Source organism: Ascaphus truei, chromosome 2 (genome assembly GCF_040206685.1).
Source record: "Ascaphus truei isolate aAscTru1 chromosome 2, aAscTru1.hap1, whole genome shotgun sequence".
Classification (NCBI taxonomy): domain Eukaryota; kingdom Metazoa; phylum Chordata; class Amphibia; order Anura; family Ascaphidae; genus Ascaphus; species Ascaphus truei.
Genome location: NC_134484.1, coordinates 163,404,018 through 163,548,196, shown reverse-complemented (window position 1 = coordinate 163,548,196; position 144,179 = coordinate 163,404,018).

The window sequence follows — 144,179 nt, the reverse complement described above, 5'->3', positions numbered from 1 at the left end:
TGCAGACCAGACAGCCAAGTTGATTGTGAAAGAGGTGTTTCGGCTTCACGGGGCTCCTGATGAGATCATATCCGATAGAGGGGTACAATTCACTTCAAAATTTTGGAGGACCTTCTGTTCCTCTCTAGGAATTCGTTTAAATTTATCGTCTGGCTATCATCCACAATCCAATGGCCAGACAGAAAGGACCAATCAGACTTTGGAACAATACTTACGATGTTTTGTTTGTCATCTCCAGGATGACTGGATTGATTTCCTACCATTAGCTGAGTTTTCAAACAACAATTCACATCATTCTTCGACTCAGAAGAGCCCCTTTTTCTCAAATTATGGATTTCATCCAACCTTTATTCCTCGTTTTCCATCTTCGGGCCCCATTCCGGCAGTTACAGAGAAACTGGAGACTCTGCGAGACATCCAGGAGACCCTCAAAGAGACACTTCGTGAGACTCAAGTAAAGTACAAAAGAGCAGCAGACCAACACCGCAGACCCTCCCCAGAATTTCAAGTCGGGGATAAAGTCTGGCTTTCTACAAGAAATCTATGTCTAAAGGTTCCAACCATTAAATTGGGCCAAAAATACATCGGGCCATTTCGCATCTCAGCACTTATAAATCCTGTGTCCTTCAGATTAGAGCTTCCTGAGACCATCAAAATACACCCTGTGTTTCATTCTTTTCTGCTGAAACCTTTCCGTGAGAATCCGTTTCCTGGACGGAGACTTCCTCCCCCTGAACCCGTCCTCGTGGATAACGAAGAGGAATTCATTGTGGAGAGAATTTTGGATTCCAGGTTACACCGAGGGAAACTACAGTACCTGGTTCACTGGGGGGGCTATGGCCCAGAGGAAAGGTCTTGGGAAGCCAAAGATTTTGTACATGCTCGCGACTAGTCAAAGCTTTTCAACGGAGATATCCAGACAAGCCTAGAAAGGATCGTCCGGAGAACGCTCTTGGGAGGGGGGAGTAATGTCATATTCTCTAGCCTGTGTTCCCATGCTTGGCCACCGGGACTGCTGCCACTCTCAATGTCTGGTTCTAGCCTGCAGTACCTGTACTTGCCCACCGGGAGTGCTGCTGCTAAACTAAGGAACATTCCAGACTCTGATACCTGACACCTCTGCACCTGTGCTCCACCTCACAGCCTGCCAATATAAACCTCCCTTTCCTGTTCCTCTTTGCCTGTTTATACTGGTTCCTTAGCTTCTGCAAGGTTCCTGTGTTTACTGCTGTGCTAGCTATTGCTATCCTCCTGTTCCAGTTTCCTCGTTGCCGACCTCTGCTTGTTTCCTGACTTCGCTCCCTGCTGTTCCTGCCACTGGGATCCACTTCAGCCGAAGTCCATTCCTTGACACTCTGAACAGTTCACTGTTACTAATGGTACACGGTACCAGATTACCTAAAATCACTAATATACACATATTAGGTATTGGTACATTTTTTATTATTTTGTTTAAGTTATTTTACACATTACCTCACACTACTCATCTTTTCTTTTTTATCAATTCATTACAATTCTAATACACACACTGTCATTCCTTATATCACATGTATATTAGTTTTTAGTAAGCATTTAGACATCACTTGTTAGATTATTACACAGTATTCCTTACACACTATTTTATATATTTTATAAATTACACTACACTATAGGAGGTATTAAGATTTACCCCTTTATAGGTGTAACGGCTGGACCCCCCTTGTCTGACCCACCCAATCTCACATTGGCCCGTGTGGTCTAACCGGTCCCCATTACAAGGTCGTGTGTGGTGGTGCACCTGCAAGTAACAGGACTCCTGAGTCTCCCGCTTGGTGTTATAGAGGATATCATCAGGACAGGTATCTGAGGTAGTGGTTACGAGTCCAACTTACTTCATGTGCAGCGCCTCCACCTCATCAGGATCTATGCTTCCGCAGGGAGATGGTCCTGGTGAGGAACTCCTTCTCGGTGGTGACTGCCACTGCTGAGTAACTTCACACTCACACAGTGGAGGTATCTTTGAACACGACATCTTTATTGTAGGTTGGGATGTAGCAGACTGCCCCATGCAGCTGCCGGCTCTAGCCGCACATCTCTCCGTGCTGTCCCTTTGCCAGGTACGCCCTCCCGTATTGAAGTGGGATTCCCTTTCTCCTAGGGAGATCACCACTGCGCCAGGTCCCTGGACACAGTGTGGCTTAGACAGACTTGATTAGTCACTCTGCTACCGCTAGTTACAGCACTAGGGTCACAAAAGTATTCCTCCAATCCCTTATGCCGGAGCATACATTTTACCAGCTGCTTCACAACTGCTGGTTAACACAACACTAACTGACAGTGTTGTGCCCTTTATACCTCAGGGGGCAGGCGCATCTCTGATGTCACTATCCAGGGACTCAGAGCATACAGCCACTCCCTTCCTTACACAGGGCACCACACCAGGGTGTGAGGGAAAACCTCCATAACTACTGTTGGCAGGCCTGTACTTACCAGGACTTACTGCCAACAGGGAAGATGTATGCAGTCATTATTATGCATGGCTACATAGGTAATGGTGTTTATTGTCAGCTACATCAGATTTAGGTGTTCCATATTGCTCGACTTGTTTCTCTAGGGAACCATCAGATATTTTATTGCATTTGTTTGTGGTTGTTCATAGACCTTTAATATGACTAATCTGGTCATTTATATTGATTTTCATCATAATATATTATGACTATAGTGTCATTGATGAATAATGATTTGTCTATTTATATACATGTTTATTGTCATCTGTCACTTATTGCTGCTTCTTTTTGTCTTTACAGTATATGTCTTGTTTGTTGTCTTGTCATGCGCTGAGTGTTCTAGTCCTAATAATTGCCATCTGCGCATGACCTAACTTGAAATCGCGCACTGTTTCTTTAAATCGGAACTATGTAATTTGGGACTTACAGGGACTATATTATTATTATATTTCACCCCTGAAGAAGAAAGCTGGACTTTCGAAATGTGAAGGGTGGTTCTACACTACACCCCATACTCCGGTGTGATTTCTATCCCCCTTGGAAGCTGACATCTGCTGAGACGCTGCTAAAGACGCTCCCGTTTGTGCACGCATCTCCTGGAAGTTGCTATTACTCCATTTGGCGGGGCGGGACAGGACGAGACTGCGGCTACCATCCCACAGCCACCACTACACGTGTGCAGTGCTGATTGCGGAAGGAGGCAGACGCCGCAGGTCGGAAAAGATCTACCCCGGCCTGGACAGGAGTACTACATGCCCCAGCACAGACGTCAGCCACGGCAGCTGCTATCCATAATAGGGGATACTCTTTAATCTATCCAACGCCTGATACCTTTTTGCCTCTGGTAAGCAGGTACCCCCACCCGAGTTGGAGTGTCCTGATTGAACCCTTTTTTTTATATATACAGTATGTATTTTTGTATTTTTATATATGATATGTCATAATTAAATGTGTTGTAATATTAATTGTCACCTGTTTATCTCAGCGTTTGTCTAGTGTTAGTTATGTGTTGCATGTTGTGCGTTGCAGTATTATGCTATGATTTTTTATTTTTAATTTTTCATGTACCCTTCCATCACGTTGGAGCACCTTTATGGACGGACCATTACCGTGATACTGGTTGTATAAAATTATTTATTTATTGTTTTTTACATACTGGTGCAGTGCGCCACAGATATAACTTCTTTCCATTTCTATCACCTGACCAGGGGTCAGGGTTATATCAAGGGCAGCTAGCCTATTTGTGGGATATAGCGCTACCTATCTTCTGTTTTATTGGATAGTAGAATGGGTGCAAAAACGAAATATATATATAAATTAATCTTTCCTTGAACTAAATTGTTTGTGTTATTTTTATTCCTATACTGTTAAAATAAAGAAGACAATAGATACAGATCGTACAGTATATCCAAGGCCAGGCCCCAGACGGAATGGACACAGACAGAGGTCAGTCAATTCACAGTCATATTAAATACTACTAGGTTTAATAAGTACATAATTATAGCCGGGGTCCCCCTGATCCCCGGTTTGTCTCATTACCTTTCCATAGGAGTATAGCAGCAAGGGAACGGCAAGTTCCAACAGCCTCTGGAGCTGCAGTCCACATGTTGCTAGGCAACCAATACGGCTGAGAGATTCTGACAGTTAAGGTAATGAGTGAGGCAGTTAGTCAGGAGTCAGGAGTCAATTTGTCGGTCAGTCAGGTCAGTCAGGTCAGTCAGGTCAGTCAGGTCAGTCAGGTCAGCCAGGTCAGTCAGGTCAGTTAGTCAGTTAGTCAGTTAGCGAGGAGTCAGTTAGCGAGGAGTCAGTCAGTTAGTGAGGAGTCAGTTAGTGAGGAGTCAGTTAGTGAGGAGTCAGTTAGTGAGGAGTCAATTAGTGAGGAGTCAGTTAGTGAGGAGTCAGTTAGTGAGGAGTCAGTTAGTGAGTTGGAGCCAGGGCAGACAAGAGGAAGGCAGGGTCTGAGTGTCAGTGGCATTCAGACTAGGCTAGAAACTCCCCTTAGGTCCCAGATAGGTCCCAATCACGTGAAGCAGGTGACTGCTGCAGGGAAGGCCCCTTAGATAGGGACGCTTACCCATTTTACTATAGTGTCAGGGACACAAGGAAGACGCCATGTGGTGATCGCGGTCTGTGGTCTGAGACCAGACCACCGGGGTGTTAACAAAGACTCTTAAAGGTGAGACCCTACTACCAGAGTGCACCCAACACAGAGGCGGACACCACCGCTGAGGGCCACGTTGCTGGATCAGATGGATCCTCATTTCTAAGTCGGCCACACCGAATACTGGAGTACTCGGCAGGTACCTCAACAAGTGCACAACCAGTTCACGGGAGAGCACTACTCCTTGCACTTTTGGGTGGGCTTGACACTGGGAAAGGGACAGCAGGGTATTGGTGCCTAGCACCCAAAGTACATTTGGGACACTCACTGGTGGTACTGAGTGGGGTGCTCATTATACAGTGATGTGGTGTTATGTTATGTTGCATAGTTGTTATAAGTTACTGTTTAGTAAATACTGTTACATATACCCTTGTGGACAATTACTGACTGTATTGTCTTGGGAGGGGCTATCCCACTGTGTGAGGATCCTTCCCAAGTGCAGGCACTGCTAGTATATTCATTATACACACCCCAGGCTCCCAGTAGCGGAGGATCAGCCCTCCTTTTTGACACTCAGGTAATAGCATCACATGTGGTCACCCTAGGCAAGGGGGGAATAGGGGGCTACACAATATTAGTATATATTCAAATTTATGAGCCAGCAGCACTACTACAGTGGCAGCCATCTAGTAACCCACACCAAGCCAAACCCAAGAACACAATGGCTTAGACCTAAGGCTGCACCCTTATTTATACTCCTCTCAAAATGAATGTCAAAGCAAACATTCAAATTCATATGCAAATGTGTCATGGGTAGGAAAAAAAATAGTGAATGTACATTTTGGAGACTGAACTGCAAATATCTGCATCTGCGAAGAAACACCATATCCGCGGCAAAGTCAAAAGTCAGCGAAAGATTCACCCATCTCTATTCTAAGGGGAGAGAAAAGGAGGAGAAAACTGTTTTGTTTTGAAGGAAAATGTGTCCCATTTCATATAATAAGACAAGTTTTAATAAGAAAATATACATGCATCTGATTTTTTATAGTCAGGTTGTGGGAAAAGTTTGACTTCTGCCAGCTTTTCAGAATTGTTTGCTTTAAAGGTTACAGAAGGTTTTAGGACTGGAAAAACTGTAAAACATAGCTTGACCTCATTGTTTTTGTGTAGAACAAGAGGGTAAAAGAGAAAATTGTTCAGTTTTACACATGTTGAGGTTCTGACACCTGAAACTACCCAATAAGAAAATTCATAAAAGACTCCGTCAGTATGGTTAGATGTGAGTCAATACAGAGGTACATACTAAATTTTACCAAAAAAAAGTGAACAGGTGACTTGAATACAGCCTGTCCTAAATAATTTAAATCTGATCAAAAGTTCTGTTACATTGTGCAAATCATCTTATTCAACATGAAATGAAGATGCATGTACTAATTGCATTGTTTGTTAATTAGATTTATTTTGTGCCCTACAAGTTTATGAAAATGAACCAGGCTACAGAAAGGTCACGACAGGTCATCCTGCGCGTGTTTGCTGACGGGCTGAGACGGAGCCTGCGCGAAGCACATGCAGTGTTTCCATCCCTGCGGTGCCGTGATCCGGATCTCTGTACGGCTGCCGTGGACCTGCATTTCTACTTTAGTGTGAGTTACCGTCTCCCCCTGTTAGCCCTTGTTAGTCCTCTATGGCGGTTTTACTTTAGACCATCTAGGATTATCGTTTTATATTAACTAATTGCATTTGTTTCTGTTTTTGTATATGTAGTCCTCTATGGCGGTTTCACTCTAAGCCATCTTGGATTATTGTTATATATCAACTGATTAAATTTGTTCTCTATTGTATTTTATGTGTTATATGGTTTAGAGATACTGATATCTCAGGGTTCACTGGATCTGAGCTGTGTAATATTTGTATACTGAGGTGGGGTTGGATCCCCTCAGTATTTGTGTGTATTTTTATTAATAAATGACATTTCCTTAATCCCTGGTGCGCATTGTGTGCATTCTCTTTTTTTGTTTTTCAGGGTGTCTTCCCTCCTTTTATTAGGGGGGACCACCTTAGGTGGGAGCTGCTAGGGAGACGCTCCACACACGTGCAGCAAAGGGATTCTCCATTACCAATCACCTGTAGCACGAGCGCTGAATATCCCTTTTACCTAATCACAATCAATGATATAATTTGGTAACATGGACGATCTGGTGATGGACATGTCACTAGGGATGGGAAAACCAGTCCAAATGAGTTTCCTGGAATTTTGTGGAATGTTTAGACCAAATCTCCCCCCACATCCCCCTACCCACCACCACCAAAATCCATCTGCAGATTCGGAACTAAAAAAGCCAAGTTGGGTCACTGAATACAATCCGAACGAATTTCTAAGAATCCAAAATCAGGAGAGACTTTCAATTTAGTAGTGTCTCTAGTTGTATATATTGTATTGTGGCAGGACGGCCTGTAGCCGAGGTCAGGGAACAGTCCACACGTATAGTTTCAGGATAAATAAAAACGTTCAGTGGCTTTATTTCTCCACAGTAACATAACATGCGGGTACACTGTCCCTTTAACAAAATAAATCCTGCTCCACTTTGGGAGAAAAACTGACTAATAACACAGCAGACCTATCTAGCAGGCTGGCTGGCTAAACCAGAACCAAACCATAAGGGTACTTTAAGCAGTCAGTAAACAAATGAATAATCCTTACTTTAGTTGAAGTAGTCTTTGGTGAAATCCCTCTGGCTAAGGGCTCACGCAGCAGTGTGCTTCTCTCTCTCTCTCTCTCTCTCTCTCTCTCTGGCAGCTACTGCCAGTCACATGATCCTTTATCTACCTTGCTGGCTCTCAGGTGTCAGCTAAAGAGTTCTGATTTCCTAACTTCCACCTGAGTTAACCCTTATGAGTGCTGGATGAAGCACTCAGACATATGTCTCCCAGGCGTAACTGATAGGAGTTGACTTCACTCTGTCACATGTATATATTCCCTTAAGCGCCCCTCCAAATAAATGAGAAACATGCCTGTACTGAAAAAGGAGCACACCTGAGGTACCCTGGGCGACTCAATGACTAACTCTCTCATTAATCCGAGTACAGATTTTTATGAATCCAGCAACAAACTTTGTCTTAAAGTGCCGGTATAAGATGGGAGATCCGCCTCTGAAAGCTCCGCCTACCCATGAGGTCACTGATACATCCTCCAATAGAAAACCATGAGGGCTGAATCCGGGAACCCCGAGCGGCGCCACAGCAAGGGATCCTCCACTCCTACACGGCACCACAGAAGTAATAAAAACAAAACCAATATTATGCTGGCAAGAAGTTGAACCACTAGAGATGTCAATCAACATATGACACATAACATACTGTAAAACAATATCATTAGCGTCAACACAAGAAAAAGAATAAGAATATTAAGGTAACATCTATATAACATGACTGTGAACGCTAAAAATACTAAAATAGGAAAAAATAAATATATTAAAAGTGCCTAAAGCATAAAAATCAAACCATAAACAAAAAACAAAGCTATGTACAGTAAATATAATAAAAAACAATAACTGATAGAGACAAAAACAAGGACTCCAATATACTCATATAGAAATGAAAGAGCATTATATTTAATGAGATAAATGCTCAATACTAATCATAAAAACGAAAGTATTAATAATTTTAATATTTGCAAAATGTACATGCCATGTTACAAATCAATGCATAATCTAAAGATATATAAACAACAATAATCAATATTGCAAATATATATAAATGACATAGATAAATTGAATACCAAACAGGAATCTGGAAAATAATCCAAAAATAGGGGAAAGGAATGGAAAGGAAAGAAAGGGGAAAGATACCATAGATTTTCTCAATAACCTTAACAACATCAACAAACTACCATCCAAGACACTGCTTATTATCATAGATGTAGAATCCCTTTACAGCAACATCCCCCACAAGGATGGTATTAGGCATGCCTGCAATTCCTTACAACATCTCCCCTGAATCAGAAAAACAGCGCTGATGTAATTACCAAACTGATAGAATACATCCTCACACACAACTACTTCAGCTTCAACAAGGAAATGTACCTACAACTAATGGGGACTGAAATGGGTACCAAGATGGCACCGCAATATGCCAATCTTTTCATGGCAAATCTTGATCAAAGACTCCTAACAACATGCCCCCACAAACCGTACAAATACTACAGATACATTGGCCAAATCTGAATCATACAAGAAGTTATTTCCCGAATTAATTAATACGATATACTGCCTTTTTTAGAAATTGTAGATTACAAAACATAATTTGATTCTGTCTACATCTATATAGAACCATCTAAATAGAAGCTTATAGCTGTTTTATTTTATCTGAGTATTGATCGATATTTTGGAGATATTATTCCAGGTAGCTATCCAATCTTGCAGCTCTAGCTGTTACCCTATGTCCTCTTTCCATCTCCTAATATGTTGTTGTTCAATTTGTCTAGTAATAGGTAGTACTTCTAGGTAGAGGGAAGAGATCAAGCCTTTCTCCAATGGATTTGTTATGCAAGATCTCTCAAATTAAGTATATTGTTGAGGTGGAGATGTTGAAAACCAGTCTGAGAGGAAGGGTCCAAACTGTGCATATATAAGGAACTCCACATCTGGAATTTTATGCATTTCATTCAAACTCAAATGATTTTACCTTGGGGCCTTCGATTACATCCTGGGCTCTAATGTGTTTGTTCTTGGCCCACAATGAAATTGTTCTCTGCCAAGGCCTGATAGAAAGTCTGGATTTCCAAGTATCTATAGCATTCCAAAATATCCCTACATTACACTCCTCTTCAAACTGATTCTATCTCATAATTTTTGTGGATGAGATATTGTTGGGAGGGTCTGATTCAGCCCTGTCCTGGTTTATTTTTGGAGTCATGACAGTTTTTGTACTGAGGGGATTTGTGTAATAGTTTTTTTACCTCTGCCCATCTGATTGAGGGGGGTGCGGAGTGCCAAGCAGTTAGTATACCGTAATAATATGTTTGGAGGCAGGGCACTTCCAGTCCGCCTTAAGCTCATGGCCGAATGAGTACCCTTCAAAAAATTATTGGGCGCTTTCCCTTCCAAATAAAGTTAAACATATTTTTTCTGGAGGCTCTCTATATCTTTATTTATATATTTTAATTGGTATTGGCAGGGTTCTGAAAAAATATAGAATTTTCGGAACCAGAATCATCTTTTGGGCATACATCCTTCCCAACCATGAAATGGAGTATTGGGACCAGGTCTCAAGATTTTTCTTAAGGCTCTGATAGATATATGGGTTGTTGGCCTTGTACTGTATAGTGAGGAGAAAGAGTTAGTAATGTAAACCCCTAGGTACTTGATAGTATGCTTTTGCTACTTAAAATTAAGGTTAGCAGTGATTAGTGTGACTGGTACTGTACCAAATTTATATTTAGGGCCTCCGATTTACTGGTGTTTACCTTGAAGCCTAATATGTTTTCAAAATGTTCCAGAATTGTATATAAATTATGGGTGGAGATTAGTGGTTTTGTGAGAGTTAACATGATGTCATCCGCAAATATACCAACTTTATATTCTGTTTCGCCTACCCTCACTCCTGTAATATCAGAGTTATTGCAGATCGTACAGTAGCTGCTAGGGGCTCTATGGTTAGGGCAAAGAGCAAAGGGAAAATTGGGAATTCTTGCCTAGTTCCACTTTTTTATGGAGAATTGCTTTGATATTTGTCCCGCGTTTTTAATAAAGGGCCTGGGGGATCGTATAGAGCAGTCTAATCCATTTGACAAATTCTCCTCTGACCCAAATACTCTCAGTGGTGAACAAATAGGACCAGTCTACCCTATCGAATGCCTTCTCCACATCCAGGGTGAGAAGCATGGTCCAAGTATCTGATAATTTGGCCGCATGTAGAAGATTTATGATTCATCTAATAATATCGGTGATTTGTCTATTTAGGATAAAGCCCATTTGGGATGGGTGTACGTTTTGTAAGGATGCTGTTCAATCTTACTGCTAGGAACTTTTAAAATACTTTTATGTCTGTGTTAATTAGATAGATTGTCCAGTAGTTTTTTTTTACAATCAAGGGGGTCTCTACCTGACTTGTGGATCAGTGAAATGGAGGTGGTTAGCATTTTGCTTGGAATTTCTTTATCCTTTAAGAAATTATTGCAGAGGGTGGCTAACTTAAGGGCTAATAGTTTCCAAAACTTTTTATAGTAAGCTCCAGAGAAGCCATCGGGGCCTGGTGCCTTGGAGCCTTTAAGTGATTTGATGACACGTTCCACCTCATCTTGTCTGATAGGATAGGGTCTTGTTATCTAAAGCGGACACTCGAGGTAACTTGCACCCCTTAAAAAATTGTACTACTTTTGCAAAATACTTTTTGTTATGTGCTACTATTTTGCCATCGTACAGGGTACCATAGAAATCATGAAATTCACTCATGATCAATTTAGGGTTCAGTGTATTTAGGTCTAATTTTTGTCTTATTGTTATAATTTGGTTTTGGCCATGCTCTGCTCTCAGTCTGTTAGCCAACATAGTACTGTATCTAGCTTATTGCTTTTTTCATAAAAATGTTGCGCAGACCATCTTGATGTTTTTTCAGCCTGTTCAGTGAGGATCAGGTTCAATTCATGTTTTGGATCTTTGCTAATAGGTGTGGTGTGGGAGCCTCTTTATTTAAAGTTTCCTGGGCTTCTAATTTATCTGTGAGTGTCTAAATTTTATGGAGACAAAGTTTTTTTTCCTGTGTGAGGCAATTTTAATTAGAGAACCATGGATATATGCCTTATGTGTTTACCATATTGTTCCATACTTTACCTCTGGAGAGCTGTTTGTAGAAAAGAATAACTCTATGTCTTGGGTTATCTGTAATGATATTTATCAATTAGTCAGAAGATAATTATTTAACCTCCAAGAGTAGTAGTGGAGGTTTATGCCAGGATTTCAAATGGATCTCTACTGGACCTTGGTCGAAAGATTTTATTGGATAGATTTTAACAGATTGTATCAGTGGTAATGCCTGTTGGCTTATGAGTATATAATCTAACCGTGGAAGTCTATGCCAGGATTTCAAATGGATCCCTACTGGACCTTGGTCGAAAGATTTTATTGGATAGATTTTAACAGATTGTATCTGTCGGGTTATGAGTATATAATCTAACCGTGAGTATGTTGTGTACATTTGAATAAAATATATATCTTTGCGCTGTGGGTTTAAACATCACCACATGTGAAAAGGGAATGTTGTTTAAGGAGGGATTTGAGAAAATCTGTTGTCCCTTTATCTCATGGGGAACTGGATATGTTTGATTATGTCAAGAAATTGTGTGATAGAAGCAGAGCACTACAAGTGGAATGAGTGAAAGAAGGTACAGAGAAGTGCGCTCTCATAAAAAATGAAAAATGTATTGGGTCATATTAAAAACAGATGTATTCAACCCACCTACGCGTTTCACGCTGTAGCGCTTTATGAAGGTGCACATACAAATGTACCAGAGTCTATTTAAAAGCTCCCACCAGCTGATGTCACCAATCCATCCTAAGCAGGTGGAAACCCCGGGTGATGCAGGGCATGTGATATCAGCGCGCCAGAGCGTCCCATCTGAATATCAAAACTTTACTGTACAATAACAAACTCCTGAGTACAAGATACAAAAATACCCTCAAATAGAAATCAAAGGGCTAAAGAACACTTAAAACATGTGAAAAATTACAATTGCAACAATATATGTATTATATACACCTCCACGGGCAAACAGGAGATTAACCCCATCTAGCCCTTTTTAAAGCACTGAAGAGAATGGAACCATAAACAAGTATATTAAATATATTCAATGTATACTGCTAAGATAGAATCTATATGTTGTATAAAAATTCCATAATTATAACCATAATAAAACATAAGGACAAATTACAATAAATATATATCATGACATGTCAATATATACTAATAAAACTAATAGGCAAACATTTGGCATTCAGGTACTAGACAATTAAGGAGAACAAACAGTAATTATCCCTTCGCTCCACATACTACTAGAAAATCTCTATACAGTAAGTCCGCTGCACACCAAATGCTAATATATCTAGCCGGTGTACACCATCAGATACTAATATGATGTAAGATTATGTACGGCTGTGTGTAAAGAGGTTAATGGCTTGTAACACCATAATATAGTATCAGTTTAGCTTCTAGCTACACATTACGCTACCCTACTTTCTTACCTGGAATAAACTATGCAATCAACATATGATGCTAATCCAGTTAGACTGTCGGGAAAAGAGGTGAGTGGTTCGTAACACCACATAAATAACCCTGTTCACGGCAGGATTATATGATTATATTGCTCAGCTTGCATTTGTGTGTCTTATAGGGGGGACAAGGGTCAAGGGAAGTACCTTGAGGTTCCTTTGGACCCAAGGGAACGGGTCAGAAGAAAGGGTTTCTACCCTGAAACGTTGCCCCTCTTACCCTACCCCAGTGTCTTTATATGTTTATCTGTTTTCTTTTCCCCATACCCTCATTTGTATTCCACACTTCCATTCCCTCTATATCTTCCCCCCCCCCCACTTGTGTGATACTCAGAGCTGTATACTTTGCATAAGCAGTCAGTTAGCATTTCCAATATTGTGTATCCATTTATTATTCACGTTATTAAATTTGTGGCTTATCCTGAGACTCTACATTTTTCCATTTATCTATGTGTGCTGGAGCCAACTTTTGGGTTTCTATGATTTATATTGGGGTTGTTTGGGCCCACTTCGCTCCGTGGACCCTGTACATGATCACTATATTTTCGGTTTAGAGTGCTGTCCATCAGTGTGTTTTTAAAATAACCCTATGTGTTTCATGTTAGAGGAATCCCTATTTATATTGTTTTAAGGGAAATTTGGGATACTAATACAATGGTCAGTAACCACTTACCTGCCATGCTCCAAGCTCCAAAAAGCAGGTTCAGACTTTTCTTTTAAACAGAGTTCATTTTGCTCACAGAGTTACTTCTGTCAGCTACATAGTTATAAGACAAATGCTATTTAGATGTGGGGATGCATGGAATAATCCAATTACTGCTCTCAAAGTACACATATTGAGAAATGCTAAACTACATATATATCACTTTGTTCCCCTTATTAAACAAGTGTTATCCAATCTGCACTTCAGTGTGATTATCTCCCAATATATCTGCATAGATTCTTTGCATAATATCTGTTAAAAGATCAGATTACATCAGAATCGTGACGTTCTATATATCTTCATATTTACCTTTTGAATTTAGACCATCAGGTGATGAACATATTATCTATACAAGGTCCTTGCTTAGGGTATGCATTGAAGTATAACAACACCTGGCGACGACATACATCACTGCAAGCATATAGTCATCACGGGAATTAACGCATTACTACAACTAATTTCTAATCATATGAGAGATATTTAGTCCAAACGGGTGACTAACCTTCAATGATTAGGTAGCCATAAATTTATAGTGATTACTTAGCTATATCACATATTTGTAACCTTAGTTAGTTGTTTGTCCTTTATATGTATCACCTTATTTTATTATAATTAATGAATTAAAGATTTGATTTTAGTATTTACAACTTATCATTGTCCATTTTGGGTCTTTTGAGTGCTCTACCATGCCGGGTTCTTTTTCTTGAGTTTAGCATATACTAATAATACACATAAACATTAAGACATGTACTGCTGCCGCCAGCTTAATTCTAACAGTTACCCGTAATTTTACGGGGCTTTTTCGGCTGGTGCCGAACTTGGCCGCGCGCCAGCCGCATCTTGCGGCCGCACGCGGCCCGTTTCCCCATTCAGCGCTAATGCGCTGAACAATGGGAAGCGCCTGCGCACCAGGAAAAAAAAACGGCCGCGTCTGCACGGGGTTTTAAATTACCCGCGGTGCAGGCCGCCTGAGAATTACTTTAGCCGCCACTGTATATGTTACACCCTGCTATATTCCGTTGGGTCTAGCATTGAAAATCCTGGTAATAGCAGGCAGTGTTAGAGTTAAACCCTTAGCACTTGGCCCTGCATGTGAGTTAATTCCTTGTAGAGTTACTTTGTGGCACATGCCTGAAAAGGGTTGGAGTCACATGCAAGGGTGAGGGATTGCTACAGTAGGGCCTGCCCAGTTACTGGGGCAGAGAAACTCGCCACTCCCCAGGTATAAAAGTGTGATCCCATGCAAATTATTGAGGTGTGTGTGTTTCAAGGATGTTTGTATGTTCCCCTAGGGAGGAGATTTCTCTGTTTACATCTTTTAGTACAGCCTGCTGTTCCTCTCTTAAAGTGGCCTTTATGCTGTCAAAAAAAGCCCTTGGTTTATTTTATCTGGAGTGGAAGGACTTTTTCAGCACTTGTGTCTGACTCTTGTGCCTTCTCACTGTGTGTGGTGCAATCTTCCCTCTGATCAGAGAGCCCTTCGCACCGATGGAGAAAATCAGTTACCTCTGTTATCTGCTGGGGTTTTTTTTTATCTTGAGAGGCATTATTTCTGTTCCACCCACCTTCCAACTGCTTTTGCCGAGGTTTTGGGGAATGTTTTCGGCAAATATATGTCCCGTTTTATGGGATTTCAACCGATCGCGAGCGGAGCTTCCTCACTGAGCACCCGCCACGAATAGCCTCTTGCTTTAACTTTAATACCTATACTCACACATATTTTTAATTCCTCTCTCTGGTCTTGTATCTTTTCTACCTCCTTAAAACATGCATAAGTTATACCTTTACTCAAAAACAGCAAGCTTGACCCTACCTGTCTTTCTAACTATCGCCCTTTCTCCCTCCTTTTACCTGTAAACTCCTTGAATGCTTGTATTCTCTTGCTTGCTTCATTTCTTACCTCCCGATCTCTCCTATATCCTTTACAATCTGGCTTGTTTACTGCTCACTCCACTGAAACAGCCATCACCAAAATAACTACTGACCTCCATGCTAACAAAGACTAAGGTAATAACACCTTGCTTAAATTACTTGACATCTCTGCATGTTTTGATACTATTGAATAATCTCATCTCCTTCAAATTCTCCATACTCCTGGAATCCATAACAGAGCTCTATCCTGGAGTTCCTCTTACCTCTCCAATCATACATTTCGCTTACACCTCTGCTGATCTATGTGTGGGCATACTCCAAGGTCCTATTCTGTGACCTCTTCACTTTTGTCTTTACACACTCTTTCTAGGTGACCTTATTACTTCTTTTGGGTTCAGGTATCACATTTATGTTGATGACATACAGATTTACCTTTCAATCCCTGACATTACACCTGCTGTCCAGACAAGAGTCTCAGAATGTCTCTTCACTATATCATCCTGAATGACCCTCCACCATCTCAAACTTAGCATGTGAAAGACAGAGATCCTCATACTTCCTCCCAAGCCTGGACCTACTGCCCTTTCTGCATTACTGCTGGCAGCACTATCATACACCCAATATCACAAGCACACTGCCTAGGTGTCACATTTGGCTCCTCCCTCACATTTTCCTCTCAGATTCACAATTTAACTAAAACCTGTCAATTTTTTCTCCATAACATTGCAACGATGCCGTCTACCCATTTTGTATCTAAAGCCCTTTCCCACTGAAGAAAATCCCACTCACTGCCCCACACCTCATGAATGCCCATTCCCTCAATATTTGAAGAGCACCCACTCTTTCCACCTTTAAAGCCCACCTTAAAACACACCTCTTTAATGAAGCATATGGATAGCTTTGGTGGTGGATATTAAACATCTCATATGTATTTACCATGGCTCCTTGCAGACAAACTTACCATAACACCCTCCTACTGTCTTTGTAGGTTCTCTCTACTTACAGATGTAACAAGACTTACTGTTCTCGATGCCGCAATTTTGTCTGTTCCCATGTAACTACAACTATAGTTCTTGCGGCCCCAAAAACAGTAAACTGCCTGGGCGGATTAACTCTGCGGTGTTCTATGCTTCTAAATGGGACCCTAGAGCATTAATCCTTTTGGGCCATATGCTGGAGGGAGAATATCGGTACCTTTTAGATGAGCTGCACAGCTATCTCTCTCTCTGTTTGCAGCTGTCTCCTCTGTCTGCAGTCTCACTGTAGCGCTGAAGGTAAGATGCAGCGCTGGATTTCCTTGCCAAGCACCTAATTGTGTAGATGCCCTTATATGGGTCTCTACATCATAGGAGAGTAATATGACCATATTTGGTCAACTACATCATCAAGGGGCTGCAAGTGGGCTGACATGCAATACTGTCCAGCCCCCTAGATGATGTATATGACCAAAATATGGTCATATAGCTCCCCCTCATGATGTATGTAACCTCTCTACTTTTAGTTCTCACACTATTGTGGAGTTGGGCTTGAGTCCCTATTACTAATTTACTGGGCCACATGTGGCATATGGTGAGATGGCAGGAAGAACACAGACACAGTATGGGCTATACAACTAATTTACTTATGCCTTTCTAATGATGGTACCTTGTGTACCTTTGCCGGGAATCACTACGCACAGTACACAAATATAGCACAATCTCAATAACGCTGCGTGGGTCTGAATCAGTGTCAGCTGTATATTAGCCACTCAATCCTGGGTATGTTTGCTTGTAATGGTGCCGACACATTGTGGGAGCCTGTTGTGTAATAACTTGTGCAGGCCTGTGCTTCGAAAAGGGTGCTTCTGTTCCCCTGTGATTTACAGCTTTTGAGGGTCCCCTACGGACAACGCTTGAACTCTCATCCACATCTGGCACTGTAGCTCTCTGCTTCTGCTGTCACGTGCAAATGTGCACTCTCTGCAGACCTCAACCTGGCCTGAACTCAGGTCCACACAGATCTGACTCAACATGGTTCCCAAAAACACAACAATCCAACTGGGGTATGAGCCCCCAGTGGGACAAGAAACCCAAAATTGCACTCAAGAGAGAATAAACATTAAAGTGACTACACAATATGTCCCAGGCCAATAGCCCAGTGCTACGCAACGCAAAACAAAAAAGTTTTATTATATACAAAAAGGGAACAACATCAGGGAGTGTGGGGTAAAAAAGGAAGTGTGTTTAAAAATGTGGTAGGTGGTGACCAGAACAGAAGAAATTCTCTCTTATATATCAGGTATATTATACGTATAGGGCAAAAAAATGCCAAACCCTTCATATATTGTATAACACTTAATGAAATACCTTATACTGGGCTAAATTAGCCACAAGACTGACAGAGTGTACATTGAGAATGCTGTCAATATCTAATACTACCCGATCCACCGAGTGGATGTCAGGTTACACGGTACACCAAAGCTCCTAACAGCATGCTGGTCACCACCACCGACGTCAGAGGAATGACGTCACATAAAACCGACGGGCCATTTCACATAGGAGACTACGCTTCGTCACGGCAAGAGTGGTAAGAAACCTACTCCACTGGTTCTTTAAATACCCATTCTTGTAATGAGAAGTGGGCAGGTCCCTGATGATTAACTCCTTATGAGCCTCCTATTACTGAGACTTTATATATTACGATCCTCACTGGGAGGTTTCAACAAACTTCAAAGTTTTGCTGCACTGTTTGGAATTTGCAGGTCACTGCGAATTCTATAATTAAAGGTGAATAACGTAGGGAAATGTTACAACAGACCCCCAGGTACCCTGCACATAATATCTGACATAAATAAACAATATGATAATCCAAATGTGATCTTCTTGTGTCAGTTTATATGCGAGCCTGATTGGAGGGAGTGTGGGATGTGTAATTAAAAAGGTGCTGGATCATGCAGAGCCATACTAAGAGGTGGAGTATACACTGGCGACACACTTTATTCGAGCTCGGCTAGTCCCACGAATTCGGGTATACCCGGGTGTATTGAGGTTTGTGACTGTTTTCTGCCCGAGTGCATTGAGGTATTTTCCAGGCAGGGATTGAAGCATTTTATTCCCGCTGGCTGCAATACTGCACAGTATATATATATATATACTGCATTACAATTCATGAATTTATGCCATCTGGTAGACACGCGAAGCATTGCAGCCTATTAAATCCTAATCATTATCATTTAACAGATCAGCCGCCCGTCAGCCAGGCATGAACCCAGGCTGGGAAGGCAAACGCAACGGGGCTTGTCAGAGGTGAGGAGCGGCGCATTCCAGGTATCTGCCAGGTACATACTGGGTATTTGCTCGAATAAAGTGTGTCGGTGCAGTAGATAAATGGTGTAGGAATGTGAACCCCTACATGGAACCACCTCTAAGAGTCAATATGATTCCAAAAGAGTATATAACTCCGTTAAAAAATAAAACCCTGGATCCCATATAACTGGCTGTTCACACTCAGGTGTGAATAGGTGGAGTAGATGGTTACTGTTCACCATGTACAAAGAGGGATTCATAAGAATGGAGTGTGGATGGTGTAGGAATGTGAACCCCTACATGGAACCACCTCTAGAAGTCAATATGATTCTAAAAGAGTAAATGACTCCGTTAAAAAATAAATCCCTGGATCCCATATAACGGGCTGTTCACACTCAGGTGTGAATAGATAGAGTTACACTGGCGACACACTTTATTCGAGCTCGGCTAGTCCCACGAATTCGGGTATACTCGGGTGTAATGAGGTTTGTGACTGTTTTCTGCCCGAGTGCATTGCGTTATTTTCCAGGCAGGGATTGAAGCATTTTATTCCCGCTGGCTGCAATACTGCACAGTATATATATATATACTGCATTACAATTCATGAATTTATGCCATATGGTAGACACGCGAAGCATTGCAGCCTATTAAATCCTAATCATTATCATTTAACAGATCAGCCGCCCGTCAGCCAGGCATGAACCATGGCTGGGAAGGCAAACGCAACGGGGCTTGTCTGAGGTGAGGAGCGGCGCATTCCAGGTATCTGCCAGGTACATACTGGGTATTTGCTCGAATAAAGTGTGTCGCAGCAGTACTGTTCACCATGTACAAAGAGGGGTTCATAAGAATGGAGTATAAATGAACCCCTCATTTAGGCCATCTGGGTATAGGGTTTACAGAGTATATATCCACCTGCATTCAACTTGCATTAAGTGTCGGTCCCAGTCACCCTTCCTTTGTCCCCATCTCACATGTTCGATACCACAAAAATTTAATGATGTCAGGTCGCCATTATGGGCTACATTAACATGTTTCACCACTGGTAGGTTTTTACTATTTCTAATGGACCTATGTGCTCAAGGATCCGTGTTTTGAGTTGTCTGTAGGTTTTACCCACATATCTCTTACCGCATTTACATTAGATCAAATAAATCACTCCTGTAGTGAGGCAATTTATATAATCCCTAATGTGATATGTTTTAGATTTTGGGCCCAAAAAGGTCTTAGTTCTGGGCATATAGGTGCAAGCCTTACCCCTGCCACACGGGAAGGAGCCAATGGGTTTGGTGTCCCCTAACCAGGTTCTCGGTTGATCCCCACGATAGTGGCTATGTACTAAAGTGTCTTGAAGGTTGTAGGCTCTTCTACAAGTCATAGTGAAATTCTCCTTGAGTACCTGTTTGAGGTCCCCATCTTCCATTAATACATGCCAATGCTTGCAGAAAATGTTCCTGATATTGTTCCATTGGTTAAAATATGTAGGCCCACAAAGCTAGACTTAACTATAAGTAAGAAACAAGACGGGACATTAGAAACGACGATTTTTCGGAAGGCAACATCCACTAATAGTCTATTTGTGGCGAACAGCCACCACCCCAGGTACATGGTGAATAGTGTCCCTATTGGACAGTTCCAACGACTACGGCGGAACTGTTCAAATATAGAGGAATTTGACCATCAGGCCAAAGATATGACTACTCGCTTCTTGAAAAGAGGATATAGCAAGGGGTCTGTCAAAAAGGCTTATCAAAAAGCTAGAAAAGTCCCAAGAGAACAACTGCTAGTGACAGGGCAAAGACCTAATCTTGATATCGACAAACACATTATCAGGTACATTGGTACATATAATAACCAATGGAACAATATCAGGAACATTTTCTCCAAGCATTGGCATGTATTAATGGAAGATGGGGACCTCAAACAGGTACTCAAGGAGAATCCCACTATGACTTGTAGAAGAGCCTACAACCTTCAAGACACTTTAGTACATAGCCACTATCGTGGGGATCAACCGAGAACCTGGTTAGGGGACACTAAACCCATTGGCTCCTTCCCGTGTGGCAGGTGTAAGGCTTGCACCTATATGCCCAGAACTAAGACCTTTTTGGGCCCAAAATCTAAAACATATCACATTAGGGATTATATAAATTGCCTCACTACAGGAGTGATTTATTTGATTTCATGTAAATGCGGTAAGAGATATGTGGGTAAAACCCACAGACAACTCAAAACACGGATCCTTGAGCACATAGGGTCCATTAGAAATAGTAAAGACCTACCAGTGGCGAAACATGTTAATGTAGCCCATGATGGCAACCTGACATCATTAACTTTTTGTGGTATCGAACATGTGAGATGGGGACAAAGGAAGGGTGACTGGTGACCGACACTTAATGCAAGTTGAATGCAGGTGGATATATACTCTGAAAACCCTATACCCGGATGGCCTAAATGAGGGGTTCATTTATACTCCATTCTTATGAACCCCTCTTTGTACATGGTGAACAGTAACTCTATCTATTCACACCTGAGTGTGAACAGCCCGTTATATGGGATCCAGGGATTTATTTTTTAACGGAGTCATATACTCTTTTGGAATCATATTGACTCTTAGAGGTGGTTCCATGTAGGGGTTCACATTCCTACACTATTTATCTATACTCCACCTCTTAGTATGGCTCTGCATGATCCAGCACCTTTTTAATTACACATCCCACACTTCCTCCAATCATGCTCGCATATAAACTGACACAAGAAGATCACATTTGGATTATCATGTTGTTTATTTATGTCAGATATTATGTGCAAGGTACCTGGGGGTCTGTTGTAACATTTTCCCATGTTATTCACCTTTAATTATAGAATTCGCAGCGACTTGCAAATTCCAAACAGTGCAGCAAAACTTTGAAGTTTGTTGAAACCTCCCTGTGAGGATCGTAATATATAAAGTCTCCGTAATAGGAGGCTCATAAGGAGTTAATCATCAGGGACTTCTCATTACGAGAATGGGTATTTAAGGAACCAGTGGAGTAGGTTTCTTACCACTCCTGCCCTGACGAAGCGTAGTCTCCTATGCGAAACGGCCCGTCGGTTTTATGTGACGTCATTCCTCTGACGTCGGTGGTGGTGACCAGCATGATGTTAGGAGCTCCGGTGTACCATGTAACCTGACATCCACTCGGCGGATCGGGTAGTATTAGATATTGACTCTGACTTACCTGTTTTCTTGCCTGTCGTATTGCCTGACATGCAGTGTTTGCAGAGCTTAAATCACAGCATCTGCGGTTGGTTATCGATGGGAGAAGCTCCCTATTATGGGGGTAAATGACATACCTTGATTTATGCGTTCAAAACGCCTTTCATGAACATCAGAGTTACCCATTGATACCTGGTATATTACTATATGCTACATTTGCCTCAACTTTGGATACTACTAGCAACACTATATACTATTAGTGTCACATTGCGCTTAGTATTTCCAGCTGATCGCAGCATTCTGAATGTACACTCTGTCAGTCTTGTGGCTAATTTAGCCCAGTATCAGGTATTACATTAAGTGTTATACAATATATGAAGGGTTTGGCATTTTGTTGCCCTCTACGTATAATATACCTGATATATATGAGACAATTTCTTCTGTTCTGGTCACCACCTACCATATTTTTAAACACACTTGCTTTTTTACCCCACACTCCCTGATGTTGTTCCCTTTTTGTATATAATAAAACTTTTTTGTTTTGCGTTGTGTAGCACTGGGCTATTGGTCTGGGACATATTGTGTAGTCCCTTTAATGTTTATTCTCTCTTGAGTGCAATTTTGAGTTTCTTGTCCCAATGGGGGCTCATACCCCAGTTGAATTGTTGTGTTTATGCTAGTTTTACCCTATGCACTATGAGATAACTATACTATAACCAGAATAGTTTGGAGAGCGATAAGCAATTGTGTGTTTATAAGTCAACATGGTTCACCCCTTTTTTAAGGCTTCTCTCCCTCATAGTCACTCCTCTTCCACAGCCATTATCATTTCCTGCTCTCATATCCATTACGGTAACATGTCCAGAGCACACTGTAGAGGAACCAGCCAGGGTGATTGTTTTAGAGATCATCACACAGAGGGTTACATGTAGATACAGTACCAATATAAGGGCATTTACATCATCCAGTGGGGTTAGCAAAGAAATTCAGCCTTGCATATTACCTTTAGCATGGGGAGATACTGCAGACGGAGAGACTGTTGCACATGGGGACATAGACTATTGTGCAGCGCATAAAGAAGGTTAATATCAGTTTCTTTCCCCAGCAAATGGCCCATAAAGCAAAGGATTAATGCTGCGGGGTCCCCTTCAAAAGCATGGACCCTCACAGTGTTAATCCTTCTGGGGCACAAGGCCATGATCGGGCCCTGGTTTTCTGCATTTTTGTCCATGCCCACAAGAACAATAAGTTTTGTTACATATGTACAGTACCATTTCGATTGGGAGCACTTCAGGGCAGGAACTCCTTTTCCTAATGTCTACTTTAATGTTTGAAGCACTTATTCCTATTATGTCATTTGTATTACTGCTGTAAAGTGCTATGTACATTGATCACGCAATATAAATAACAATATACATGCATATTACATGGCTGGAAAGCTCATGCATTGTGTCTGTCCCATTTTTTCCTACTTTCAGTTTACTGTGAGATAATACATGTAATTTAACAAGTATTACAAGATTTTAAATCTAAATGTATAGGACAAAATGGATGCTGTGACCAGAAATACAAGAATAGCTACGTATTTGATCATTATTAATTTTAGGAGTAACAAACTAATACAATAGTAACTGAATATAAACACACTGAAATAAATAATCAGAAATTTGCACTGCCTAAATGTTCTTGAAGAATATATTTTAGCAGTCTCTAAAGTAAAAGGTCAGATATCAAATTAACATTTTCTCTTTTTTTCCTAAACAACAATAAGTGCACGTCTATCAAAAAAAAAACAAGCTGACATCTCTAGCAAATACACATGTCTGAATGAGTGAGCAGCTGTCAAAGTACCACCTTGTCAAGAGGAGAACAAGTTTACTAAAGAGGACACACATACCGTGCATAAATACCCTTGAAAATGTATAAAGGGCTAAATGTAAAGATAACAGCATTTATAATACTAACAAGACAGGTATCTAAGATTCAACAACAACATCTCTGAGATAGATAGATAGATAGATAGATAGATAGATAGATAGATAGATAGATAGATAGATAGATAGATAGATAGATAGATAGATAGATAGATAGATAGATAGATAGATAGATAGATAGATAGATAGATGACACTAATCTAAACAAAATATGTACTATAAAATAAAATTCAGTGTAACATTTTATTTCAGTTCATATTGAAGAACTTGGTATGAAAAGGCAAATGGGTAGTTTTATTTCTAAGACTCTGTACAATGGAATGCAGTGTGGAAATCTTTACATAGATCAATAAATATTGCAGTAAAAAAAATCCATAAGAATATTGGCCATTGCATACAAAGGAACATAGAATTCTGCAGGTGATAAAATATGACACACAACACATTTAACTACATATAAAATCCTTAGTAGATTAGTCAGGGCCACCAACAGAAATCATGCGGCCCAGGACAAATGAAAGGAGCAGCCCCCCCCCCCCAACCCATAGCGCACCTACCACGAAAAATGTTTTTTTGAGCGCGCAACTTTTACTTAACTGTGTTCTTCTTATTGTAATACGGAAAAAAAACCATTACAGTGCAATCTGTTTATTTTAAGAAAAGACAAAGATACCCAATGCTACATCCAAGGTGACAAAAGGCCTGGGGAGTTTCAGTATGCGCCTAGGGCGGGGGGCGGGGGTTAAGTAATGGCCTGGAGGGTTTAAGTATGGACCTAAGGGGTAAAGTACAGTATTGGACTAAAATGAATGATAGTACCTCTCTTCAACCAGTCCACGATGGGGGCCTTCGATCAGTAAGTGAGCGTCTTTCAACCGGCCCGTGGGGGGGGGGTCTTTCACCAGCCTGGAGGGGGAAGCCTTCAACCGGACCCCGGGGGGGTCTTCAATCAGCCCATTCTTTAACCTGCCATGGGAGCCTTCAAACGGCCAGGAAGGGGGGGAGCCTTCAACCAGCCGGAGTGGGGGGAGGGTGTGCTTCAATAGGCAGGCGATGGGGCTAGTTTTGGAGGGGAGATGGAAGGCACATGGGTGGATGACTGACTGCCTGGGTGGGTGACTGACTGCCTGGGTGGGTGACTTACTGACTGCCTGGGTGTGTGAGTGACTGACTGTGTGGGTGGCAGAGTGACTGGGTGGGTGACTGACTGACTGACTGACTGACTGGGTGGGTGACTGCCTGGGTAACTGACTGGGTGGGTGACTGACTGACTGCCTGGGTGGGTGACTGAATGGATGGGTGGGTGACTGACTGCCTGGGTGTGTAACTGACTGGGTGGGTGACTGACTGGGTGGGTGGGTGGGTGACTGACTGACTGGGTGGGTGACTGACTGACTGGGTGGGTGGGAGGGTGACTGACTGGGTGGGTTACTGACTGGGTGGGTGACAGACTGACTCACTGGGTGGGTGACTGACTTGACTGACTGACTGGGTGGGTGACTGACTGACTTGGTGGGTGACTGACTGACTGGGTGGGTGACTGACTGGGTGGGTGACTGATTGACAGCGTGGGTGGGTGACTGACTGTCTGGGTGGGTGGGTGGCTGACTGCCTGGGTGGGTGGATGGTTGACTGACTGTCTTGGGTGACTGACTGACTGGGTTGACTGACTCGGTGGGTGGGTGACTGGCTGGGTGGGTGGCTGACTGACTGGGTGGGTTGGTGAGTGACTGACTGCCTCGACTGACTGACTGCCTGGGTGGGTGACTGCCTGCCTGGGTGAGTGACTGACCTTGACCAGGTGGGTGCCGCTTCTTTGCCTCACTTCCCCCCCTGCCCCCGATCCCCGCGGCTGCTGCCTGGGGTAGGAGGTAGGCTCGGGGGCGTGGGATGTAGGCTGGGGGGGCGACACTGGCGGGCTGATTTCCACAGGAGCATCTAGTTTCCCCCCCAGCATAATCTAGTTCCCCCTGGCCCCTTGTCCCCTGTCCCAGTGGCTGCTTCCCAGGCCAGGAGGCTGGCGGGGGGGAGCTGGGTTGGCGGGCGTGCCACGGCACTTCCCCTCCTTCCCACATTGGGAGCGGGTCCACGTGGTTGCTGCTTCCTGGGGCGGTAGGAACAAGGCTCAACACCCTGTGCATGCACGCCGAGACTTTTTTTTTTAAACACTGGCACGGTCATGCAGGGGGCCCGGGCAGCCGGACCCTCTGACTCACTGGGCCCGGGACATCAACCCCAGCAGACCCACCTGTTGGCGGGCCTAAGCTTAGTGGTTAGCTATTATGGTCAGCTGACCACTAAAGGCGATAAAGTGGTTAATACAGAATAAAAAATACAATACACACCCTTCTTGGCTACCTTAGTGGCAAGTAAGTTATTACCATGCAATACTTTACTAACTGCTAAGGCATAAAAAAGGGAGTTAACCCCACCACTTACCTTAGTGACCTAACAACCCTCCCTGGGAAAACTGTCCCCAATACCTACTCCCCTACCGCTAACCCTCCCAACAAACCTATTCCCCCCACCACCCCTCCCCACCCCATTGTGTATGGCAAATAGCCATATTAGCAAAATATGGCTGTTAGGACTTGAGGCCACTACAATAAAAATAATAACACAATAAAAAAAAAACCTGTCAACATTAATAATAAAATTATTACACAATATAAACAAACACACTGCAAAACAGGGGAGGAAATGCCCACAAAGACACCTCTTATTGTGTGCGCGCTTAAATTAAACTTGTTTATATAGTGTGGTCTAAAGACATGTATCCTTTGTGGATTTAATTAGTGAAGAAACTTAAAACATAACATTTATTCTGATATAAATTAATGTATCAAAAAAATTGCTAAAAACTTAATTACTACAGTATATTGGTTACCGATACCAAATATCAACCTTCCCTCGCCCTATAGATTTTTTGATACATTCACTTTATTTATATCAGAATAAACGTTATGTTTTAAGTTTCTTTACTAATTACATCCACAAAGGATACATGTTTATAGACCACCCAGTATCAACCATTTTAATTTAAGTGTGCACAGAATAAGAGTTATCTTTCGGGGCTTCTCCTCTCCTGTTTTGCAGTATATTCAAGATCTACACATTTGTGTAGCTTTTGTGTAATAAAGCCTTGTGCGGTTACCTGTCTACGAATCTTAGAAACAAATACATTTCAAATATGAACCCATTGATTGTCACTGTGGCTACCTAGGTCCTCCCAATTTGAGCCTACAGTAGATAGACACATTAGCAATCAATGAAGACAGTAATAAAAATTGGTAACACCACAACCTGGATGAAGGCTGTCCTCATCTTCTGGGATATACAGTAGAACCCTAGAACCAATCCGAAAAAGAATCCAAAAAGGGCCAGATGGCAACAAAAACAAAAATAAAAAATTCAATGGACCGATCGCCTTGAAAAAAATACAAATGAAAAAACAAAAAAACATCAAAATCAATCCATGACCCGATGGCCCAAAATAGCCATTAAAAAATCAATTCAGACCAAATGGCCTATTTGTAATCCACGTGGAATGGCCTTTTTTTTTATTCCATGGTCCTCACCCATGGCCTGTGACAAAGGATCCTCAATTTGACAATGTTATGGATACTCAGTGGATAGAACAATCTGTATCTAGTTAATTCTCATCTTCTTAGAAGAAGTCTTGTGTGAAAAATTGAACAAATTGAATAGACCAGAAGCATATTTTTGACTGGAGAATAGAGAATTTTAGAAAGGCTGAATTAATAATTTAATTGACATGACAAGATAAAATATTTTGCAATTCAACTTCCTTTCGCAGTTTTAGGTACCTACTGTGTATAATTTTTACTCTGAATTAATGCAGTTACCCATCTATATCTATAAGTCTGAAATAATGTTTGTGTATGTATTTCTTCCCACTGTGTGATTGGCCCTGAGTTCCCCCTGTGTCATTGGCCACGGACGAACACCCTGCCCCCCTCACCCCACCCCTCACATTGCACCTCTTGCCCTCACTTGGATTTGGAACCTCACTTAGCAGGACCATCCACACCACTACCACCCGCCAATCCTCGGCGCCGGCCTCACCTCTCCACCACAACCAACCCCCCTCCCTCCGGTCACACCACTACCACCCGCCGCTCCTCGGCGCCGGCCTCACCTCTCCCCCACCACCAACCCCCCTCCCCCCGGTCACATCACTCTGTGTCCCTGTCTCCCGCTGAGTCCCCCTGCCCACGGGTATCACCTCCACCTGTCCCCCCCCCGGGTAGCGCAACCCCATGCCCCCCAGGTGTCACCCCCCCCACTGCCGGTCCACCCAGACTCTGCCACCCACCCCTTTCCCCGGTGCCCCCCTGTCACATGCGCGTTGCACGTGTGCTCTGTCGTCCAGCGGCCTGCCGGTGCGCGCACGCTGCGGCTCCAGCCTGCGGCTGCTCCCGCTCATCGGGCACTTCAGCCTCCTCCCGATGCCGGCTCACGCCCGCTCTGGGTTGCCGTGCGCTCGGTGGCCTGCGCTTCATGGTCCGCCCCCACACCCGGGACCGACCGGTCAGAGCGCCCGGACAGGAGAGAGGCGCCTTCTGGACCGTGGGAGCTCGGAGACTGGACGGAGGTGGCTGGTGTCCGCTGGTGGGGGGAAGGGGCGGGTCCTCACTGCAGTTGTTGTTGGTGCCCGAGGACATTTGTGTGTGTATGTGTGTATGTGTGTGACACTGGGTGTATGTGTGTGACACTGTGTGTGACACTGTGTATGTGACACTGTGTGTGTGTGTGTGTGTGTGTGTGTGTGTGTGTGTGTGTGTGTGTGTGTGTGTGTGTGTGTGTGTGTGTGTGTGTGTGTGTGTGTGTGTGTGTGTGTGTGTGACACTGTGTGTGTGTGTGTATGTGTCTGACACTGTGTGTGTGTCTCACTGGGTTTGTGTGTGTGGCACTGTGTGTGTCTCACGGTGTTTGTGGCTGGTGTCCGCCGGTGGGGGGAAGGGGCGGGTCCTCACTGCAGTTGTTGTTGGTGCCCGAGGACATTTGTGTGTGTATGTGTGTATGTGTGTGACACTGGGTGTATGTGTGTGACACTGTGTGTGACACTGTGTATGTGACACTGTGTGTGTGTGTGTGTGTGTGTGTGTGTGTGTGTGTGTGTGTGTGTGTGTGTGTGTGTGTGTGTGTGTGTGTGTGTGTGTGTGTGTGTATGTGTGTGACACTGTGTGTGTGTGTGTGTGTATGTGTCTGACACTGTGTGTGTGTCTCACTGGGTTTGTGTGTGTGGCACTGTGTGTGTCTCACGGTGTTTGTGGCTGGTGTCCGCCGGTGGGGGGAAGGGGCGGGTCCTCACTGCAGTTGTTGTTGGTGCCCGAGGACATTTGTGTGTGTGTATGTGTGTGACACTGTGTGTGTATGTGTGTGACACTGTGTGTGTATGTGACACTGTGTGTGTGTGTGTGTGTGTGTGTGTGTGTGTGTGTGTGTGTGTGTGTGTGTGTGTGTGTGTGTGTGTGTGTGTGTGTGTGTGTGTGTGTGTGTCACTGTGTGTGTGTATGTGTGTGACACTGTGTGTGTGTGTGTATGTGTCTGACACTGTGTGTGTGTCTCACTGGGTTTGTGTGAGTGTCTCACGGTGTGTGCGCACTGTGTGCTGTGCGGGGGGTGAGGATCGGAGCAGCACAGGGGGGGGGTTGAGGACTGGAGCAGCGCAGGGGGGGGGAGGACTGGAACAGCGCAGGGGGGGAGGACCAGACCTGAGCAGAGGGGGAGGAAGGATCACAGCTGCGCATGGGTGGGGGGAGGCGGAGAGAGATGAGGGGAACGGGGGGGGGGGCAGGTGGGGTGGCGAGAGGAAGGAGCGGGAGGTTTTGGTCCCGGGCAGCGCCGGGTCTCTCAGCTAATCCACAATAAGAAGGTACATTATACAGTAACTAATTTTGAAATTCATGGTATAGCAAATGTTTAAAAAAAGCTAAACATTCGCATAGTACAGTGCTTCATAATGTGATGTTTGTTTGTGAACTAAATAACTCTGTCAGGATTTTAAGATAATTGTAGTAGTTTAAATTGTTTTCAGATTACTCAAACATCAAAGGCTCTATATTTAAAAGCTTTTGTATTTTAAGTATAAGACATGCCTATCTGCAAGCACAGTGATATGATTTGAAAGGAAATGTTGGAAAATTTCCCTTTCTGGCACTTCTTTTGACATAGTAGTCACACTTGATATTTTTACCAAGCAAAGTATTTAGCTACACAGTTACAGTATTCTGCTTTAGAAAATGTGTGCTCCCCAACCTATCTATGGAATCTAAACTGTGTGATGTTTACATATCGAAAGAGCAAAACACAAGTCTTTATTATTATTAGAAACCATGGCTGTTTGGGAAAGTGTTTACTTATTTGGTAACTTTAAGACATTTAACTTACACAAGCCCCAGGTACATGCTGGGTACATGCTTCAACATTTCAGTTACATTTCTGCAGACAGACTAATGGCCCGTCAGATCAATAGCGGGGTTCCCTGGCAGTCCCATTCAAACTGAATAGGACTACCAGGGACCCATGCTGTGTTACTCTGATGGGCCATTACTCTCTGCAGAAATGTCACTGAAATGTTTGCAGCATGTACCCACCATATACCTGGTGATAGCCCCAGATTTTACAAGATAAGTTTAAGGCAAGTTTTAGAATACTCGTTTGCGCACCTGTAGAAAAAGAGTAAACAAGTATGGTTTGTATGGAAGGGTTGCCAGGAGAAAGCCTCTTCTCTCTAAAAAGAACATGGAAGCACGGCTTAGATTTGCAAAGTTGCACCTGAACAAACCACAAGACTTCTGGAACAATGTCCTTTGGACAGACGAGACCAAAGTGGAGATGTTTGACCATAATGCACAGCGCCATGTTTCGCGAAAACCAAACACTGCATATGAGCACAAACACCTCATACCAACTGTCAAGCACAGTGGTAGAGGGGTGATGATTTGGACTTGTTTTGCAGCCACAGGACCTGGGAACCTTGCAGTCACTAAGTCGACCATGAACTCCTCTGTATACCAAAGTGTTTTAGAGTCAAATGTGAGGCCATCTGTCTGACAGCTAAAGCTTGGCCGAAATTGGATCATGCAACAGGACAATGATGCCAAGCACACCATAAAATTTACAACAGAATGGCTGAAAAAGAAAAGAATCAAGGTTTTACAATGGCCCAGTCAAAGTCCAGACCTCAACCCGATTTAAATGCTGTGGCTGGACCTTAAGAGAGCTGTGCATAAACAAATGCCCACAAACCTCAATGAACTAAAGCAACGTTGTAAAGAAGAGTGGGCCAAAATTCCTCCACAACGATGTGAGAGACCGATAAAGTCATACAGAAAACAATTACTACAAGTTATTGCTGCTGAAGGCGTTTCTACAAGCTAGTGAATCATAAGGTATACTGCTGCGGCTGAGTTTATTCGATCATTTGCCCGGTCTCGGCCGCAGCAGTAACCTGGCGCGCGCCGCAGGGTACCGGGCGCGCGCCGAAGCCGCGGAGGAGCGCCCTCCGATCGGGGCTTTCTCCTCCCCGCTGCCGGGTCCGCCGGGTCCCCCGGAACCCCCTGCCGCCGTCCCCCACATCGCGGGACACCAGGGCTCCCTCGGGAGCACTGGATGCGCGTGCAGGGGGCGCAGGCTCCCGATGACGCGTGACCGCGCATCGGTGACGCGCGGCACGCCGAGGGAGTGGGGCTAGCAAGCCGGGACATGTCCCGGCTTGCGGTACTAGCCCTACTCGAATAAAACGTGTCGCCAGTGTACTTAGTTTTTCACACATGGCTTCTCCATTTTGGCTTTATTTTTGTTAAATAAATCATGACACTGTATAATATGTCATGTGTTGTTGTTCACCTTGTGACAGGGCTGCTTGCACTTTTGTAGAAGTTAAATGCATGTTTGCTTTCTGGCATCAAGTGCACCACCTTTCTGTCTTTCTTTCTGTTTCTGTCTTTTTTGCTGGGCCCAGCGATCTTTTTTTTGTTTCCTTTATCTGAAACTTTACTAACCTTTAATGTGGTGTCCTGAGGTCAGTCAGTACAATGCAGGTGTGGTTGGTGTTAAACACAGTTTGATGTTACACAGCCATGGGCAGTCTCTGTTAAAAAGGGAAAGGGTGTTTCCTTCCTGCATACCACCCAGGGTGTATTATACCATGGTATGGAGGGGGGGGGGAATTAAAGTAAGTGATACTGAATGTCATTTATTTTGCAGAATAAAGACATGCATGGGATGTTTGTAAAAGGTACTGTTGTTTATTTTGGGGCTTGCTATAGAAAATTGTATGTTGTGTAAAGTGTATTATGTGGCGGCTGCACTCCTTGTTGTTGCTATGTGATAGAAGGTTGTTCTTTTTCTGCACTCCTTGTTGCTGTTATGTGATATGAGGATGTCTGTGGAACTTCAGTGAAAGGATGCAAACTTTCTAATGCAGATATTGCTGGCTACTCTCTGTATGGAGACATCATGCTGGGGGAACTGGTTGTTGTACACCTGAATGTGGAATACCTAATAAAAAGAAGGTTCAGAGAACAGCAAAAGCCTCTTCCATTCTTCCCAGGGTCTGATGCTGCAGCTTCTTTAAACAAAGGCTGGGACGCAACCTTTCACACACCTGAGGTTGTATTTACCTAATTTTAAGACCTGCTAAGGAACAGATGATTGCTATTATGTCCTGATATGTAAAACCATAGAATTCAAAGAGGGTGTACTTTCTTTTTCACACAACTGTATGGTGTGTGGTACACGTGGTGTGAGACTGGAGTGACTGGACACAACATTGTAATGAATTATAACAAGCTTTATATATTCATATCGCTATAAATTGTAGCATTATATATTTCATATAAATCAGTATTGTGACTTAACCTCAGAACCACTCCATAAACATATATACATAAACAAACTGTCTATACATGGAGGAAGATCTAGACTCTGCATTACAACTTTGCCACTGTGAGATATTATCTTTAAACATCTGTGATTATTTGTTCATTTTGATCCTCCATTACCTGTGAAGTCTCTCCTCCTGCATCTTACTATGCCCTCCCTACTGCTTTTTCAGTTTACTGTTTCCTCACTCCTTTGTGAATGTCTCTGTTCTCTCCAACTTCCCCACTCCCCACTTCACCATTATTTATACACCCTCTCCCAACAACTTCTATACACCTCAATAAAAAAACACCAACACAAATCCTCTATTCACACCCTCTATCTACTCCTTCCCACTGCTGGAGATCTCCCCATAGCCTGAAGTCAGACATACACACCTGATCTCACTCATGCCTCCCTGCCATCTCTTCCCCAGTAAATAGTGTTAACCTTTTCATTTAATACTGACCAGCCTTAAATCTCACCCCACAAATCAAGTATCCCTGCACTCCTGGCTATTGTCCCACACTCAGTCACTCCTACCACCCATTGTGGCAAAGCACTGCCATCTACAGCACTTACTCCCTCACCTACTGTCTCTGTAAGTTTCCCATTAAACCTCTTAGATTGTAAGCTCTTCGGGCAGGGATTTCCTTTCCTATTGTCTGATTTTGCTGCACTTATTGTATAATTATAATTCCCCGTACTTTATTCTTTGTGAAGCGCTGAGTACACTTTTGGCACTTTAAATAAAGACATACAATACAATAAAAACTATAACAATATTTATCTCTGTCCGTCCCCCCAATCCTGGGGGTATATAGCCTGTAGATCCAGTGTGCTAGCACAATAGTTAGAGATAATAAATTGTGTGTGTGTGTGTGTGTGTGTGTGTGTGTGTGTGTGTGTGTGTGTGTGTGTGTGTGTGTGTGTGTGTGTGTGTGTGTGTGTGTGTGTGTGTGTGTGTGTGTGTGTGTGTGTGTGTGTTGCAGGCCTGGTGCTTCACCAATATCAAACTGTGATGGCAATATTACTGCAGCCTACTGTATATCCTTTGTGGGTTAGCTCACCCACTCCAACCTGATGTAAATCCTGCACAACTGGGCTCTCTAATCTCTCTCTGTAGTAGCCTCTGTCTGCCTGATTCCTTCTGCAAAGTCATGTCCTGGTTTCTGTTGGGCCCTTCTGCATGCACTGGTACAATAGGGCAACACTCTCCCTGCAGTTATCTCTTAACTCAGGGTCCTCAATTGACTGACTGGCTGCTTCCCTTGGTACAACCCTCTCCTCCTTCCCCAGATTTACTACTGGTTTATCACAGTCATATTTCCTATAGAGAGCATACCAGTTAAAGGTACGCTTCTCATGCTAGTGCATTGTATCTGTCTCGCTGCAGCAAGCCAAACATTGCAATAAGATTGGCTATATCTGCATAACTGAAATGTACACCTTTTTTTCAGTCCCCATTCTTTCTCATCAATATCTTTGTTAATAAAAAAAGTCCAAGAGCCTACAGTACATGAATGAGGGAAAGCTTTTCCGAAGGTTTTAACATCACCTCTACCACATGCTAATAACGCAGAGAGATGATTCCATTTTTTTTATTTGCTGATTTGGGATTTACTGCCCTAACGCTCAGTGTATTGATCAACTACAAATTGATTCAATGGTACAGTATGGCAGGTAAACATATTTTTGTAAAGGATGTTACGTAACTTTAGTTTGCATGGTATATTTCTTATACAGAAATTATTTTTATGTGAGTTGTTCTCTGCATCCTCCATGCTATTTTTAATAGCTAGTATACGCTCAACAATGCTCCATAGCTCCCTGTTCACCTCTTATTGATATTGGGTGAATCTGTTAATCTGTTGTTTAACCCTGTCCACTCTTCAATATATCTTATTTCTTGATTAAAGTCTACAATGGTTTTGGACAGCTCCAGTTTTATAGCTTGAAGTAGGTTATTTATAATTTTTCTTGGTGAACAGCCTGGAGTCCTCACCATCTTGAGTAAGCTCAGTCTGGAAGGCCAGATATTGAACTCCCATCTTCCAACTGGAGGAGGGGGCATTCTCTTCTTTAAAAAAAGAAACATACCTCTAGCAAGGGGGTCTTTTTTTTAAATTTAAATTTCATTTCAGGATGCCAAGATCTGTAGAACAGAGGAACCCTGCTTAAAAAAGAGCTTAGTGGTTGGCTGCCAGAGAGATAATTATATCCCACATCAGTGGAGCTAAGTATCTATGTGACCAACTTCCTAGACACCGTGATTTCTCTCACCACCTGGGTTAAGTGTTGAATGCAGAATGAGAACCCTCCCTTCTCTTAGTAATGCAATAAGAGCATAGGAGGTAGAAAACCACTGCTCAACCTTAATATTCAAAACACGTGAGTAATGTACTGTATACACTAAGCGGTGCATGGGAAATAGAAACACTCTATATATAGGAATGGTCCAAGAACAACCACAGAAAAGAAATCCCATAGATTTGCACTCAACTTAATAATATCTCTGAGTAGATGGAAACAAATATCCAAACCGTATAGGATACCAGAAGGTTTAAAAAACACAAAACAAAAAATTATTTACTAAAATACTAATTTACTCTTCTATTGAAAACACAAAAAATATTTATAATGTTTTAACTTATACTGTATATAAAATCACCTAAAAGTGCTCTAAAGAAAGTATTTTTTGTTTTGTGTATTTTAAACCTTCTGGTATCCTATACGGTTTGGATATTTGTTTCCATCTACTCAGAGATATTATTAAGTTGAGTGCAAATCTATGGGATCTCTTTTCTGTGGTTGTTCTTGGACCATTCCTATAATGCAATAAGAGGACATGAGAATGGAGATTTGGCTTTCTAAGAAGGCAGAAATACAGAAAAATCACAGCTGAGCGGGAGAAGAAATGTCTTGTTTTCAGTTCAGGTCTAGCACCCAGATCTGATCCGTTGACAACTATTATTCCCATTGCGTATGTTTTTGGGGGTGGGGGGTGGCATTCGATTTTCAACTTTCCAGTCTTTATTGATTTGGAATGTGTAGATACAATAAATTATTCACACTGTATATGAAAGCTCATAATGCGCATATGTTACGCCAGTGCTGCCCGCAGACCGGACCCGTCCCTTTTACTGAGGTGAGGGACGTATATGAGCACGCACCCGCAGCAAAAGGAGCGTGTCCGGAGTGTGGTGTTTTAGGTGTTGCCAGGCCAGGTGGTGTTAGCTTTAGCAATACTTGCCGGTACCGATAAAGAAGTGCCGTCGTCGTTGCCGTTAGCCAAGGTCAGGGATTGGAGAATTCCAGAAGGTCGGTGTCCAAGCTGGGATCGAGAGTCAGAGATTGACGTCCGCCAAGCCAAGTCGTGACCAGAGTGAATAAAGAGAGAAAGTGCCAGCGTAGTGATCCACAAGTGGAAACTATGTCGAGCGATGTGGGAATGGTAGGACAGGCATAATATAGTGAGGCTGGCGAATAGAAAGAGTGGGCAGACCTGGAGGAGTGCATGGAGCTGTCCAGGATAGGTCCCCTTGATTGGCAGACAGGTGAGATAGTTTGGTCTGGGGAAATAGCCTGTTCATCAGTTGGGGCGTGGTTTTACTGCTAGTGCAGTGAATAAATTATCTTCACCTGGCACACGCTGTCCACGCACGCGCCTGGGACAAAAGGCAGCCGCATGAGGGAGAGGTGGCCGCAGAGCAGAGGCGGACCATCGGAGGCGGCGGGGAACCCCTAGGGCAGTGTGAGGTGACCGGCGTCGGCAAGTGGGACGAACCACGGCAGTAGCAGGTAAAGAAGGTGAGGAGGGGTCGCACTGTGAGCGCCGCCACCCCCGAATCCTCACAGTACCCCCCTCAGGGTCGGCCTCAGGACGATCCTTAAAAGGTTTAGACGGAGACTTCTTTCGGAAACGTTTGAGAAGTCCGGGTGCGTGAATTTCTTTAAGAGGTACCCACGACCTTTCTTCGGGTCCAAAACCCTTCCAATGGACCAAGAAGTGGACCTTACCTCTCAAAAGACGGGAATCTAGTAAAGCTTGGACCTCATACTCTTCGTTGCCCTGTACAATCACTGGGTCTGGTTTAAGAGTGTGGTCCGGAAAGAGGGCACTCGAGATGAACGGCTTGAGAAGCGAAGTGTGAAAGACATTCGGGATTCTCATGCTTTGAGGTAATTGAAGTCGGAAGGACACCGGGTTTACCTGCTCCATGATAGGAAAAGGACCCAGAAACCTAGGTGCCAATTTGGGGGAAGGGGTTTTGAGATGGATATTCTTGGTAGATAGCCAAACCTTGTCCCCGGTTTTGTAGTGAAGGTCGGCGATGACGATCAGTTTGGGTTTTAGACGTCAGGGAGGCCTTTTGAAGTGCCGATTGAATTCTAGACCAAGAGTCCTGTAGGAGGGAGATGTGTTCGTCCATGGCTGGTACTCCAGAGGAGATATTAGAAATAGGTAGGCGAGCCGGGTGGAATCTGTAATTGATAAAGAAAGGCGTCTCACGAGTGGACTCGTTCCTGGAGGAATTAAAGGCATACTCAGCCCAGGGAAGTAATTCCACCCAGTCATCCTGTGAATCAGAGACAAAGTACCTTAAATACTTCTCGAGAGATTGGTTAACCCTCTCAGTCTGTCCATTAGATTGGGGGTGATATCCTGAAGAAAAGGAGGAAGCAATGCCCAGTCTTCTGGTGAAGATCCTCCAAAATTTGGAAACAAATTGAGAGCCACAATCCGACACGATGGATGTGGGTATGCCATGGATCCGAAAAATTTCTTTGGAGAAGATATCGGCTAGGGTGGGTGAGGAAGGTAATCCTTTGAGAGGAATAAAATGTGCCATCTTGGAAAACCGATCCACCACTACTAGAATGGTGTTCATGCCATTCGACCTATGCAATCCAACAATAAAGTCCATGGATATGTGTGACCAGGGGCACTCCGGAATGGGTAAAGGTAAAAGAAGACCATGGAGTTTCTGATGAGGAATTTTATTGCATGCACATACCGGACAGGCCCGTGTAAATTCAAGAATGGATTTGGCCATATTGGGCCACCAGAAGGTGCGACAGATGAGATCCAAAGTTTTCTTGAATCCTGGATGTCCTGCTGAGTGGGAAGCATGTCCCAAATCGAGTATCTCAGGAATGAACTTGGGCTCTACGTACAAGGCGTCCTTCGGAACCTCAAGACCAGTCGGAAGGTGTTTTTGAGACTTGATGATTTTCTCAAGATTCTTGAACGCAGCGACTGCGATGATTCTTTGTTTAGGAAGGATGGGCTCGGTGTTTTTTTCTGGTCTCCCTTCAGAAGAGTATTGTCTAGAGAGGGCATCTGCCTTGACGTTTTTGATGCCGGGAATGTATGACAGAATAAAATTAAACCTGGAGAAAAATAACGACCAGCGGGCTTGGCGAGGACCTAAGCGGTGGGCATTCTTGATGTACAACAGATTTTTGTGGTCCGTGAGAATCGTGAATGGCTCTTTTGACCCCTCCAGAAGATGCCTCCATTCTTGAAGAGCCAATTTGACAGCCAAAAGTTCCCTATTGCCCACATCGTAGTTTTTCTCCGCTGGAGAAAACTTCTTAGAGAAGAACCCGCAAGGGTGAAGTTTGTCCTGGGGAGACAATCTCTGAGATAGAACCGTGCCAGCCCCACAGTCCAAAGCATCAACCTCTAGGGTGAATGAAAAATTAATGTTCGGATGTCGAAGGATGGGAGCAGAGACGAAAGCTTATTTCAATGTTTTGAAAGTCGTGACTGCCTTGGGACACCAAGACGAAGGATCTTCATCTTTTTGGGTCAGTGCGGTGATAAGAGCGATGATGGTGGAATAATTGCGAATAAATTTTCGGTAATAGTTAGAGAACCCTAAAAATCGCAGAATAGATTTGAGGGAATCGGGTTGCGGCCAATCCACTACGGCTTTAAGTTTCTCTGGGTCCATGGCCAAGCCTCTGTTTGAGATAATGTACCCAAGAAAGGAAGTGGTAGACTGGTGAAAAAGGCATTTCTCCATTTTGGCAAACAACCGGTTCTCTCGGAGGCGAGAGAGCACAAACTTCGTATGGATGATATGGTCCTGTAAGTTCTTTGAAAAAATAAGGATGTCATCCAGATAGACGATTACAAAGCGGTTACTGACATCCCGAAAGATATCATTGATAAAGTCCTGAAAAACCGCCGGTGCATTACATAAACCGAAGGGCATCACGAGATATTTGTAGTGCCCGCTACGGGTATTGAAGGCAATTTTCCATTCGTCGCCCTCCCGGATGCGGATGAGATTATATGCCCCACGAAGGTCAAGTTTGGTAAAGAGGTTGGCCCCTTGAAGTCTATCGAAGAGTTCGGAGATGAGTGGGAGTGGATAACGATTCTTCACCGTAATGTGGTTCAGGCCCCGGTAATCAAAACACGGTCTGAGAGTTCCATCCTTCTTCTTAACGAAGAAGAATCCAGCCCCCGCGGGAGAGTTGAAAAGACGTATAAAGCCCTGCTTCAAGTTCTCGCGAATATATTCATCCATGGCTTCCGTCTCGGGCAACGAGAGGGGGAAGGATTTGGATTTGGACAAGGTGTATCCAGGTACTAGGTCAATCGGACAGTCGTATGAACGATGAGGGGGTAGGAGCTCAGATTGCATTTTGCTAAAAACATCCAAAAATTCTGCGTAAGGGGAGGGTAATTCCCTTTTAGGATTGGATGTGTTAGCTAGTAAATGAGGCAGACGTTCCGTAGACGAAGAAGAAAGAAAAAAGAAAGAATTGTCGGCGCCAAATCAGTCCTTTAAATAATAATAACCAAGTCGTCTCTTGAAAAGTCCCCAAAGTGTCCTTGAACAAACAGGCAGTGAAGGGGTCAATGAACAGGCTCACACAAAATAATAGTGCAATATGTAAAAAAGAGAAGAAAACAAACAGATAATAGTGCAGTACGCCAAAAAAGTTGACATTAAAACATTAAAAACTCACACATGACAAACATAACACTCCAAATGATAGTGCAATATGTAAAAAAGAGAAGAAACAAACAGATAATGGTGCAGTACGCCAAAAAAGTTGACATTAAAACATTAAAAACTCACACATGACAAACATAACACATAATGACAGACAAACACTAGCAAGGCTATAATCCTAACAAAAAGCTATTTATTAACATTGAAATACTGGGTCCGGAGGATACAGCACTTATGTCCAGAGGGGTAAAATTGAAACCCTACTTACAGGACAGTAGATGGTAAAAGCAGTGAAGCTGAAGATCGCTCAGGTGCTCCTCTCTGATGATAACTGGAGCTCCTTTAGGGATTGCCTCGTGTGGGGGATGGATGTTGGGTCGCACGAAAACCGGAACTTCCGGGTGGATGTGACATCACACGCCGCGGTGTTACCGAAATCGCTGCTCCTCTTCCTCTCCTTTCCCCCCACAGCCTACACAACTGCTGCCAATTTCCTCCACTACCAAACAGACAGCTCTAAAAACAGAATAATCTCCCAACGACGTTTCATGCACATGCATGCATCCCCTGAGGAAGCAAATGGGAAGTTAGAAATTGTGCAATGGAGTCTATGCACAGGTGTCCATACTGCAGTTTCCTTGCCATTGAGAAATTTATAGCAGGCAGGTATAATCATATTTTAGGATAGATTAGAGTTACTTGATGCATTTAGATAGAGGAAAGGGATTCCAGGCAGACACTGTGTGCTAGTTGCTCTTTTTACATTTGTAATCCAAATATCTCTTACAAAATAACACTGAGCTCCTCTGCATAACACTGATGTAGCCTGGTCTCCCTCTTACCTTCAAGCTGCGTGAGGGGGACAGCTGTGTGGATGCTGCAGGGAGATTGTGAGCTGGTGAGCAGGCCTCAGGGGCTGCAGACCACATGTTGCCAGGCAACCAACATCGACTCAGGTGTACCCCAGGTTCCCAGTATCCGAGACTCAGATCTCCTGTGCACCACAGTTATTGCACCATATACACACACCGTAGCCACACATCTCCGAGGGGCTGGAGAAAGTGTGTTACAATTGGAGGCACTGCTGAGATCTCAGGCCTGGGGTGCCCTGCTCAATATTCGAAATTTGTGAAACCCTTCAGACTGCCATGTTCATACCCACCGAGCAACAGGTCCATGACTGGGCACTAGAGTACTGCATGTCCCTGCACCATGTGGTCACGGTGGGAGGAGTATCCATACTTATCTCAATAACTGCTGTCCATGACCAGGCACGAAACTTCCCATATCTGGCCAATACCAGGATCTTAGATCGCAAACTTGATGCGAATTTCCATTCTAGTGCCATACTATTGGCCACGGAACATGATATATGCTTGGAAATGGCCCCTCAGGCCCTAAACCTATCCGAGGCCCTGCCCACGGGGCACCCACTGATATACCTAAGTTACCAACCTCCGTAGGGACCTTCACTCCAAGACTCACCTCTGAGGTTCCCTATCAGGCTAGATGGCCATCTCGGGGCTCTCCACTCAGGTCCTTTCTCACACTGAAGCGTCCACCTCCCACTACAGTCCTGGGGGATGGATGGCCACAAGTACCCCAGTTAGAGGAGACCTACCTGTACCCAGGGTCACTTTCACCTAAAGACACCTACCATCAGCCGGTATCAGATTAACCCTGCCCAAACTCCTAGTTAGAGCCCAGTTTATAGCCACCTGTCTCCGGGAACTTCCAACTTATGAGTGACACTACCACAACTGGTAGAGGCCCTCACACAGTAAGCACACAGTCTCCAGTACTGCCGCCTAAAAACCTTCTCAGGAGTACGACCCACACCATTGGGCGAAGAAACGTTTGACGATTGGCGGGATCACGCAGAACAGGTGCTGCCTGGGTGGACATGCTCAGATGCGATAAAGACACAATGGATTGTAGAATGCTTGCTGCCTCCTGCCACCATAATCATGCGGTTGTATTGCGAAGGTCACCCTGACGCAGAGGATCAAGAACTGGTACATGCATTGACTAGGACCTACCTCAAGAAGGATGACCCCATTGCGCTGTTGGCCCACTTCCTTGCCCTCAAGCAGAAGGAATTGAAGACTTGTCTGAATTCCTTCACCGACTGCAACTATTGTAGCTCTGCGGACACTGATCCATAAAAGGATCATCATGATGGCGGACTTGGACAACTACCGAAACAGGCAATTCCTGCAGGGAACCTCCCTTCATAACCCTTTGGTGGCCCGAATCTGCTGCAATCTTTCCACTGAGAAGTCTCCCAGCTACGAGGACCTCATGGAACGGGTATAGGATCAGGAGGTCATTTTTCAGTTCCAAACACCCAGGAAGATTTGTGACTTGTCACGAGGAGAACGTGCCACAACCTCTTCAAAGAAGCCTCAGCCAGCTGACTACCACAAGGAAAAGATCAAGGAACCTCTATAGTATGGAGGAGGATTCTCAATCCAAGCCACCCTCCTTAAAGTCCAAACCATCAGGGAGAACATCCCCTATGTACAAAGCTTGTACTGACCTCAGTGACGTCATTTGCTACGGCTGTGGTCAAAAGGGCCCCTTCTCCAAGAAATGCCCAGAGAAGGATGAACAAAAACTCCAATTAGGACGAACTATTCGAAATCCATGATCTACAAGGTACAGACAGCAGAAACTGCACCCCACCCTCTGAAACCCATCCTGAGTCAAGCCCCAATGATGGAACCCCACCATTGGACGCTTACAGTCGGGTAGGACCCACGCATCATCGCCCTCATACGCATCATCGTGGATGGTGTCTATTTGACAGTGTTGCTGGACACCGGCTCATAAGTGACAATTGTGTACCGAGGGTTCTACAATCAATATCTCCAACATCGACCCTTGCAGTCGGCAGAGCACATAAAGGGGAGGGGACTCAGCAATGAGGATTACCCCATTGATGGGATAATGAAGGTTCGGATGGAGATACCCCAGTTGAATACTGGAAAATCGCATATTATGGAGGTGGAGACACTGATATGCCTCGAGCGTCACGAGCACCCAAGCGCCCCGGTAATATTAGGAACCAACACCGGTGAAGTGCGGGCCATGATTCGGGCCTACCTGCAAGAATTTGGTGAGCTATCCCTTGATCATTTAGCAATCCATCCCCTCCTGCTAGTAGAGTGTAGCAAGATATCTGCCCAAGGCAGGTAGGGAGACCTCTTCAACTTACAACCCGGTTAACAAAAATTCCACCAGGGGGAGTGAAGCGTATGGTCGCATTGTGCTGCTATCTCAACCGGGATGAAGCCGCCAAACTCTTCTCCCTGGAGAGTACTCCCGAGGAGGATGCCCAGCGAGGCTACAAGTTGATACCTGAAGTGCGGGAATGGACCTCCAAGATTCCTGAAAAATCAAAGTATTCGTCCAAAATATCTCGCCCTACCCTATGGTCTTCGACCAAGGCCGAAAATTGGGGCGAATATACCCTGTTACTCCCGTGGACGATATGCCCCAAGTGAATACCGCTACGGTGTCAGAGCCACCAGCTGGGCTGATGTTCAACTTCGGAGATTCAGATCTCCTGGCTGAATGGATATACCGACTCACGGCCAAGTTAGAAGAACGTCGGGCCATATTTTTCACAATTGAGAGGGATGTGGGCTGCAGCCGGAAAGCCCAACACACCATCCGTCTCAGTGACACCACCCCCTTCTGAGAGCGTTCTTGTCGCATCACCCCTCGGGATGTGGACAATGTAAGGGACGTCTTACAAGAGATGGGGAACAGCGGGGATTATGACCGAATCCCGGAGCCCCTACACCTCGCCAATTGTGGTGGTGAGGAAGAAGAATGGGTCGGTTAGATTGTTTGTCGTCTACCGGACACTGAACATTTGCACGGTACCCAATCAGTACACTCTTCCCCGCATCAGAGATTCTCAACGCCCTGACGAGGAGTCAATGGTTCAGTGTATTGGACTCGCGATCCGGCTACTACCAGGTACCGATGAGTAGAAGACCAGGAGCAGAAGACCAGGAGAAGACTGCCTTCGTCTGTCCACGGGGCTTCTATCAATTTACACGTATGTCCCAAGGCATATGTGGAGCGCCAGCCACATTCCAACTTCTCATGGAGAAAACAATTGGTGACATGAATCCTCGGGAATGCTTGGTCTACCCGGATGATATTATTGTCTTTGTAAAGACCTTAGAGGAACATGTAGAAGACTGCTCAAAATCCTGGACCGTCTGAGACAAGAAGGCCTGAAACTGTCACTCGACAAGTGCCTGTTCTGCCACACCTCGGTGACCTACGTGGGACACATTGTGTCCGCTGATGGGATCGTCACTGATCCAGCTAAAGTGGAAGCAGTGGTGAATTGGCCCCAACCTGAGAACGTCATGGAGCTGTGTTCTTTCCTCTGTTTCTGTGGCTATTATCGCCGCTTTTTGGAGAGGTATTGAAGCAAGGCCAAGCCTCTCAACAATCTCCTTAAAATATACCCTGAGGATACAGAGTGAAAGGCCACCTCTTCCAGACAGCCGTTCGGTGACAAATGGACGGCCGAATGTGAGCGGGCCTTCCTGTGTTTGAATAAAAGTCTAACAGAAGCACCTGTTCTCGCTTATGCCGACCGGGGACGTTGGGTACTGAAGCTTGTGCTAGCATGGGGAACTAAGCCGTGTGCAATCTGGTTTGCAAACGATGAGCTGCTGTCCACAACTTTCAGATTTCTGAAAGCCGCTAACAAAATTCTCTTTTTCCAGTAACTACAGGGAATTTTAGACTTGCTACATCTGTATTTATTAACAGAAGTCACTTAATCTCTAATTGTGTATTCAAGAAATACAGCTTGTAGGTGTACTGTATGTTTTCCAAAAACATCTAAACATTGGTCAATATCACTTTTTGTTTTAGATTAAGAGATCTTGATAATATAAATAGTTTAATTCCCAGATGTAGCACACATTATTACTCCTGTTGGAACCGTACATTACAGCAGGAGATGCACAACTTGCTAGCAAAAAATGCCCACATTAACAAGAAAAGGAAACACATTAACTGTATTTGTGTGCACGGCTTACTATAAAAAGATACAGTATACCAAAATAAGTGGAAGTTTGAAAGCAGAAGGGAAAACAGTTATGTGATGAATGATTTAAAAATGAATCTGAGATGCTAAAATACACAAGATACAGTAAGTATAAAATCAGTTTGAGTAAATTGTATGTAATAAGAACAGTAAACATAGCAATTGTATATATAAATAATGCAAAAATAATTGTAGTCTAGTGACAAAACTGATGTTGAATTGTAAAACTGATTTATTGATTCTGCTTGTTAGCTGCCATAATTAGCAGCATATGGATTTCATTTTTCCTCTTCTGTTATTTTGACTTTGTGAGAAGTTGTCCTGATTATAATAATGAGATTGGGTGTTTGTTGCAAAAGAAGTTGCATGTTACAGAAAACAAATAGATTGAGTAAAGTGCTACTGTCAGCATTGTTGCCAATAATGCAATGAATATTTACACAGCTTCAAAAAATAAAAAGCAACTAGGTACAGCAGCACATCCAAGATCTTGATTGTGTGTCTAGGTCAATAATTGCAGTTAACCTACTTATGCAATTCGTGTTTCTAAACGTATTTACTACTGTTGGGGCTTGCAATAACAGACCCTTTATCAAACAGTGGATTAAATAGTGTCAATGATTAGATAGATTTGATGATTAAAAAAAAAAACTGTTAGCAATATGCTCCAAAACCAATTCTTCAACTTCAGGTAAATGTATATATCCCGATCATTGCATCCCTAACTCTCTGCTATAACATCCATCATCTGTTACTAGAGAAGGGAGACATTTTTTTGCACAATTAGATCCTGAGTAGAGTGGGAGAGGGGAATTTCAATGTAGCAATTTAGGCTTATACACAGTTAATATAGAAATCCTTTTAGGAAGTGTGAAATGGAACTCATTTAAATATACTTTGCATAGACATTGGAAAATCTCCCACCCAGATACCTCCGGTGTGCTCCTTTTTCAGCACAGGCATGTCTCCCTAATTTATTTGGAGGGATGTTTGGGGGGGGATATATATACAACTGGCGACAGCTGAAAGTCAGTCTCTCTCATGACAGATCTGAATGAATATACTCTTTTTTTTCAGTACCCAATCCGCAGATGGATTTTTTTGTGAGGGAGATGGAGTTGATCTAAACAATCCAAGGAATTTGGGGAAACAGATTTGAACTGGTTCGCCTATCTCTATCTGTTGCAAAGAAAAGAGCATCCTAGCTGATTTTTTACAAATACACTATCCCATTATACCCTGTTTCCACTGTACCCTCATTTTACATTGTAAGATCCCTGAGCAGGGCCTTTTACTAACGGTACCCGAGTACATTACACTTCGAGTTGTATCTTTATTGTCTTCATAGCCCAATTCTACTTATTTGTGAAATATGTAAACATATTTAAAAATGATACTAGTAATAATAACAATAATAATAATAATAATAATAATAATAGTAATAATTTGGTCCTTAATGAGAGGAGCATAATACAAGAGTTAAGAAATATAGAAAGTATTTTGTGTACACAATGCAGAAGAAGTCACAAGGATAAAAGAGGAAATATAGAAGCCTCAGTTATCCAGCAGACTTCCTACCAGGAATCTGACAATTTGTGAGACCTTGGTAAAGGAACACGTGACACAATGTCATGTAGGAGGGACAGGATGAGAAATATCAAGTCAATGGAGTCATTGAGAAATATCAAGTCAATGAATGAAAATGAGACATCCATAATGTAATGGTTGAAAAAAAAACTGATGCTGTATTCCATAAATTTTCTATGTTAGCGTGAGTGAAATGATGATACCTTTCAAATATAGATTTGCTGATTGTAAAGCACCAACGTCAGTGCTGACTGTGTTACATATATAGGTTGGAGAAATTCAGTCTTAATTCTTTAATTTGTTTTCCAAGATATGTCTAAATAATTACTGAATTACTGAAAATACTGTATGACTGTTAAGGAATATAAAATATTATCTGTATTAACAAAGTACTGTATAGTACCGTATTTTTATTATTTTTATTTATGAAATATACAGAAGGGTCATATTTACTATGCAGAGCTATTTCTTAAGACATCTTGATGAGTTTCAATGGGTGTCCTATGGCACATTAAACATGGGCCATAATGTCATACTGTACATCATTTTTTTTTTTCTGACAACATTTTAATTCAATCATAAATGCAATAAAAAAATTATATATATTGTATATACAGTATGTATCTCCATTCACTTAGACATGACAATCCTATACATGACTATAAATAAAAATTTGTATCAATGCATACAGTATAATGATATGTGTTGCTAAATACTGTATATTGCACATAAATTAATTGTCAGGCTAAAGCCTGATAGTGGAGGGTGTGAACAATCCTTCTTACCCGTGGCTATAAATATTTATAACCTACAGGTTTTCCTTGCCCATCCAGGAAAGTTCAGTACCTCAATTAATCTTAGGCCAAGTTTCATCAACAAGGATAGTGAACACCAAAAGTACAGGATCAGTGACATGTTTAAAAAAAGTTTAGAGATTTCAACTACTTTCAAGAACCGCAAAATCAGTGAGAGTTGACGTATAGGAAGGTCACGTTGTGCTGACCGAAACGTTGGATGCAGTGCCATGTATTGTTAAGATGAATATAGTTTTTCTACTTACCTGGCTGTGTGCTGTTTTCCAGTCCACATCTGGTAAATAACACACACACACACACACACACACAAGATATGTGGGATAATGCAAAATAACATCAATTTATTATACAAAAAAAATACCACAAAAAGTTAAAAAATAACAATATATAAAAAAACAGGCAGACAACACGAAAACCTCCTGGAAGTAGGAAGATGATGTGACAGATCTATAAACAGTGCAAATTACATAACACCAAACAGGTAAGGGATGAACCAAAGGAAAAATGGGGAACAGCCCTAAATATATTAGAAAATCTCAGGACAAAATCCCGAGAGAGACCACTGACCGGCCGGTCCTATATCACAAATAAAGGGACCCCATACCCCCACAAAATGTCCCTATACCATCAAACACATAACCAAGAGGCAGGAAGTGTGGCAACCAGCCACATAAACTAATCCCTATATATGTAGAAATCCAAACGCAAGGGGTAAAGCCGACTTGCAAGGGTTAACTGTGGATCCCCACTAGCCTACAGTGTGTATGCCTGGTGTAATATATAAAACAGCATGAGGAGCAGACAGCTGCAGAATCAAAGAGCTCTGAATCATGCTCCAGAGAGCAAAAATGGTGGTTAGTAGTAATGCTAATGCAAACACATTGTAGGGCTATGACCCAAAACCACCAATACTTAGCTTAGTACTGCAGCATGTCTCACAATCCTCTGCACATCAGAACTGTCACGCTACTCCAGGAGATAGTTTGCCCGCACCACTAATGAGTTTTGACTCACTGGTCTTCCTCCCTAAGATTCAACAACAACAACTCTGAGATACTGTAGATAGACAGACAGACAGACAGACAGACAGACAGATAGATAGATAGATAGATAGATAGATAAGAATAAATGAGTTCTTCAGTATTAGGTGATACCTTTTTATTGGACTAACAATTTGTGTCAAAGGACAAGATTTCGAGAGTGCTCCTCTCTTCTTCAGGTCATGCAATACTGCTGGTATTGCCTGACCTGAAGAAGAGAGGAGAACTCTCGAAAGCTTGTCCTATGACACAAATTGTTAGTCAATAAAAAAGGTATCAACCTAATACTGAAGAACTCAATTATTCTGCACTATTGCAACTGGACAAATACGGCTATTTTCTGCTATATATATATATATATATATATATATATATATATATATATATATATAAATAAAACAAACATCACAGCTTGCACTCAATGTACTGGTTCATATAGACAGGTGCTAGTCTCAAATAATAGAAAAACAACATTACCATTCTCTCGTCCGGTAAAGAAAGACTGCACTCGGTTCAGTAATCATGAAAAACTGTAATGGGCATCTGAATAGAAAAGATAAGTCACCCAATCCGACGTTTCGATCCTGGAATAGGACCTTTCTCAAGGGGGTGCCTTGGCGCATGCCCTTGAGAAAGGTCCTATTCCAGGACCGAAACGTCGGATTGGGTGACTTATCTTTTCTATTCAGATGCCCAATACAGTTTTTCATGATTACTGAACCGAGTGCAGTCTTTCTTTACCGGACAAGAGAATGGTAATGTTGTTTTTTTAATATATAAATATATATGTCTTAATATATATATATATATATTTACACACATATACACAGTATATGTAGTTAACAAGAGAAACCCGTAATTGAATAATTGAAGACTGTACAGTCCTTAATTGTTTTGACGTAAGGAGTGATCACCGATTGGTTTGCTGCAAATTACATCTGAATGCAAAGATGGAAAGAAGAAAACTGATTAAAAAGAAGACTAAAGTAATCAACATCAATAACCTCAAGTACAACAGCAGAGAATTTCAACTAGAAGTAAAAAATCCTTTCAGCTTGCCCAAAATAAATGGGGACACTTTAACAAACAATTATGAAGAATGTATGAAGATTGTAGTTGAAAGCGCAGAAAAAAAACTGGAGAAATCGCAAACAGAAAATATTTGATGAGACAAAGCAATTACTGAGGAGACAACAAGAATTGAAGCAATCCCAAGACGCAAGAACAAGAATTGAATATGCACACCTACAGTATGCAAGACAATCTAACCACATATAACTGAAGATGTAAGGAAATGTAACTGTGATATGGTGAAGAAAAATATCGAAGATAGCAAAAGCAGAGAAGAAGAAGCAGCAACTTTGATTGAAAGAAGCAAATCATAAAGAAGGGTAAGAACTTCTAGATTAAATTTTATGACAATACAGATAACAGAGGGCATAATCCAGCAGAGGACGTACAAGAAGAATCGACCATGCACAATTCCATAAGAAATGGCAAAAGCAATAAAATTCATGAAGAATATGAAAGGCCCCGGGCAAGATGGAATTACAACTGAAAATGTGAAAAAAAGGGGAAGTGGTCAAAAAAATCGTTGCAAAACTCTTTATATGCTGCTTGAGAAACAGGAAAATTCCATAACAATGGAGTAATGCCAAAGTTAAACTCATCCAAAAGAAAGGAGACAAAGAAGTCCCAAAGAACTACAGACTAATCAGCTTACTTCCAATCACTTAAAAGATTTTTACGAAGATACTCCTGAAATGGTTTCAACAGACCCTGGAATATAGCCAGCCTAGATAACAAGCGAGATTTCACAATGGATACAACACAAATAGACTACATCCAAGTTGTACAAGAAGTGATTTCGTGAAGTAATGAATACGAGCTACAGTACAACTCAGTTTAGGATTCATAGATTACAATAAAGCATTTGATTCAGTCTACAGGTCAGTGGTTCTGAAAACTTTAAGAAGACTAAGGGGCCTATTCAGGAAGGTTTGATAACATCACAGCAATATTACATAGTTACATAGTTACATAGTTACATAGTTACATAGTAGATGAGGTTGAAAAAAGACGTACGTCCATCAAGTTCAACCTATGCTAAATTTAGACAACAGATACTTTATTCTATATCTATACTTACTTATTGATCCAGAGGAAGGCAAACAAAAAACCCTATTAAGGGGAAAAATTAATTCCTTCCTGACTCCAGGAATTGGCAATCGGATTAATCCCTGGATCAACATCCTTCCCATGTATACTTATTTGGTATATCCCTGTATACCTTTCCCATCTAAAAAGATGTCCAACCTTTTTTTTGAACAAATCTATTGTATCTGCCATCACAGTCTCCATGGGTAATGAATTCCACATTTTAACTGCCCTTACTGTAAAGAACCCTTTCCTTTGTTGCTGGTGAAATTTCCTTTCCTCCAACCTTAAGGGATGGCCCGAGTCCTTTGTACTGCCCATGGGATAAATAGTTCTTTTGAAAGCTCCTTGTATTGTCCCTGAATATATTTGTATATAGTTATCATATCCCCTCTTAGACGCCTCTTTTCTAATGTAAATAAATCTAATTTAGCTAGCCTTTCCTCATAAGTTAGAATGTCCATCCCCTTTATTAATTTGGTAGCTCTTCTCTGCGCTCTCTCTAGTTCCATAATGTCTTTTCTTAGGATTGGTGCCCAAAATTGTACTCCATATTCAAGGTGTGGTCTTACTAATGCTTTGTAAAGGGGCATAATTATGTTTACTTCCCTTCCATTCATTGCCTGCTTGATGCAAGAAAAGATCGTGTTTGTCTTTGCAGCTACTGCATGACATTGGGCACTATTGCAAAGCCTGCTGTCTACAAGCACTCCTAAATCCTTTTCCATAAAGGATTCCCCCAATATATCTCCATTTAATTTGTAAGTCGCCTTTTTATTCTTGCATCCCAAATGCATAATCTTACATTTATCTGTATTAAACCTCATTTGCCATTTACCTGCCCACGTTTCCAGTCTCTCCAAGTCCTTCTGAAGAGAAATTACACCCTGCTCTGATTCTATTACCTTACACAATTTAGTATCATCAGCAAAGATGGAGATTTTGCTCTCGATCCCAACCTCAAGGTCATTAATAAACTGTCAGGGTTCTGCTCGCCACAAACCAGGGTCGGACCGCGAGGCTGAGGTGGGGTTGTAAAAGCACCGACCTGAGACCGCGCAGGCTGATCCGGATTGCGCAGTTCGTTGTCAAACGTAGCAGGATCAGGAAAGGAGAAGACAGCGTCGTCGTTGTACAAGCCAGGGTCAGGACAGGAGATATCAGGATAAACATTGTTCAGGTAAGAGTTCGGCAACAGGTAGTCAGGAGAGCCCCGCTTCAGCTTAGGAGCGCGGGGTTGGCCTCTGCGCGAGCGACGACCATGGCCCATGGTACTGGTCACAGGAGATGGTAGGCAGACCAGAATAGCACACCGCTTTGCTGCACGGGTGCACCAGTGCTACAGCGCAAGAGTCCTGAGCGGCTGGGGAATCCTCTGTAACAGCGCAGGAACCAGGACACGGCCTCTCTAGATTAGGGAAAGAGTAGGCCCCAGGAACCAGGAAGCTGAAGATACACAGGGAAACCTCCGCTACAGTGCAGGAATCAGGAGACTGAAGGGCGCGGGGGATACCTTTGCCTCAGTGCAGGAAAGCAGGAAGCTGAAGACATAGGGGATACCTTTGCTTCAGCGCAGGAGAACAAGCGGGAGCTTGAAGGAAGCTGAAGGACGCAGGGCGGAACCTCCGTATCAGCATAGGAGAACAAGCGGCTTGAAGGGAGCTGAAGGACGCAGGGCGGAACCTGGTATCAGCATAGGAGAACAAGCGGCTTGAAGGAAGCTGAAGGACGCAGGGCGGAACCTGGTATCAGCATAGGAGAACAAGCGAGGGCTTGTGGCAAAACAGTAGACATCCAGTTAGGACTATGCTCGGCAGGGAGCATTATGGGAAGACAATACTTAAAGGCCAGCGGGCCAATCCCCGGAGGGGGGTGTGAAGGTACTGCTCCAATGAATGAATGCAAGTCTAGGTTGCAGTGATAGGCTGCACAGCTGCAGTAGATACCAGAGGGAGTGTATATAGCTTTGGTGAGTGAATCCAGGCTGCAGCAAACATCAGGAGAGGTGCTCCAGGACTGCACACGTCTGCAAGGTAAGGCAACCAGTAAACTGCGGAGCGGATTCCTTACAGTACCCCCCCCCCCTTCACGCGAGACCTACGGGCGAACATGAGCACACCTAGAGTTGAGGGACCGGGAATTTTTGCTGAACCGTCTAGGATTGGGGTTAGAGTCGTGGTCCAGAGACTCGTGGTTAGTCCTTAGTGTACCCCCACCCCCCGGTGAGAACTGCGGCCAGACAGGACCATCCATGGGTCTTGGGGACATTGAGTTGTTCCTAAAATTCTTTAGGTGGAAAGGGCATCCGTAAACGAGCAGTTCTTTGGTGAGTACAGTTCTAGGATATGAGATTGATGGAAGAAACATCTTTGGTACATGGCTCGCCTCGCAAAATGACTTGGAAATCCAGGGCTGTGAAGAACCAGAGGGTTCCAGAGCAGAAACGGCAGGAGAACCCCTACAGGAAGCCCAGTCTTTAATAAATGAACCGGACTCTAGGATCAGCGGCCCTGATAGTTGATCGAATACACCAGGAGGAACTTTGTAACAGAAAAAGTCTTGGCTGACCACTGCATGTTGGAATTTGCGAGGAATGTTTCCTCTAGAAGGCTCCCAGGTAATGGTTAGTAAGGGTATAGGTTGGTTGGAAGCATCTCCCGGTATTGGTATGGAAGGTGACAAGGCAAGCAGTAAACCAGGCATAGGGACCGAAATCTTGGGATACGTACAGAGTATTTCAAACTGAGAGGAAATAACAGGGGCAACCGAAAATTCAGAGGGACAAAACCATGGTTTAGCAGGAGCAGAGAAGCAAACAACAGTAGAGCTCTCCAATACTGGGAAATCTTCATTGGGAGATAATATTGTCAGTGAATCAGGAATAGTCCTTGGGATCTTCAAATCAGTAGCTTGAGAAAAAGGCAGAGCCAGGGTAGTGGTGGGAGGGAAGCTAACATCAGAAGCTGAAGTCTGTACCTCAGTGACAGGGCCCTGAGAATCAACAAGCAGCAAGTATGAACTATGAAAACTCTTAATGACAGGCACCTTAGGAGTACAAGGAGTCTTTTCCGAAACTGCAATGGCCCTAACCACAGGGGTACCTAACCTGACAAAAACATGAATTGGTGTGTTTTCTAGTGCAAAATCTCTGATCACAGGACTCCTAACCGATAGTGAGGGTGTCTGGGTTTGATTAGAGAAAAAATCAGATGTATTGATAAGTGACTTAGAAACAATTACTGAGGTTCTAGATTTGCTGGACATGTGAGAAAAAATACCCTTTAAGACAGGAGTTTTCATTTCTTCCCAGAGTAACCCAATGTTTGCTGGGGCATATTTAGACACAGTACTGATGGACTGGTTTTCAGCAAAGGCAGGACAGCTAAATAGCTCAGATTTAAACCCCAGGACTTGTAATATATGCATGGTGACCTCAGACAGTACTAAGGAAGTGACCACAGATATGCTGATCCCTGGAGAATTAGCCTGGACAGAGAAATCAGGGGGACCCCCAATCAGGATACTCCTTGTAGGAAGAGCTTCAGAATCAGAAGGAGAATCATTACCTCTCAGAGTCTCAAAACTAGTAAGACACAATTCAGCGAAAAGGGAAACAGTGTGCAAGCTTTTTACTAATCTATATGAAAAAGCGTCACTTTTGGGAGAAAACCGTGCGTCAGCAAACATTCCTGGGAACATAATATGAACCCCAGGAGGGACATAGAGACTACTGTATGCTTTTAACCCTAAGCTTAAAGAGGAGGAGAACTCAGACAGTACACGGGGGTGAATCATAACTGTACTGGTCTCTGAAGTAGGTATTTGGTAAGGAATGTCTGGGAAACCAGAAATTACTGCAGACTCCATAATGTGGGAACTATGCGCTGAAGCAGGGATCACCGCTATGTGGGCGACAGGCTGGTTCAGCGAAACACCCGGGAGAAGGAACTCTGCGAGCAAGCTTAGGGAAAAACCTGACTCCTGAATACATTTATCAGGAACCAGAACTTTAGCCGAAGTCTCCGGAGACGAAACTGCGGAAACTTGAGCTGAAGCAGGGGATTTATAGCAAAGAATATCTAGGGACTCCGTACGGTTATGGGAATCCCTCAATGCAACCTCTGCTGTCTGACTTGTGGACTCATTCTCTGAGGCTAAAACGAAGGCATTAACTTGGAGGCAGCAAGAATTTACAGGGGTTAATGCAGACAATGCCTGAGAGTAAAACATAGGTAATCTTCTCTCTGTATTAGGACAGACCAGGAATCTCTCCTTTGAAGCTAGGGGCGTGACCATGGCTGACAGAGAACAGGGATTTACCAAAGGAAACTGAGAGAGCTGCCCCACAGAGGTTAATACAGAAATAACCCTGGGAACAGAACTTAGGGATTCTTTCTCTGACGGGGACAGGACTGCCTAGCAGAGTTTAAAGCTGGAAAACCCTCAAGAGCTGGAGTGACAGATTCGGAGTTAGAAATACGGGAACAAAGGGACTTATTCTCTGATAGTAGAACCTTAGTGTTGGCTAGTGAAACATATGTATTCTCCAGGGGAACCTCACAGGACTGCTCGGCAGGGGTTAAAGCTGGAAAACCCTCAAGACCTAGAGAAAGGACTTCTGAGCTAGAAATAGGAGAACTAATGAACTTATTCTCTGATACAAGAACATTAGTGCTGGGTAGAGCAACATATGTATTCTCCAGGGGGACCTCACAGGACTGATCGGCAGGGGTTAACAAAAACATATCATTGGTGTCAGGGAACCCGGCCATACACTCAGGGCAAGGATCCGTGGTAGACCAGGGATACAGCCAAGCGGCAGCGAAGCTGGCGAGGGGAGGATCCTGTTCCTTTATGCAAATGTCCAATGTCAGGGAAAGGATATGGAGTGTTTTTTGGGCATCAGCCAACATGAGGAGAGGGTCCTCTTTTGCTATATAAATGTCTAAAGACAAGGCCAGGGAAGAGAGTTCCTTTTGGGCGTCGTCCAATTCTAAAGGGTACACATTTTCCCAAGTTAAAGGGTAACCAGGAAAGCAAATACAAGCAGCCAGCGATTGTTTTAAGTCCCGGAGGCGGTAAACCTTCATCATGAGATCATTATGGCATTTGTTTTGCAAAGGGGTTAAACCTACAAACACAATCAGATCTTCAATCAGGGGTATTATCTCACATAGAAACTGGTATTCACACTGGGACTGGTTTACAGGCTGGGACAGGCTTTCAGACAGAAACTTACCAACCCTCACCACAGGGCGGTCCGAGTTTGTGCGGCCGAGCATACTGTCAGGGTTCTGCTCGCCACAAACCAGGGTCGGACCGCGAGGCTGAGGTGGGGTTGTAAAAGCACCGACCTGAGACCGTGCAGGCTGATCCGGATTGCGCAGTTCGTTGTCAAACGTAGCAGGATCAGGAAAGGAGAAGACAGCGTCGTCGTTGTACAAGCCAGGGTCAGGACAGGAGATATCAGGATAAACATTGTTCAGGCAAGAGTTCGGCAACAGGTAGTCAGGAGAGCCCCGCTTCAGCTTAGGAGCGCGGGGTTGGCCTCTGCGCGAGCGACGACCATGGCCCATGGTACTGGTCACAGGAGATGGTAGGCAGACCAGAATAGCACACCGCTTTGCTGCACGGGTGCACCAGTGCTACAGCGCAAGAGTCCTGAGCGGCTGGGGAATCCTCTGTAACAGCGCAGGAACCAGGACACGGCCTCTCTAGATTAGGGAAAGAGTAGGCCCCAGGAACCAGGAAGCTGAAGATACACAGGGAAACCTCCGCTACAGTGCAGGAATCAGGAGACTGAAGGGCGCGGGGGATACCTTTGCCTCAGTGCAGGAAAGCAGGAAGCTGAAGACATAGGGGATACCTTTGCTTCAGCGCAGGAGAACAAGCGGGAGCTTGAAGGAAGCTGAAGGACGCAGGGCGGAACCTCCGTATCAGCATAGGAGAACAAGCGGCTTGAAGGGAGCTGAAGGACGCAGGGCGGAACCTGGTATCAGCATAGGAGAACAAGCGGCTTGAAGGAAGCTGAAGGACGCAGGGCGGAACCTGGTATCAGCATAGGAGAACAAGCGAGGGCTTGTGGCAAAACAGTAGACATCCAGTTAGGACTATGCTCGGCAGGGAGCATTATGGGAAGACAATACTTAAAGGCCAGCGGGCCAATCCCCGGAGGGGGGTGTGAAGGTACTGCTCCAATGAATGAATGCAAGTCTAGGTTGCAGTGATAGGCTGCACAGCTGCAGTAGATACCAGAGGGAGTGTATATAGCTTTGGTGAGTGAATCCAGGCTGCAGCAAACATCAGGAGAGGTGCTCCAGGACTGCACACGTCTGCAAGGTAAGGCAACCAGTAAACTGCGGAGCGGATTCCTTACAGTACCCCCCCCCCCTTCACGCGAGACCTACGGGCGAACATGAGCACACCTAGAGTTGAGGGACCGGGAATTTTTGCTGAACCGTCTAGGATTGGGGTTAGAGTCGTGGTCCAGAGACTCGTGGTTAGTCCTTAGTGTACCCCCACCCCCCGGTGAGAACTGCGGCCAGACAGGACCATCCATGGGTCTTGGGGACATTGAGTTGTTCCTAAAATTCTTTAGGTGGAAAGGGCATCCGTAAACGAGCAGTTCTTTGGTGAGTACAGTTCTAGGATATGAGATTGATGGAAGAAACATCTTTGGTACATGGCTCGCCTCGCAAAATGACTTGGAAATCCAGGGCTGTGAAGAACCAGAGGGTTCCAGAGCAGAAACGGCAGGAGAACCCCTACAGGAAGCCCAGTCTTTAATAAATGAACCGGACTCTAGGATCAGCGGCCCTGATAGTTGATCGAATACACCAGGAGGAACTTTGTAACAGAAAAAGTCTTGGCTGACCACTGCATGTTGGAATTTGCGAGGAATGTTTCCTCTAGAAGGCTCCCAGGTAATGGTTAGTAAGGGTATAGGTTGGTTGGAAGCATCTCCCGGTATTGGTATGGAAGGTGACAAGGCAAGCAGTAAACCAGGCATAGGGACCGAAATCTTGGGATACGTACAGAGTATTTCAAACTGAGAGGAAATAACAGGGGCAACCGAAAATTCAGAGGGACAAAACCATGGTTTAGCAGGAGCAGAGAAGCAAACAACAGTAGAGCTCTCCAATACTGGGAAATCTTCATTGGGAGATAATATTGTCAGTGAATCAGGAATAGTCCTTGGGATCTTCAAATCAGTAGCTTGAGAAAAAGGCAGAGCCAGGGTAGTGGTGGGAGGGAAGCTAACATCAGAAGCTGAAGTCTGTACCTCAGTGACAGGGCCCTGAGAATCAACAAGCAGCAAGTATGAACTATGAAAACTCTTAATGACAGGCACCTTAGGAGTACAAGGAGTCTTTTCCGAAACTGCAATGGCCCTAACCACAGGGGTACCTAACCTGACAAAAACATGAATTGGTGTGTTTTCTAGTGCAAAATCTCTGATCACAGGACTCCTAACCGATAGTGAGGGTGTCTGGGTTTGATTAGAGAAAAAATCAGATGTATTGATAAGTGACTTAGAAACAATTACTGAGGTTCTAGATTTGCTGGACATGTGAGAAAAAATACCCTTTAAGACAGGAGTTTTCATTTCTTCCCAGAGTAACCCAATGTTTGCTGGGGCATATTTAGACACAGTACTGATGGACTGGTTTTCAGCAAAGGCAGGACAGCTAAATAGCTCAGATTTAAACCCCAGGACTTGTAATATATGCATGGTGACCTCAGACAGTACTAAGGAAGTGACCACAGATATGCTGATCCCTGGAGAATTAGCCTGGACAGAGAAATCAGGGGGACCCCCAATCAGGATACTCCTTGTAGGAAGAGCTTCAGAATCAGAAGGAGAATCATTACCTCTCAGAGTCTCAAAACTAGTAAGACACAATTCAGCGAAAAGGGAAACAGTGTGCAAGCTTTTTACTAATCTATATGAAAAAGCGTCACTTTTGGGAGAAAACCGTGCGTCAGCAAACATTCCTGGGAACATAATATGAACCCCAGGAGGGACATAGAGACTACTGTATGCTTTTAACCCTAAGCTTAAAGAGGAGGAGAACTCAGACAGTACACGGGGGTGAATCATAACTGTACTGGTCTCTGAAGTAGGTATTTGGTAAGGAATGTCTGGGAAACCAGAAATTACTGCAGACTCCATAATGTGGGAACTATGCGCTGAAGCAGGGATCACCGCTATGTGGGCGACAGGCTGGTTCAGCGAAACACCCGGGAGAAGGAACTCTGCGAGCAAGCTTAGGGAAAAACCTGACTCCTGAATACATTTATCAGGAACCAGAACTTTAGCCGAAGTCTCCGGAGACGAAACTGCGGAAACTTGAGCTGAAGCAGGGGATTTATAGCAAAGAATATCTAGGGACTCCGTACGGTTATGGGAATCCCTCAATGCAACCTCTGCTGTCTGACTTGTGGACTCATTCTCTGAGGCTAAAACGAAGGCATTAACTTGGAGGCAGCAAGAATTTACAGGGGTTAATGCAGACAATGCCTGAGAGTAAAACATAGGTAATCTTCTCTCTGTATTAGGACAGACCAGGAATCTCTCCTTTGAAGCTAGGGGCGTGACCATGGCTGACAGAGAACAGGGATTTACCAAAGGAAACTGAGAGAGCTGCCCCACAGAGGTTAATACAGAAATAACCCTGGGAACAGAACTTAGGGATTCTTTCTCTGACGGGGACAGGACTGCCTAGCAGAGTTTAAAGCTGGAAAACCCTCAAGAGCTGGAGTGACAGATTCGGAGTTAGAAATAGGGGAACAAAGGGACTTATTCTCTGATAGTAGAACCTTAGTGTTGGCTAGTGAAACATATGTATTCTCCAGGGGAACCTCACAGGACTGCTCGGCAGGGGTTAAAGCTGGAAAACCCTCAAGACCTAGAGAAAGGACTTCTGAGCTAGAAATAGGAGAACTAATGAACTTATTCTCTGATACAAGAACATTAGTGCTGGGTAGAGCAACATATGTATTCTCCAGGGGGACCTCACAGGACTGATCGGCAGGGGTTAACAAAAACATATCATTGGTGTCAGGGAACCCGGCCATACACTCAGGGCAAGGATCCGTGGTAGACCAGGGATACAGCCAAGCGGCAGCGAAGCTGGCGAGGGGAGGATCCTGTTCCTTTATGCAAATGTCCAATGTCAGGGAAAGGATATGGAGTGTTTTTTGGGCATCAGCCAACATGAGGAGAGGGTCCTCTTTTGCTATATAAATGTCTAAAGACAAGGCCAGGGAAGAGAGTTCCTTTTGGGCGTCGTCCAATTCTAAAGGGTACACATTTTCCCAAGTTAAAGGGTAACCAGGAAAGCAAATACAAGCGGCCAGCGATTGTTTTAAGTCCCGGAGGCGGTAAACCTTCATCATGAGATCATTATGGCATTTGTTTTGCAAAGGGGTTAAACCTACAAACACAATCAGATCTTCAATCAGGGGTATTATCTCACATAGAAACTGGTATTCACACTGGGACTGGTTTACAGGCTGGGACAGGCTTTCAGACAGAAACTTACCAACCCTCACCACAGGGCGGTCCGAGTTTGTGCGGCCGAGCATACTGTCAGGGTTCTGCTCGCCACAAACCAGGGTCGGACCGCGAGGCTGAGGTGGGGTTGTAAAAGCACCGACCTGAGACCGCGCAGGCTGATCCGGATTGCGCAGTTCGTTGTCAAACGTAGCAGGATCAGGAAAGGAGAAGACAGCGTCGTCGTTGTACAAGCCAGGGTCAGGACAGGAGATATCAGGATAAACATTGTTCAGGCAAGAGTTCGGCAACAGGTAGTCAGGAGAGCCCCGCTTCAGCTTAGGAGCGCGGGGTTGGCCTCTGCGCGAGCGACGACCATGGCCCATGGTACTGGTCACAGGAGATGGTAGGCAGACCAGAATAGCACACCGCTTTGCTGCACGGGTGCACCAGTGCTACAGCGCAAGAGTCCTGAGCGGCTGGGGAATCCTCTGTAACAGCGCAGGAACCAGGACACGGCCTCTCTAGATTAGGGAAAGAGTAGGCCCCAGGAACCAGGAAGCTGAAGATACACAGGGAAACCTCCGCTACAGTGCAGGAATCAGGAGACTGAAGGGCGCGGGGGATACCTTTGCCTCAGTGCAGGAAAGCAGGAAGCTGAAGACATAGGGGATACCTTTGCTTCAGCGCAGGAGAACAAGCGGGAGCTTGAAGGAAGCTGAAGGACGCAGGGCGGAACCTCCGTATCAGCATAGGAGAACAAGCGGCTTGAAGGGAGCTGAAGGACGCAGGGCGGAACCTGGTATCAGCATAGGAGAACAAGCGGCTTGAAGGAAGCTGAAGGACGCAGGGCGGAACCTGGTATCAGCATAGGAGAACAAGCGAGGGCTTGTGGCAAAACAGTAGACATCCAGTTAGGACTATGCTCGGCAGGGAGCATTATGGGAAGACAATACTTAAAGGCCAGCGGGCCAATCCCCGGAGGGGGGTGTGAAGGTACTGCTCCAATGAATGAATGCAAGTCTAGGTTGCAGTGATAGGCTGCACAGCTGCAGTAGATACCAGAGGGAGTGTATATAGCTTTGGTGAGTGAATCCAGGCTGCAGCAAACATCAGGAGAGGTGCTCCAGGACTGCACACGTCTGCAAGGTAAGGCAACCAGTAAACTGCGGAGCGGATTCCTTACAGTACCCCCCCCCCCCTTCACGCGAGACCTACGGGCGAACATGAGCACACCTAGAGTTGAGGGACCGGGAATTTTTGCTGAACCGTCTAGGATTGGGGTTAGAGTCGTGGTCCAGAGACTCGTGGTTAGTCCTTAGTGTACCCCCACCCCCCGGTGAGAACTGCGGCCAGACAGGACCATCCATGGGTCTTGGGGACATTGAGTTGTTCCTAAAATTCTTTAGGTGGAAAGGGCATCCGTAAACGAGCAGTTCTTTGGTGAGTACAGTTCTAGGATATGAGATTGATGGAAGAAACATCTTTGGTACATGGCTCGCCTCGCAAAATGACTTGGAAATCCAGGGCTGTGAAGAACCAGAGGGTTCCAGAGCAGAAACGGCAGGAGAACCCCTACAGGAAGCCCAGTCTTTAATAAATGAACCGGACTCTAGGATCAGCGGCCCTGATAGTTGATCGAATACACCAGGAGGAACTTTGTAACAGAAAAAGTCTTGGCTGACCACTGCATGTTGGAATTTGCGAGGAATGTTTCCTCTAGAAGGCTCCCAGGTAATGGTTAGTAAGGGTATAGGTTGGTTGGAAGCATCTCCCGGTATTGGTATGGAAGGTGACAAGGCAAGCAGTAAACCAGGCATAGGGACCGAAATCTTGGGATACGTACAGAGTATTTCAAACTGAGAGGAAATAACAGGGGCAACCGAAAATTCAGAGGGACAAAACCATGGTTTAGCAGGAGCAGAGAAGCAAACAACAGTAGAGCTCTCCAATACTGGGAAATCTTCATTGGGAGATAATATTGTCAGTGAATCAGGAATAGTCCTTGGGATCTTCAAATCAGTAGCTTGAGAAAAAGGCAGAGCCAGGGTAGTGGTGGGAGGGAAGCTAACATCAGAAGCTGAAGTCTGTACCTCAGTGACAGGGCCCTGAGAATCAACAAGCAGCAAGTATGAACTATGAAAACTCTTAATGACAGGCACCTTAGGAGTACAAGGAGTCTTTTCCGAAACTGCAATGGCCCTAACCACAGGGGTACCTAACCTGACAAAAACATGAATTGGTGTGTTTTCTAGTGCAAAATCTCTGATCACAGGACTCCTAACCGATAGTGAGGGTGTCTGGGTTTGATTAGAGAAAAAATCAGATGTATTGATAAGTGACTTAGAAACAATTACTGAGGTTCTAGATTTGCTGGACATGTGAGAAAAAATACCCTTTAAGACAGGAGTTTTCATTTCTTCCCAGAGTAACCCAATGTTTGCTGGGGCATATTTAGACACAGTACTGATGGACTGGTTTTCAGCAAAGGCAGGACAGCTAAATAGCTCAGATTTAAACCCCAGGACTTGTAATATATGCATGGTGACCTCAGACAGTACTAAGGAAGTGACCACAGATATGCTGATCCCTGGAGAATTAGCCTGGACAGAGAAATCAGGGGGACCCCCAATCAGGATACTCCTTGTAGGAAGAGCTTCAGAATCAGAAGGAGAATCATTACCTCTCAGAGTCTCAAAACTAGTAAGACACAATTCAGCGAAAAGGGAAACAGTGTGCAAGCTTTTTACTAATCTATATGAAAAAGCGTCACTTTTGGGAGAAAACCGTGCGTCAGCAAACATTCCTGGGAACATAATATGAACCCCAGGAGGGACATAGAGACTACTGTATGCTTTTAACCCTAAGCTTAAAGAGGAGGAGAACTCAGACAGTACACGGGGGTGAATCATAACTGTACTGGTCTCTGAAGTAGGTATTTGGTAAGGAATGTCTGGGAAACCAGAAATTACTGCAGACTCCATAATGTGGGAACTATGCGCTGAAGCAGGGATCACCGCTATGTGGGCGACAGGCTGGTTCAGCGAAACACCCGGGAGAAGGAACTCTGCGAGCAAGCTTAGGGAAAAACCTGACTCCTGAATACATTTATCAGGAACCAGAACTTTAGCCGAAGTCTCCGGAGACGAAACTGCGGAAACTTGAGCTGAAGCAGGGGATTTATAGCAAAGAATATCTAGGGACTCCGTACGGTTATGGGAATCCCTCAATGCAACCTCTGCTGTCTGACTTGTGGACTCATTCTCTGAGGCTAAAACGAAGGCATTAACTTGGAGGCAGCAAGAATTTACAGGGGTTAATGCAGACAATGCCTGAGAGTAAAACATAGGTAATCTTCTCTCTGTATTAGGACAGACCAGGAATCTCTCCTTTGAAGCTAGGGGCGTGACCATGGCTGACAGAGAACAGGGATTTACCAAAGGAAACTGAGAGAGCTGCCCCACAGAGGTTAATACAGAAATAACCCTGGGAACAGAACTTAGGGATTCTTTCTCTGACGGGGACAGGACTGCCTAGCAGAGTTTAAAGCTGGAAAACCCTCAAGAGCTGGAGTGACAGATTCGGAGTTAGAAATACGGGAACAAAGGGACTTATTCTCTGATAGTAGAACCTTAGTGTTGGCTAGTGAAACATATGTATTCTCCAGGGGAACCTCACAGGACTGCTCGGCAGGGGTTAAAGCTGGAAAACCCTCAAGACCTAGAGAAAGGACTTCTGAGCTAGAAATAGGAGAACTAATGAACTTATTCTCTGATACAAGAACATTAGTGCTGGGTAGAGCAACATATGTATTCTCCAGGGGGACCTCACAGGACTGATCGGCAGGGGTTAACAAAAACATATCATTGGTGTCAGGGAACCCGGCCATACACTCAGGGCAAGGATCCGTGGTAGACCAGGGATACAGCCAAGCGGCAGCGAAGCTGGCGAGGGGAGGATCCTGTTCCTTTATGCAAATGTCCAATGTCAGGGAAAGGATATGGAGTGTTTTTTGGGCATCAGCCAACATGAGGAGAGGGTCCTCTTTTGCTATATAAATGTCTAAAGACAAGGCCAGGGAAGAGAGTTCCTTTTGGGCGTCGTCCAATTCTAAAGGGTACACATTTTCCCAAGTTAAAGGGTAACCAGGAAAGCAAATACAAGCGGCCAGCGATTGTTTTAAGTCCCGGAGGCGGTAAACCTTCATCATGAGATCATTATGGCATTTGTTTTGCAAAGGGGTTAAACCTACAAACACAATCAGATCTTCAATCAGGGGTATTATCTCACATAGAAACTGGTATTCACACTGGGACTGGTTTACAGGCTGGGACAGGCTTTCAGACAGAAACTTACCAACCCTCACCACAGGGCGGTCCGAGTTTGTGCGGCCGAGCATACTGTCAGGGTTCTGCTCGCCACAAACCAGGGTCGGACCGCGAGGCTGAGGTGGGGTTGTAAAAGCACCGACCTGAGACCGCGCAGGCTGATCCGGATTGCGCAGTTCGTTGTCAAACGTAGCAGGATCAGGAAAGGAGAAGACAGCGTCGTCGTTGTACAAGCCAGGGTCAGGACAGGAGATATCAGGATAAACATTGTTCAGGCAAGAGTTCGGCAACAGGTAGTCAGGAGAGCCCCGCTTCAGCTTAGGAGCGCGGGGTTGGCCTCTGCGCGAGCGACGACCATGGCCCATGGTACTGGTCACAGGAGATGGTAGGCAGACCAGAATAGCACACCGCTTTGCTGCACGGGTGCACCAGTGCTACAGCGCAAGAGTCCTGAGCGGCTGGGGAATCCTCTGTAACAGCGCAGGAACCAGGACACGGCCTCTCTAGATTAGGGAAAGAGTAGGCCCCAGGAACCAGGAAGCTGAAGATACACAGGGAAACCTCCGCTACAGTGCAGGAATCAGGAGACTGAAGGGCGCGGGGGATACCTTTGCCTCAGTGCAGGAAAGCAGGAAGCTGAAGACATAGGGGATACCTTTGCTTCAGCGCAGGAGAACAAGCGGGAGCTTGAAGGAAGCTGAAGGACGCAGGGCGGAACCTCCGTATCAGCATAGGAGAACAAGCGGCTTGAAGGGAGCTGAAGGACGCAGGGCGGAACCTGGTATCAGCATAGGAGAACAAGCGGCTTGAAGGAAGCTGAAGGACGCAGGGCGGAACCTGGTATCAGCATAGGAGAACAAGCGAGGGCTTGTGGCAAAACAGTAGACATCCAGTTAGGACTATGCTCGGCAGGGAGCATTATGGGAAGACAATACTTAAAGGCCAGCGGGCCAATCCCCGGAGGGGGGTGTGAAGGTACTGCTCCAATGAATGAATGCAAGTCTAGGTTGCAGTGATAGGCTGCACAGCTGCAGTAGATACCAGAGGGAGTGTATATAGCTTTGGTGAGTGAATCCAGGCTGCAGCAAACATCAGGAGAGGTGCTCCAGGACTGCACACGTCTGCAAGGTAAGGCAACCAGTAAACTGCGGAGCGGATTCCTTACAGTACCCCCCCCCCCTTCACGCGAGACCTACGGGCGAACATGAGCACACCTAGAGTTGAGGGACCGGGAATTTTTGCTGAACCGTCTAGGATTGGGGTTAGAGTCGTGGTCCAGAGACTCGTGGTTAGTCCTTAGTGTACCCCCACCCCCCGGTGAGAACTGCGGCCAGACAGGACCATCCATGGGTCTTGGGGACATTGAGTTGTTCCTAAAATTCTTTAGGTGGAAAGGGCATCCGTAAACGAGCAGTTCTTTGGTGAGTACAGTTCTAGGATATGAGATTGATGGAAGAAACATCTTTGGTACATGGCTCGCCTCGCAAAATGACTTGGAAATCCAGGGCTGTGAAGAACCAGAGGGTTCCAGAGCAGAAACGGCAGGAGAACCCCTACAGGAAGCCCAGTCTTTAATAAATGAACCGGACTCTAGGATCAGCGGCCCTGATAGTTGATCGAATACACCAGGAGGAACTTTGTAACAGAAAAAGTCTTGGCTGACCACTGCATGTTGGAATTTGCGAGGAATGTTTCCTCTAGAAGGCTCCCAGGTAATGGTTAGTAAGGGTATAGGTTGGTTGGAAGCATCTCCCGGTATTGGTATGGAAGGTGACAAGGCAAGCAGTAAACCAGGCATAGGGACCGAAATCTTGGGATACGTACAGAGTATTTCAAACTGAGAGGAAATAACAGGGGCAACCGAAAATTCAGAGGGACAAAACCATGGTTTAGCAGGAGCAGAGAAGCAAACAACAGTAGAGCTCTCCAATACTGGGAAATCTTCATTGGGAGATAATATTGTCAGTGAATCAGGAATAGTCCTTGGGATCTTCAAATCAGTAGCTTGAGAAAAAGGCAGAGCCAGGGTAGTGGTGGGAGGGAAGCTAACATCAGAAGCTGAAGTCTGTACCTCAGTGACAGGGCCCTGAGAATCAACAAGCAGCAAGTATGAACTATGAAAACTCTTAATGACAGGCACCTTAGGAGTACAAGGAGTCTTTTCCGAAACTGCAATGGCCCTAACCACAGGGGTACCTAACCTGACAAAAACATGAATTGGTGTGTTTTCTAGTGCAAAATCTCTGATCACAGGACTCCTAACCGATAGTGAGGGTGTCTGGGTTTGATTAGAGAAAAAATCAGATGTATTGATAAGTGACTTAGAAACAATTACTGAGGTTCTAGATTTGCTGGACATGTGAGAAAAAATACCCTTTAAGACAGGAGTTTTAATTTCTTCCCAGAGTAACCCAATGTTTGCTGGGGCATATTTAGACACAGTACTGATGGACTGGTTTTCAGCAAAGGCAGGACAGCTAAATAGCTCAGATTTAAACCCCAGGACTTGTAATATATGCATGGTGACCTCAGACAGTACTAAGGAAGTGACCACAGATATGCTGATCCCTGGAGAATTAGCCTGGACAGAGAAATCAGGGGGACCCCCAATCAGGATACTCCTTGTAGGAAGAGCTTCAGAATCAGAAGGAGAATCATTACCTCTCAGAGTCTCAAAACTAGTAAGACACAATTCAGCGAAAAGGGAAACAGTGTGCAAGCTTTTTACTAATCTATATGAAAAAGCGTCACTTTTGGGAGAAAACCGTGCGTCAGCAAACATTCCTGGGAACATAATATGAACCCCAGGAGGGACATAGAGACTACTGTATGCTTTTAACCCTAAGCTTAAAGAGGAGGAGAACTCAGACAGTACACGGGGGTGAATCATAACTGTACTGGTCTCTGAAGTAGGTATTTGGTAAGGAATGTCTGGGAAACCAGAAATTACTGCAGACTCCATAATGTGGGAACTATGCGCTGAAGCAGGGATCACCGCTATGTGGGCGACAGGCTGGTTCAGCGAAACACCCGGGAGAAGGAACTCTGCGAGCAAGCTTAGGGAAAAACCTGACTCCTGAATACATTTATCAGGAACCAGAACTTTAGCCGAAGTCTCCGGAGACGAAACTGCGGAAACTTGAGCTGAAGCAGGGGATTTATAGCAAAGAATATCTAGGGACTCCGTACGGTTATGGGAATCCCTCAATGCAACCTCTGCTGTCTGACTTGTGGACTCATTCTCTGAGGCTAAAACGAAGGCATTAACTTGGAGGCAGCAAGAATTTACAGGGGTTAATGCAGACAATGCCTGAGAGTAAAACATAGGTAATCTTCTCTCTGTATTAGGACAGACCAGGAATCTCTCCTTTGAAGCTAGGGGCGTGACCATGGCTGACAGAGAACAGGGATTTACCAAAGGAAACTGAGAGAGCTGCCCCACAGAGGTTAATACAGAAATAACCCTGGGAACAGAACTTAGGGATTCTTTCTCTGACGGGGACAGGACTGCCTAGCAGAGTTTAAAGCTGGAAAACCCTCAAGAGCTGGAGTGACAGATTCGGAGTTAGAAATAGGGGAACAAAGGGACTTATTCTCTGATAGTAGAACCTTAGTGTTGGCTAGTGAAACATATGTATTCTCCAGGGGAACCTCACAGGACTGCTCGGCAGGGGTTAAAGCTGGAAAACCCTCAAGACCTAGAGAAAGGACTTCTGAGCTAGAAATAGGAGAACTAATGAACTTATTCTCTGATACAAGAACATTAGTGCTGGGTAGAGCAACATATGTATTCTCCAGGGGGACCTCACAGGACTGATCGGCAGGGGTTAACAAAAACATATCATTGGTGTCAGGGAACCCGGCCATACACTCAGGGCAAGGATCCGTGGTAGACCAGGGATACAGCCAAGCGGCAGCGAAGCTGGCGAGGGGAGGATCCTGTTCCTTTATGCAAATGCCCAATGTCAGGGAAAGGATATGGAGTGTTTTTTGGGCATCAGCCAACATGAGGAGAGGGTCCTCTTTTGCTATATAAATGTCTAAAGACAAGGCCAGGGAAGAGAGTTCCTTTTGGGCGTCGTCCAATTCTAAAGGGTACACATTTTCCCAAGTTAAAGGGTAACCAGGAAAGCAAATACAAGCGGCCAGCGATTGTTTTAAGTCCCGGAGGCGGTAAACCTTCATCATGAGATCATTATGGCATTTGTTTTGCAAAGGGGTTAAACCTACAAACACAATCAGATCTTCAATCAGGGGTATTATCTCACATAGAAACTGGTATTCACACTGGGACTGGTTTACAGGCTGGGACAGGCTTTCAGACAGAAACTTACCAACCCTCACCACAGGGCGGTCCGAGTTTGTGCGGCCGAGCATACTGTCAGGGTTCTGCTTGCCACAAACCAGGGTCGGACCGCGAGGCTGAGGTGGGGTTGTAAAAGCACCGACCTGAGACCGCGCAGGCTGATCCGGATTGCGCAGTTCGTTGTCAAACGTAGCAGGATCAGGAAAGGAGAAGACAGCGTCGTCGTTGTACAAGCCAGGGTCAGGACAGGAGATATCAGGATAAACATTGTTCAGGCAAGAGTTCGGCAACAGGTAGTCAGGAGAGCCCCGCTTCAGCTTAGGAGCGCGGGGTTGGCCTCTGCACGAGCGACGACCATGGCCCATGGTACTGGTCACAGGAGATGGTAGGCAGACCAGAATAGCACACCGCTTTGCTGCACGGGTGCACCAGTGCTACAGCGCAAGAGTCCTGAGCGGCTGGGGAATCCTCTGTAACAGCGCAGGAACCAGGACACGGCCTCTCTAGATTAGGGAAAGAGTAGGCCCCAGGAACCAGGAAGCTGAAGATACACAGGGAAACCTCCGCTACAGTGCAGGAATCAGGAGACTGAAGGGCGCGGGGGATACCTTTGCCTCAGTGCAGGAAAGCAGGAAGCTGAAGACATAGGGGATACCTTTGCTTCAGCGCAGGAGAACAAGCGGGAGCTTGAAGGAAGCTGAAGGACGCAGGGCGGAACCTCCGTATCAGCATAGGAGAACAAGCGGCTTGAAGGGAGCTGAAGGACGCAGGGCGGAACCTGGTATCAGCATAGGAGAACAAGCGAGGGCTTGTGGCAAAACAGTAGACATCCAGTTAGGACTATGCTCGGCAGGGAACATTATGGGGAAGACAATATTTAAAGGCCAGCGGGCCAATCCCCGGAGGGGGGTGTGAAAGGTACTGCTCCAATGAATGAATGCAAGTCTAGGTTGCAGTGATAGGCTGCACAGCTGCAGTAGATACCAGAGGGAGTGTATATAGCTTTGGTGAGTGAATCCAGGCTGCAGCAAACATCAGGAGAGGTGCTCCAGGACTGCACACGTCTGCAAGGTAAGGCAACCAGTAAACTGCGGAGCGGATTCCTTACATAAACAAGTTAAAAAGCAGGGGTCCCAGTACCGATCCTTGAGGTACTCCACTCACGACTTTAGCCCAACCTGAAAAAGTTCCATTTATGACAACCCTCTGTTGTCTGTCCTTTAACCAGTTTTCAATCCAGGTGCATATATTATTACTGAGTCCAATTTTCTTTATTTTGTACACCAACCTCTTGTGTGAAATCGTATCAAAAGCCTTTGCAAAATCTAAGTAGACCACATCAACTGCATTACCCTGGTCTAAATTCCTACTTACCTCCTCAAAGAAACAAATAAGGTTAGTTTGGCAAGATCTATCCTTCATAAATCCATGCTGACTATTACTAATAATTTTGTTTTCCATTAGGTATTCCTGAATATTATCCCGTATTAAACCTTCAAGTAGTTTCCCTACTATTGAAGTCAGGCTTACAGGTCTTTAATTCTCCGGGTGTGATCTAGCTCCCTTTTTAAATATAGGCACCACATCTGCTTTACGCCAATCTTGTGGTACTGAGCATGTGGAAATGGAGTCCTTGAATATTAAATATAATGGTACTGCTATTACTGAGCTTAACTCCTTGAGAACTCTTGGATGTATGCCATAGGGGTCAGGTGCCTTATTTACTTTAATTTTTTCAAGTCGCTTATGAACTTCTTCCTCAGTTAACCAATTGGTCATTAATATGGAGGTTGTGGCTTCCTCCTGTGGCGCTACTATTGAACTTGATTCTTCCCTGGTAAACACAGAGGCAAAGAATTTGTTTAATGCCTCAGCTTTTTCCTTATCTCCAATAATCTGCCTACCCATCTCACACTGAAAGGGTCTCTATATATCAAAAGGGTCTATATGTATATTTTCTTTTCTCATTTTTTTGTTATAAAGGTACTTAAAGACCTTTTTTGGGTTGACCTTACTTTCTATTGCAATCCTTTTTTCATTATCCATTTTTGCTAATTTAATTGCCCTTTTGCAATTTTTGTTACATTTCTTATAATTCTGATACGATGTCTCTGTCCCTTCTGATTTAAAGAATCTAAACGCCTTCCTCTTCTTGTCCATTTCCTCCCCTACCTGTTTATTTAGCCACATTGGTTTTGACTTATTTCTTTTATACTTATTACCCAAGGGTATACACTGATAAGTGTGCTTTTCTAACAATGTTTTAAAGGCTGCCCATTTATCTTCTACATTTTTCCCTGCAAAAACATCATCCCATTGTATTACTACTAGATTAGACCTCAGTTTATTAAAATCTGCTTTTCTAAAGTTTAAAGTCTTTGTTGAACCCAAGTAATCTGTTTTTCGATAATTTATTTCAAATGAGACCATGTTATGTTCACTGTTACACAAATGTTCCAGGACTTGAATATTTGTTATTACTTCTAAATTTTTTGATATGACCAAATCCAGAACTGCCCCTCTCCTGGTTGGTGCCTCAATAATTTGGGTCATATAATTATCTTTAAGCACCCCCAAAAACCTGTTTCCTTTTGTTGTAACGCTAATCTCATTGCCCCAGTCTATGTCTGGATAATTAAAATCCCCCATTATGCAAACATGACCCAGTTTTGATGCCTTCTCAATTTGCAAATGTATTTTAGCTTCCTCAGTCTCACAGATATTTGGTGGTTTATAGCATATTCCCACAAACATTTTCTTTATACTTTTACCTCCACTGCTAATTTCTATCCACAAGGTCTCTACATTTTCATCATTCCCTTCATAGACATCATCCCTTATAATAGGTTTTAGATCTGGTTTAACATATAGACATACTCCACCTCCCCTTCTATTTGTTCGATCCTTCCGAAAAAGAGAATACCCCTGTAAATTAACTGTCAAGTCATGAGTTTTATCCCACCATGTTTCAGTAATGCCTATGATATCTTACTGCTCCCTTGTAGCTATTAATTCAAGCTCCCCCATTTTATCTGTCAGGCTGCTTGCATTAGCAAACATGCATTTAAGTTTTTTTTCAGCCTGTACTATTATCTTATCTGCTCCTTCCTTTCTGCTCCCACTTGGTTTAGTCTTTAGAAGTTTTCTAGTATTATCTCTATTTACTATGGGTATCTCACTGCTTGTTAAACTTGCACTTGCCCCCATTCTACCTCCATACCACCTTGTATCCTCATCTATTCCATTTAGTTCATTATCTGTTTCATTCCCCCCCCTCCATCCTAGTTTAAAATCTGGTTTGGCATGACATTTGTGTTATCACGGTATTCAGAAAGAGTTATCCCTAGTCAATTACCGTTCGGTAGGAAAATACCATACCACTCGGGATAGCAGTGGCCTTATCTCTGTCTTTTTCTAAGATCTGCCCGTGCGATCTGCCTGCAGTCTTAAAGAGCTGCTCAGAAAGACCTGCATCTCCCTGCACAGCTCTTACAGGCGATCACACGGTTTTAATTTTATTTTAATAACACAGTATTGAAGCACAGGGTCACCAAAGCTGAGCCGCATAAATGTAGCACCAGAAACACCCCTGTTCCTGAGTTACAGGCCACAGTGTGGAGTGAATGTATTTCTGCAAAATTGAAATATCCTGTTCATGTGACGCAGGAGATTTAAACAATGCAGGGAGATACCGTCACCCCATACTGGGGCCTTTAACTTGGGAAGCTTGGGGTCCCCAGGGTAGGGCTGATATTAATGTGGTTCAGCTTCAGAGGCACATTGCTTCAATACAGTGTTAGTAAATAAAACAGCATAATTCACTTAGCGGCTAGCCATCAAGGTAATGAAGAGGTTAAACCAGACTACCTTGTTTGTTGGGGGTAGAGGGGAGGGTGAAGGGGTAGTTGCTCCAGGGTGGGTGGTTTCACCTACCAAGAAGGTTGCAGAAGTAGTTAAACTCCTGCAACCTTTCCAAGAGGCCTAACCACCTACCCAGTGAAACTACCTGCTTCAGTCACCCCTCCCAACCCAATAAACATTAAAATACAATATAACAACCAATACTATCCAATACACCCATTGATTGTCAGTGTGGATACCCATGCCCTCAATGGGAACAAGATAACCCCAATGGCAATTAATGGCACCCTACTACCCACCCCCTCCACAGCCAACACATACAGTACAGTAATGGACAAGCAAAATCCCTATTATCCAGATCTGGATAAAAGCACATTTTTCCATTAAAAATAAAATACCCCAACCAGCATATAGTAAATAAAAGTTGTACTTACCCCTGCAAGGATAAAGGCTGTCCTCATCTTCATCTTCATCCTCCGCATCTTCCGTGGGCAGCAAAATTAAAATTAGAAAACGAACTACTTGCCAGTAGCCCCTTAATTACCTTAGCTACCCACGAGGGAGGCCTAACCATGCTCCCCGGGGCAACTACCCAAATAACCTACCCCCTACACCCCCCTCACCACACATACAAATGGGCAAAAGCACTAGTAGCCAAAAATGGCTATTAAAACATTTGCCCATTTATTTGCAAAACAAAATAAATAAACAAATAAACAATAAAGTAACATTTATATAACAGTACAATACATTACACAGTAGCCAATAAACCCATTGATTGCCACTGTCGTAAACCATGTCCACAATATTGTCATGGATTGCCACAATGGCAATGAATGTGTGCCCTAAAATTTTAAAACAACCACAAAATAAAATACATTACAATTTAATAAAAACAAACATTTACCAAAAAATGCATTGATTGTCAATGTGGTTATCTATGCCTTCAAAGGGGCGTAGATTGACAATGTTGTTAATCAATGGGTATTATTAAAAAAATACACAATTAAATGAAATACAATCAATGTGTTTATTACTTTTGCAAAGTGGATGATCAGAAGAAAAGCCGCCCCATGTTGAAACTGAACTCACCAGCATAAAAGTTGGTTAAAAAGACGCTTTATTAAACTACATAAAATGGATACTACATCCAAGAACAAAAAAGAATCTCCTCCCATGCGTTTCAAGCAATAACTGCTCTCTCAAGGAGTATGTTGTTTCTTACTTTTGCCAGGATAAATATTCATCCTCCTCATCCAACAGCAGCAATAACTCTTGCTCCACGATGCTCATCCACATGATTCAAAGATGTCCATGACCATCAGTTGCTTGTAGAGAAGCAGTAGTTCTTTCTTTTCTTCTTATCTTTACCTTTTCTTCTTTCCTCTCCAACCGGTCCGGGAGATGTTAATCTGATGTCTTCTTGGGGTCAAATGAGACTTGACAGAGCTTATATAAGGCCTGTGATGTCACATTTTACTGACAAATGGTACATCCACCAATCAGATTGTTGGATATACCATGTGATGGCTTCCATTATTTTTAATGATGTGATGTCATCTTAAAGGGAAGGAAGCCAGAAAATCAGGAAGCATATGCTTATGCTCCTCTCCCTTTAAGATAATGTCACTTTAGCAAATAAAAAAATGTAAGCAATCACATGGTACAGCCATCAATTGGATTGGTGGATGTACAATGGGATGCATTTCCTTTTTGGAGTGGTGTGGCATCACCAAAAAGGGAGGGAAGCCAATCAGGTAGCATGCCTCCTTCCCTTTTTGGCAAATGTTTGTTTTGATTGAATTGTAATGTATTTTATGTTGTGGTTGTTTTTTTAAGTTGCCCATTTATTGTCATTGTGACAATCCATGCCTATATTGCGGGCATTGTTTACCACAGTGACAATCAATGGGTAGAGGAGGTTGGGGATGGGAGTAGTTGCCCTGAGGGGGTGGTTTGGTCTCCTGGGTGGTAGCTGGTGGGGTTAACCCATTAATTACTATTAAAGTTACTAACTTGTAGGGTGCCCATCCATTACCATTGGGGTTATTTTTGCTCCCATTGAGGATTTAGGAAACCACACTTGCAATCAATGGGTGTATTGGATAGTATTGGTTGTTGTATTGTATTTTAATGTTTATTGGGGGTAAATGGAGTGGGTGAAGGTGGTATTTGGTCTGTGGTTGGGTTTAAGACTACAGGGTGAGTAGCAGAAGTGGTAAACCCTTTCATTACCTTAGTGGTAGTAACATCTAAGGTAATGAAGGGTTAACTCCTCCCACAATGCTTCCAGTAGTCCTAGCCATCCACCCTGGGGCAACTCAACCATCACCCACCCTTTCTACCCAAACAAACCAGGCTCTGGTATTTAACCCCTTCATTACCTAAGCGGTTAGCCGCTAAGGTAATGAGATTACAGTACCTGTAAATGTATTTTTATTACATAGGTTGGAAGCATGGGGTCTCCGTAGCTGATATTAATGTGTGTCAGCTCTGGGGACACCCGACTTCAATCCGATGTAGTAAGAATACATTAGTCACATTGCGGATCCCATATCACCACCCTTCAGGTGGTGAGATCAGAACCTGTGAGTTGCATCCACGATGTGAATCACAGAGCTACCTGAATATCTCGGTCTGTCAAAAAATTGAGTTTGAGCATTTTTTGAGCTGCCGCTCAGTTTGTCTGAGCGGGAGCACTACCAATTGGTATTTGTTGCTGTTTTTCTTTAGAACTAACTTTTTGTGGATTTTATTAGTAAGACTGGCAGGAATGTAGCTTATATGTAGTAACTGAAAGCTGACAGTTTGGTTTACCCAAAAATAAAACCACACTCCACAATATTGTTTGGCCTACCATATACATATATATTTTTTTTACAGAAATTCGCTCTCCTAAGACACACCTACATTAAACTCTACAGTAGGTGGAGACTGTATGTCTAAACCTTTGGCATCATGTTTTCTCTTGTCCCTCTCTGCCTGTGCGCTCATCTCATTCCCTCCAACTACTCCAAACCTATCCCCTCCTTCACAAAGTCCCTCCTGGGATTTTCTACCTCTTGACTCCTTTCAGAAACGTGGATCCTTCATACCACCTCTCTACCTCTCTCTTAACCTCCACTACTACCACTACTCCCATTCCTTCTTCCTCACTCCTCTCAGGACCACTGTCCCCATCAACACTCCCACTCCTCCAGCTCACACACACCCCAAAAAAGCACAGATAACAGTTAGGGGGGAAAAACACAATCAGACACCAACAACACAGAAATACTCACACCAACAATAAACTTTAAAACTAAAAATTTAGAGAAACAAACACATAAAAAAACAAAAGAAAACTCAATCAGAAAACACAATTAAAATTGCACTAAAACCTAAACTCCAATGCTCAATAACCTGAATAACAGTGAGACTGCAAAGACCTGAAGTCACTGGAGCGACCGCTAAAGTAAATAGACCATAAAGGACCCAATCTAGAGTCTACATAAAAATGAATAGATTCCCAGTACAATATACTGTAGGAAGTGTCTCTCTGGTGATGATCATGGTACCAAAAAATGTACAACAGTGACTTAAAGCATGTGACACATAACATAAGACAAGTCATAGAACCATGACATGAGACAAGACAGACTGGCTTAGATAGAGATGAATGGTAACGTCAGTGAGAATCATGCTTAGTAAACTACTGTATGTTTGCTGATATTTTTGAGGGTAACATTGTGCTACTATTGCTGCATTTTATCTTTAACTTTATCTTTAACTAAAACAAAAACGAAACAAGTCAACTTTTGTTGATCACTATGTAACTATTGGCAAAAACAGAACATATATTTTTAGAACCAATACTGAAGCACGACAGTGGATGCAATATCCTCTGCTACATCTGTATCTGTGCTATGCATTCGACACACAAACAGTGAGCCTAACAAGAGGTCCCCTGTTTGACTAAGACGCTGGGATTTTTTCTTACCCTCTTCATACATACACACTTTAGCCAAGAGAAATACAGTCACATAGCCCCAGTGAAGTACTTCAAACCATAAAAGACCTAAATGTGCTATAGGAATAGATGGGATAAGATGTTTGAAAGAATGCAGAACCCTGTGCTGAAATACTGGAAACAAATGCTGCTACAAATCTTGATATAACTAATTGAGCTCAATTCAGACTAACAATGTTCTTGGTGGTCTGCATGTCAGGGTGAAGGGCATGTTGCCTAATGAGGTATAATGACATCATCTTTTGAGGCACTTTGCCAAAAGTGTAATTACGGGGTGATCAGGTGCACACTGGGATTTCCGTGTTTAACATACTTCTTTGATTACAGAAATGAGTGGCTTTTTCCGCTTCTTGGTATAAAATATACACACTGATAAAAAAAGTATATTCTCTACTGTATGAGAGCATGTATAAGTGGCAAAGAATAGCATGTTTAATTGACTGTAGCATTAAGTTTATTGTTCGATTTACAATTGTAAAACACACTGTGGGTTATGTATTAAAGTACCCTGGCTGCAAATCTGGCCAAAACTAAAGCAAAAGCATTGTACTACTGTACAGTACATCCATCAAAGAATAAGCTCCTATGGAATACAATAGGATTTTTTTATTTGAGAAATACAGATATTAGGGACATTATTGCACACACAATTGCATGAGAACGCATTACGGCTAACACTAGTTTAAACGTGTTCTTTTGTGATTTGATATATAATTAATGTGATTTGCAATTCAAGCAAAAGGAGCAGAAATGTTAAACACTAATCGTGCAATTTTGCTTGTTACCATGTGATACCGGGTGCAATAACTTCTAAATGTGTAGTCTCTTTGTCCAATTTAGAGCTGGAGACTTTAATACATAGTCCCCAGGACTACTTGTTCAGTTGTTTTCAATAAATTAGCCATTGCTGAAAAAATGAGGTGAACATGTCTTTGAGGGAAAAAGTTCCAAACAAGTGATTTTAAAAGGAACCATGAGATTTACAGGAGCAAGTATATGTAAAGTTGTTCAATTATAGTAAACTTTCAAAGTAACAGGGTACAAGAGATGCCTGAGTAAGAAGTCTGAAATAAGACATACAGCAAGTATACAAACAAGAAAAAAAAAATTACAACTTTAGGAAGTAATAGAGACGTTACAAAAAAAAAGTTGCGGAAATTGAAGTAAATAATTATCATTGAACTGGCAAGGAAGTTATATTAGAATATGCAAAAAAAATCTGTTAAACATTATGGCAGGTTTCAGTGATGAACTAGGATATATAGAAAGTTAGTACTGAGTATGTAATAGAGATGGGCAAAACTGAGTGTGGTAAATCGGAGCCTACCAGATCCTTAAAATACAAAATCAAATACAAAATACCAAAATTAGAACAAAATCAAATACAAAATACCAAAATTTAGAACCACGACCAGGCCAAATGCCCATCTCTACAGTAGAGTTGAAAACTTGGGGTTGTTTCTCTACACATTGTGGCAGGATGACCATGGTTTGTGAGGAGGCAACACCGTTCTTCTAGTGAAATAATTTGCTGGTGGTTTTATTTGTCAATAAACATAACAAAACAATGGGTGCTCTGTCCCTTTAAGTAAAACAAAAACAAACAAAAGCCTATCCCCATTAGGGAAGCTAACTAAACAAGGTTAAGCCTATCTACTAGGCTGGTTAGCTAAGCTAGACCAGACCAATAATATTTGGTAATACCACTTGGCTCCTCTTGTTCTCACTGGTATCTACTCCAGCATCAGACATCCCCGGACTGTGACACTTAGGAAGGCTAGTTTCTCTTTGTCAGCACACTCTCCACTCTTATTTGCTAAAAAGTGCCATTCCTGCTCTTTCTGTTGTGTACTGTGCCATATTTCCTAGCAGCTATCACAAACAGTGTTTCCACCTTCAGATTTCCTCGTCCAAACCCTATATTTCCTGTATTTTCTTGGTTACGAGATCACATTTCCCTTTCTAAAAGTGTTTAAAAAGTTGATAAGTAGATTTAACACCAGTTTTAACTTGTAAGAGGACAAGAGACGCCTCTTTGTGAGTTTACCTTCTCTCTGACTTTTGTTCTGCAGTTACTAAACCTGCTGCAGTCAGTGTGCGAGACTCTTTTTCTCCCCTGTGGGAAAGCTAACTTAAAAAGGGAGTGGAATGCAATTGCTAGCCCCATCTCATGTGATATATATTAAATATAGCAAGGGACATAAGCAGGTCTTTGGCTGTAGGGCATTTTGATTTGGTGGTGGAGAATTAATTATGTACTGCCAGAACAAGCTTGGACCACACGAGCCCCTGCGTGCTGCACAGGTAGAGTTGCCAGGTGCCCAGTATTGAACCAGACTGTCCTGTATTTGGACACTTTCCAGTAAAAAAATAGAGGTAATACTGGACATGTATGTGTATAGTGGTATAACCTCTCTGGACATAGTAACCAGTACAAAAGTACATTAGGCATCATAATAGAATTTTTTTTACAATATAAATGGTAATTAACCCCTTGGGTACTAGTGAGGAGAGCCTATGCAGCCTAACACATACTACAGTATTAATAATAAAATAAAACCACTTGATAAATAAAACCTACTTTGACTACCAATGTGGCAAAACAACTTTACGTCTTAGCTTTTGAAGTTCTGCTACAGTAGCTGTGATTTTACTAGCTCTTTCAGACATAATCAACACAACTTTTCCTGTCTGTGTGGGAAAGAACTTCACCTTGCCTGGTTAAATTAACAGGAGATTAGGTGTGTCAATTAATCCTTTGCTTTATCACTGTATGTTTCATGGTAACCTACATTTATACAAAGTTCTTCTTGTACAAACTTTAAACATAATTTTTTTTGTAGAAGTGGCTAGTTTTTTTGGGAAAATGCTTGAACGGATTGTGAATTCTGATTGTGCAAATAAATGAATATATGTATTATTTATACAAATAATGCTAATCCATGAAGAAATCCTATCCATACATGTATACATCTTTTTCATTTATTTAATTTCCTGTTTGTAAAAAATAAAAAATGTTGTGCATTTCGTAAAAAAAAAAATATATATATTTTTTTAAAATTTAACTCAGATATAATTTATATAGAAATGGGCTACATTGGGTGTGTAAAATCATACCTATAACCAGATCCTTACAGTATATAACAAAACCTACAGAATTTTTTAAACCGTAATGCGCCCTTGCATTATTTTAATGAATGTTGGTGCTAATCATATGCAAAAGAAGTGTTTCCTCTAACAAACGCATATCCACAGACCTCCGTTATTCTTAATGCAGTGATTTAATGTTACACCAGTTAAGTCATGGCTAAACTTACCGTTACTCGCATTCAAACCCTTTAGATAGCTTCATGTTATGTGTACCATCGTGTTATAATAGCATACAAGCAACGTTTCGCTATTTGACAATTAATACAGGCGTTGTTTCCCCATCCCAACATCACTAATCACTCTAGCAGCTTATTTTATAGACAATAATGTTTATACTGTTCTACTGTACTGTCCCGAAAAGAAAAAGAAAATCATTTTTTGTTTATAAAAAAAGAGACAAAAAGAAAAATAATGTATAAATAACAGAACATATGTATAATGTCAGAAACTTCTTTTTAAGCTCTTTCTCCCATATTTTATTGTAAATCTTAGTGTTAACACCATGCAAAGCATCATAAAGCTCTTAAAACTATATTTACATGTGCATGCTAAAAAAAATGTTTCCTTACTGTAAATGTGTTTTTGACATAGCAAAAAATACACGAAACCAGGTTTTTAAATATAATTTTTAGTTTAATTCAGTGTTATATGACACTGCAACAATAGAATAACAGAAAAAGCAAGCAATTCCAACATTGAAAAAAACAGAATACAATATTATTAAGAACATGGTGATATTTTTCTTTGCCTAGGGGTGAAGGCATGACCCCCATGCTGGTGACAAAAGTCACAATTGAGTCTCTGTTGGCGAAGTTGGCTCATCTAGAGGTATTGCCATTACACTAGACAATGTGAGTTGGTGTGGTAAGACGATATGGTGGCTTGAGAACTTCTAAGGCCTGTTGAACGACATTAACTAATTATATTCTAACAGAGCTGATGACCGGATTTAAGGCATGGATTACTTCAATGGACTCCTGATGGTGTCTCCTTCCATCCGGAATTAGCCGCTGTGTGTTCCTACATGCAGCCTATGCACTGCTAGTAACTGCTGCTGATGCTGCAGGTTCAGGAGGTACCGCAGCTTGAGGTTCCACCTCCATTCAATTTAAAATTAAGAACTTTTCAGCCTCTTCATGTGAAGTATCCACGTGGGAAACTTCTCCCTCTGAGGCCGACACTTGCATTGGGAGAGAGACCATAAATAGGTATAACAATAAAATTCTGCCAGAATAAATATAAAATTAAGGCCAAGATCCTCAAAAGGGTGTGAACTTTCAGTACACCTTTATTTCCATTCTACTGAATGGAACTAAAAGGTGTGCTAAAGCTTTGCACCCTTTTATGATTTTGGTCATATATGCACAAATTATGTGCAACATTTTTAAAAAAAAATTTATTAAAATGTTTTACCAGGAAGTAATACATTGAAAGTTACCTCTCGTTTTCAAGTTTGTCCTGGGCACAGAGTTATAAAAAATGCATGGTTACAATAAAGAACAGGGCTATACAGTGAAGTCACAAACATTTCATGGACAGATAGAGCTGGACAATTGGGTATAGGGGAAAAAGGGCTTGTGAGTTTCAGATTGAAATAGAATATATTACCAAACATCAGCAAACAGCAGTAAACGGGTCACACCCTTTGGCTGCTCTTCGGCTGCGCCAAAGGCTATCCGCCTTTGGGGCAACGCAGATGTACTGTATACTATATGAATGTAAGTAAAAAAATGGCTTATATTTGTTTAAATGTTGATTAGCTTTCCTAAAGTGTGTTAAGGTTTAACATGCCTTTAATGCAAATGTTATGAACGTGACCTGAGGTGAAAAGGTTAAAGTTATTTGTGCTACTTGTCCTACATTTTAAATTTGGAGAATTGTGTTTTTGTGGAACATATCTAATTTTTAACAATTGATACATCAACAAAAATGTGTTCTAAAACACTGGAGCGAATACCAATTGTCCGATACGGGCGCACAGACCCTTATTTATACACAAAAGCCCTCATAAACGAAAAAAATTGCAAAATGGCATGGTTTAGTAATAAGTAAAATATTTGGGGATCATAATGTTCTTGTTTTTTTTTTATTTATCTGCCTTCACACTAATAGGGGTGCTAAAATATGTTTGCAATAGACAAGGGGGTACCCGTTATTGTATACAAAGGAGATAATTGTGGAAAGTTAACAGTCTAGCAACCATTTCTGACTATACGCTACATTCACAATCATAATGTTATGCCCTCATTTTAATAACCAACTACTGCAATATTCTACTACAATATAAAGCTTTAATTCCCCACACCTTGCAATCAATTTCAGATGATGTGCTTCAGATTTAAAAAAAAATTTCCCTTATGAAATCATTCTTCTGGTTTCAAAAGTATCTTACTCTCTCTTTCTCTTTTCAACTCTGTATAAAGATCATTGTATAACAAATAAAAAAAGTATATAACCAAAACGTAGTGGGAAAAGTTTAAAACATTTAATATTCTGCTTCTGTATTTCATTTCCCTTTTTTGTTTCTCTACCAGTATCACTTATTTAATTATTACCATCACCTGCTTTAACCTGGTCTCTGCACAGATCTACCCATTTTATATTTGCTGGTTATTTCCCTAAAACGTTCACTTTCATGTCCTGGCTATAAGCCAATCAGACATGCATCATGCAGAATGTTGTACTAATGACTCCAATGGATTTCTTGTTCTACATGATTCAACCCTTCCTCATCTTTCTCGTGGTGGAGGATATTAAATATATTTAAAAGTTTCCAACTGTTTTTCATTTCCCATGATTGTCCTGATTTATAGGAAAAGTCCTATGTTCTGGCTGGTGAGTCAGCTATTCATCTACCAATAAAAGAATATATAAGCAGGAAAATGCATGCTTTTTAAATATCTGGCATCCAGAAATACAGTAGCTACCTCTCCAGTGGGGAATGGACCTTTGGCACACAAAAAATGTGCGCTCCCTCATGATGTCATCTGCCAGCACCGAAGTGTTGAGTCGTGACGTCCCTGCACCTCTGCTCCACAGTAAAGCAGCTCCCGTGGCCTCAGTGGAAAGAGGCCTAGCAGCACTGAAACAGTGCTGTATGCAGATGGCAATAGCATTATTACGAGGGCATAAAAGCGGCCATTCTAGAGGTATGCTCAGGAAATGGTACAGTACTGTAGGTAAATCCCCTCCATTTAAAGAAGCATCAACATGGCCCTCTGAAAAGGTATACAGGGAAAAATAAAACTGACAGGGAACCAGCCTGACGACCTTTCTTCGGCTGAGGTACGACAACAATAGCTGACTTAAGGAGGGTAACGTCCTCTCATATAGTGGTCACAAGAAGTGCTTGTCCTACCATCTGTGTGGAGGATTAACTGCCCCATTAGTATGTTGTTGCTGTAGATGTAGAAGATATTATCATTGATATTAAAAGGCCATCTTACATTCCACTTTAACAGTTTTTAGCTGTTCAGCATATGTCCGAGGTTACTGTAACGCAGCAGGCCACCAACACCAGTGTCCACCAACTAAAACCACCACCAGTATTGCCAGACTTGCCGGCCAATGTATTACAACATTACCATTATCCATGTCTATATATTGGTTATCAGAGATTACCTGATGTAAGAGAACGGATACCAGAAAACCACATTTCAGGGACAACTTGGCTGAACTCAAATTACCAGTGCCACTGTGCCACTGTGCCACTGGTACTAATACCAACCACAAACACTGGTGTGTACGTGTTCAAACCGTGGAGGGAGAAGAGACAGGAGGAGGGACTCATGATGACGAGGAAGATAATGGAGGAGACTAACCCTGTGTGTACCTCTCCCACATATTTCTGTGGAATGACACCTCAACATGTAGTATGGCATCTCGTGCCACCGGCACACATTCACACCCACTAATGGATTTCAGAATATGCTCTCTACGTTATGCAATACTAAGAGGTTGAGTAAGACTTCTATGGTCTCACACTCACAGTCCTTGGTCCTTCCTCTGTTTAATCTCAGATTTTGCTTTGATGGTGCTGCTATAACTGGTGATGAGAAGAATGTGAAATTACTGTTCAGGAAAAGGGGGACAACTGCCTGTCTGAATGACTTGAGGCCTACGGCTCCTCCTAGTTTTAGTCATCATGGGGATAGGGACTATACTGGTGGGGGTTGTGGCTCTAGCCTGTCTATAGGAAGACTGCTAGTGGTGGTGTTTATACATCTCTCTATTCCAACCCTGCAGGTGGTTGAGCAGGGAGGTGGTGCAAACAGGGGCTCCTTCTTTTCCCCTCTGAATGGTGGCACTAGACATTCTGCAGTGAACCATTCCCAAACCATGCTTTGTTTCCTGGGGGGAGAATGGCAATTAAAATACATCCATAAACAGGATTAGAGATGTGTGGAGTTTTCACCCGAGTTCAAGAACCATGCAACATGTGTCCTGTTTTATTTGTGAAAACAGTTGTGGTTGTCAGTTCGCAAGAGATTTTCCAAGCAATACTGTAAGCAACTGAGCATTTCAATTGTGTTTAATGTGCTAACTCCCATTCAGACCTTGAAATAGGGTGGAGAGAAAAAGAGACCTATTTTAATAAAGCATCCAGAAATTGATATACCTTCGGAGCCACATGGAAAATATACTAATCTGGATATGTAAAGTATATTAAATTATCATAATTACCAGCTACTGTAACTCAGAATGTGTTGTATAAATGAGTGTTTGGGGAGGTACAAGGCACATGATCTTTTGCTAAAATAGGTCTTAATATATCTCTCTCAGGGGGCTATGCACTAAACTCAATCCTTTGCGTCCGGATGTTCAAAAAAAGCACTTCCGTTAAAAAGTGAGGCCGGAGACGCGATTCACTAAGGCCTTGAGCCAATTTTCTAACGTACGTGCTCAAAACAGCCACAGTGTACGTGTTGCTCTATTCCCCCTGCTAGCGTTCTTTAACTTCACGTACGCTAGCTGATAGAAAAAAAAGCCGCATGTAACATTTGCATGGAGATTTGCCATCTCCATGCAAGGCTGTTACAAGCAATCGTACACTAATTAAAATCATTTTAATAATAGTGTACATGAGCAGGGGGTCTCCGGAGCCGAACCGCATTGGTTTCAGGACAGAGGACACACTACTTAAGGAGAAACAGGCCCCGTTATGGGGTGCCAGTTCCCCTGCAGAATTTAAATGTCCTGGTCACGTGACGCGGAAGCTTGAAAGTGCAGGGGATACCGGCACCCCATAAAGGTGCCTGTATCTCGGGAAGAAGGGGGTCCCTGGACATAAAACCAACGTGGTTCAGCTGCACAGGTGGCTGTAAACCATTTTGAGGCTAAATGTGACGTCACAAGCCCTATTTAAGGCCGTGACGCCTCATTTGAGCCCAAGAAGACGACGAGACAACATCGGTTGGGATTTACCATGGGGCTTTTTGGATTGACAGATGAAGATAGAAGATAAAGAAGATCAAGAAATGTTGACAGATGAAGATAGAAGAAGGTGATTAAAGAAAGAAAAAAGAAGATTTGGGTACCTGATCCAGATCTTCATGGCGGATGGCATTGGATGCTGTTGGAGGCCTTCAAGGTACATGAGCTTCCTGTTTCCCTGGTAGTCAGAGGGCCACCGCTTCTAATGGTAAATAATATATTGAATGTAAGGGATTGGGGGACACGCGCCTCTCAGCGGGTCCTCGTCACCGCGGCTCCTAGTGCGGTTGCTAGCTCCGGTCCCCCTCCCCGTCGGCTCCTTACTTCTGCTGCTCGGGCGCCATGCCACTCCTCCGTGGCGCACGTCCTCGCACATGTGGTCGGGGCGCGCGCACGGGAATCTTACAGAGTGCGCGTGCACGGGAATCTTACAGAGTGCGCGCGCACCCGATCCTCTTGGTCGTCCTCCCGTGTCGCTGGCTCCGCCCCCCATCGGCTGCAAGCGATTTCCACTACTCACCTGCCTGACTCCTACCCTGCACACCTGGACCTATTCCTGGGCTTGCTCAGACAGGCCTCCGCTCCACCCCTTGCCCTCCTGCATTTATAACCCCAGTCTGCCCTCACCTTCCTCACTCTGCATAGTTCTTCTGTGACTCCTGTTGTGCAGTCGTCTATGCCAAGCTCTGTTCTCTGTTACAGCTCTTGTTCCTGTCCCTGCCCCTGTTGGATACCTTTGGATTTGATCTCGGCTCTTGTTTGTCTACGTGTACCTTGATACCCCTGGACTCGGCTTTGGACCTCACTAAGCTGCTATCTCCTGTTCCTGACTCACGGCTCTTGAACATTACCTTCGGACTTCTGGCACCCCGGATGCAGCAAGTATCTCGTTAACCCTTTCTCACCAGGCCCGGCAACGCATCTTACCACACTCCGGGCACGCCCTCACTGCTGTGGGTGTGTGTTATACCCTGCCCACCTCAGTACTGGGGACTGGCCAGGTCTGCGGGCATACAGGCATTACATTATGCAGAGCCCAACAAATGCAGACCCCCCTGAGGTGGGCCAAGGTGTCACTATGCATCACTGGCAATTTTTAAGCGACAATGTTACGGCCGTGGCACAAGAATTTTCTAAACTCTCCCTGCGGGAATCTCCAGCTGCACTGTCCCCTCCTGCCCCAGTACTTATGGGCAACTCTGAGCCACGAATTCCACCTCTCAACCGTTATGACGGAGACTCCCTTACTTGCCGGGGAATCTTGAACCAATGTGACGTCCAGTTCGAGATGTCCCCATCTCGGTTTCCCTCAGGTCATTCTAAAGTGGCCTATGTTTATGTCCTGCTCACGGGTGACGCTCTCGCTTGGGCTTCTCCCCTCTGGGAAGACAGATCTGTCATAGCACAAGACTACCCCAAATTCCGGCGAGAGTTCCAGCAGGTCTTTGACACACCAGCTTGTAGGGAGACTGCCGCTTCATCCTTGTTTCATCTCTCCCAGGGTCGCAGGTCGGCTGCAAGATACGCGGTGGAGTTCCGCACCATCGCTGCAGAGACTCAGTGGAATAATGAAGCTCTCGCCGCGGCATACTGGCAGGGTTTGTCCGAACTCCTCAAGGATGATCTCGCAGCACATGTTTGTCCCCCATCTCTAGAGGATCTCATTGCCCTCAGCATCCGGATGGACCAGCGCATACAAGAGCGACGCCATGAGCGCCAGCGTCCCCGTTTTATGTCGCCCTTGCCTGTTTTCCTAGGTCTCCTCCTTTGGCTCTTCCTGCGTTGGACGCTCCCAAACCGATGCAAATTGGTAGCCAACAGCTTTGGAACGCTGAGAGAACATGCCGCCGAAATGAGGATCTGTGCTACTACTGCGGTTCCCCGGAACACCAATTACGTCACTGTCGCCTGAAACTGGGAAACAGGAAACACCCAGTAAAGGTAGAGGGGCTTTTACTGGGTACCATTTCTCCTTGGCCCTCTTCCCCCAAAGAGCTACCGAAGAGAATCCTGCTCTCCATAACTCTGGAGGGTCCCAATATTCGGGTAGAGGTTGAAGCCTTCATCGACTCTGGGTCTGGTGTTAACTTCTTGGATCACGACTATGCCTGCAACAACCAAATCCCGTTAGTCAAGAAGAAGTCACCCGTCGGCCTTGAGGCTATCGATGGTCGACCGCTCTAACCTGCCTTCATTATTTGGGAATCTGTTCCCCTCACCCTGGCCACCGCGGATGGTCATACTGAAGTCATCATCTTCGATGTTTTCCACTCACCTACTGTCCAGGTCATTTTGGGATTGCCGTGGCTTCAGATTCACAACCCACGTGTTGATTGGACAGACGAACTACCGATCCAGTGGCCTCCTACCTTGTTGAAGACGGTCACTCCTCCCATTACCGTGCTCGCGAGTCTCGACACTTCTTCACTTCCTCTCTCTTCCCTACCTGAGGTATATCGTGACTTTTTGGATGTCTTTAACAAGACTCGGGCTGAAGTCCTACCACCTCCCCGTTCGTACGACTGCCCCATCGAATTAATTCCTGAACCACACTCCCCAAGTCTAAGTCGTATCCCCTATCCGTGCCTGAGACCGAGGCTATGGCGACCTACATCCAGGAGAATCTTAAGAAAGGGTTTATTCGGAATTCCACCTCCCCCGCCAGGGCAGGTTTCTTCTTCGTGAAAAAGAAGGATGGCTACCTAAGACCCTGTATCGACTTTCGTGGTCTTAACAAAATTACAGTTAAAAACTGGTACCCTCTTCCCCTAATTTCGGAACTCTTTGACCAACGTCAAGGAGCCTCCATATTTTCCAAGCTCGACCTAAGAGGAGCTTACAATCTAATCCGAATACGAGACTGTGACGAGTGGAAAACTGCATTCAACACACGTACAGGTCACTATGAATACTTAGTGATGCCGTTCAGCCTCTGCAATGCCCCAGCCGTATTCCAAGAGTTTATGAATGACATCTTCCGGGACATTTTGAGTATTTTCGTCATAGTATACCTAGATGATATCCTCATTTTCTCCAAGAACCTGGAAGAGCACATTCGTCACACCAAAGTGGTTCTCACTCGGCTACGTGCAAATAGTCTCTACGCGAAGATGGAGAAATGTCTCTTCCACCAATCATCCACAGCCTTCCTTGGCTATATAATCTCAGATAAAGGTTTCACCATGGATCCTGAGAAATTGAAGGCTGTTCTGGATTGGCCGTTGCCGAATTCCCTAAAAGCCGTTCAACGTTTCCTTGGCTTTTCTAACTGCTATCGAAAACTCATCCGTAATTTCTCCACTATCGCTCTACCCATTACTGCTCTTACCAAAAAGGGGGCTGATCCGACAACATGGTCCTCTGAGGCTATCAAAGCCTTCGACTTTCTCAAAAGAGCTTTCGTTTCCGCCCCCATCCTCTGGCACCCGGATACATTCCTTTCACCCTTGAGGTTGACGCTTCTGATGTGGGAGCTGGGGCAGTACTCTCACAAAGATCTTCTCCCCAAGAAAGACTCTATCCCTGTGGATTCTTTTCCAGGAAATTCACTTAGGCCGAGAGAAATTATGATGTCGGGAACCGTGAACTTTTGGCTATCAAGTTAGCCTTGCAAGAATGGATGCATCTCCTCGAGGGTACCAAAGAGCCAGTAGCTATTCTCACCGATCACAAAAACTTATTGTACATTGAGGGGGCTCGTCGCCTGGGATCCCGTCACGCACGTTGGGCACTGTTTTTCTCTCGTTTCAATTACACAATTTCCTATATTCCCGGTACCAAGAATATCAAGGCTGATACTCTTTCCCACCAATTTTCTACGGAGGAAGGATCTAACGAATCTTCGGAGACTATTCTCCCCGCACAGTATATTATTTCTGCCAATACTTTTGATATCCTGGATGAGATCAATAAAGCCCAGGCTCATATCCCTAGGAGATTTAAGGTGCCAGAAGGACATCTGTACGCTGCTCCATGTTTTCGCAACAAGGTCTTAGAATGGGGACATTCTTCCAGATCTGCTGGTCATCCAAGCTTCAAGAGGACAGTGGATCTTATTAAACGGAACTTTTGGTGGCCTAAAATGAACAAAGACATTTTTTATTTCACCTGAGCTTGTCCAGTCTGTGCTCAGAGCAAGTCCGCCCGACACAAACCTTCCGGTCTTCTTCTGCCTATTCCTATTCCGGAACGGCCTTGGAAGCATATTTCCATGGACTTTATTGTGGAACTCCCAATTTCCAAGGGGATGAATACGATCCTTGTAGTAGTGGACAGATTTTCCAAGCACACACACTTCATACCCCTCAAGGGTCTCCCCAATTCAACTACCTTGGCTGACATTTTTTCTAAAGAAATTTTCAGGTTACCCGGCGTGCCACTCTCTATTGTCTCGGATAGGGGTACTCAATTCATCTCTAAGTTTTGGCGAGCTTTCTCTCAGAGACTTGGCATTTCCCTCCTCTTCTCCTCGGGTTATCACCCGCAGAACAACGGCCAGACGGAGAGAATGAATCAGACCTTGGAGTAGTATCTCAGATGCTTTGTGTCAGAATCTCAAGACAACTGGGTGGACCTATTACCCTGGGCGGAGTTCACTATTAATTCGCTGAAGAATGAGTCCACACAAGAGTCGCCTTTTTTCATTAAGTATGGGTTCCACCCTAGCCTTCCCCTCTCCTCCCTCCCCTCTGGTGTACCTGCAGCAGATACTCAGGTGTCTAATTTACAAACTTCTTGGAAGATGATTCAAAAAGCCTTGCAAGGGGCCGTCCAAAAACAAAAGACTCAAGCAGATCGGCGACGTCAGGTGGGCCTGGAATACAAACCTGGAGACAGAGTTTGGCTATCTTCAAAAAATATCAAGGTTAAAACTCCATCCCAGAAGCTGGCCCCCAGATTCTTGGGTCCCTTCAAGGTCCTCGAACGGATCAATCCAGTAGCATATCGACTTTCGCTACCTCTGTATTCCACGTGTCCCTTCTGAAACCCTTCGTTCAAAATTCACATTTTCCGGACCGTCCTCAGTGACCCAATCCCATTGTTATACAAGGGCAACAGGAATTTGAGGTCCATTCCATCCTTGACTCACGTTTTTCCAGGGGCAGACTTCAGTTCCTTGTTCATTGGAAGGGATATGGCCCGGAGGACTGCTCCTGGGTACCTTGTCATCATATTCATGCTCCAGCTCTTCTTAAAAAATTTAGTCGGAAATTTCCTCACAAACCTTGGGAGAATCGTCCGGACTCCGATCCTCGGGGGGGGGGGGGGTACTGTAAGGGATCGGGGGACATGTGCCTCTCAGCGGGTCCCCGTCACTGCGGCTCCCAGTGCGGTTGCTAGCTTCGGTCCCCCTCCCCGTCGGCTCCTTACCTCTGCTGCTCAGGTGCCATGCCGCTCCTCCGCGGCACACGCCACATCCTTGCACACGTGGCCAGGGCGCACACATGGGAATCTTATAGAGTGCGCGCGCACCCGATCCTCTTGGTCGTCCTCCCGTGTCGCTGGGCTTGCTCAGACAGTCCTCCGCTCCACCCCTTGCTACTATTGACCCTCCTGCATTTATAACCCCAGTCTGCCCTCTCCTTCCTCGCTCTGCATAGTTCTTCTGTGACTCCTGTTGTGCAGTCGTCTATGCCAAGCTCTGTTCTCTGTTACAGCTCTTGTTCCTGTCCCTGCCCCTGTTGGATACCTTTGGATTTGATTTCGGCTTTTGTTTGACTACGTGTACCTCGCTACCCCTGGACTCGGCTTTGGACTTCACTACGCTGCTATCTCCTGCCCCTGACCACGGCTCTTGGACATTACCTTCGGACTTCTGGCACCCCGGACACAGCAAGTATCTCGTTAACCCTTTCTCACCAAGCACGGCAAAGCATCTTACCACACTCCGGGCATGCCCTCACTGCTTTGGGTGTGTGTTATACCCTTACCCACTTCAGTACTGGGGACTGGCCAGGTCTGCGGGCATACAGGCGTTACATTGAATGTTTGTAAATGTCTTTTTTAACAGGTTTTTTCATTGGATGTGTTTTTTGATTTTTTGGGGGAGGCACGTTGACTGATAATATATTCATCTGTACCACTTTAGAGTACAGATGAATACATTATTATGACAATATTTGGGGGGCATTTCTGGCTTGGTATTGCAGTTGGTTTTTTTAATTTCAGTTTCTTATGTGGATGTCATTGTTTGTTTTTTTCCTGCTTAATGCTAATAAAAAAGATTGCGACTGGTGTTTGTTTGTAGTTAATGTTGTATTATGTTAGCTAAAGCGTTTTATGGTTATTTCAGATATTGTTTGAATTTATTTCTTTGTATTTTAATGTTTAAATTCATTAATGTTGTAGTTATTAATTGGTTTGAATGGTTAGTGTTACTATTAATTCTGAGTAGGTTTAGTAATTGATTGGTTAATGGTTTAATTAATTCATTGTTGATGTTGTTATTGCTTGTATTCATTGGATTAGCTTGTATTCATTGTTTTTATTTAGTGAAATATGTTTTTTTGGAGTTATGTTTTATTATTGTGTATCTGGTGCATTAATGTATTGTAATTAGGGTGCCCATTGAGTGCTATAGAGGCTTATCATGCCCATATTATTATTATATGGGTATGATGTACCACTATACTACTCAGTGGGTACTGGGGGGGTATAGTCAGTCCGGGGTGTGTGCTTAGGCTTCCTGGGTTTGTATCGGGGCAGGGTGGGTTAACCCCTTAATGACTATAGCAATTAGTAACCGCTAAGGTGATTAAGAGGTTAGGGGCCATTAGAATGTCTTTATTATGTATATATGCTTTCTTGCAATGGAGGACAGAACTGCTGTTGTGGTAAGTATAACTGTATTTATTTACTTTATTTATATATGCTAATGAAGTGTTTAATAATGGGCAAATAATCTATTATCCATATCTGGATAATAGTTATTTTGCCCATTTCTGTATTGTATGTGTTAGGGTGGTATATTTAGTTAGAAATATTGTTTAGTATTTTTGTAGGCACAACATTGGTACCGCAGGCCCGCGGGTACCCCGGGACTCCCGCTGGGACCCCGGGACGGCAGCGGGGTCAGCCAGGATCACCCGCGCGACCCCCGGCCTCCCTCGGGGACCCCCGCAGGGTCAGCCGGGGACACCCGCCGGCCTGTTGTATGGGTGTTGCGCATGCAAAAATGTAAACAATGAAATTTTTCTAAGTCCAGCTTTTTTGCGTCTAACTTGAGCTGACGTGTTTTGTTGAAAACAACTTTCGCGTACGCGTAACTTAGTGCATCCCGCTTAAGGGCAGAATTTAAATCAAACAGGGTAACGAACGTGCAAAGTTTCCCGAAAAAAGTCAGTTTTAGAACACAAAGTTCCTGTTTGCGTGTCTCTGTGCATCGCGTTCAGCGCAACATCACATTCTAAGAGCACTTTGCGTTCTAAAAACCACTTATCGGAGCTTAGTGCATGACTCCCTCAGTCTCTCTGTAGCCCTATTTTATGGCCTGGGTGGGACTAAGCAAATGAACCAAAATTTTAATGTATATTAAGTTAATGCTTCGCAAATTGTTTGCAAGATCTGACGGAGCTCTGATTAATTGGCGAAATAGCGAATTGATGGTTGAAATTAGCAAATTTCAGTGAATTTCTTACCTCTTAGAAGTTCAACTAAGCGGTTCTCTGTGTATTAAATTTTCTGCTGCTGTGGTGGCTCTGGTACTAACAGCAGTGGTGGCGGAAGCGGTAGTGGTGGAGGCAGTTGTTTTGGTCACCCAAGACAAACAAATTAGCATCTGGGTAGCATCTTGGCCATCTTTGCCATGATCCACCTGCCTCCCAGTCCCAGACCTGTCTTCCATCTCTAGTACAACAGAAAATCATCACTTTAGGAAAGGGCATCTCGTAACAGAACAACCTTAGAAAATAAATATTGCGTCATAACTGCCTTGTTTATACAGTATGTAACAACCCACCCCTAAGGGATATTTATAGGTAATGGGTGTTAGGGTGCTAACCTGTAGGCTTACAGAAGGCCTCAGACTCCATACATAGGGAGCTTGGGGTGCAAGGTGAAGCACACCCACCTGTGAGGATTCCGCCAGGGTCGGATTGACTCCTCACAGGAAAATATACTCGGGGTAAATAACCACGCACACAATAAGGTAAACCATAATGAACTTTACCAACAGGGCATAAACACATAGGAACAACCATACACAACACAATAATAATGAACACCTACAATGTCAATCCCTTTTCCCTTATCCCAAGCACCTTGGGATAACACGTGTCACCCACGCGGCGCAATAGTGTGTGGCTTGTAGCGCTACTCCACTTGGTGTCGTTGGTGCATGTGTTGGGTACCTTCCTTTGTGAAGCTCCTGCAACTTTGCCTCATTCCTTAGATAGAGGCATGTGTAGTGTCCCATGCTGCGGGGCCTCAAAATAAACCCCCCTCGCACCTCACCAGGGGCCGCCAATCACGTGGTTTCTGGCTCTCAAGGGTTCCTTCCTTGTGTCCAATCTACTCTGCTGTTTCTCCACTGGGATACTACAGATAAGGGTCCCTTACTCATGGACAGCCCTACAAGACTCAGGCTACTGGGACTGGGGATCTAACTGTGGCCTAGGGGAGTAAAACTGGCCTAATCCTAGGCAGCCTTATTGGCTCCCCAGACAGTCCTAGCACCTAATGTTTTCTGGCATCTCTCACTCCACAAGTCATAGAAACAATCTATATCATTCCCTGCTCAGTGTCAGAGTTCAAGGACAGAGTTTCTTTTAGTCCATCCCTGCCTCCTCATAGTCAGCCTGAGGAGCTGTGTAAACACCCCCAGTGGCCAGGAGGAATACCCTGCTACAAGTATATTATATTTAATAAGCAGCACCTAAGTACCCGAGGAGTCTGTGGTCCACCTTTCTTCCTTGGTGTGGCCAAAATATGCTACTATGGGTGACCTTCACCAACCACATCTTCCAAAAAGATTGTTCTGTTTATACAGTATGTACCCATGTGCAGATTGTGGAGCCCAAAATATATGTAGTTACAGTGTTTGAATTTGAAAAAAATCAGGGCATCGCAATCAATAATGACCCAGGCAGAACCATTGTATCAAAAATCTCTACATATTGAAAGCATAATAACACATGAAAAATGAGGACATGGGAAACGCTATAAAACTTCAACTCATTTCATGTCTGAATGGCACCTCATCTACTTTCTTACTTCCCATTATTAAACAATATTGTAAATGTTCAACAGACTACATTTTAGAAAGGGACATTTTAATAAACTTTTAAATAATATGGAACATAAATGGGCAGTTTAATACATTGTTTGATAAGTACTCTTATTAGAGCGTTATAAATAGAAACACGCCTAAATACATGTGGCTAAATAAACAGGTACAGTATGGGAGAAAATGGAAAGAAAGAGGCAGGTTTTTAGATTCTTGGGGGTCCTATTAACTAAACTTTGATAAGTTCATTGCAACATCGATCGGGTTGGCATGTTCCTACAGAACGTTATGAAATTTGGGTAAAAATGGTATTCACTAAAAAAAATCAGAGTTTTTTTACAGCCACACTATAGCCACACTATAGCAAGGTCAGAGTAGACGCAAAAAAAGCTGGACATAGAAAAAATTAATGCTTTTCATTTTTGCATACACAAAACCCATACAACAGGCCGGCGGGTGTCCCCAGCTGATCCTGCGGGGGTCCCCGAGGGAGCCCGGGGGCCGTGCGGATGTCCCCGGCTGTCCCCGCGGGAGTCCCGGGGTACCCGCTGGCCTGCGGTGCCAATGTTGCACCTCAAAAAATAATAAACAATATTTATAACTAAATACAACCCCCTAACACATACTATACAGTAATGGGCAAAATTACTATTATCCACATATAGATAATAATGCATTTGCCCATTTTAAATACATATAACTTTCAATAAATACAGTAAAAACATATTACACTTACCTTTTACAGGCACCCATGATGAAGGCTGTCTTCATCCTCATCTTCATCATGCCCATGCCCCCTCCGATGCTCCAAAACATACACAAGAATAAAAACATCCAATGTAATGTCCCCTAACCCCTTAATCAGCATAGTGGTTATTAACCGCTACAGTCATTAAGGGTTAACATACCATCACCCATCAATCTGGAGGCCTACATACCCTCCCCCACTAACCCCCCACCCCATGAGGCCTAACCACCCTCACACACTACCCAGCTGGGAGGCCTACCCACATACCCTTGGGGCCAATACCCCCTCCCCCCCACCCTCAGTACCCACAATTAAAACAATACACAGCCGCACAATAAACATCATTCTATTTATTAAATACATAACCCACCCCCTGTGCCCCCCATAAATACATGATTTATTCTTTTACATACAGGGTTCATACCCCAGGCCCACGTGAGTCCCCGGTGGGCCTGACAGGTCACCTCACAGACCTACAGGTTACCAGCAACATGTTTCACACAGGCTCTGGAGGCCTGTTGGTGGGTCCCGCCAGGTGCCATGGCCCACCAGGTGGTCCCGCGGGTCACCGTGGGCCACAATTGGGTCCCCACAGTAGGCCCGCGGAAGTCTGGGGGCCCCGGGTCAGACCCACAGGTGTCTGAGGGGCCTCGGGTGGTTCCCACGGGTAGTCCCTACGGGTCCACGGTGCCCCCACAGATGTGTGGCCACCAGTTCTTCCCCGCAGGTGTCCCCAGTGGACCACGAAGCCTGGTACCTGTGAAAAGCCCAAGGATACCTCAGGTGGTCTCCAGAGGTCTTTCGCAGACCTGAGGAACCAACCCTGTATGTTAAAAAAATTAACCTGACCTATACATTAAATACATCAATCCCTCTCCCCCCCCCCCAACACATACAGTACAATAATGTGCCAAATAACTATTATCCAGATATGGATAATAGATTATTTGCCCATTATTAAACACATTAACCAGCATAATAACATAAACACAGTTCTACTAACCTCATCAATAAGAAGCCCCCGTCGCCAGCAAAATCCTTGTCCTCCGTTGCCAACAAAATACATAGCCAATACATTGCAATTACATTCAGATATCAATTAACCCCTTAATCAACTTATCGGATAATAACCGCAAAGGTAATTAAGGGGTTAAGCCACCCTGGCCCGATACCCACACTTCACCCATTCATTTGTACAGTGGCTTCATCATGCAACTATATATATATATACTGTATATATATATATATATATATATATATATATATATATATATATATATATATATATATATATATATATATATATATATATATATATATATATATCAAACAAAACAAAAAGAACAAAGTAGCGCCTCTAATACAGCCTATACAAAACTGTGATTAATGAAAACCAACTATGAAAGCATCCAATGGGGTGGCATATGTGGGTAAATTAAATCCAAACTAGTACTAACCAAGGGTAATAGGTTCTAAAACGTAATTAGAATGTTCAATGACAAAGACCTAATACTTTAATATACAAAAAATACTAAATAACATAACATATAAAAAGTATATAATAAAAAATGTAAAAATTTTAATAAAAAAAAAATATTTTTTTTAAAAATGAATGAAAAAACCTAAAAAACCTCAGAAAGCACAAAGTCCTGTTCCAGAACAAAGCATCCAGATATATGGCAGCCCGTTTCAAAGGGGTCACTACTCCCTGTTGATACCTATGAAAAAAGAAAAGAAAAGAAACAGGCACACACTTAGTGCATTAAAGTATAACAAATAGTTTATAGAAAAATAAAAACAGTCCAATGCCCACTCACAAAAGTACAGGGTTTAAAAGCAGGTATGAGATAGGCTCTCATAAGCCAGTACTGCCGTCTGGTATCAGCAATGGAGTCCTCTCCTGTCTGCTCTCCGCATGGTCTGAGCAACCGGAAATGACGTCCCTCCGGTCGGGTGCACCACACAGGAAATCCCTCCGGGAACTTGCACTTCCAGTTTCTTGCTTCTGGTCAGTGAGACATCAGGGGAAGAGGATCCAGCGTTTCTTTCCACACAGCCTCACACAGCCTGCAGCGTCTCGCAACCCGCAAAGGTAAAGTTCATGGGGAAGTGACAACCTCAGCCTTAGCCACGCCCTATGCGTTTCGTCCGGGGACTCACGTGGGCCTGGGGTCTGAACCCTGTATGTAAAAGAATAAATCATGTATTTATGGGGGGGCACAGGGGGTGGGTTATGTATTTAATAAATAGAATTATGTTGATTGTGGGGCTGTGCATTGTTTTAATTGTGGGTACTTTGGTGGGGGAGAGGGGGTATTGGCCCCAAGGGTATGTGGGTAGGCCTCCCAGCTGGGTAGTGGGTGAGGGTGGTTAGGCCTCACGGGGTGGGTGGGGGGTTAGTGGGGGAGGGTATGTAGGCCTCCAGAGTGGTGGGTGAGGGTGGGTTAACCCCTTAATGACTGTAGCAGTTAATAACCACTATGGTGAATAAGGGGTTAGGGGACATTACATTGGATGTTTTTATTCTTGTGTATGTTTTGCAGCATCGGAGGGGGCATGGGCAGGATGAAGATGAGGATGAAGACGGCCTTCATCGTGGGTGCCTGTAAAAGGTGTGTAATATATGTTTACTGTATTTATTGTTATTTATATGTATTTAAAATGGGCAAATGCATTATTATCCATATGTGGATAATAGTCTTTTTGCCCATTACTGTACTGTATGTGTTAGGGGGCGGGGGGGATGTGTGTTGTTTATTGGGGGCAATTGTCCCCAATATACATGCAAATGTGCCTTAACCCCTTCATTGCCTTAGCGGATAGCCGCTAAGTTAATGAAGCTGCTTTAATGTTTTCTTTTAATACTATGTGGGAGCAGGGTGTCCCCTGAGCTGAACCGCATTGATTTCTGCCTCAGAGACCCCCTGCTTCCCGAGTTACAAGCCCCGGTTTGGGGCATCGGTGCCAGTGTCGCCGCCATCTTTATAGAGCCCACGTCGCGTCTTGGACGCTATAAAGATGCGGCGACACTGGCACCCGATGCCCCATACCGGGGCCTGTAACTCGGGAAGCAGGGTGTCTCTGAGGCAGAAATTAATGCGGTTCAGCTCAGGGGACCCCCTGCTCCCACACACTAATAATAAAAATATATTAAAGCAGCTTCATTGCCATAGCGGATAGCCGCTATGGTAAGGAATTATTGTTTATTGTTATGTGTGTTTTAATACTACTGTAGATGTGCAGGGGGTCTCCTGAGCTGAACCGCATTGGTTTCAGCCTCAGGGACCCCATACTTCAGGAGATATAGGCTCCTTTATGGGGTGCCGGTATCCCCTGCAGAATTTAAATGGTCACGTGACGCGGGAGCTTTAAAGTGCAGGGGATACTGGCACCCCATAACGGGGCCTGTAACTCCTGAAGTAGTGGGTCCTCGGACCTGAAACAAATGCGGTTCAGGTCCTGAGGCCCCCTGCTCATGTACACTATTATTAAAATGTATTTATTTAGTGTACGATCGCTGTAACAGTCTTACATGGAGATACAGAATCTCCATGTAAATGTTACGTGCGGCTTTTTTTTCTATCAGCTAGCGTACGTAAAGGTTAAGAACGCTAGCAGGGGAAAAAAAAGCAACACGTACGCTGTGGCTGTTCTGAGCTATTTTGAGCAAGTACTTTAAAAAATTGGCTCAAGGCCTTAGTGAATCGTGTCCCCGGCTTCACTTTTTAACGAACCTGCTTTTTTGGAAAATCAGAACGCAAAGCCATTGAGCTTTGTGCATAGCCCCCTATGTTATTAAAATGAATGTAAAATGAATATTAAAACACATCCTTACCATAGTAGCTAAGTGCTAATCTAATGAAGGCGTTCAATAGCTTTACCCATTTTTCTGGTGGTTGAAGGGGTGAGGGCAGCTTCTAGTTGCCCCAGGGTGGGTGGTTAAGCCTCCCGGGAGGGATGCAGGAGGAGTTAACCCCATCGTTACCTTAATGTGTTAAACTCCACTCCCCTCTTCCCCAGCAGGGCCTAATCACCCACCCATCCCCTTTACCTACAACACTACACAGAAATGGGCAAAAGTGCTATTAGCCAAATATGCCAAATTGCAGTTTTGCCCAATTTGAAATATACAATACAGTGCAATAAAATACAATACAAAATAAGATACTATAAACAAAAAACATTAGCCATTTTGGCCATTGATTGTCACTTTTATGTATGCCCTCAATGGGGGCATAGATAACAACATTGGCAACCAATGGGCAACCTACTACCCACCCCCTCTGCCACAAACAATCCCCTTCCCCTAACAACACACAGTAATGGTTAAAAGCCCTATTATCCAGATCTGGATAATAGCGCATTTGCACATTAAAAATAAACCATTAGCCAGTAAGCCTATATTAAATAAAAGTTATACTTATTCATGACAGGATAAAGTCCATCCTCATGTTTATCCTTATCCTCTTCCTCTTCTGTGGCACCAACATTAAAATAAAAAATAGCTACAGTACTGGACAGTAACCCTTTAATTACCTTAGCAATTAGTAACTGCTTTGATAATTGAGGGGTTAATCCCCCACCACCCACCAGTGAGACCTAACCACCCTCCCTGCGGCAACTACCCCAGTCCCCCACCTTCTCTACTCCCATCACAATACACACAAATGGGCAGGAGCACTAGTTGTCAAATATGGCTATTAGCGCTTTTGCCCATTTTTGTTGTAAAAATAAAATTACACAATAACATTAAATTGACATTTAAATACATTCAAATAAACAGTAATCAATGAACCCATTGGTTGTCACTGTGATTATCTACACCCTTAACGGGGGGACAGATATCCACATTTTCAACCAATGGGCATCCCCCAAATATTGTTTATAACAAAAATACATAACAACAAAATGAAAACAAACATTAGCCAAAACAGGCACTAACTGTTACTGACGATGGGGCACAAATAACCACATTGACAATGAATGAGCATCCAAAAGAAAATACACAACTAAATAAAATACAAACAATGTGTTTCTTACCCTTGCAAGGATGAAGGCTCTTCCTACTAGTCCAATTCCGGCACCAACAACTCTTGACCCACGAAGCAGTGATCCTCAACTTGAAATACAGCTTGATGTACAGAAATCTAGGATCCTCCGTTGCTTGAAGAGATGTCCCTGGTAAGTAGAACTTCTTATGTTCTTTCTGTTCTTCACCAGATCCAGGAGATGTTGACTCGCCATCTTCTTGCTGTCAAATGAGACATTAAAAGGCCTATGATGATTTCATATTTGACTGACATATGGTACATCCACCAAATCGGTGGATGTACCATGTGTCCAGATATCAAGTTTGGCGAAGAATGATGTCTCTACCAAACTTGATTTTGTACATCCACCAATCCGATGGCTGGATGTACCATATAATGCCATCCCTTTTTTGGAGTGATGTGACATCCCCTTAAAGGGAGGAAAACCATCCAATCAGGTCCCAAATGCTTACCTCCATTTTAGGTGACATCACATCACCCAAAAAAGGGAAGGCATCACATGGTACATCCACCAATAGGATTAGCAAACATTTTAAACGAAAAAAGGATTGCAATAGAAAGTAAGATCAATCGTAAAAAGTTCTTCAAATACCTTAATATCAAAAAGATTAGAAAAGAGGATATGGGACCCTTTCAGTGTGAGATGGGAAGGCAAATTATTGGAGATAAGGAAAAGCCAGAGGTATTACATGTATTCTTTCCCTCTGTATTTACCAAGGAGGAGTCTATTGCCACAGGAGGAAGCCACAACCTCTATAGTAATAAACAATTGGTTACCTGAGGAAGAAGGGCCTAAAGTCGGTGATGTGTGAAAATTAAAGTAAATAAAGCACCTTGCTCCAAAGGCATGTACCTAAGGTTTCTTAAGGAGCTAAGTTCAGTAATAGCCAAATCGTTCTATTTAATATTCATGGACTCCATTTCCACATGCCTAGTAACACAAGATTGTTGTAAAGCAGATGTGGTTCCTATATTTAAAAAGGGAACTAGATCAGAATGATAGACTTGTAAGCCTGACATCAACAGTGGGGAAGCTACTTGAAGGTTTAGTAGCGGATAATAATCAGGAATAACTAATGGATAGCAAAATGATTAGTAATAGTCAGCATGAATTTATGAAGGGTAGGTCGAGCAAAAATAAACTTATTATTTTCTTTGAAGAGGCAAGTACTAATTTAGACAAAGGTAACGCAGTTGATATGGTCCATTTAGATTTTTCACAGGCTTTTGATATAGTGCCACACAAGAGTGGGTTAGTGTACAAAATAAAGCAAATTGATCTTGGTAAAAATATTTGCTAGATTAAAAAAATGGTTGAAGGATAGACAGGTAACACAGGTCATAAATGTAACCTTTTCAGTTTGGGCTAAAGTTTTAAATGGAGTTCTTCAAGATTTGGTACTGGGACTCCTGCTTTTTAACTTGTTTATTAATGACGTTGAGGTTGGCATAGAGAGTAAAGTCTCCATCTTTGCTGATAACGCTAAATTGTGTATGGTAGTGAAATCAGAGAAGGATGTAATTTCTCTATAGAAGAACTTGGATAGACTTGTGCAAGTAAATAGCAGATGAGGTTAAAAAGAGTAAAGTTATGCATTTGGGAAACAACAATAAACAGACTTATTACAATTTAGGTCAATCCATGATGGACTAGGATTTAGTATTGATTGTAGATTGTAGTTTTAGCAATTGTGCTAAATGTCAAGCAGTAGCTAAAAAGGAAAATAAGACCTTATCTTGCTTAAATGGTGTATTGGTGGAAGGGAAGTAATCATAATTATGCCACTGTATAAAGCATAAGTAAGACCACACCTTGAATATGGAGTCCAGGTTTGGGCATCACTCTAAAAAAAGACATTATGGAACTAGAAAAAATGCAGAGATGAGCCACCACATTAATAAAGGGCAAGGGGATAATCAAATTTATGAGAAGAGGCTAGCCACATTAGACTTCTAAATTAGAAAAGAGGCATCAAAGATGGGATATGATAACTATATACAAATATATTCGGGGTCAATACAAAGAGCTTTTAAAAGAACTATTCATTGCAAGGGCAGTACAAACACAAGATCATCCCTTAAAGTTGAAGGAAAGGAGATTTTGGCAGCCTCAAAGAGACGGGTTCTTTACAGTAAGAGCATTTAAAACGTGGAATTATCTACAGCAGCGGTGCGCAAACTGGGAGGCACGGCAGTTATAGAGGTCCCACGCTCCCACCCCAGGCATTTAAATAAAATGCCAGGGGACTGCGCGAAACCTCAATAATACACTTACCTTCCCTTCCAGCGACGCGTCGTCCTGGTAACCCGGTGTCAAATGACGCAGTGGGGTCACGTGGCGTCATGTTACCATGGTGACGTGACCTCACATGACCCCACGCATCATTTCACGCATACATTATGAAACATATTTGCATAAGGTTTCACTGGAGGTTTTTTCCCTCAGGATAAAATACTGTACATAGAAATATAGCATAAGTATATGTAGCCTACATTTAGCAAGGGTTGAACTCAATGGACATATGTCTTTTTTAAGCTCATTGACTATGGAAATATGGAACTATCACACACTACTACTACTAACACCACCACCTACTACCTACTACCAACACAAGTCAAATACAAGTCACACAGTTTCAAAATTCACTAAAAATAAATAAAAAATAAATGTCTCTTTACCCATTCTCCCCTCCTGTGCACACACACACACCCAAGACTCAGAAGCAAAAGCAGCAGGTCACAGGACTCCGGCGTAGCCTCTTTCCACTTCTGCAAATCGTACAGTATACTGTAGGCTGGTGATTCGGCACAAGTTTGGCGATTTTCATATAAAAACCTACCAATCTGGCAACTTTATTAGCCCTTTGAGAATTGCTAATCAATTTGCAATGAATCAAATATCCTTTAATGTTTGGGACTCCATTTTTTATAGATTCTCATATCTCGATTAATGGGCACTCTAAAGAAAATATAGTACTCTAACTCCCTCTCCTACAGAAGCTTTAGTTCAGTGTCTGGAATGCCTTAAAAATGCTTGGTTAAACTACACATTTTAATTTGTATGGTTCTCTTTCTCAATAAGGCAGAGGGCTATAAATCCCAGAATGCCCAGACATTAAAAAAAACCACACACACACACACACCTGACAAGGGTATAGTTTTAGCAGGCTTTGCCATCCTTACACCAGATTAATATAACAGATAATCATTATAATGCTACAATTTCATAGGCATAATTTGTAGCAGAGTAGGGAACTAAAGGCATATTGACAGAACATATTAATTCAATCCAGGTTCCTATTTTGACAATAGAAAAAGGGCTACAAATTCTGTGAAAAATAAGAACAGAAACAAAAGCAGAATTTAAATTACCTGCCCCGATGATTGGGTTCTTTAGAAATGTTATGGGATTCAAACTGTCCTCTCAGAAATACAACTACATGTAATATTCCTTTACAGAAAATTAAAAACACTATAATTCTGAGCAACATTGACTTCTCAATGAACCAGTTTCATCAAGAAGACTGGTCAACTGTCTGAACTGAAATAAAATTAATGAGTTGACAGCAACTTAATTAAAAAGGGAGAAAGTGACAAAACCAGTCTATCATCTATTTAAGAAAAAAATACAAGGCACGTGTCTCCATCCTTATTTAGCATGAATAACACACAGATAGTCATAAATTAAATTTTCCTTTTTGGCTAAAAAATGTTAATACAACTAAAGGGATACATTTCCTATCTGGTATTAAACAAAGGTACAGTAGCAACATTTTGAACACACATAATTCCAACTTCATTTTAATGTTACCTGCTTTCATGGGCAAAGGGGCAAATATATAATTGCTTTGCAGTTTTTAAAAAGTCTCTCTGGCACCAAATACTTTAACGTGTTTATTCAAAAGCCACAGGGAACTAGATACATTCCATTAAGTTACAAACTTTACAGTTTTAGAAGAGACTCACAATAGAACCACTTCTGGCACCAACATTATTTGAAGCAGCAATCCTACCTGTACCAGTACATCTTTTTAACAGAATTTAAACTGGGAGTTGCATGGTGCTAAACAGTTAAATTAAAAGTTTGAAAACTCCTTTCAAGTTAAACAAAATGCTGGCAGGTAACACAGGTCAACAGAAAACAACAATGTTTGCCATTTCCAATTGGATGCCCATTTAAATCTTCAGAAGAAATACTGTAATCAGTAAATTAATTATGTGGTCTTCAGCGCTAAAAATGGTGAGGTCAAAACACACTCTGTCAAAGAGGCACGGATATGAGGAGAGACACAGGAGACAGGTGGGCATGATTGAGAAAGTTGACACGCAGCTTGGGAGCGGTGCCACGCATTACGTGTGCGCGCCACCTGACGCTGATGCGCGTCACAAGCGGCGGGCGGAGCCAGACTCCGTAATGTCTAGAAAGCTCCTGCGGGAGCACGCACGCACTGTAAGGACAGCGGGGTTGCACGAGACATCAGATAAGGAGGGAGTGCGCCATGGGGGACGTGCTCTCCGATTCCTTACAGTACCCCCTCTTTGAGGAGTGGCCTCTGGACAACTCCAAAATGGCTTGAGGGGGTACTTTGCGTGAAACCGCTTAATGAGGTTGGAAAAATGTATTTGGTGATGAGGTATCCAAGATCTTTCTTCTGGACCAAATCCCTTCCAATGTACCAAATACTGTACCACTCCTCTAGAAATTCTTGAATCAATAATAGATTGTACCTCTTATTCTTCTTGTCCTTGTATGATAACTGGAGCAGGAGTAGAAGAGGTATCTGGGAAGAGAGAACTTTGGAAAACAGGCTTCAACAGAGAGATATTTATTTATAAAATATTTTACAAGGAAGTAATACATTGAGAGTTACCTCTCATTTTCAAGTATGTCCTGGGCACAGAGTTAAGACAAATAATACATGTTTACAAATACAGTTACATAATGAGCAGGGTATACATTATGTACAAGACATTGCATGCACATTTAAAGATAATTTGTATTATGGGCATATGAAACAGTTACAGACCACATTAAAATGTGTGACAGCCTTAGATTTGAAAGAACTTAGACTGGTGGTGGATGTAAGAGTCTCTGGTAGGTTGTTTCAGTTTTGGGGTGCACGGTAAGAGAAGGAGGAGCGGCCGGATACTTGGTTGAGCCTTGGGACCATGAACAGTCTTTTTGAGTCTGATCTCAGGTGATAGGTGCTGCATGTGGTAGGCGGATGGTATTCTTATAGAAGAGGGAAGTTGAAGGTGGTATGCAACCAGATTAATCTTCTCCAGGATGGTGTATGGACCAAAAAACTTTGGGGCCAATTTGAGAGTGGGTGTCTTGAGCCTGTTGTTCCTCGAGGAAAACCACACCCTGTCTCCTGGTTTGAACTCAAGTACCTTGCACCAATGGGCGTCCGCAGAAATTTTTTCAGGGGGGGGCATAATTTTAACGGCCAGTGCCTGGCGTGAAAGTGGTGGTGAGTGCACCGTGGCGAGCGAGCAGACCAGCATAAGGGGGGTTTCCCCCCCCCCCCGAGAAAATGTTGAAAAAAGAGGGCAAATGGTGCATTTTCAAGCAAATTTGAGAAAGCTTGAAGGTTAATAAAGCAATATTAAATATTAAAAAAACACTATTGCATGCAGTTGCACCACATTATTCATACACACATGCTCAAGGCACTATAATCGAACTTTTGGAAAAAAAAAGTAGGATCTGCATTTTGGTGTTAACGTACACAAACGAATGACAATCAAAAAATTGTTGACAAATGTTTTTATTCTCTCCCCCCCCTCTGCATCTCCCATCTCTCCCCCCCTGCATCTCCCATCTCTCCCCCCCTCTGCATCTCAAATCTCTCTCCCCCCTGCATCTCCCATCTCTCCCCCCTGCATCTCACATCTCTCCCCCCACCTGCATCTCCCATCTCTCCCCCCTCTGCATCTCCCATCTCACGGTGAGAGTGATTAGGGGTGCCGGGGTGCAGGAGGGAGGGCCAGAGGGAGAGTCTGGGTGCCGGATGGGGAGTTACAGCGCGGGAGAGCGGGAGGGCACGTGGTGGCCCCAACCCCTGCCCCCCCCCAACCTCCCCCCACCTCCAATCTCCCTCGCCCCCCCCAAGCTTCTTTGCCCCCCCCAATCTCCCTCTCTCCCCCGCATCTCCATCTCTCCCTGGTCCCACGGGTCCCTATCGTATGCGGCCACGGGTTCAGACGGACTGTGAGGCTGGAATGAAACAGACGGTAAGATTGAGGTGCTGGCTGGTGTGCAAAAGCGCGGCCCCCACCCCTGCGTTACTGCTGCTGTCTACGTTCGCTAAAGCCCCGCCTCCCATCAAATCCCGGGCCGCGGCCCAGCATATTTTATTAAATTAATGTGAGGATCCAGGGGGGGCAAGTGCCCCCCCTTACCCCCCCCTGCGGACGCCCATGCTTGCACCGATGACGATCTGCCTGAGATTTTTGCCTGCGAGTGGCCTCTCCAAGAGTCTTTTGTATTCTCCTCCAGGATTCTTGTAGAGAATTGATTCTGTTGTCGGTCGCTGGGAACCCTGAGGAAGATGAAGCGATGGGAAGGCGTGTAGGATGGAATCCGTAGTTAACAAAAAATGGGGATTACTGAGTTGACTCATACCTTAGGGAGTTGTGGGCGAATTCAGCACAGGAAAGAAGATCCACCCAGTTGTATTGGGCGTCGGAAATAAAAACATCTCAAGTATTGCTCCAGAGTTTGATTTGTCCTCTAGGTCTGACCGTTGGGCTGAAGGGGGTACCCAGACAAAAAATGTAGAGAGATGCCCATCCTCTGGGAAAAAGATTGCCAAAACTTGGAAACGAATTGTGAGCCTCGATCAGAGACTATGTTCGAGGGCACTCCATGGATGCGAAAGATTTCCTTGTTGAAAATATCGGCCAGGGTGGCCGAGTTGGGAAGACCTTTTAAAGGGATGCAATTAGATTGTTTAGAGAAACGGTCGACACCAACGAGCATAGTATCATCCCTTTGCAGGGAGGTAATTCAACAATAAAGTCCATGGATTTAAAGCCTGTCCTGTTCGTCCCCAAATAACACCGGCGGACACTCAGTATCCTGTAAGCCTAGCAGGTGAGCAGCACAACAACACCAGGTAACAGTGAAATCTCCCAGAGGGTGGGGGAACACCTGTTACAACTGTATGACATCCAAATATATGTTTCACTGTCAAGGGGAACTCCTGTAGCATGTAGTACCTCGGTGGCCGGAACAGCGGGAGCAGGCAAAGATTGTTGGGGCCACGGGCTGAGGTCGGTGGCAGGAGGCAAGCAGGAACGTCGGGGTCACACACAGAGGTTGGCAACAGGAAGGCAGGAGCAGGAATGGAGACTAGGGAAGAAGGACTGCGACCAGGGAGCAGGGAACAAACAGGGACAAGCCAAATTACCAACAACGGCCTTTAATAAAGGTACAGGACTCCAACACGGAACAGAACAGGTACAGGAACAGATCAGAGGCAGAAGCATAGGAGTCTGACACAAAACAAAGGCAAGGGAGGAAAAGGAATGAGGAACTATAAAGGACAGAGAACAGGAGCAACAAGGAGACAGATAGACAGAGGAACCCCATAGCACACAGAAAACAGCAGCACACCCGGTGGACAGAGAAAGGAACTTGGAGAGGGAGAACTAGGAAAACATATGTCAGGACTATTTCCTGACACCTACATTGTTTAATGAGTATTGCAAGAAATAAATAGATACTAAAATAATCTGCACATGAATATTATAGCATCTTCTTTTTTGTTATCAGCCAACATTAAAAACCTGTTGAGGCTGACCACTATTAACTGACCTAGAAAGTCTGAACTTCTTTACTTTATAAAGTGTACAGAAGGTTTATGATAGAACAGGTCATAATAATGAAAATACATGGAATGCTCACACAAGTTTGGACATTATCAAAAATGTGTTTGATTAAACTTGCATAGGCAAATATGGTGACCCAACCGCTCAACCTAATTCTTAAGTCAATGATTAAACATACTGTATGTATGGATATTCTTATAATCAGGGTGTAAGTAGGACAAACGTGTCTGCATGTACAAATATTACCACAGAAGGGTCAAAAAAGTTCATACTAATTTCACTCGCTGAGGAGATTAAACTTGGTCTGGATGATGTGAGCAAGTAATATATTGGAGAAAGAGTAAGAAAAAGCTATATAAATGTAATTTCATACTTTAAAAGAAATACTGTATAGCTTTGGTGAATATAATTAGCCATTTATGCTGTCTATATTTATTCCTAGTTTTTGGTACTTTTCTACACACCGGTGAAAATGGGACTGACCTGAGATATACATAAAACTACAAAATGTTTTAGTTAACTGTTTCCCCTTTAATATTAAGCACTAAATAGGAAAATGTCAGGTACTAACCAATCTCAACTGCTATGGATAAATCTATCAAAAGAAAACAATTTTCCATGAAACTTAATCACTAAAGGTCATGTTGGAGAGTGAGGAACAGATTAAATTAGCATAGTATTAGATATGGAAAATGATTTCTGCCAAAATCATCTTTACCACAATTATAATATGTTAATTAAGTATTTCATTAAGGGAGCTGATTATGGTTTACAGATGAAATCATGCAGGCGAAGACACCTGGAAGGAAGCATCAAAGCCTGAAACGTCATTCTCTCCATTTTTTTCCCACTCTGCACTCTCAATCCTCCTACTCGTTAATTGTTCCTCACAAATACAGTATACACGAGTAAACACACAGGCACAAACATGTTTTCACTTTCTGTTCAGAGCCTATTTTATGTATATATATGTTTATTTACAGAAGGCCTACAGTGTACGCAGAGTTTTTCAAAAGAGAAAATATAGTACAGGGAATTGTAATAAAATAAGTGCAACAAACAAAATCTGACAATAGGCAAGGAAATTGCTGTACCAGAGAGCTTACAATGTAAGTGGTATGTTGGGACACTTTCAGAGACATGTGTGAAGCGGAGAATGAACTCCAAAAACTGGTGCTCAAAGTTATGTGCAAAGGTACTGTAACAATGAAATATGATTGTATAAGTCCTGCCACGGATAAAATCCACATAACGATAGGCGTATTAAAAGGGCCCGCTGTGTGCAATATGGACTCAGCCTCAGGAAGGGGGCTAAAAAGTGGTAGGGAGAAATGGTGCCCAGTTAATGAGACACCCCCAGTAATGAGTACTACTCCGCCACTACCCTCACCAATCCTGGCGTCCTATGCACACCCCGTAAGCCCCTAAGGGCGTAAGTACTCACAAACGTGACACGTCGATGCCGCCGGTCAAAGGCTGTAATCCGGAGACTTGATCAAATGCGCAGGGTCGGCATGCTCCAGCCTGGGAAATCAAGTGAAGAAAAAAGCAGGTATGGCGGTTCACAGCCGTCCAAGAGTTTCTTTGTGGCATTTTTGTAGATGTTTAGTGCACATTAAAAGTTACCTTTTTTAATTGGTTGCACTTGATTTTTACCCATACGGACGGCTGTAAACCGCCATATCTGCTTTTTTCTTCACTTTCAGAGACAGCAGGTGAGGGAATATGTGCATTAGATAACAGTGCTTTGCCTAAATTGTTGGGTGGAGTGACTGTGAGTGTTGGAAAGTAGCCATGAGTCTAGGCTATTGAAATGCTTTATTTAAGAGGTGAGTTTTAAGATTTTACCTATAGGTGGGGAGGGAAGGATCTTGGTGTATACAGAGTGTGAGGGAGTTCCCCAGGTAAGCAGCAGTGGGAGATAATGTTTTAAGGCAAGAGAAAGCAGTAGAGGTTAAAGGAGACAGGTATGGGTACAGAGCAGGAGATGAGCTGGGGCATAACGAGAGATTATGGGCCTCATGTTGTAAGCAGCGATATGCCACTTATCGCCAAAAAGCCTACTGCTATTCAGTAAGCACCAACAAGTCAGCAATAAGAGAGCTTTTCGGAAAAAACGGGGGAAAAAAATGGCCAAACACGCAGTGAGAAGCCACTTATTGCCGGTTATTGCTAGTGTGTCAAAGTCACGCTATTCTAGTAGCCCCAATTAGCTTATTGAGGCTAATCCCATCTCTAGAATTGCAATTTCCTCTCCAAATCATCTCGCCAGGAAAAGTTGGCAAGAAGCTGCGGATAAGCGGCGAGATGGAATTTAGGGGGAAAAATGCATTTTTCCTGCAACGGATTGATGCCGGGAGTCTCCGGAACGGATATCAATTAATATCAGCACCGGAGAACCTGGCATCAATCCCATGCAATAAAAATGCTTTTACAGCAAACTTCATTACCTTAGCGGCTAACAATCACGGTAAGAGAACTTCCTGATACCCCTGGATTCCGAGGGCCAAGGCGTCTAAAGGTAAGTTAAATATTGAATGTATGTTATATTATTTTTTTCAGGTTTTTGGATTGGATATTTTTTTATTTATGTTTTACTTTGCACGTTGACTCATAATGTATTAATCTGAACCCATTTAGGGTACAGATAAATACATTTTTAGCCAATGCATTTTTTGGGCAAATGCTTGCTTTGCATACTTTTTTCTATTTGTGATTATTCTGTGGATGTGTTTCTATGTCATTTTGCTGGCTTGTGTTGTATTTTTGTCTTGGATTGATTAACATTTTTAATTAATGATTTCTTGTGTTGGCTCTTTGCTTTTAAGTGATGTATTTGATAGTGGATTTAATAATTAATTGATTAGTTGGCTATTGTTTGTAATTAATTGATTAGTTGGTTACTTCTCCTTTTTTATTAATTGGTTGCCTACTGTTTTTAATTATTGAATAGTGTTTTTTTTAGGTGCTTGTGTTGCTGAATTTTGGCCTTCATGCTTTTGGATTAGGGTTACCATTGAGTGCTATAGTGGTCTATCATGCCAATATTATATGGGTATGATGTACCACTATACCAACCAATGGGTATAGTGGTTCCGGGGTGAGTGGTTAGGCCTCCAGGGTGGGTAGCGGTGGACAGGGGTTAACCCCTTAATTACTATAGCGGTTATTAACCGCTACAGTCATTAAGCGCTTAGGGCCATTAAATTGTATTTTTTTATGTATTGATGCTAGCATCGGAGGAAAAGGCTCTGCAGTATGCGGATGAGGATGCCCTTCATGAAGGCAGTGGTAAGTAGAATGGTTTTATTTACTTAAATTAAGCTGCTGGCTAATGTTTGATTTAATAATGGGCAGATGAGCTATTATCCGTATCTGGATAATAGTTATTTTGCACATTACTGTACTGTATGTGTTTGGTGGGTGGGAGGTGTATTTATTGAAATGTATGCCGTATTTATTTATTTTACACCAGGGTTGGTACTGCAGGCCAGGAGAGACCCACAGGGCCACCCGGGGACCCCTTTGGGGCCTCAGAACACCGGTGGAAACCACCCAAGGGCACCAGACACCCATGGGGCCAAACTGGGCCCCCAGACACCCACAGGGACCACTCAGGGACCCCTTCTGGTTTTCCAGGAGACACGTGGGGATCACCCGGGGACACTTGGCAGCCTATGTTATCAATCATGTGTGAAATTAAATAAAAATGGTTTTATGTTGGGGTACAGGGGGTGGGTTATGTATTCATACTTAATTCATATTATAATGTTTATTGGGGGAAGAGAGGGTGAATGAAGGGCCACTTTAATTAACACCTCTGCCCTCAATAAAGCAGCTATTGAGCCTTAACCCCTTCATTGCCTTATCGGCTAACCACTAAGGTAATGAAGCTGCTCTAATGTAATTTTTATTTATACTGTGCGGGAGCAAGGTGTCTCATGAGCTGAACCACATTTATTTCAGGCCCGGGGACCCCCTGCTTCCCGAGTTACAGGCCCAGATATGTGGTGCTGGTATCTTCTTCTTAATTAAATGTTCTGCGTCACGTGACGCTGATGATTTAAAAATAGTGGCAATACTGGCCCACAATGGCCCATACCAGGGCCTGTAACTCGGGAAGCAGGGGGTCACTGAGGCTGAAATCAAAGCGCATCATCTCAGGAGACCCCTGCTACCGCACACTATAAATAAAAATTACATTAAAGGAGCTTCATTACTACAGCAGATTGCCGCTACGGTAACGAATGTGTTAAATTTTATATTATGGTTTTATTACTAGTGTATTGTAGCAAGGGGTCTCCGGAGCAGAACCGCATTGATTTGACGTCCAGGGACCCCTTGCTTTCCGAGATACAGGTCCCGTTTATGGGGTCCCGTATCTCCTATACATTGAAATGTCCTGCGTCACATGACCGTGAGAATCAAAAGCATAGGAGATACTGGCACCACATAATGGGGCCTGTATCTCGGGAAGCAGGGGGTCCCTGGACCTCAAATCAACGCAGTTCGGCTCCAGAGACCCCCTGCTCATCTACACTAATAATAAAATTTACATTTACATTTTTTTATTTCAGCCGAGATTTGCGCAGAGATAGAGATTTGCTCTGCAGCAGATAGAACTCGCCAGGTGAGCCCTTTTCAGAGGGGCGAACTTCTCGTCGCCGGCTACTCGCTATGTTTGCAAATGTTGCCATCACTGATATTCAGGGCTTTCTGCCTGTGATAGCAACGCTGTCAAAAATGGTGATTTAAAAACCCTGGTAATTTTTTTACTTACTGCATGAATCCCTATATCTTCATGTAGGGAGGGGCATATGAGTAGAGAGTCTTGTAGGTAAGAACTCAGGAATAACACTTTGTAGGTGTTTTAATGGGAAGTCAGGATAGGGATTTAAGGAGGAGATAAGCAGAGACTGTTTTGGGAGAAAGTGAAATTATTTTAGCAACATAATTTTGTATAGATTACACAGGAGAAAGTTGTGAGGCAGTATGTAACAATAATCCAGACAGGTGAGGATAAGGGCATACATTAGAGTTTTAGCAGTAGATTGATAGAGGAAAGTGTGGATCTTGGCATTCCTGGGGAAAAGCCACAAATGTTAGCCATGCTGTGAATGTGAATGGAGAAGGTAAGGGAGGAGTGAAATGTTACACCTAGGCAATGTGCATTGATGACAGGATAGATGGAAGTACCATTTACTGTGTGGAGAAAGGGATATTAGGCCAGATTGGAAATATGAGGAGCTACATTTTAGAGATATTAAGTTTAAGGCAGCGGAGCGCCATCCACGAGGATATAGCCAGGAGGCAATCAGAGTCTTGTGATTGGATTGGAGGTGTGAGGGTAGGGGTGTGTAGCCCTTGGACCCCCACCCTAAGTGAGATTTTGTCTGCTACTCCATATTACTGTGTGGTGCGTATCTGTGAGGTAACAAGAGGGCTGAGTGCTCTGCAGTGTTGTGGGGAGATCAGGACAGGGTTTACAGGGTACCTTATTCGTGGTTGCAGCACCTCCAGTCAGCATGGATCCTCTGGATGGAAGGATGGTCCATACTGACACCTTTCTTTGTCCTTAGACAGGGAATCACTCGGCTAGATGGTATTAGAAGGTGATATTACAGCAGGTGTATATATATATATATATATATATATATATATATATATATATATATATATATATATATATATATATATATATATATTGATATATATCTTTCCTCGCTTCCCCTAAGAAGGTCACTTCAAGGCTTGAGGACCATCCAAGTTTCCTCCTACATGTTGCTCCTCCTTAGGCCTCCTAGTGAGGTAGCTTTTTCACACTCCACAGAGGGAGGAAAGAGGCACACCCACTTTTAGGAAAGTGCCAGAATTTATACCCTGGAGTTTTGCTTATAACCCTGCCCTATAACAGAGCAGGTCTGGATAATGACAGGCCATCACATCCGGCATGTGACCCAACCAGTATCCACCCCTCAGGCTGACACTTTCTGGCTGTTGCTAGGCCCGCCCTTTGATACATCAAATGTATCTAAGGCTGCAAAAGCACACAACGTCTTTCTGAAGGAATCAACCCATCCACTATCTGCACTTAACAGGGCTTATACTGTTAGGGCGCATGAAAATAAGTAGGCTACAAGGGGATAGATATATCTGTGTATCATCTGCATAGAGATGATACCTAAGGCTAAAAGAGTAGATGAGGTCACAAAGTGATATTGGGTAGTGAGAGAAAAGGAGAAGCTCCAGAACATATCCCTGAGGAAGCCACTGGGGAAACGCATAGGAGGAGCTATCAGAGGTTCTTACAGTATAGACCAGACCTCCAATTGCTGCTCTGGAGCCTTGTCAGCCCACTACGGATGAAGTCTGCAGCCAAATATATGTGTAGCAGTGTTTTCTCCACCCTCTGGGAGATTTGCCCTGCTACCAGGTGTGTAGTGCTGGTACCTGCTGGCTTACAGGATACTGAGTTGTCCGCAAGATGAAGTGGGGACATCAGGACAGGATTCTGTGGTAGATTATGGTTCTTTTTCTCATTAGTGTCAGCACCTACATCTCTTGCAGGCTCCAGGGATGTGAAGGAAATCCTTGCAAGAGAACACACTACTCCCCCTGATAGATTGCACTCACGAGGCAGGAGTATATTTTATAGACAGGAACACTTTATTTCTCTCTCTGCATACAGCGTACACAGGATAAACTGGAACACTGCACACACTAGGCCTCCACCCTCCGGATGGTCACTAGACTCACACCCCTGGGCATGGGCACCAACGGTGGTCCTTGCTCTTCCCTGACTGCCTATTAGAGAGAGATATGGTATTCACTCCCCAGGGGGAGGGGACAGAAGGTGCCAGAGCCCTGAACACCTCTGGGTGATACCAGTCTCTCTCAAGGAGGAGAGACAACTGCCTAAATTTACACGTGCAGCTCCTTAAGTACCAAGGGTGAAGGTCCAAGTTCTGAGCCCCTTACTGAGGAGAACACAGGCCTTAGCCCACCTCCTCCCCTGTTACTCAAAGGAGCTTCTGCTGATGGGGAAATCCCTGGATTGGTCCTGACACTGCCTGCACTTTTACCAGGGCCTAAGTGTTAGGGAGGCCAGATTAGTAGCCAAGCCAAGCCAAGCATGGCTATACATTAGCAAAAGACACCAAAAATGTGCAATGGGAGAGGTATGATGAGAGCCAGGATAGAGCTTTGTTTTGGATACCAAGAGAGTTTAGAATATGAAAGAGAAGAGAGTGATCCAAGGTAACAAAGACAGCAGAGATTGAGAAGGATAAGCAGGGAAAAATTACCATGGGATTTTGTTCATGTAGATCATTGGTTACTTTAGTAAGCCCAGTCTCTATTGAGTGAACTGTATGAAAGTCAGATTGTAAAGGGTGCAGGAGGGTATGGGAATTAAGAAGGTTGATCATAAAGGAGAACACAAGATGTTCCAGCAGTTTGGAGGTAAAAGGAATGAGGGATACAGGGCGGTATCTTGTAAGGCCGAGGGTGTTTTTGAGAATCGGTGTGCCCACTGCATGCTTAAAGAAGGAGGGGAAGTGCCGGAGGACTGGGAGCAATTGAAGATATGGGTGAGAGTGGAGACTAAGACAGGTGCAAGAGTTCTGGTAAGGCGTGAGGTAATGCGATCGAGAGGGCATGTGGTTAAGGGGGAAGAGAAATTCAGCTTAGAAGCTTCCAACTCTGTAACAGGAGAAAAGGAGTCAAAAGTTGAAGAATGTGGTTTAGGTGGCATCAGAGAGGAAACAGAAGGGACAGAAGTAATCTCTTTGTGGATAGCATCCACCTTGCTTTTAAAGTAGACAGCATAGGCATGAGGAGAAGTGAAGGAAGAATGGAAAGTGGGAGCGTAAGGTCAGAGAAGGAAGTCAAATACAGAGAAAAGACAACAATGATTTGATTTGGGAGTGTTGATGAGTGGGGAAAGTAGTATTGTTTGGCCTTAGATAGAGCAGAGTTAAAACAGGAAAAGATACATTTATCGTGGGGAAAATGAACGTGATATTTGTTCCATAGTCATTCAGAGGAGTGAGTGCAAAGGAAGCCTGTGTGAATTTAGCCAAGGCTGTGAGTTAGTGGGACTGCTGTGGCAGGGCTGACAAGGGCCATATATATAAAAAGAAGAGGAAAGGAAAGAGTTGGAAGAGTTGACAAGGTTGGCAGATTCAGAGGAATGAAACAGAGAAGAGAGGTTAGCATTCAGGGTAGATGCATGAGCAGTGATCAATGGAGCGAAGGTCTGGAGATTAGCGAGTAGAACAAGTAGAAGGGGGTCAGAGGAATCAGTGGTGGTGAATGGTAGAAGGTGATGGTTAGAGAGCGGTAGGGAGAGATAGAGAAATCAGAAAGGGTCTAAATAGTGACCATCATTGTGAGTGTAGAAATTGATCCATTGGTGGAGGCCAAAGTATAAGGTTAAAGAGAGAAAGTGAGATGCCCATGAAACTGAGGGATTATCAATATGACAATTGAAGTTTCTCAGTAAGAGGATCGCAATGTCAGAGGAGAGAAAAAAGGAAAGTGAGGATTCAAAATCAGAGAGGAAGATGGAGGTAGGTATAGGCAGTCTTTAGATGAGTGCCACATGTAGCAAGAACGGATAGAAAATCTGGATAGCGCAAACCTCAAATGAAGAGAAAGAAACAGATTAAGGCATATGGCAGATTTGAAATTGGCAACAGTAGGAGAGGAGGAGAACAACCTCTCCACCCAAGCCACTACAACGTGGAGTGCGAGAGAGAAAAAAGACCCCATAGGAGACAGCACTGTCCACAGCAGAGTCATATTGTCAGGTTTCTGTTAGAGAAAAGAGATGAAGAGAATGAAAGCAGAAGAAGTTGTGTACAACCAAAGACTTGTTAATCAGAGCGCAAACATTCTAGAGGGCACAGAAGAAGTGAAGAGAAAAGAAAGATAGACAAGGAAAAGTTATTAAGCAAGGTTGGTTAAACCCCTTAGCAGGGAGAGAAGAGGTGGCATGGAAGTGTGGCTGAGAGCAGGTGTGTCCAGGCTTATACTCCTTGAGAAAGACCAACTCAGTTGAAACGCATAGGAGGAGGTTATCTCTTTTGTCTGTGGATTGTATCCGTTTTATGTAGCCTAATAAATCAATTTTTAACTTTCCATACTGGTGAGTTTTGATCGGGGTCAGGAGCGGCAGGACTGCTGATCATTTTTTCTACTTTTGTGCTACCACAATCGGACGGACGCCAAGGAGAGACGCCATAAACAAACTCAGGGTGGGACGTCGAGCCAGGAGGCGGGGAGTCCGGTAGTAATCATGAGTACAAGTGTTACTCCATACCAGTTTATCACTAAGGAATCTGGATATTTTGCAGCCACAATATCATTATTCATTGATGTGGGTCTGCACCCATTTCCATCCCTGCACTTACCTCCATATCAGGCTTATAACTCTGCTATATGCTCCGCTATACAGCTATATCACACGTCTTACCAGTTTGCCCTGGAGCTAACAGACTGATTCTTCCATTTGTGTCCAGGATTGGGACACATTAGGCGTGGTCCAGGGTTAGGAGAGATATACCCAGCAACAAAGAGGAGTAGAGAGAGAAGGAAGTGGGAAGTGGATTTCTGGGGGTGCTTTTTATTAATATGTGCAGAAGTAGTTTGAATAGAGATGTGCAATAAATAGTGGTGCAGTATCAGGGCACAGGCAAAGGTGGAGGGAAGTGATAGAAGAAGTGGCAGAAGCGTCTGCAAGGGGCTAAGATTTATGTATGAGGTGTATAGTAAAAGCCACAGAGCTTCTCATATGTTTCATTAAGCAGGTGTATTTTAAGGTGGGTCTTAAAGGTGGATAGAGAGGGTGCTGGTCTAAAATTGATGGTAAGGGCATTCCAGAGGCATGGAACATTCCAGAGACATGGGGCAGTCAGTGAGAAAGGTTTAAGGCAGGAGAGGGCATTAGATACAAAGGGGGTAGAGAGAAGACATTCATGAGCGGAACGCAAGAGTCGGGATGGGGAATAACGAGAAATTAGGGCTGTAATGTAGGGAGGGGCAGAAGAGTGTAAAGCTTTAAAAGTGAGGAGGAGAATTGAGGGTGTAATGCGGGATTTGATACTGTATGAAGCCAGGAGAGGGATTTCAGCAGGGGTGACTCTGAGACAGATTTAGGAAAGAGTAGCGTGATTCTGGCAGCAGCGTTTAGGATAGATTGTTGGGGAGACAGGTGAGAGGCAGGAAGGCTTGAAAGCAGGAGGTTACAGTAATTGAGACAGAATAGAATGAGGGCCTGTGTCAGAGGTTTAGCAGATGTGCAACAGATGAAAGGCCATATCTTTGTAATATAGTGGAGGAAAAAGCAACAGTTTTTAGATAACTTTTGAATATGAGAGGAGAATGTGAGAGAGGACCCTTAGGCAACGTGTGCTCCTGGGTGTACCACAGTACACCCAAAAGTAATGTGGAAGGAGGTGGTAGGGCCAGGTTTGGGATGAAATATGAGGAGCTCTGTTTTTGATATGTTAAGTTTAAGTCGGTGGAGGGCCATCCAGGATGAAATAGCAGAGTGACATTCAGAAATGTTGGTTTGTACAGCAGGTGTAAGGTCAGGGGTTTAAAAGTACATTTGTGTGTTGTCAGCATAGAGGTGATACTTGAACCCAATATATGTGATTAGGTCATCTAGAGAGTGTGTAAAGAGAAAAGAGGAGAGGTCCAAGGACAGAGCCCTGGGGTAGAACCACAGATAGATCGATAGATGTGGAGGTGTTAGCAAAAGAGACACTGAAAGTATGATGGGAGAGGTAAGAGGAGATCCAGGATAGAGCTTTGTTATGAATATCAAGAGTATGGAGAATGTGAAGGAGAAGGGGGTGGTACACAGTACCAAATGTTGCAGAGAGGTCGAGTAATATGAGCAGACTGTAATGACCTGTCTTTGGCAGCATAGAGGTCATTGGCTATTTTAGTGAGGGCTATTTCAGTGGAGTGAGCAGAGCGGAAGCCAGATTGTAGAGGGTCTAGAAGAGAATAGGTGTTGAGAAATTGGAGCAAGCGTGAGAATACAAGACATTCAAGGAGTTTAGAGGCAAACGGCAAGAGGTAGACAGGCTGATATAGACAGGTAGGGTCAAGCTTGCTGTTTTTTAGTAATGGTATGACTGTTGCATGTTTGAAGGAGGAGGGAAAGGTACCTGAATAAACGGAGGAGTTAAAATTCTGTGTGAGCGTATGGATTATAGTAGGAGCAAGAGGTTTTAGGCGATGGGAGGGAATGAGGTCAAGAGGGCAGGTGGTAGAGGAGAAGAAGAGATCAGCAACGACACATCCTCCTCTGTGACAGTGGAAAAAGAGTCAAAGAAGACAGGAGGAGAGTTAGGAAGAGGTGTAGGATGGGAGAAGGAAACAGAGGGGATGTCCTGACCTATGGATTTCACATTTTCCGTGAAATAGTCAGCAAAGTCCTGAGGTGAGATGGAGGAATAAGAGCAGGGAGCAGAGGGTTGTCTGAGTAGGGAGTCAAAGACAGAGAAGAGTCAGCGTGGGTTAAACTTGTGCGTGTTGATTAGTGAGGAAATGTAGGTTTGTTTAGACAGAGAGGGCAGAGTTGAAACAGGATTGCATAAATTTGTAGTAAAGTTAATCTGTGAGAGTGTGAGATTTCCTCCAGAGATGTTCAAGGGAACGAGTGCAGGAGCACAGCATGTATGTGTGGCAATTGAGCTAGGGTCTGGTGTTAGAAGGGCAAGAACGGCAGAGAGAAAGCGGGGCATGTAGATCAAGAGAAGAGAGTAGGGCAAAGTTGTAGTTCCTGACAGGCTGTCAGGGTCTGGAGCAGAGCTGAGAGAGGAGAGGAAGGAGCATAAAGTGAAATCAAAAGCATGTAGGTTAATAGAGCGCAGGTCTGCAGAAACAAGGCGGAGATGGAGGTGCAGAAGGGGAGAAGCGAGAGAGAGAAAATTAAATGAGATGTTGGTCACAGAGAGGAAGGGGGGAAATGGAGACATCAGAGAGAAATGTTTTTAGTGAAAACCAGGTCTAGGTAGTGGCCATCCTTGTGGGTGCTGGCTGCAGTTCACTGGTGAAGGCCAAAAGAAGAGGTTGGAGAGAGAAAGCGGGAGGCAGGGGTCATCAATATGGCAGTTGAAGTCCCCAAGGAGAAGAACAGGGGAGTCAGAGGAGAGAAAGAGGGAGAGCCAGGATTCAAAGTGAGAGAAAAAGATACAGTGGCGACACAGTTTATTACACTGCGGCCAGATCCGCAAGCCGGGAGATTTCCCGGCTTGCTAGTGGCCGCCCCTCGGCGTGCCGCGCATCATAGACGCGCGGTCACGCGTCTTCGGGAGCCTGCGCCCCCTGCACGCGCGTCCAGGGCTCCCCGAGGGAGCCCTGGTGTCCCGCGATCGCGGGACGGCGGCAGGGGGTTCCGGGGGACCCGGCGGACCCGGCAGCGGTAGGGAGAGCGCCCCGATCGGAGGGCGCTCTTCCGCTGCTTCGGCACGCGCCCGTCACCCTCAGGCGCGTGCCAGGCTACTGCTGTGGCCAAGAACGGGCAAATGCTCGAATAAACTTGGCCGCAGCAGTAGAAGGGGGATGAGTAGAGGTGGGTGGATGATAGATCACCACCACGTGGACAGGGAGAGGAGAAAAATCTGGACAGTGTGAGCCTCTAAGGAGGTAAAAGCAAAGAGGGAGGAATAGGAAAGGTTCGGTAATGGCAGAGAGAGGAGAGGAGGAACCCCACGCCTCCACCCCAGCTATCAGGACACGTGTTGGGAGAACGAATGGCTACCATAAGAGAGGGCAGCTTCCAGTGCAGAAGTCCCTTAGAGGTTAAGTATCCGGATTCCTGTAATGAAAATATGTGGAATTGAGAAAACAGGGTTGTCACGGGAGACCAGTACTTTATCACTGAAACCACCGGGATCACTAGCACCAGACAGGACAAAGTTGTAGAATAAAATGGGGTTTATTCTGGCACGCCAGCAGACAAACAAAGATGTACAAAACACAATACAATACCAACTGGGGGCCTGGGGAGTAGACTTTCGCCTCGCTAGGTGCAGGGGCCTGCTTCAAGAAGGCTTGTCCTGTCCGCTTCTCATCCAGGATCTCAGAGTGCTGATCACACACAGCAGCCCCTCTGAGATATCTCTTGTCACGACTCGCGCACTCCCGCGCGGACTCCGCGCACCCGCACTTACCTCCGCTCTGGCCCGACACCTGCTGGCAACCTTCTACGCTGTCCTCTTCCATCACGCGCCTCTCCCCGCACGCGCAGTGCGCTCCCCTCGGGAGCGCCAGTCCCCGATGATGCTCTGCGCAGGCGCAGAACTCGCACCGCGGGATTGGAGGGCAGACACATGTGACGCGCGCGACGCACATGCAACGCCCCCGAGCGACGAGTCAAGAGGAACTCATTAGTTCCAGTACTGCCAGCTGTCTCTTCCCTTCCGGCCTATCCTGGCTCCTCGCGAGGGTTACGCCCCCGCTCCACCCCCTGGGGTGATTGGTACTTGCCTGCTACTTATGCTCAGCTGTACCACTAGCACTTCGGCTGAGCATAGACTCTGTTACCCGGTGTTTGCCTCTGCCTCCCTTGTCTTGATACCTTGTCCTAGTTCTGCTTACCCGTGTACCGACTCTGCCTGCCTTTGGACCTCTCGCTCTCTGGAACCCCGACCTTGGCTTGACTTTGACAATCCGTATTTCTCCTGACCTGACCCTTGGCTCTGGACTCCGACCATTCGCTCTTCTCCAGTTCTGACCTTGGCAATAGTACCTTGCTCGCTCTGGACCTCTCTCGCATCAGACTCGGCAAGTATACGTTTATTCTCACTTCTCCTGCCCTAGACTCGGCCAGCAAGACTACACTACATTCCGGACAGGGTCCCCGTGTCTGTGGGTGGTGGCTACTATCCCATCTCAGCACAGGGGTCTTGTCTAGTTTGTGGCAAGCACAGCATAACATTATGCTCAGCCCCACAAATATAGACCCCGCTGGGGTGGGTGATATGGTGGCATCTCATGCAGCTATGTTCTCCAAGGTGGAGAAGTACTTAGAACAATCCGACCTATGCATGGACGCCTTACAGAAGGACCTCCAGACCCTCACTGTCCAAGTACAACAGGCTAACCCTCCCACCTTTCCTCAACCGGCTTCCCCGGTTAACCCTTGCTCTTCTGACCCGCGACTTCCTGCTCCCCATCGGTATTCCGGAGATCCCTTAGAATGTCGTGGGTTGAGGAATCAGTGTTTCATACAATTTGAGCTGACTCCCTCTCGGTTTCCTTCTTCCAGAACCAAGGTAGCCTACATTGTCTCGCTGCTTACAGGTGACGCGTTGGCCTGGGCGTCTCCCATCTGGGAGAAAGAACCGATCTTACACAGGACATTGGGCGTTTCACAATGGAGTTCCGGCGTGTCTTCGATACCCCGGGCCGGAAGTTCACCGCAGCTTCATCTCTTCTCAAAATTTCCCAAGGGGATCGTCCAGTGGCTAGGTATGCCCTGGAATTTTGGACAGTTGCTGCTTAGACGGAGTGGAACGACGAGCCCTCCCTTCTGTTTTCTGGCAGGGCCTTTCTGAACAGCTGAAGGATGAACTCACCGCACATGAACGCCCAAGTGACCTAGAGGGACTCATTGCGATCTGCATTCGAGTGGACCAGTGACTACAAGAGAGGAGGTCCGAGCGTTCCCATCACCGTTAGGTAAAGCCTAGGACTTCTATTATCCATTCCTCCTTTCCAGAGGTTCCCGCGACTGACGCTCCGGAGCCCATGCAACTTGGGGGAAACAAGCTGTCCACTTCCGAGAAACAGCGTCGCCGATCTGCTGGCCTCTGCTTATACTGCGGAATTTCTGGTCATTTCGTTCCTCAATGTCCCCTCAAGCTGGCACCCAAGGTGGAAAACGCCAGCTCCCATTGAGATCCAGAGGAGTCTCCATGGGAACGCTCTCGCCATATCCTCTACCATCAAGGAACAACTACCTAGCAACATTTTGATTCCTGTCTCTCTTTCTGTCCCTGGCCTCTCGGTCGCTGCATCCGCCTTCATCGATTCCGGTTCCGGAGGGAACTTTATTGATCATGAGTTCGCTAAGAAGAAGAATATTCCGCTTGAGAGAAAGAAGATCCTGGTAGGAATCGAGGCCATTGACGGTCGCCCCTTTCAGCCGGCATTTATCGTCCAACAGACCATCGAACTGTCCCTCCTGGTCAAGCAAAACCACAGAGAGAAGATTTCTTTGGATGTCATCCACTCGCCGACGGCCGAGTTCATTTTGGGCCTACATGGCTCCAGCGCCATAATCTACACATCGACTGTATAAAACCCAGACCCATATCCTGGAATCAACAGTGCTCCACGACCTGCGGCACCTCCCGGAAAACCATCTGCAGTGTGAAGAACTACGAGGAGGTACTGTGTTCTCTACCCGACTGTTTTTTTCCTTCAGAGATATCTTTGACAAAGACAAATCCGAAGTCCTTCCCCCCGCACCGACACTTTGACTGTCCTATTAACCTCTCGCCTGGGTCTGTCCTTCCTAGAGAGCGATCATATCCCCTCTCTCTCCCAGAGACTAAAGCCATGTTGGACTACATCCGAGAGAACCTCCAGAAGGGGTTCATCAGAAAGTCTTCCTCCTCCGCGGGAGCGGGCTTCTTCTTCGTCAAGAAGAAGGACTGCACCCTTCGTCCTTGTATCGATTACCGTGGCTTAAACAAAATTACCATCAAAAAACGGTATCTCCTGCCTTTGATTTCCGAATTGTTCGATCGTCTTCAGGGGGCAACCATCTTTTCCAAATTGGATCTACGCGGCGCATACAAACTGGTAAGCATTCGACAATGCGACAAATGGAAAACGACCTTTAACACCAGAGACGGTCATTACGAGTACCTTGTTATGCCATTTGGATTATGCAATGCTCCGGCGGTCTTCGAAGATTTTGTAAATGAAATTTTCAGAGATCTTCTCAATGTTTTTCTCATAGTATATCTCGACGATATCCTGTTTTTTTCTAAGAGTCTCCCCGAACACATTGTACAAGTCAAACAGGTACTAATACGCCTTCGTCAGAACCACCTCTACGCCAAACTGGACAAGTATCACTTTCACCAATCCTCTACCACCTACCTGGGGTACATCATCTCGGATTCCGTATTCGCTATGGATCCTTCCAAGCTGCGATCCATCGTGGACTGGCCACTTCCCACCTCCCTCAAGGGCATTCAAAGGTTTCTCGGTTTTGCGAACTATTACAGAAGATTCATTCGTAATTTTTCTTCCATTGTCGCACCCATCTCAGCCCTCACCAGGAAAGGAGCCGATGTCTCCTCTTGGCCTCCCGCAGCTGTTCAAGCCTTTGACTTTCTGAAAAAATCTTTTGTCTCAGCACCAGTCTTGATCAACCCCGATCCCAAATTCCCATTCATACTTGAAGTAGACGCACCGGACGTCGGAGCCGGCGCCATCCTTACTCAAAGAAAGTCACCATCTTCCGATTTACATCCCTGTGCATTTTTTTCCCAAAAAATTTCTCCAGTACAACAGAATTACGATGTGGGCAACATGGAGTTATTGGCCATTAAACTTGCATTGGAAGAGTGGAGGCATCTCTTGGAGGGCACGGAGAGTCCAATAACCATTCTAACGGACCACAAAAACCTCATGTACTTGGAGAGCGCTCGCCGGCTGGAAGCTTGTCAGGCCCGTTGATCTCTCTTCTTCTCCTATTTTAACTATATCATTTCATTCATTCCTGGGTCCAAAAATCTAAAGGCAGATGCACTCTCTCATCAATTCCTAAGCGAGGACAAAACCGAGGCCAGAGCCGAGACCATCCTTCCGTCCAAGTACATTATATCTGCCAACTCCTTTGATGTTTTGGATAAAATTCTTGTGGATCAGTCCAAGGTTCCGAAGGGTCTGGGGTTCCGGACGGTTGTCTTTTCGCTTCTCCCAAATACCGAAGGAAGATTCTGGAATGGGGTTACTCGAAGAAGGCAGGTCATCCTGGCACCAACGAACTACAGACCTCATAGAACGGACCTTTTGGTGGCCCAACATGCGTAGGGACATCAGCGACTTCATCAAGGCTTGCACCATTTGCGCCCAGAACAAGGTTCCCCGCTGTAGACCTCAAGGACTCTTACACCAACTACCCATCCCTGACCGCCCCTGGAACCATTTATCGATGGACTTTATTGTAGAGCTCCCTGTCTCCAAGGGCATGAATACCATATTGATCATTATTGATCACTTCTCCAAACAGGCACATTTTGTTCCGCTGTGTGGTCTTCCCGATTCTCCAACCCTCGCGGACATCTTCACAAGAGAGGTCTTCCATCTTCATGGAAGAGGTCTTCCATCTTCATGGACTCCCATTGACTATCATCTCTGACAGAGGCTCCCAGTTCGTCTCCAGATTCTGGCGGGCCTTCTCAAAGAGACTGGGCATATCCTTGCATTTCTCTTCTGGATACCACCCCCAGACGAAAGGGCAAACGGAGAGGACCAATCAGTCCCTAGAGCAGTACCTGCGCTGTTTCGTTTCTGAAACGCAAGACGATTGGCGGATCTGCTTCCATGGGCTGAATTCGCCCACAATTCCCTACGGAATTAATCTACTCAACTCTCTCCTTTCTTCGCAAACTACGGGTTCCATCCAGCACGTCTGCCCATCACACGCTCTTCTTCAGGGGTACGGCAGCAGATAGCCGGGTCCAGACCTTGCAGTCCTCCTGGACCAAGATTCAGAACAATTTAAAGAGAGCAGCGTCCAGGAAGAAGGTCCAAGCAGATCGCCACCGCCGGGAGATTCCGGAGTTCAAACTAGGAGACAAGGTGTGGCTCTCTTCCAAAAACATTCGTTTGAAGTCTCCCACTCTCAAGCTTGCACCAAGGTTTTTGGGTCCTTTCCAAGTCCCGGAGAGAATAAACCCGGTGGCATATCGTCTAAAACTTCCAGCATCAATAAATACACCATCTGTTTTTCACGTTTCCTTGTTAAAACCTGCCTATCACAGCTCCCGGATCGTGTTCCCACCCCACCTCCTCCTCGTATTATACAGGGACAACAGGAGTACGAGATCAAGGCCATCATCGACTCCCGAATTTCCAGAAGGACTACTCAGTACCTCATCCATTGAAAGGGATATGGCCCAGAGGAGCGTTCGTGGGTGTCGCACCACCAGATCCATGCTCCTGAACTCATCAGGAAATTCCATCAGAGATACCCTCTGAAACCCTACTGGAAGCGCTCAGAGGTCTCTCTTAAAGAGGGGGGGTACAGTCACGACGTGTGCTCCCACTTGGACTCCGCGCACCCGCACTTACCTCCACTCCGGCCCGACACCTGCTGGCAACCTTCCACACTGTCCTCCTCCATCACGCGCCTCTCCCCGCAAGCACAGTGTGCTACGCTTGGAAGCGCCAGTCCCCACTGACGCGCTGCGCAGGCGGAGACCCCAGAGATTGGAGGGCAGACGCGAGACGCGGCACCGGCGTGTGACGCACGCGCATCGCCCCCGAGCAACGAGTCAAGAGGAACTCATTAGTTCCAGTACTGCCAGCTGTCTCTTCCCTTTAGGCCTATCCTGGCTCTTCGCAAGGGTTACGCCCCCTCTCCACCCCCTGGGGTGATTGGTACTTGCCTGCTACTTATGCTCAGCTGTGCCAGTAGCACTTCGGCTGAGCATAGACTCTGTTACCTGGTGTTTGCCTCTGCCTCCCTTGTCTTGTTACCTTGTCCTAGTTCTGCTTACCCGTGTACCGACTCTGCCTGCCTTTGGATCTCTCGCTCTCTGGAACCCGACTTTGGCTAGTCTTCGACCATCCGTATCTCTCCTGCCCTGACCCTTGGCTCTGGACTCCGACCATCCGCTCTTCTCCAGTTCTGACCTTGGCAATAGTACCTCGCTCGCTCTGGACCTCTCCCACATCGGACTCGGCAAATATACATTTACTCTCACATCTCCTGCCCTAGACTCGGCCAGCAAGACTACTCTACATTCCGGAAGGGGTCCCCGTGTCTGTGGCTGGTGGCTACTATCCCATCTCAGCACAGGGGACTCATCTAGTTTGTGGCGAGCACAGCGTAACAACTCTCCAGCTGGTCACTGTAAAGATAAAACTCCTTTACAAAATGTCTCTGTCTGTTAGCCTCTCTGCTCTCAGATGCTCTTTGAAGGCAGATCTCCACACTCTTTCCCAGAGTGTCTCCGTAGAAGTAGAACTGATTCTCTGATCAGCAGCACTCCTTTATATATCCCTCTGTGGGTATAGTTTGCATGGGAGGGGGCTGCTGGACATTGATTAAGTTTGGGCCACAACCGCCAGAGAGCATGCTAAAACCCATCCCTGATTAAATCAGTCTGTGCAATACAATGTGCGTACTCCCAGACCTGAATATCAGCTTTTCACTTCCCCCCAGACGTCTCGACACCTAGCTGTCCCTAGTCCTATCAATTCTATAGAAAGCTTCAACATAGAAATTATAGTAAGAATGGAATATCTCATTTGCCTTCTGGTAGGGCTAACACTCAAAGCACAGAAGAATAGCGATTCACTAAACTGTGGGATTGTATTTACAGGTAATAACAAATACAGACTTTGAAATACATTCTTACAGACATGGAAATACATTTACACATCCCCAGTTCTTCCCCAGATGTTAAATACATTTGGCCAAAATAAGCTTTACAAGGGTGGCCAAATTAGATAGATTTAGGGGTAGCTAGCTGGGCTTCATAACAGTTTTGTGATGCCAGCAACCCCTACTGTCACAAGGGTATATTAGTTTGTGTTCTCCTGGTGAAAAATAGAAGGACTTTGTTTCCCCCAATTCAATATACTATCTCTATGAGAAACTTGGAATCAATTATATCCTAATGAGGAACCAACTCCCTTACTAAGAGATACATGTTTAAAATCAGAATTACCATTGTGAATACGGACAGGAGAACACAAACTAATATAACCTGTTTTCTCAATTCCACATTTTTTCATTAGAGGAATACAGATACTTAACATCTAAGGAACTTCCAGAGGATTGTCTGTCATACTGTATATATCGTTAGCTGTACCAAGGTTCAGATGGAACATAATTGTATGTTTTTATATATTGTATTTTAATAAATGTGTTAATTTTATATCATAATGTTCTGTTTTTGAGGACCTTGGTCCCAATTGTATTATTGCTATTATAGTCACGGTTATTAGTTCATGCACCAGAGTCTTTTCTGTCTTCCAAAGGTGGAGGGAAGGAGAGATAAAGAAATGTGGATAGAAGGAGGAGAGTGGGGAAGGTGGAGAGAATAGAAAAGTTTACAAAAGAGGGAGGAAACTGCAAACGTAAAGAGCAATAGAGAGGGCATATTGGGATATAGCACAGGGAGTCGTGGAGAAATGTAGGAGGAGAAAGTTCCCAGGTAGTGAAGGACATGAGGAGTATGCGTTTAAACAGCAGATGTATAAATCAGGCCTAAGAGGTCAGCTTAGTACTGAAGGTTACACAGCAGGTTATAAAGTTATAGACAATGTTGTTCATAACTTGTCACAGTATTTAAAAAGGTATGGTCACTGTTGCAAAGTTGTTGGTCAGGTGCTGAATTCAGTTCTTTTTTGTTCACCTCCAATTCAACTCTAGCTTAAATCCACAGACACTTACAAAGGGGTTGAGAACTACATTGGCACTGACAATACAGACTGACTTAAATATTCTAACAATATCACAATTCAAGTTACCTTAACTCTTCCAGTAGTTGAAAGATCTGCAGAATATCGATACTAAATATTCTGCAAGTATATACTGCATACTGTATATCTATTACTTTAGGAGTGTAGGGATGGTGTTTGACAGTGGTGCATTACATACATTACATCTCCCCATGACTCAGTTAAATTTGGCTTTACAATCATTGTTTCAACTGCAGAGCTTCTCCAAAAACTGAATTCTTTCATTTATTGTTTCTCAACTTAAAAATCACTAACTTCTCTCTACTTTCCTCCCTTCCCTTAGTTGATACCACCTTTCCCATCTATTAAAATGTCTGCTGCTAGAATACTCAATCATTTTGAAACTCAAAGTAACTCTCCACCTATATTGAGTTTGCATTAGATTACAAACAGTATTATTTGCCATACCCTCCTTTCCCTGTAAGCACAACTGCTCTCTACACCTGCCTAAATCTCAGTATTTCTCTTCCACAATACCTGCGGTTGCCTTTTGCAATCAGTTCAATTACTTTTGCTCTATACACTATAGTTTTTTTGTACACTATACCCAATATTCCCTTCCTATAGTTATTTGTTCGCTTCTATCTCTACTTTAGTTCATGACATGACTGAAAACATATATTATCTGTTAATTAAAATATAAGTAGAAATATGTTTTCCTTAAAATAGATGATAAAAAAACAGTTTCCACAATTATAAAACTAAATAACAACAACTCGCAATTAGTAGTCAAATAGAAATTCTCAGAATTCACATATTGTACATTTATGACCAGTAATTACAAGACCTCCTATAGGATAAACTTCCAGAAATTTGTATAGGATAAGTGTTGTAAATAGCCTACAGTATCATCAGCCATAAACTTCTATACAATACACTGTGCTTGTATAATCTAGACAAAATAGACCAATTGTTTTGTTTGTTCCAAGAGCTTCTCCCTACAGTTTATATACTTTCCCTGCATTCCTAGAGCAGCTCAGTCACCACATGAGTGAGCAAATGTGTGTTTTATGACCTCGTAATAAAAAAAGATAGCATAACAAATATTGTTATCTTTATTTCCATGTTTTTCTGTATCAAACTAGTGCTTGCATTCCTACTGTAATTTGTTAATACAGCTCAACCCCGTTATAGCATGATCCGCTACAACGCTGATAACGTGGTCTGAGCATGGCTCCTGAGATTTGAAAACCTCCATTTGCCGCGTGAGTACTTACGGCATCTAGATTTATCTCCTTTTTGCTGCCAGCTCTCTCCTCACTTCATAGAGAGAGCACGTGGACACAGCCCTATGAAGTGAGGAGGGAGCTGACAGCAAAGAGGAGAGTGATCTAGATGCCGGTAAATCCTTGCACGCCAAAATTTTAACGCAGTCTCATTCTGTGGCCCCCAAGGACCGTGTTATAACGGGGTTCAGCTGTGTATTGAAGATGACAGATGAAATACATCTGGAAATGAAAGCAACACTAAAAAGAAAAACAGTAGGATTAAAAACAAACAATGAACCAAAAAGTTAAGGAAAATATCTAAATTTGAAGTCTTCCTAAGCCTGGAAGAGCATTGGAATGCAGTTATCAAAGTAGAAATAATTTAAGAATTTCAAATATTTATCCCCACATTCAGTTAAGACTGAATGGAAGAACAAAGACAGTTAATTAAAGTTATTTCTCTGCAAATCATAAAATTCCACACTAAATTCTGTTTGCAGGTGTATGAGATACAGAATTATTCAAATGTATAATTGTTTTAGCAAAAATGTGTCGACCGTGTAAAACTTCATGAAACAGTCTAGTCAAACTCACAGGAATGTTTGGTGCCAAGTCTCAGTCAGAGCTAATTACTTTTGTAAATATTTTATGTTGAATATGAACGCAAAGACTTTTGTGTCGTTGTTCTGAAATATTTTACCACACTGTCTAAATTAAGTACAATTGTTAAGAAAGTCTTGGTCATACAGCTGTCCTCTCATTTTGTGTCAGTTAATAATGTATTAATGAATCTGTCATTTAACTGTATTTTATTTTGAAAAGAGAAAATGGAAGATACTGTAGATCTATTTCAAACAAATTTATATTGGACTTTTGGATCTAAAAACAGGGTGAACCAAATGTTATTTTTGCTGTTCCTTAGAATGTTCAGTTGTCTAACAATGAACAAAAGATAACACTATTGCTTAAATAAACTGTTTGCATGTTAAAAAAAAAGTTATTTGTGTATTCCCTTTGTTTTAACCTTGCATATGTAGATGCAACAACAGGTAGAAAATCAACTAAGACAGAGGCCCGGATATATCAAGCTCTGTAAAAATGGCGTAATTATTGTGTTCCATTAAAATATTTAAGATGCGTGTTAAGACCGCTCCAATAATTAAGTATTTAGTAATAGTTGTACCATCTTAGAAACACAGGATGTGGCTATAAAACATTACTCATTTCTTTATATAACGATCTCATTGCAGTGAAAATGGTGCGGGCGTCGTGTAACTGCTCTAAAATGGAAGCGAAAAATAATGATAATTTATTAAGAAGACTTAATTTCCTCATACACATTAATATTGCTGTTGGGAGGTTAGAGAAAACAAATTGGCTACACACATACCACCGGCTCACACTGGTAGTTATGCCTTTTTAGGTGGTAAGCTGTGCCTTATGATTGCGGGTCATCACTGTGGTTAAGGAAGGGAATTTACCATTAAAGACAGGGAATTTTTTGACCTGCACTTTGGGACAATTCTGAACTTTACATCATCCCGAGGAGAATATCTTGTGCCCCTTGCTGTGGAGCCACATACCTGGGACAAAGAGAAATCTTTGGAAGACCCCCAATGTGTGACGGACAAAGTGCTTTCTCTGACCAGACCTGTTACAGCGTTGGTAATACATGTATAGTTACATGACATGCTTAAAAGATCTTATCTGATTTACGCAGAATACTTACCTTTTGTATTCATTCTTTTTACTAAAGATATTACACTATGAGCGTTGTTCGCTTTTTTTGTATTTTTGCACAAGTAGTGATACTGGGCAGAATATGAGTGGGGAATGCAGGAGTAGAGGAAGTACGGGAAGTCATGGTGAGCGGAGAAGTGGTCGGGAGGAGACTAGAAGGGCTGATAAAGAGGTGAGTGTGTTACGGTCACATACGTCGCCATGTACTGTCCAGGAGACAGACCCGTTAGGCAGAGATGGAGAGTAGAGACCGACCCGTACCTGGGATTAGACTCCTGAAGAGTAGAGTAGTAAGGTTCGGGTCCGAGGTCAGGGCAGGAGAAGGCAGGACAAATGTGGTCACTGTTCCAGAGTCAGGGCTGGAGAAGGCAGATTAGCAGGGTCACCGTTCTGAGGTCGTCAACGATAGACAAGACAGGCAGGAACACGGTTTTCAGTAGGGAACAAAGTAAGCAGAACCTTGCACAGGAAAGGAAGAGAAGGGAATGAAGCCTTAAAGGGAGCAGGCAGGTGCAGGCAATAAGTCCAGAATGATTCAGTCGTCCTGCCTTGGTGGCCATGTTGGGAGATCCTAATCGATCCAGAATGAGGCTGACTTCCTGCCTCAGCGGCCGTGTTGGTAGAGGCAGATGTCCTGCCTCGGCAGCCATGTTGAGGGAGTGTAGCAGGAGGCCAGAGTAGGAGGATGGAGGTGAGGAGGGGAGAGGAGAGAAGGACAAGTGGGAGTAGGGGAAGTACTGAGCGAGATGGGGCACAGAAACAAGGTCAGGGGAGTCAATGTTACTGGTTTCCCAACCTGCACATGTCAGAGAATTATCTGATAAGCAGCAGCTCCATAGTCTTACATTTTACAATAAGGAAACAGATGTATTGATCAATAAAATTGTAGCTTGCTACAACTTAATTTTGGGTAGACTGCAAGCAAAAACTTCCATGGTCATTAAAAAATAAAAATGGCACAATATTAGTGATGCTGTGAACAGAGTTGGCACAGTGCGACGTACTATGGCTAACAGCAAGCAGAGATACACAGACATAAAAAGGAAATTGAAGAAAATGAAAAAAATGGCAACTGAACATAAGCATATCAGAGGAATGGAGTGGAATGGGGTGGAGGACCGGGATTGAATTTATTCTACTCCACCTATGAAACTGCTCTGATGGCAGTATGGCACCCTGTATTAATTTTAGGCATACCTAACCTGAGAGACACTGGCCAACCAATAACAGATGAAGAACCAGGTAAGTACATGTTAAAGAGAGGAAAAACATACATGTATATGTTAATATTAATGTTTATGTAAACAACTTACATCACACATACCATTGCATTATGAACCTTTAATTAATAAAATGTTTGTAACCTTCTTGTAGGCCCATTCTACCGTCCACATTCATGGGTACTTGACATATCAGGCAGTCTCCAACAGGTAAGCCATGTGTCACAATTGCACACCCATTTTTGTTAAATAATTGCACACTTTAAACATGTGAAATACAGTGTGTGACTTTCATAACATGTGAGTACTGTAACAACCAACAATTAAATTAAAACTATATTTCTTATAACAAACAATCAAAATAGACAGCACACTAAAACAGCATAAGTGGAAATAAATGGATGTGGTGCAACGTGGAACTGAGAGGACCCTATTTCCTCTCGAATAGTAATCCAAAAAGAATCCAATGTTCCCAGCACACAGAATAATCAAAAAAGAAGGGAATATGCCAAAAAAGGTTTAATGAGCAAAAAAAACACAAATCCTAATGTTATGTAAAGTAAAGTAAAGTAAAGTTAAGGTTAAGTAAAAAAGACAAAACCCACAATGCATCCAAACAAAAAAATAATGGGAGAAAAACAGGGGAAGGAAAAGGGATAGGGTGAGACACAAATATACTGCACCGACACACTTTATTCGAGCAAATACCCGGTATGTACCTGGCAGATACCTGGAATGCGCCGCTCCTCACCTCTGACAAGCCCCGTTGCATTTGCCTTCCCAGCCTGGGTTCATGCCTGGCTGATGGGCGGCTGATTTGTTAAATGATAATGATTAGGATTTAATAGGCTGCAATGCTTCGCGTGTCTACCAGATGGCATAAATTCCTGAATTGTAATGCAGTATATATATATATACTGTGCAGTATTGCAGCCAGCTTGAATAAAATGATTCAATCCCTGCCTGGAAAATAACTCAATGCACTCGGGCAGAAAACAGTCACAAACCTCAATACACCCGGGTATACCCGAATTCGTGGGACTAGCCGAGCTCGAATAAAGTGTGTCGCCAGTGTAAAAGTGACAGGGAGAGGGGGCGGCAACGTTTCGGGGTACAAAGCCCCTCTTCAGGCCCATTCGCACGAGACATAAAAATGTCTGATGGTACTTCCCTTTCCCTGGACAGATATGCCTATAGAAAAATGCACAAAAACAATGAGCAACCGGGATAAATGTACGCGTCCCTTGACAAAGCTCTCTGAAAAGTGTGAAACGTTGGTGGGGCTTTTTTGCCCTTTTCTTGTCCTCATGACCATTAAATAATTATTTTTTATGGGAAACGCACTCTCCTGTTTGTTTATTTTTCTCTGGACATTTGTTGTAGTGCTCCACCATTCTTCCTTTTCCTCTTGTCATACCTACTGGACGGAAGCACACCTAAGGACCCCCACTGCTGGATTGCATGGACGTTGCAGCTTCAAAAGTGAGTCACTTGCTTGCTACATGTTTTCCTGGCTATGATCTTTAATGAGATTTTGGTATTATCTAGGGTGAGTTATATGCTTATGACTCCTGGTGTTAATGTGTTTCAATTTCTCACTATGTGGTGAGTTCACTATCCAGGAGTCTACACCCAAAACCTGTTGTCTTCAATCAAATATTTATCTTGGGGATCCTTCTACAATTATTCTTTATTCATTCAATTATATTTTCTGTGTGGTGAGATCACCAGAGGGAGACCCTCCTATTTGGAAGAGGACGCCATCGCTACGACTTTGGCGCTGGACACTGACGGGTCCTCTTCAGTTGTTCTGCTGTACCCGGGTGCAGGAGCTCAGGGCAGGTACAGTCACCAAGTGCACCAACATTACCGGTACCACACAGGCGCTGATCACGCCTAAGGGGTGGGTTGCGGAACTCTTGAGACACCTGGGTTTAGGGTGTGGGTCTATGGCCCTAAGAGGTCAGAGTTATAGAGTGACACTTTCATATGGTTGATCTATATTGTTGTAGTGTGTTTATCTGCATATAGTAAACTGTTTTATATATATACACTGGTGTATGTGGTTACTCTATGTGGGTCCTGTGTCAGAGGTCCTTCTACACACTAGAATCCTGCACAGGTGGAGGCGCTGTATATTGTGAGTAGCATTCCAGAGGATACACCCCAGGTTCCCATCAGTGGAGGCTAAGGCCTCCTGTGAGCCTGACAGGTAACGTACCACACCTGGTAATACATCTAGATTTCCCCACACAGTCCCTACTTGCGATTTGGGGGGGGGAAGTGTGTTACACATATAACTATTAAGAACATACCAAACACTTTTACACACATCTTAGTACAATATTACCAGTTCACATTTCAGTGACTGTAATTATATGAAAGTATATGTGAATCTGTGGAAGCAAAATACATACCATTGCACTGTAAACCTTAACGTAAGGTACATACAAGCATGTTGTATCATGTCACCTTATTATAGGTCCATTCATGCGTACTGCATCAGACCCAACTCCCCCTCTGAGCCAGTCTCCACCTGGTAAGACAAAAATATGTGACTTGTCCAAACGTTATTCACAATATTGTTTATTAGTCACATACTTGGAGAATAATATAAATGTACAGTAACTAAGTTTGTGAATGAGAGCTGTAAAGACTTAGCAATGGACAAATCACACATACGGACAGATTACTGATGCTATTGAATTACACATATTGTAACTTAGCATGAAATGTTATGTAAGTAGGAAGTGCATGTTATTTGAAATAAGCATCACTTAATATTTCTGTAATTATCACATTCCATAATAACATCTCACATGTCATTCAATGTTTCCATAAGGCAGTAGTTTGGCAAAAATGACACCATAAAACATATCATCTACTATTGCATCTTAAAGAAAGATATATTTCTTTGAAACTTTATTATAGGTCCATCATTGCATGGAACTGTTCCGACAAGCCCGCCACTGGGAACATCTTCAGCAGGTAAGCAAATTTAGTAAAATTCCTACACTTTACAGAAACAGTAATGTTTCACTTGTCACATATACTGTAGTACCTTTTCCATTTAGTTAATGCAATAATGTGCAATATAAGTGTAGCACTGTTGGGTTATGCTAGAATGTTCTTATTAAGTCCTGGTCCATACAGGGAGGTAAGGGGTTACATCCTCTTACAGGCCCTAGTTAAGTAACTAATTTCAGGTCACTTATTTAATATTACATTTTTCATGTTGCAAATGATCTAGATGGTGATTGACTAGTTTATGCTTTCCAAAAGTAAACATGTGAAGTACAGTGACCTACACTTCTGAAGTACAGGCATACCCCGCTTTAAGTACACTCACTTTAAGTACACTCGTGAGTAAGTACATATCGCCCAATAGGCAAACGCCAGCTCACGCATGCGCCTGTCAGCACGTCCTGAACAGCAACACCGGCTCCCTACCTGTACCAAAGCTGTGCGCAAGCGGGGAGACTATAGAGCCTGTTACAAATGCATTATTTACATCAGTTATGCACGTATATGATGACTGCAGTACAGTACATGCATCAATAAGTGGGGAAAAGGTAGTGCTTCACTTTAAGTACATTTTCGCTTTACATACATGCTCCGGTCCCATTGCGTATGTTAATGCGGGGTATGCCTGTATGTCTTTACTGTACATAAAAGAAAACAGGGTCATGTAGTGAAATTACATCACAACTTATACAATGTTGATTAGAAATGTTACCTCACAGATGTAACGCAACATATCTTTGAAAATACCAATATTAACCAACATTGATTTTATTAACGATTTATCACTAGCTAAATGTTATAAATAAATGTAGTGTTATTATTACATCACTATATTTAAAAATACAGTAAATGTAATTTTAACAATAGCTACAGTACTTCAGGACGTCAGGACCCACTACATATACCAACTTCTGTATCGTCTGCTGAGGCTGATGACAATATGACCCCTGCAGACCCTGAAGAGGAATACACATTCATTTTGGAGCCCGTACCGATGGAGGTGAGGGATCAGGTACTTATGAAAAACAATTCAAATGTTATCAGGTGGTCTACAGGGCTAACGCCAGCTTGAAGTAGGTCATAAATCATTTACTAAAAATCTTCAGTTAACCCTGTTCCGATAATTATTGTAAACGATACGAATGCATATTTTTACTAAAATCCACTATCATGGCGATTTGTACAGGTTGCAATATTGTTTAACACATGGGATAAAAATGTACCTTTTTCTTGCAGTGCAACTGGAATGTATACTCATTTTTTTTAATTACTTAATTTTGGCGATACCGCAATTTTTGCTTAACGCAGTTTGATGTATCCAGACCAATGGTGGATGTTTTCACCAATGAGATACTATGCTTGCATGCAACTGCTCATGAAGCCAAAAACAGAATGCATACAGGGTTTGTGTTTATAGCAAAAATTAATAAATGCTTTCCAGCTGTCTTCATTAATTATTTTGACGTTAGAATATTTATAAAGTGACCTTTATTTAAAAAGGTTCATCTCATTATAAACTATTTTCTGTTGCATTTATTATTTTTAAAGTGTTGCTTTTTATTTAGTTTAATACTGTGTTTTTATAGTTTCGAATGAAAACACATCTGTATTTGTATGTACTGTATCATTTTGTAGATTAAAACAATGTATGGATTAATTTAGGAATAAATCTTTAATGGAACTCTGCAGACACTCCATTTATATTAGTTTTCTTGATTTTAACATGTATTTAATAGTATTATTTATTGGTGGTGCCTTTACCGTCAGCATCTCACAACCATGAGACAAGCTGTAAGCAAAAAAAAAAAAAAAACATTAGATGAAGCAGCAAATGTAGACAGCAACAAAGTGTAAACAAATTAATTGACTAAAATAATCAATCATTGGACCGGATACATCAAGCTGCGGTAACCTAAAAATGTGGTATTAGCGCCAAAAAAGTGCCTTAATTTTGTCGTGCAATAATTAAGTAATAATCCCCGAAGAACAGGGCATTACTGGCCAACAATGCCCAGGCTGGAAGAGTTGAAGGCCTGAGGCGAAGCCAAGGGACTTTAACCCAGCCAGGGCATTATTGGCCAGTAATGCCCTGTTCTGAGGGGATTATTACTATTCTAGGCTAAATGAAGACTTTTTTCATAAATAATAAACACTTTTGTATAGTTATATAGATTTTTTTATTCAAATAAAATGGTAAATACATGAATCCACCTCTATATACTCTTACACTTCAGATATCTATATCCACACACTGCCGCCCCCTCTGTGTGTACACACACACACACACACACACACACCTCTACACACACACAGCAGATCTACACACACAAACTGCTGCTAAACACACACACAGCACCTCTACACACATAGTAGCTCCACACACACACACACACACACACACACACACACACACACACACACACACACACACACACACACACACACACACACACACACACACACACACACACACACACACACAAACACACACACACACACCAAAGCACCTCTACACTCACAACACAGCACCTCTACAACACACACACACACACACACACAACAAAGCACCTCTACACTCACAACACAGCAGCTCTACACACAACACAGCAGCTCTACACACACAACACAGCAGCACCACACAAACACACACACACACACACACACACACACACACACATGCTCTACACACACAAACTCTGCTGCTACACACACACAAACTCTGCTGCTACACACACAACAGCACAACACAACACACACTGCTGCTGCTATACCCATAACCACTGCTACTGACACACACACACACCACAGCAGCTCTACACACACACACACACACACACACACACACACACACACACACACACACACACACACACACACACACACACACACACACACACACACACACACACGCTCTACACACACAAACTCTGCTGCTACACACACAAACTCTGCTGCTACACACACAACAGCACAACACAACACACACTGCTGCTGCTATACCCATAACCACTGCTACTGACACACACACACACACACACACACAACACAGCCGCTCTACACACATTCACACAAACTGCTGCTACACCCACATGCAACTGCACAACAAACACACACACACACACACACACACACACACACACACACACACACACACACACAAAAATGCAGCCACTTACTAAACTTTGCAGACTCTCCCCCCCCTCCCCCAATTCAACTGAATCTGCTCAGAAAATCTGAGTCAGCTCGGGAGGGGGAGGAGTGGCTTGGCACCACTGAGTCTGCTCGGGACCCAGAGTTGAAAGCCTCAGGGATTCCAAGGTGTTAGAACAGGAGGAGTACTGTAGTTATACTTGAGTACCTCCGTCAGGGGCTAACAAAGGGTTATCCGGCAACCATTTGCCCTGCCCAAGACACTGCGGAGCAGGGACAGCGGGTGGGCTTGATATGCTAAGAGGCAGAGGTGCCAGGTTGGTGCATGCCCCATAGCAGAATCCAAATTGGTACCCACCCGGCGAATCGGTGATAGGCTGGGAGGAGAATTCCCACGCGCTGATTGGTTGTAGTGGTTTCTGAATGGGACTCTAAAACCTATAAGAAACCTTGCAGCCAATCAGGACCTCAGATTCCAAGCGCCAAACAGTAGCAAATTCAAGTTGCTCTGTGCGAAATAGACAGGAGCCGGCTTCCGAGATTTTTACTCAAGAAATTTTCTAACTCCCGCCTTTGTGGGATGTAGCAGTCGTGGCTGGGATTGCATGCCAAATTGCATTCCAGGACTTTCGTGAGTACCTCCTGGTCATTGGAAAGGGCTCCTACAGAGGTCGGCTGTTAACATTTTATTACAAGGAAGATTTATTTTGTTCACCCGTTCCCAGTAAGTGTGTTTTTAGTTCAAATTTTGTTGCATTATGTGTATGTCTAATCCTGGAAAAAATTACATTTTTTTTTACTGCTTCGTCTTGCTCAATCAAATGATCACGATATAAAAGGTGTTAATAAACCTTGTCTCCCATGACACCAGCCCTGTCCTTCTTATGTATATAATGGACAATATACTGCCCATTATATACCTAGGCAAGATAAGGTAAACCAACCTGAAATATATAATAAAATAGTACTATTAACTTAGTAGTCCATGCGTCAACTAGCTTACCACAAAGTGGTTAATAAAAACCAAAAATAAGACTACTTATCCCCATGGAAAAACGTAACGCCTAGTTAAGCATTTTGCCATGCAAGGCTTTACTAACCGCTAAGGTAATTAAGGGGTTAACCTGTCTAGCCAACCCTCCGCCCCCAACCTCCCAGAATGTCCTGACCACCCTCCCTGGGAAAACTACCAACAGAACATACCACCCACATAGAATAATGCCCAATATCCCTATTAACCCACCTTCATTACCTTGCTGGTTCACTGCTACGGCCACCACCCCCTGGAGGCGTAACCATCGACCCCATGGAAAATACCTCCATCACCTATCCGCCCTAGCCTTAACAAGAAACTCCCCCCACAGTAATGAGCAATAGTCCTAATAGGCAATTGTGCCTAACATGAATTTGGCCCATTGAAAAGCATACAAATAAACATAAAACAAAATATACATTACAATACATGATACATAATGAATACTAAGGGGCCTATGCCATAAGCGTCGATAAGCCACTTATCGAGCACTTGTCAGACAAAATGCCTACTGCTATTCAGTAAGCCTCAATAAGTGGGTGATAAAGGCACCAACAATTTCAGCGGTCATAAAAAAAAAAATCGCCAAGTGAGCGGTGATATGTCACTTATCGCCAGGTTCTCAAACTTGTGCAATTATAGTAGCCACGATTAGATTATTGAGTCTAATCGCAGCTCTAGAATAGTGAGATTCTCCCAAACTCCTCACGCCAGGAAAAGTTGGCGTGAGGATTGTGAGATGCTGCTGAGAGGCGGCGATACAGAACTTAGAAAATAAAATGCTTTTTTTCTGCATCAGATTGATGCCGGGGGTCACCGCAGCTGATATCCATCAATATCAGCACTGGAGACCCCCATTATGAATCCCAAGAAATAAAAATACATTTACAGTCAACTTCATTACCTTAGCGGTTAACCGCTTACCTTCCCACTACCCACCAAGGGCCAAATACCCCCTTCACCCACCACCGCTACCCACAATAAACACTAATACCCACCTCCTCTACCTCCTCTACCCCCACATGATTGATACCAGAGGCTGCGGGGGTCCTCAGATGGTCCCCGGGGGTGTCTCTGGGCCCTCTGTTTGCCCCGCGGGTGTCCAGGGGTCCTCATGTGGTTCTCTTGTGTCTGGGGACCCTCGGGAGGTCCCAGCGGGTGTCTGTGGTCCCTCGGGTTGTCCCCGTGGGTGTACAGGGGTCCACAGGTGGTCCCCGCAGGTGGTCCCCGCAGGTGTCCTGAGGTCTTGGGATGTCACCGCAGGTGTCCTGGGGTCCACAGGTGGTCCAGGTGGGTGTCTGGGGGCCCTCAGGTGGTCCACACTGACCTGCGGTACCAATCCTTTGGAAAAATTTTTTTGCAATACATTGAAATAAATACCCCCCACCCTCTCTCCCCTCCACCCTCTCTCCCCCCCACCCCCCAACACATACTGTAATGGGCAAAATAACTATTATCCAGATATAGAGAATAGTGCATTTGCCCATTATAAAATAAAACATTAGCCATCCAGCATAAATAAAGTAAATAAACAATTCTACATGAAGGGCATCCTCGTCAGCATACTGCAGGACCATGTCCTCCAATTTTGGATGGCTTGTTTTTAGTACATTTTAGGATTGGTTAGTGTTAAAAATGAATTATTTGTTTTGTTGGCTACTGGTTTAAATTCATTAACTGTTTTGTTGGTTAGTGCTTTTATTTATTAAATAGATTGGTTGGCTAGTGCTTTTATTTATTTAATTGGTTAGCTAGTGCTTTTATTTTTTTAATTGGGGTGTTTAGGTGCTTGTGTATATCTTTTATTATTGTGTATTTTTGGCCTTCGTGATTTTTTTATTAGGGTGACCATTGACTTCTATAGTGGCTTATCATGCCCATATTACTGTATATGGGTATGATGTACCTCTATGCCAATCAATGGGTATAGGGTGGGTATAGTGGTCCTGGGGTGGGTGGTTAGGCTTCCCAGGTAGGTAGCGAGGGAGGGCTGGTAAACCGCTTAGGTGATTAAGGGGTTAGGGGTCATTAGATTGTATTTTTTTCATGTATTCTTACTGACATCGGAGGACATGGACCTGCAGTATGCTGATGAGGATGCCCGTCAGGATGGCAGGGGTAAGTAGAAACGTTTATTTACTTTATTTATGCTGGCTGGCTAATGTTTTATTTTATAATGGACAGATGCATTATTATCCCTATCTGGATAATAGTTATTTTGCCCTTTACTGTGCTATATGTGTTGGGGGGGAGAGGGGTGTATTTATTTAAATGTATTGGGGAAAAAATTGCCACAGGATTGGTTCTGCAGGCCAGCGGGGACCACCTGAGGGCCCCCAGACACCTGCGGACACTTGGACACCCACAGGGACCACCCATGGGCCCACAGACACCCGCATGGACCACCTGAGGACCTCTGTACACCCGTAGCCTCTGGTATCAATCATTTGGGAGTAGAGGAGAGGTGGATATTAGTGTTATTGTGTTTTTAATGTTTATTGTGGGTAGCAGATGTTTTAATATAAATGTTAATACTTGTTAAGATGAGCAGGGGGTCTCTGAAGCAGAACTGCATTTATTTGGGGCCTGGGGACCCCCTGCTTCCCGAGATACAGGCCCCGTTATGGGCTGCCGGTATCTTCTATGCATTTAAATGTCCCGCGTCACATGATGGTGGGAATAAAATGCATAGGAGATACCGGCACCCATAACACGGCCTGTATCTCGGGAAGCAGGGGTCCCCGGACCTGAAGTCAACTCGGTTCTGCTCCAGAGACACCCTGCTTATCTACACTAGTATTCATTTTTTAATTAAAAAAATATTAATTTCGGGCGAGATTTGCGCAGGGAGAGGTGGATCTCTCTGAGCAGCTCTCTCTGCAGCCGGAAAAAGAATCGACGGGTAATGACTTTTCAGAGAGGCGATCATTACGCCACTGGCTACTCGTCCATTTTGGGAATTTTGCTATCACAGGTAATCGAGGATTTCTGGATTTCATGATAGCAATGCTCAAAACCAGGAGATTTAAATGGCCCAGCGATTTTTTTTTATGAACGCTTATAGCATAGGCCCTAAGGCCATTAAATCCCTCCGGGGGCGTGGGGCTCCCTTCTCCCACTTCTGACATCACTTGTGGCAGGATGACCATGATTAGTGAAGAGGCAACACAGTTCTTCTTGTAAAATAATATGCTGGTGGTTTTATTTGTCCTTAAACATAACAAAACAAGGGGTGCTCTGTCCCTTTAAGTGAAACAAAAACATTTTTTTAAAAAGCCTATCCCCACGTTAGGGAAGCCAACTAAACAAGGTTAAGCCTATATACCGAGCTGGTTAGCTAAATTAAACCAGACCAACAATATTTGATGATACCACTTGGCTCCTTACCTGGAAGCTTTTTTCCATTCAGGACAGCATAAGTCTGAGCTGTCTGTGTCTGTCTGTGTCTGTCTGGGTCTGTCTGGGTCTGTCTGGGTCTGGCTGTCAGTTCTCCTCTGTCCTTTCTCTGTGTCTGAGAGAGGCTGCTGCCCCAGAGGCATTTCCTCTTCCCCTTTTTAAAGCAGGTGAGCTCACTTAATTAGGATCACCTGTGGCCTGTCTAAGGCTGCGTCCATAGATGGACAAGCAGCGCTGAGGCGTGCGGACGCTCAGCGCTGAGCCCCTGCATCCTCAATGAGGATGCCTTGAGAGGGGGCTCACGCGAGCGTCCGCAGGCGTGCTCAGGCTTTGGAGTTTTCAGCCGAGCGCCAAGCTGTTTTTCAGCGCGCTGTCGGCTGAAAATATCCAATCAGCCTTAAGCAGCGTCAACGTCACGGCGCCGTGACGTCGGCGCCGTGACATTGATGTCAGTGCGTCGCGGGCGATTGGCCCAGCGACGTCACTGCCCGCCTCCAATCACCTCCCCCCGGCTCCCTTCGCGCACGCTGGCTCGCCTGCAAGTCCGTGCAATCGCGCTGACTGAAGCAGGCGAGCCTCAGCGTTAGCGCGCCTCCGCTCTCCCCACCCCTCTATGGCCCGGGCCTAACTAGTGGAGTTAACTCATCATATACTGGAATGCAGGCATAATGCAACCTCCTACTAACATATACAGAGTCTATGACTCTGTCACTATATATCTATATATATATATATATATATATATATATATATATATATATATATATATATATATATAGATTTATAGTGCAGAATAAATGAGTTCTTCAGTATTCGGTGATACCTTTTTTATTGGACTAACAATTT